Source organism: Chenopodium album, chromosome 22, assembly GCF_948465745.1.
Source record: "Chenopodium album chromosome 22, dcCheAlbu1.1, whole genome shotgun sequence".
NCBI lineage: Eukaryota > Viridiplantae > Streptophyta > Magnoliopsida > Caryophyllales > Amaranthaceae > Chenopodium > Chenopodium album.
Window position 1 is genome coordinate 6,916,225 of NC_137855.1, and position 144,179 is coordinate 7,060,403.

Consider the following 144,179-nt stretch of genomic DNA (forward strand, 5'->3'; position numbering starts at 1 on the left):
TACTTCTTAATATTCGTGTAACTATATTATTAGGTAGGAATTTTCCAAAAACTTGTAACTTATATAATCATATAATGGTACTTAACCTCATAGCCCCACAAATTAAGTTCTTTTAAGTTTTAGTCATTCTTCAAGAAAAAAAATGCTATATTATGAAGTGTTTGCTTTAAATGAGCTTTTGTTTTCATTGACATATTTCTAGTATTCTAGATGGAAGGAAATATGGCATTCTTTCCACTCTTTTTCAAGAATTATAGTTCAATTACCCTTTGACATATTTCGAGTGATTGAAATTTACAAAGAGGCCATTAATTCATTTGTTGCAAAGGGTAAAGGTGCTATTTGTTTTTTGGTTGACTTTAATGCTTACGTTAAACCTGTTGAAGTCAATGGATGAGAGGGATTAGATTAGCCGCCCTTTACATGCATGACACGCATAAACTACCAAGTATAAGCTATATAATGCTAAATTTGTCCTTCTAATTAAGAGATGTATTATATAACAAAAACATGAATAAATGAGCAAAAAATTCTTTCGGCATACCTAACTCTTAAGTTAATTGGAACATTGGATGCATCTAATCCATTTGTTGTTTGTTTTTCAGGTTTGTCACCTTTCATTTACAAGCATATTCTCTCATTTTATCTACAACAACTTACTTTATATATGTATCTCACTTACCCTTTACACGGTAACCTTTAATAGAAAAAAAAAAATTTCAAAAAATTAGGACGGTTTCTTATTTCTTAATACATACATCCCCACATTCATTGATTCGATTAAGAAACATCAATGTAAACAAGGAGTATGTTAATTTCAAGTGACCTAACGATATTATTAAGGAAGAGACACAAATTGAGACATATATACGACCTCAACATTTCAACAATTAATGAGTTGACAAAGAGTTGTCAATACTATTTACTTACCAAAGGAAAAACAATTAAGTGAGATGAGAATCTTATAGAGTATTACTTCAAAGTTCAAACCGTACTTTCGCAAGAAATTTCGATTTGTAGCATGGCTCACACGGCTGATAATAAATGATGATGATTGTGAGGCAGAAAAATAACGTGTAAAAGAAAAAGTGAAATGTTGGTATTTGGTAGGTAGTACCGTCTTTTTAAGATTTTTGGGTAAAAGTGGGCCTTTTGGGCTGGCCCACATCACATGACATCCAACTCCCATGGACCCAATTGTCATTCTACTATTGTTCTGTAAAAGCCAATGATGTATTAATGGCTTTAACGCATTTGTGATTTTGACAGTTTTGTGGCCCATTCATTTTCCTCATCAAAGTCCATTGCTAATTTGCTATTGCCATTACCATTCCAATATTTCGTGAGAACAAAAACATGTCATTTTCAACTTTGTTATAGGGAAGGTCCTTTAGATTGCGGTAAAATCTAAGGTCCTTTAAGGTCATTTGTTTTGAATGTACTTGTAATTATGTACGCTTAGCTACTGAAGCTTAGACTTTTGTGTTTAACGCGTCGAGTTGTTAGTAAATATCCTCTTCGTCTCATATTATTTGAATTTTTTTACTCTATTTATTGTTGTCCGAATTCGCCCCAACCTCGAATTCGGATTTTCGAAGGACGCGACCCCCACCCACAGGGGGAGCACAACCGAGTAGCGAAGCTACGACCTTGTGAGAAACTTGTTTCGAACGCCGGGCTGCTATACCCTTAGAGCAGAGCGAAGTGGAGTTTGGCCCTCGCCCCCGGAGGGTCAAGATAAAGAATAGCAAGTTCATACATTCACTGTTTTTGAAGCTATAAATTCAAATTTATAGAAACCTTCCTTAAAAAACAGGAAAAAAGGGACAAATCGGCATCGAAGGAGGCAGGAAAGGAACGTTTCCCCCCAAAACCCCCTCGGGGGGATGCTTATGAGGAATCATTAAGTTGATTTAGAAAATTTAGTAAGATTAGATTTTCTAAATTTACTTGTATGACTAAAAATTATATATCTCTTAAAGTGTAATTGAATATAGGATACAAGTTAATTTTATCAAGTCTAGATGCAAGAACAACAACTCTCGCATCTTTTGATTAAGGGAAAATTATAAATGTATGCATACAATAATTTTAGATTTTTCACCAAAATCATTGAACCTGCGGAAGCTACCATTCCAGTTTCAGTTTCCATTTTGTAAATAATTGCTAATCTCCTACAAGTATAGTCCTATGCATATACAGATATAATGTATTTATAGTATATGGATAAGCCTAGCCAAGTCAAGTGATTTGAAATTTATTATGTACATTATTATTATTGTTGTCAAATTCATTAGACAAAATTCAAAATTTTCTGTACAATATTATTGTCAAGGTAGTAAAACAAAGAATCAATAATCATCTATGTTACATGAGTTTTAAACTAGTATAGAAAAAACGCTTGTACAAGAGGGACCCTAAAAATTGAATCTTCTACGAGTTCTACCCAGCACCCAAAGAATTTCCTACACTACCATAGTATAGTCTATCTGACTATCACACCCATCTTTCAAATTTTTACTCGCAATAAAAAAAATCTCAACAGCTAAATCATATTCACAAGTCACAACTAACCGCTCTTTTATGTATGCTTACCATGAAAATGTAAAGCATGCTAGTGAAATACTTCAGGAGAAGTATAAAACTCTCCTTCGTGGAACATAGGTCTCAAATCTTCATCCTTCATGAATTCCAAGGGAAAGCAAACAATGTTACCCTTGACCGATTTCAACATCTCTAGAGGATCTGATGTCTTAAGCATCCCATCTTCATTAAACTTTACCACTTGAGGCGCTACACCAAAATCTATGGTTGTATAACCAATTTTCTCTGTCAACTGCGACATTTCTTGTCTAAAAGCATTCCTGCACAAGAGGAAAATATAATGTGAACAACACAAAAGCAGCATTATGCTCAGCAAGTACAAGTTCAAGTTGAAGAACAAGCATACTTGGAGTGTATACGATCATTTGGTGTGCATCCAAAGACGACGTCATAAATCAAAGCATTAGCCTGGAAAAAAAAAAAAAAAAAGACAGACAAAAACATATGATTAAAATGTGTATCAACAAGGAAGATATGCATGAGTGAAAATACCAAGGCAACTGCAGTTCAACTATCGGAAAGTAATCTGGTGGCATATAAGTATATAACCTGATTGCACCACTCTTTATTAGAACAGTTTGTGCATATTTACTTCTCAGCTATAGTTCTGTACAATAGAAATATAGAAAAACTGGACTTATATAAATTGTTTCACAAACCTTGGCAGTTTCCAACCATAAATTTTTGTATGTTTTGTCAGCCACAGGATCTTTGATCTGATTCATCTGAATGAGTAAAATCGGAATATTATATAGAATTCCACCACCACTTTATAGTTGAAGACAACACTGGATCGGATCAATGGCTTAGAGTAGCACGGTGAAATAATTCTTACCTCTCCAGCAGAGAGTCCAAGATGCTCAGCCCATAGGGAAAGCCGGAGACTTGAGCTAAATTTCCCAGCCATCCAAGACTGTCCATTCATAGATGACTCTATAAACTCTTTATCTTCGATTACTACTCCAATCTACACACAGTTTATAAAGTTAGGTATTAATGTCTGATACCCATACCAAGCAAATTTGAACAGGACTAACAGCTGTTACACCTTGCCCTAAAATTGGCTAGAAAAGAGGGAAAAGAGCAACAAATTATGAAAACTTAATGAAATGAATGTTGTGTAAGAGACAATATCCCCAATCATCAGTTATCACCTCAGTGAAGGTTCATGTGCAAGTGCTTTTGATCAATAAGTGAATCTCAAAGCACAGTTTCTTCGTCAGAGAACCAGTATTGGAATCCTCAGGCAAACTTCTATACTTCTTTCCTCTTATCATAAATTATAAGAAATTATGACACTTCAGTTATTATAAGTTATTCCTCTCAATTAGCTACTACAAGCATGGAGTAGTTTTCTTTCCCCCCTTTGGAAACAGACAGTGTTAATATTAGACGAGATCATGTCCCATCTTGTGTCCTATCTCCTCTTGATTTTTTGCCGCACCATCTATTTACGAATTTGTTATCGGTGCTTTAACAGATCAAGTGGTGTGGCACAATAAGATGTTGGAGTATTTACAATTCTAGTAATGCAAATCGGAGATTAACCAAGTGAGTGTGCAAGGAGTAATGATGGAGTGGTGTAGCAAGTAAGTTAGTGAGTTGCGCGAGATTGAGCTAGCAATGGAGCTAGAGCTCGGATGCTTGCAATGGCCTTCAGCAGATGCGAGCGAGAGCTCGCCTATGTGCGAGCTATAGCTCGCTGCTGGCAGAGCCTTGCTAGAGCTCCGAGCTATAGCTCTCCTGCGAGTGAGCTATAGCTCGCTGTAGCTCCGAGCGATAGCTCTCCAGCGAGGGAGCTATAGCTCGCAGCTCAAAATGCCCACGGCTAGGCTGAGCGATAGCTCTCTCGGTGGAGAGCGATAGCTCGACGGCCCAGTCGAGTTTTGGGCCTTGCGAGTGGCTTGCGTGAGGTTTGTGATTATTTCCTTTACCTTATTACTCCTATAAATACTACTCGTTGGTCGTTATTCAAGATGACGTTAATTTTATTATTGAAATACCCTAAACACATAAACACAAACCTACCCTTTGAGATCTGAACAGTTCTTGAGTAATTCCACGCTTCGGGTTCGGGTACACGAATTACGAAGGAGAGTCGTGTTAAACTTGGGGGGCGTGCGTCGTCAGAAAACCTGTACCGGTGGTGGCGTATTTCGCTTCTAAGGCAGTGGATTATGTTCCACGGCGCGACTATGAGTTTGAGATCTTCAATCAAGTATTTTTCCCTTTCATCCTCTTTGTTTGTCATTGGAATCGACAGGTATTTTACCAACAATTTAGAAGCGAAATAGTATTAATTATTATACTGTTGATTCCTGAATAATTTGTTTTGGGAAGAGGATTTTTCGAAGGAAGGACTTATATCAAGAAATAGAGAATCAAGTAGCAAGTAGTTTCGATTAAATTGGATACAATGAATCAATAAAAAACTACTGGAAGTATGCGCTAAAACCGCGTATAATTGTTAAAGAACCCTAATTTTTAGGGATTAATATATCATCAGCCAGTTTATGGATTAGTCACTGCATAAATTCGCGTGACCTTAGATATTGTAAAATATTTTAAGTCGTGGGCATAGAAAAATTTCTTGCGGAACTAGTATGGGTTCGCTGATCGAAATTCAGCCAGATTATTTGAAGCAGTAGAATCCGATTATTTGGATTTGGGATTATAGCAAAATTAAATTAACTACTACTTGGATTAAATCCACTATGATGATGTTCTGCCATCAAGTGGTGTTAGGTGAAGGAATCTTTGTCAATTGTCTGTAAAAGCACTCAATTAATAAGGAATGTGTTCCATCTTGCTGGAAAGGTCATCGAAGAGTCACCAATGGCCTATGTGCATTAGTGACGAGATAACGTTGTTCTAGGACTTGAAAGCTGTGTATAATATAATCCAGAAGTCGGATACTCGGAGTTCAGCTAGGAGCTCTACAACAGATGACCAAAGATGGCCAGACGGGCACGAAATCAAGGAAGTTCCTTCTTGTATAATAGTGTTCTACATCTATTGAGAAGACGCATTGCACGGTCAATCGTGCTTGATATCAGATAAGTTCCTTCTCTAATTTATCTAAGTAATGTCTAACGTTACTTAATATTTGTGTCTATTATTATGTGCCCCTGTTATATATGCATAATTTTATTATTATGAGCTATTGCAATGCAATGTGGGGGTAAGGTGAGTTAGATCTTGAGACTAACTAGTAAGTTAGTTGTACTCTTGTTGATGAGTGGTATTGAGGAGGAAGGTCTCCGTAAGATACATTTATCTGTGGCTATCTGCTTGTTGGTTTGCAAGTAACTTATTTTTGCTAATGTATGTCTCGTCCAATGATAATTTATTTATGTTCATGGACTTCAATGTTGTGTTCTAGTAGATTAGGGATGATATATGTTCTATCTTACGATAGTGTGTTGTTGACCTTATTCCTAATCATGGACAATGTTTTGTTGAGCACGGAGTATGTGATAAGCTTGTAAGTGTCTCTTTTTAGATTAAAAAGAGATTTAGAATTGTTGTTTATTTTTAATTCTTGTGATCTTAATTAGCTTTGTTCACGAACTTGAAATGTATTTAATTTGCTAGAGGTGTAGCAATTATTTTTTCTTGTTGATGGTCTAGATGAGACCATGTTGATTTCCGTGCTTATTAGCACAATTAAAAAGGCTTGACATATTAGCGAAGTTAAAGTGGTCATGCAAGTTTGAAGTGTAAGTGCCCCACATGAGGTAAGGATGGGAATTAAAATTCCATATGTCTTTAAATTCTATTAATATTCTGTGAATGTTAGTATTGTGGGGGTTGCAGATATGTTTCAGTTGTGTTTTTGTTTAAGTAAGTAGTTCACCCAAGAATTTGGTTGATACTCCCTTATTTGTTACCCGATGCATGATTATTCTCATGTGGTATCTGTGATGTGGGGGTTTCCAATAATGAAGAATTGATTTCTATGTGTTTCACGTAAAGCATGAACGCTTGTGGGACTGTGGGTGATGTGTTTGTTGAATATCTGCTACGTTTATCATGCATGACCTTGATAGGCTAAATCCTGTGAAGTGTCTCAAGTATATGATTTCCTATGACATGGCATGTTAGTTTTGCACGTTCATAGAATTTGTTCATGTTTCCTAAGCTTTATTCTGAAATTGATGAGTTCATCAGCTAAGGTGTATTTGATTAAAGCTTGAACTAGTTGTGTATCATCTTGTTTTTTACTTTCTTGATCGAAAGTTGTATGTAGATGGTTTGTTGTGTGGTATGTATTCAAGTATTGGTGGATGAAAAATCCTGAAACCATATGAATACGCCTTGATTAACTAGTTGTGGAAAGAAGCATGTTAATGCGAATGTGCGCTCCTTTGAGTTTATATGCTTGAGAAGAGTATATCTTGCCTTGCTATTAGAAATCCATCTGTTGTAAGTATCTTTCAAGGTGAGTTGAAAGGAGGTTGATTGGAAATGAGCTGAAGGTAAGATACTGTGGTGTCAGGATTTATTCTGTAAGTTTGGAGCTGACCCATCTTTGTGATTCACCTGGTTTGTTCTAAGCTTGTCTGTTTTGCAGTAAGGTTGCTTAAGCTTCCTAGCATGATTGATTGTAAATCAAGGGTGTGTATTTAAAACGCATGCACAGGGGACAACTTAGAAGATGAGGTATTTTTTCTCATGATGTTATATCCTTTGTGATATGTATGGTGAGTGGGGGTTAGATTTGAGTACTCTAACTTGTTATGTTAAGTTTTTCTTGGCATGTGGGTTGAATTTCTTGATGCATGTGTGATGTTACTATGGTTCGCATTGATCGAGTTCATATGCTAGAATGATCATAAGTTGTTAACTTCACATGCTTGTTCTTTATTGAGATAAAGATGTATATGTGTCTCAAAGCCAAGAAACAAGTACAAGATAATGAGATAAGCAGAATGGTTCTAGGCAGTGAGCCAATGAACTAATAAAGGTACGCATTAATCTCATTTTTATGATGTAGAGAAAGTGTTTTAGTAAATTATATTTATCATGCTTAAGCCAGAGTTATTTTCATGATTTGGCCTTGATGTTTGATTCAAATGCGCTAATGTTTTTGCAATCTAAATGATGAACAAAATTATTCTTGACGTGAAGTGGTTTTAATTTGTTGTGAACTACATTGTTCATTCTGTTTGTCAAGAGAAAAAATTACTCAATTATTGCTTGAGTTTCAATTAGTACAGGGATGAAGGTTAAAGTGAGAAAGATTCTCAAGTACCTGTCCAGTAAGTTCTAAGAGATGATGATTGAATGAACAACGATGATTAGTTGAACCTCTTCAGTGTATGGTTTTTACATGATGAAAGGTGATGCTATGTTTCTAGTGAGCTGCAAAACAAATTGGTGTACACTATCCATTATGAAGCAAAGGTTCATAAGATTGGATGACGTGTGTCAAGAAAATGATTGTTGCAAAAGTAATCTCTGGAAGTTTGTCCATTGTGGGGGTAAGCTAATCCTCATGTATGTTCTCTACATTATTTTTCACAAGTGTCTATGTATATTGTCAGGAACTACAAATGTAGTGCCAGAGTTAGACAGATCTTGTGGAGGTGATACTCATGCTAGAGTATGTGAAAGCAAAGAAGAATCAAGCAGGTCCTTATACAAGGATGAAGCACAGGTAAGTGCTTGATTGTCTAAGGGAATATAGTAAAGATCCTGTGGGGTATTTTAAATTATTCCAAAGACAAAGATTTAAAAAGATGAGTCTACGTTTGGAAGTGATCTAGCTTGATAACCCTCTAATTTATATGGTTATGAGATGCTTTGGTAGACTTGTTGCTTGATCTTTACAGGTTGAGCTTTAAGTGCTCTTAATATGTCCATAACCCAGGATGGGTGGTCAATTGAGACAGCTTACATGGACACACCGAAGTGTTTTAATTTGTTGAACTTTTGTTCTGAATGGGTCTAGAGCCTTGTTTTAGTTGACTCATTGTTGAATTTACACCATGTATGTTTATTGAATCTATGACTCTTTTTAGTGGTTTGTTGACCAGGTGGGTAGATTCAGTAAGGTTGAGCGTAGCTCTTAATGTCATTTGTCCAGTTATTCTTTGAGCAGGGATTGATGATGGTTCTTAAGTGGATTTAAGACCATTAGCCCAGTGGCTCTTAGAGTAGGATTGATAATGACACCGAAGGTGGAAGGTTGAGCATTGCTTGCTCTTAATACTACTAGCCCAGTTGCTTGAGAGTAGGGAACGATAGTGATCCTTAAATGAATTAGAATCACTAGCCCAGTTATTACTCGAGTAGGGAACGATAGTGGTACCGAATGACTGAGGTTGGGAGTATCCCTTAATGCATCTAGCCTAAGAGCTCGTTGAGCAGTGGATTGATAGATGCACCGACGAGTTGATAGGGTTGAACTTTTCGTTCTTAATGTTCTTATTCCATTGCATAGAAAATCTTGGGTTTGCAAGGTGCTTGAATGTGTTTTAAGCCTGCATGGAAATACCCTAGATGTGCTGGGAATGTGTTTGTACACAGACAGAACACCTACGTGAGTACGAGGGGTGGCCTCCTTCAAGGGAAAATTGTGGTGTTGTTTTCCTGAAGTACTCATGAGAGCCCAAGGTGTTGGCCAAGATTGGCGGAATTACTCAAGTTCAAAAGGTGAAGTATGTGATACATGTTCCTTCCTCGCTCCTGGGAGTTCAAACCTTTGGATACTCACCAGAAGAGTAGTGTTGAATACCTGTGTCACTAAGGCATTAGTTCAAACCTTATGGATACTAGTGCTTAAGTACCTAACCTTTCATTGTACTGTTCAGATTTCATGATCTCATGTCTGTTTTGCATTAGTGGGGGATTGTTGGAGTATTTACAATTCTAGTAATGCAAATCGGAGATTAACCAAGTGAGTGTGCAAGGAGTAATGATGGAGTGGTGTAGCAAGTAAGTTAGTGAGTTGCGCGAGATTGAGCTAGCAATGGAGCTAGAGCTCGGATGCTTGCAATGGCCTTCAGCAGATGCGAGCGAGAGCTCGCCTATGTGCGAGCTATAGCTCGCTGCTGGCAGAGCCTTGCTAGAGCTCCGAGCTATAGCTCTCCTGCGAGTGAGCTATAGCTCGCTGTAGCTCCGAGCGATAGCTCTCCAGCGAGGGAGCTATAGCTCGCAGCTCAAAATGCCCACGGCTAGGCTGAGCGATAGCTCTCTCGGTGGAGAGCGATAGCTCGACGGCCCAGTCGAGTTTTGGGCCTTGCGAGTGGCTTGCGTGAGGTTTGTGATTATTTCCTTTACCTTATTACTCCTATAAATACTACTCGTTGGTCGTTATTCAAGATGACGTTAATTTTATTATTGAAATACCCTAAACACATAAACACAAACCTACCCTTTGAGATCTGAACAGTTCTTGAGTAATTCCACGCTTCGGGTTCGGGTACACGAATTACGAAGGAGAGTCGTGTTAAACTTGGGGGGCGTGCGTCGTCAGAAAACCTGTACCGGTGGTGGCGTATTTCGCTTCTAAGGCAGTGGATTATGTTCCACGGCGCGACTATGAGTTTGAGATCTTCAATCAAGTATTTTTCCCTTTCATCCTCTTTGTTTGTCATTGGAATCGACAGGTATTTTACCAACATAAGAGAATATAATAGGATACAAAATGGAGCAAAGGGTCTTTAGTAGTCACAGCCTCATAGACCAATATTATCTAATACTCATGATTGTGTAGAAAAAACCACCTTGTTGACAGAGTTAGACATCTCCTATTCAAATAAAAAGCAGACAGAGTACCTCAGAATCTCTAGATCCAAGCAAGCTCCTGTCATTGATGTTGGATGACCCAACTAAAGCAATACGGTCATCAATTATCATCAGCTTGCTATGGACATATACCTGAAAAATCACACGATTGTAAGTTAAGAAAAAATAAAACAAAACAGTTCTCTTTGAATTATGCAGTAAATAGCATAAGCTGACAGCATATATTGTTCGTAAATGAAAATTTCCATTTTGAGATAATTAACTTACTTTCTATTGCTCTATTTGGTTTGCTTATCAGAAATTACTCATCTAGTTGATGTAAACAAAAGCTTCCTCTCTAAGCCAAAATGTATCATACATAATGAAAACAATCCAATAAAACTGCTTATTTTCATTGTTGTCAGTGGTTCTTTCCTTCCCAGAATGCACTAAAGCTGATTAAGTGCAGTTTTAAATACAGAATAGGATTCATCATAGGTAGACACACAAATACTCCTAGTAGAATTTGTTGCAAATGGAATTCATCAAAACAAGTAACCACCCAAGGAAATTTTGATTCCTTCAACGCTTTAAGGAGTGCAAATTGTGAGGATAATTGTTCCTAAGTCATAAGTATCACAGGGGATAGTGTAACCTAATACCCAGACAAAGCAGACAAACCCTTCAAAAGCCAGGACATGAATTAATAGAAATATAGAATTACCTGGCTGGTGACCAGAGGTCCACCTTCATAAAGCCTGCCATATGTTCTAAGGCCATAAAATGAAATGTAATCATCTGTCTTCGAACCAAGTTCAGCTTTAAGTTTGTGGAGCATTGAGTGTTCTCCTCTGCAAATGGTTCGATATTGCCAGTGCATTAGGGCTCTCACGGTAGCTGCGCCGGCATCATCCATACCACCCTATTTTTGACAAAAATCAAAGCCAAAGGTAAGAATGAGCTAGCACTTTCTAACAACCCAGGATGAAATTTATAATTAATACCTGAAATCCTGGCAGCAGAGGTATGACTATAATAACTCTGAAGCATTTTTGTTGTTTTTTGGCTAGGAGTATACGCCTATATAAAGCCTCCATGACTCGATTCTGTATTATGTCATCTTCTTCAAGGCCTGATATGAAAAATTGATTCTGGAGCAGCAAAAATGAGGGAAACAAGTAAGAAGGGGAGTCATATCTAGAGAAAATAGAGAGAAGGCATAGCAACGTTAATGTTTCACTACAATAAACCAGTATTATATTTACAAAAAGGTGCATTATAGAGCACAACATGCTAAAACAAATGCTGGAGAAAAGGGTATGGTAGTGCAGTTCATTTCATGAAAATGAGTACATATCAAAATAATTTGTATGAACAGAGCAGCTTGACATTCAAAATGTAATGCACTGTTACACCTAGAATCTGAAAGAACAATCATTAATCTGTAGACCAGATAATAAACGGTGAAGTCTTTGCTATGATATCTCACTTCACTTGCTCAATGAGTTTACCTCAATATAAATAAAGTGTTCTGCTTGCTCAATAAGGGAACAATAAGCTTTGTGAATACTTTCTTCATCTTGGCTTGTTCCAGCAGACCAATGGCTAACACTTCTGATAATCTAGACATATTGAATGCAATGAGAAGAAGATCAGAGTGAAGTCAATTTCGTAAAAGCATTAACTATCAAAAATTTCAACAAAGAATGCGGGAAAAGAGCTCAAAGGTGATTTGAAATCCCCCCCCCCCCCCAAAATGCCTAACAGTGAATATCTTTGATTTTTGAACATCTATGTCATTTTAAATGAATACTGCCGTGTTTTACCTGTGATTATGGTTAACTAAAAGTTACCTTGAGCATGTTTCAAAAAAAAAAAAAAAAAAAAAGTTACCTTGAGCAAACTTCACCATAATGCCTAAATAGATAATTTTCATTCAAAGGTGCTAAACCATACTTACAATGAGCCAAGATACATACAGCAGCGGTAGGGAAATCATGTTAAAATCTATATCTCTTCACCGGTGTTGAACCTTTTAGAAGTATCTAGCATGACTGCCCATGAATACAGAAAGATTTATTTATTTATTTATTTTAAATTTTCCTATTACATGTCAGATTGAGGTGTAGGATATGTATCAGACGTGGGAACACCAAGTAACTAGAGAGCATGAGAGCAAAAGCAAGAGGTTAGAGCCAAATAGGAGGTGGAGAATGGAGGTTAGGCTGAAAAGATAGGAAGCAGCCCCTGATTGTTTTGGATAGAACGATGAGATTGTTTTGCAAGGTCAATTAGTGATATCTCATCAATTCAAGGAACTACGAAAAAATCATATGTGCTAGAATACGAACATGTAGTACTATTCTGATTAAGCAGCTTTTACTATAGTACTATGCTGTAACAGCAACCCCCTGAACATTGCAATATAGGTGGTTAGTAATATTACTAAATGTTATGGCGTATTAGAAACTGCCAAATAGTCATCATTGATCTCACAGATCTCCAGTAAAATCATGCAATTTTTCCTATAAAACAGCACCAGCTGCATCACAATAATTCAATAAGAAGATACCTGACAATGACATGAAGTACGGGGACCAATTTGGGAAGGTTCACTTGTGAAATCAACCTGTTTACCTCGCTCTTGTGCTTCCCACCACTCAACTGAATTCGGAGTAGAAGAGGACATCATTTGATCAGACGTGTTTTCAGGTTGAGCTTGATCGACTAACTCATCGAGTTGTGTATGTTGGGTTACAGATTCAACTTTAGCATCATGGAAAGATGAACTTCCACGTCCATCGTTTTTCCAACCAAAGCTATTTTGGATATTTTGAACGGTATTATTACATCTTGATGCATCTACTGCTTCTGAATCTCGAGGCAGAAGCAGTGGGACATCCAGTTCTGGTGATTCTGGAGAAAAGAGATCCTGTCTATTTGTGTTTTCACTATGTCGCTCCTCATTCTTTGGGATATTAATCTCTGTACTTCTTAAATAATGGGGAAGAACCATGTGATGACGAGGAATAAGTAGAGGTATTGTCCGTTGATATGGAGCTTTACTTTTCTGCCATGATGATGGAAAATCATGTCAGAACTCAGAAGTAAGATTTGGCAAATACATGCCAAACCAAAAACTGAAAGAATTATTAAATCTACCTTAGCATAGTTCCACCGCTGAACAAAGTGCCTCGCAACATCACGACAGGGTGGTCCCCAAAGAGCACAGTGAACATCATGCCATGGCATACGGGGATATTTTTGGCGATCCAATTCGTCTTTCATCATGTCTTCCCAAGAATTTGGTTCTGACTCTCTATAACAATAAATAAATAAATACATTTATACATATATAATACACAAACAAATTAATGAATAGAGCAGACTGAAACTTGGTGTTGAAATAGAAGTAATTGGAAAGATTATAATTGTTAAGATTTTCTAGAATTTCAAAAACAGTATGGAAACCTGGGGTTGTAGTAATCTTTTCCTGGATACATTTGGGAAGGAAGGTCACCCACTCTGTGACTAACTGTGTCATAACGTCCAAAGCACAAATCAAGGCCTCCAATAAAGCATATTTGGTTATCAACAACAACGATCTTTTCATGGTGTGACCTGACAAGAAGCAAGTTTAAGAAAACTGACTTACAGCATGCGCATAAAATTGGAAAGAGTATAATCACAAAAATCTATTCAACAAATTTCTAATAAACTGTCTTACTAACAAGTATTTTTTTGGCTACACACCAGTAATAGATTCCAGTTGCCAAATGGTCAGGATAGCGCAACACTCTCACATTGTCATGAATGTTGAGGAGTCTTCTTTTACTATAAAGACTGTTAATTTTTAAAGCTATAGAAACCTCCTTGTAAAGAAGTACATAAATCTGCACAGCAATGGTAGTAGTCAAATAAACAATACAGAAACCACTGAAACTTTGTTAGTTGTTCATTCTTAAGAATTCAAGAAGCAAAATCAACCCTGCACATCTTAGCACAACGATGTCCTCTCATATTATACAAGTGAACGAACTACATGTGAAGATTTTTTAATTCATGAAAACTGAAAAGTGCAAGACCTGAAGCTTGAAGATGTTGATGATGATAATTGGTCAGAAATAGAAATCAAGCTTAGTTAACACAGCAACAAAAAGCTTGAAAAGTATGGTAAGTCACTAGAAATTAGATTGACCTTACTTAATTGAAAATGTTGATCCCAATACAGTTAAGACAAACAATCTGGCTTTTTGAAATTGCAAAATTAGTCAGCTAAAGTTGCTTTTTTCTACTCAAATAACCCCACTCCCTCCCTTTTAGCTCCCAATCAGAGTTTAATTCATGTGATATGAAGTACAAATTCCTCACTTATCTCATTATATAATTATTTCTGCTCAACTTGGTTCAAAGTTACAAACACAAAAGTTTTACTTCCTTCATCCCAGCCCATGGTCAGTAACAAGTACCAACTTCCCCCTCCCCCCGGCCCCCTCCCATCAATTTCAATAATATTTCAGTGTATGACTCAAAAGGTTAGATGGTGCCTCGCAGAAGTACAAGCCCCTCACTATAGCTGAGCATATCCTTCTAACTTGGTTCAAATACATTGGATTTTAAATGTCATTAAGATTCGTTTCAACGCAAGAATCTAAGAGACAGTCAATCTCTTTACTAGATAATTTATATGACAAAGGGTCAAATTCCACAGAGAAAGAAACCAACTATAATCATATAAGAGGAGGAAAAAAACTATTAAACGAATATGCACCTGAACCCCTTCCTTCGCCTTTGATTCAAGTAAGACATCTAACCGGGATGTCTCATGTTTCCAATAAGGACGCCTCAGATGTAGCTCTGGGCAGAGCCACCAACCAGTAATATATATCTGCAACAAATTTCTGGGCATTGGTTATAATAATTATTTGCTAATGATCTTGCTGTTTTAGGAACCAACCTCTGCCTTAGCATTCTCAATGGCTGTAGCAATAGCATCAAACGCCGATTCCCCATCTATGAACCATTGAGCCTCACTCCCATCCTCACTCTTCCTTTGGGGTGAAAAAGAGCCAAAACGATGAGGATGGCACCAGCCCTCAGGTGGCCTTTGAACAGCATCATTAATTGCAGCTATCCAGTCTTTGACTTTGTTACTGCTGGAAGTTCTCAGCCTTACACTCCAGTTGCCACAAGAAATCTAGCGATATCATATATCAAGGCTTAGAAGCACATCAATGCTATTAGAAAGCATTAAAGGTTATGTCATGTCAGAGCACATATATCCTAGACAACTATTTGCCTGTACTAAAGGGGGGGGGGGGGGGGGGGTAACTTGCATTTGGAGGTTGTGGCTTGCAATTCTCCTGATAGTCCCTGACAGAAATTCTAAAATCACTAGACTAAACCGTCAAAGTTAATAATTAAAATTCAATTTAGAAAAACAAAGCAGACCAAGAGGACTAGAGGAGAACGAAACAGTGAGACACCTAGTCGTCAGTCAGGTTACAGTTTACAAAAGTTTACATCTACTAGCTTAGGTAAACTCGTGAATTTCCCAATATCTTCATGCTGATCAGGCCGGATGGCAAGAACAGCCTTTTAGACCACGAACTTATAGCTGCACAGCTTTTCTCAGCAGGTATTCACATTTTTCTCTCAGACATTCATCTAATTGACACGTTTAATTTTTTACTTGTATCGACTGTAGTGTAATCTTCAACCAAGACCACTCACCAACAAGCAATCACAGTGACAACATTACATCAAGAATTTGTCTGTGGATGAACCAAATACATTTAAACAAGGATACAAGCATAAATCCTTCAGTTACAATAAGGTTTTATGTTTGGAAACACACCTTAAATGAATAATGTAGAGGCTTGCGGCTTTTGATCTCATAAGCTAGATATACTTTTTCATTACATGAGGATGGTAATGAATCAAAAATAATTATGTCCAATAATTTCATATCAAGAGGATCTTCTAGAAAGGCTAAGAAGCCAGGTTTTAGCACAGCCCACACCTGCATAAAGGTATAATAGAGCTCAATTTCGCTGTAAAATAATATATAACATAGAAAATCACAGAAATATTAAACATGAAGCACCTTTTGCCATCGGCAACAACCGAACAGCTGACAAGGAAAACAGTGTCTAGTGACATTTTTCCTTGGCATTCTCACTAGATGATTCACTGACACGTAATCCTCTTTCAACTTTGGGCCATATTCTTGAAGAAATGATAGTTTGGAGACCTCCAAAAACTTACACACCTGTAATTCATGAACTCCAATGATAAGTGGACAGATAGCAACATAAGGAGTACAAATTATGATACCAACTAATAAGATATCCAAAGCATACATAAAGTTGTTACTGGTTTTAAACATTTAATCACATGTAAGGAAAGATTATTGACTCCAACTGTAAGGATATATGCCACAAATAAAATAAAAATGGAAATGCTTAGATTTGAAGGAAGAGAATATTTTCTCATTCTCAGCTGTACAAAGTTGCAGTTAATACTCAACTCACCGGTCGAGAATTTACAATTTCCAAGTTGCCTAAAAAGTGATTCAAATATCCCTGCATTGCGACCTTTGCTTTTTCTGCAACGAACTCCTGCCTCCCAACAGATGGATTGATGATGGAAAAAGCAGCTCTAGAGGGAATGTTGCTGCATGAGAAACATTTTGTAATACAGGTTATAGAGTCCAAGAAATCCTCAAATCTGAAGCTTTATAGAAAAACAAGATAGTAGGAGCCACTCACTGATAACGTGAACTACTATCCTGGTGAGCGCGAACTACATCATCATCAAAATCATCGTCATCATGCATCACTGCTGCATGATCTAATATTCCTAGATTATGAAGCCATTCTTTCACCTTTGCAAATTGCATACATTACAAAGATATCAGAGCTTCATAAAAGCAAAAGGTACATTAATTTATTGGTTCTTAATCCTACAAGACTAATCATAGTAGAGTTCAATGACAACAGGAATGACTAAGTAGGCATAAAATAAAGTTCATAGTTTGATTAGAAGATATTGAAGACATACCTGCTCCTGCTTCTCATGAAATTCCTCAAAGATTGCTCGTTTCTTCAAAGAAATGTGCAAGGAGAGAACTTGCGTAGCTTTCTTTTGTAGCAGCCACCTGAACTGTTCAAACAAAAGTCTGATGAATTCTATGGTAAATTGGAACAAAGAAAGTGAAAATTGCACACTTTACTATAGAAATATGTCTTCCACATAAATCATAAATCAAATATATATCAATCAAAAACTTGCTCAGAATAATGAGCACAATTACAGCTTCAGAAACTGTAATATTGACCAGAACATATCATGGAAAAACACCATTGCACAAGAGAATCAGAATGTGACATGCATGACTTTTTTATCAATGCTTTTAGCAACAGAAGATGGACAAATAAATTTTTCTTGTATGCTTCGTCTTATACGGAGTCAGCTAAGTTTGTCCAATACTGCAAGTGCATTTGGAAGATTGGCCAATTCTAGATTCCTTATTCTCCTTATAACATCTTACTATTCCTGTCCAACACTGGAACTTTCTTCATTTTAACTCAAGTAGACAAGTACATACACGAGATGAGATACTAAACACTTAGCATGCAAAATTATCACAAATAATCCACATTTTACCTCACGTAAAAGTATGCATGTAGGATATTCACACTCTTAAAGAGTACACTTCGCTTTAGACCTAAACATACAAACTTTTCATAACATGGTCAAGTCTTGCACTTGGATACATACTCGCGTGTAACTAAAGCTAACATAGCTTCGAAAAAGTTTATGTAGCATTCAACATTCAAGAATGTAGAGAATCGTATCCTGATAAATATACATGTCACATGCCCACGACAAATTCTTATTTTCACCAAAGACTTTAATTTAAGGACTAATGACTGCACAAAGATAAGGAAATAATTTCAGTCGTGATCACAATAATCTATTTATTACATGCCTCTAATTCTAATTCTTGATTTGCCTGTAATTCAATCAACAGGCGAGTAGAAAACTTCAAACATTCATACTCCGTCGTCCTGTCACTCCTGTGTTACTCATAGCACTTTGACCATTTTTTTTTTTACTACCTATATTATATGAAAACAAAAGTTACTATAGTATGTAAGATATGGTTGGCTTTATCTTAATGTATATATCCAAAATACTATATTAAATTTTTACATAATTTTATATTATATGGAAACAAAAGTTAATATATGTAAGATATCGAATAGACCATTTGCATACATCGTATATAATACGAAGTAGATCAATTGAAAATATTGATAATCAAAATTATGTTTGCAATCGCGTCCACTCAATATTATGAGACATAGGGCCTGTTCTCTTACGTTGAAATTCAATTCAGCTCAGCTCAGCTCCTAATTTCCTTCTCTTATAAAATATTCAGTTCAGTTCAGTTCAGTTCAGTTCAGCTGAGTTCAGTTCAGTTCAGTCAATGAGAACAGGCCCATAATCTACCAACTAAGATTAAGCTTTAAATAATATAATAACCAAGACATCAAAAATCTACCTAATTAATGAGCTTAAACTCACAATCTGGCAATCTGCTACTAATATTATAAGCAAAGCATTAATCTACCTGCTACTAGTACTACACAAGAATATTTATTAGGTAATTATAATTATATAATTATTAGTATATACTTCCAACTGTCCTGTCCAAGCTACTAAATGACATTAAAATTAAACCTAAAAATTAGAGTTTTGCAAAATATATCTAGACAATAAATCAATAATCCACCATTTCACCAAATAAACAAAATGAATTATTACAATCACACAAAATTACAGAACAATAAACAATTATACAACAAAAAAATACAAAAATCAAATTATTCATCATCATCAATTTCGCAATAACAATTTGTTACGCAAAATCTAGAGGAGAGAGAAAGTGAACCTGCTTGTACTGGACTTCAATGGTGTAAGTGTAAGAAAGAAGCAGAGAAGTAATATCACTAACATCAGGCCTTGATACAGACAATATCGTTGCCTTTGGAAGTTCTTCGAAAATCGGCGAATTCATCGCCGCCGTAACATCTGAGCCTTGCCGTAATAAAGTTGTTTTAACCGACGATGACATTGGTGTGTAGTGCACCCGCTCATTGTCGCCGAGCAACTTCTCCGTTGCCGACGACGACATATCTAATCAATGCAAATATGCAACAAACAAACAATTACTGAAATTATGAAGAATTTGTGATTTTGAATAATTTAGTAGTGTCACTTTTGTATAATGAAGAGGAGAAATAAAATGGAGGGGAAGAAGAAGAGAAGGAGGATTTGTTGTGCGCCAATTCGCCAAATTGCGGAGAAATAGACTTGTTTTTGTGAAGGTGGGTGTCATTAGTTGCCACGTGTAATTTCGTGTGATTTTGTTTGGATTTTTGGGGTGGTATTTTGGAATTTAGGAAAGAATTTTGGGATGATTTGTGTGGAATATTCTTTTAAGACAACAACTAGTTGTTAAACTTGTTATTAGTTCGACTTTTTCTCATTCAATTTAACCATTTTCGGTGTTTAGCCAAAGTGTTTTCCGTTGTTTCTTTTTTGGTTTGACACAAATGCAACGTGAAGTTTGTAATTCCCAAAATGAGACAAGTTAAGAGTATTACAATAGAAGTACTTTGTATAAAATTTGATTGCCGATTAGTTTTTGTCATAAACGACATATTATGCAATCCTTTTTAATTTATTAAGATTTGATAGACATTTAAGTTACATACAAGTGTGAGTATGTTGTTTTGTACGGAAGAATGAAATTTTTAAATACTAATTTATGATTTAATTAGGTCACTCCCTTGAGTCCTAGTCAAGTTTACAATGAATAATTAGCCCCTTAGGTCCCATTCTTTTCACCTTTTGTTGAATTGAAATTATTTTTGCTGAACTTAAATTATTTTTACTAATTTAAATTAATTTTACTGAACTGAAATTATTTTTGCTGAACTGAAATTATTTTTTACTGATTTTATGTTATAATTCTTTTTTAAAAAAATTGAATTTTACTGAAATAACTTATTTTTACTGAACTGAACTTATTTTTACTGAACTTAAATTATTAATACCTCCGTTTCTTTTTAGTTGACACGTATTCCTTTTTCGAAAGGTTTTTTTTTTAGTTGACACATTTTCTTTTAGGGTAACTTTTTTACCTTGCATTTACAAGCTACCCACTAGCTTTTTCATTCTCTCTCACTCTCTCTCTCCTCTCCTTAATATATGTGCCTAAATCAAACGCGTCAACTAAATAGAAACAGAGGAAGAATTACTTAATATTATTTTTTAAGGTGAAGAGAACAGGGTCTTACTTTGAGAATTTTTTACTTGCTTATAGTCGCTATACTTCATAACCTAAGTTATTAATTTAAGCAAGTTTATATTTGATTTAATACTCCACTCCATAACGGGAATCATATACCATCATCGCCATGAACAAAATATTTTCCTTACAAAATTACGTTAACTCCTCTACTATCATTTTATTTCAACTTTCAAATATGCCACAACGCCCCACAAGGGATAATGTAAGGATTTAATACATTATAGCAATTAAATAATACGAGTAAAGACTAGTAGTTCAAATTTAAATTAGGAGATACGATGAACTAAATGATAAGGCTTTAGGAATTTTGACAAGTTTGTAACTTGTATATAGGCGTGTAGTAGTGATGTTGCCGCCTTGGCGGGCAGAGCATAAATTATAGGCATATGCCAACGGGGGAACTTTGGGATCGCGTTTAAGAATATCCAAATATGTTATGCTTGATCAACCACGAATATGCTGATATGGCCTATGATTGATGTCCCACAATGTACCTATAATTCATTAATCAATAACAGTATTATTGTGAGTGGCTCATCCTAACCTATTTAAAAATTGTGGTGTAGCTCATGTTATGCTGTAGCTTTCATCTATCATTAGTGAAATAAGTCTACAACCAATTATGTTCCTTGATGACTAGAATCACTAGTTTTGAATGTAAAGATAAATAAAAATATTTTAAAAATTGTTCTCCATCTATTCACCTAGCTCTTACTTTGCACTTCAAATTTTTTACTCTCTTTGTAATTTATTTGTTTTGATTATATTAGATCAGGAAAAAAACAAAAAAAAACCCTCAAAACATATAAAACTAGACATTAGAAAAATTATAACAATTTTTTTGTTTTATTTTATTTTTACGAAGTCCAAAACACCTTTTTTTTTTTTTTTTTTTGACAGCTGGGAAACAAGAATAAAACCAGAATGATACCCCTAACCGAGTATCCTGGCCCGAACTGTCAGGTTGTGGGCTCTAGAGGTGACATTCCTGGAGACATGACAACAACAAAAATAGGAAAGACTAGAACTTAGTTGAAGGATATCTGCCGCCAAATTTTGCAGGTTCTAACCAAAAACACCTTATAGACAACGAGAATAAAGCCTAGATGAAAAGAGGAGGGGAAAAAAATTTAACTTTTGATATACTTTCACTATGTGTAAAGAGAGTTTCAAGTGTGAGTGACGTGAACAGAATTTAGTAACTAGTATTAAAATCACCCTTATAAATCATACGAATGTGAAATAGATGACATCCACAACAAATCAACAATATCTTATTGAAATTCCGCTTATCTCTGTTAAGCGCATTGCATTTGAAACATTGTAGCTGACAATCTAACAAGTAATTAGCAATTTTACCTCAACTTAAAGTTTTAAAAGGTAGCTACAAACTACTTCTACAACGGTGTATATATTATGAACTGAAATTATAGGACTCTCCTTATTATCAATGATACTAAGCTAATTAAGCTTGGTCTAATATCAATGATACTAAGCTAAGCTTGGTCTAATGAGGCTATACCTTCTATGAGGTTAGGGGTTAAATCTTCAATGGATACATTTAAAGGGTGATGATCTCTTACCTTTCCCCCTTACTCTTAAAGTTTTTGACCCGAATATTAGTGGACCATAAAAAAAATCGTGAGAGTTGACATTTACTCAAGATCAATCTCATTACCTTTACAAAAAATCCTTATTAACAAAGATGAGTATGTTTATACTGTATTAATTTGATACACCAACGAATATGTGAATTCTTCAATATAAATTATAAAAGAAACAGTACTCTTAACAACCCACAACAATCGCTTTAATGGGCCGTAAATCGTGAGAAGGGACTCAAGAGAGGATGTTCATTATCGCGCATGATATACAACATAAAGTATCCCACATCGACAGATGAGAATAGACTGCAAGCAAAGGAAGGATATAAAAGCAAACTTTGAATATAGAATAAATTATCTTTGCGCTTGGGGCAATGACGCAGCTAGTGAGGTAATAACCGAGGCGCGTCAATTGCTGGTTGAAAACTATTTCCAAACCCCCTCTTCGGCCTGGGCTTGACCTTGGCCGTCGAGAATTTCTGGAAGGGCTCCCTCTTACGAGGGTAAAGCTCTGCAATTCCTAGTTAAAATTTTAATCGTTATTAGACAATGTCATTTATAACAATAAATCATGAGTTAATGTTATAATTGACGTATCAATCTAAAGTGTTATCTTTGATGAATGTAAATTACTTAAAGTGGGAGAAGATTGTGGTAATCAAGCTACTGTACTTAGTGCTGTCAAATTTCAAACCGAAACTGTTTAACTGCCCGAAATCAACCGACCCAAATGAGAACCGAACCGATTAAAAACCGATTTTTTTGAAACCGAAAACCGAACCGAAAAAGAACCGAACCGTATCTAACCCGAAACCGGTTCCAACCCAAAACCGTTTAAATTGGAAAAAAAAACCGCTTACACCGAACTGTTAGCAAACTGCTACCCGTTTGCACCAAACCATGTAAAAACCGAACTGATCGTAAACCAAATGGTTATAAACTGAACCGTTTATGAACCAAACCGCTTCTAAATCGAACCGTTTACAAACTTTTTTATATAATTAAATGGATTTTTTTTTTTGACGGGAATATAATTAAATCGAACCGTTTACAAACTTTTTTTTTGACGGGAATATAACTAGTAAGATCAGTATGACTAAACTTGAAACAGAACATAATATGTATTTATAAAATCAATGAGAATTTGTTTATAATATGATATGCCTAAATATGAAATGATTCGCGACTTTATATAAAACTTGTGAACGCAAAAGGTTAGCAAGTACTATCAAATTTCAAACCAAAACCATTTAACTGCCCGAATCCAAACAACTCGATAAACAATTTATTTTTTGAAACCGAAAACCGACCCGAACCGTAATTTAGTAAACTTGTAATGGAACCGATATGAATGACGTTAAAGTGGTTAAACCATCGAAGAACCAAACCAGTTATAAACTGAACCGAAAAAGAACCGAACCAGTTTAAAACTGAACCGAAAAAGAACCGAACCATTTATAAACTGAACAAAAAAAGAACCGAACTGTTTCTAACCCGAAACCGTTTACACCGCACCGTTAACAAACCGCAACCCGTGTGCACCGAACCGTTTACTACCCGGACTGTTTACAACTTAAACCGAATTAAAACCGCTTAAGAATAAACCGAAACCGAATCGAACCGATAACTATTTAAACCGAACCAAAACCGACCCGTGAGACAATTAAACCGATTCCAAACCGACCCGATTAAATACCGAACCGATTTCAAACCGAACCGAAACCGAACTGTCAAACCGTTTTGACAGTGCTAACTGTACTCATTTCAATAACAAAGTAGCCATCCACATTAATTATCTGCATAAATTGTGTTGGTTGATTGTAACTATTAAAATGGGAATTGCCAAAATTTTGGTTATTCATGACCAAACTCCTTGTATGTTTAATAATTGCAAGAAAAAAATGTCTCGACTGCTATGCCAAGATCTCTTCATATATAACTCAAGGCGATTACATTGTCTTTCATGTCAAAACACAGATCTAAGATGGATTTGAATACGATGATCAGCTCTAGACCAAAATCCAAATGTTGGTCTCAAGTCGAAGTTGGATTTAAGCTCCAGTTTCTACAGATACAATGGACCTTGGCTAAAGAAGCCATGTAATCGTCAGACCTGCAATGAAGATTTTGGCAAGAAATTTAGATGGTTATAATGAAAGCAGTCTGTAAATTTGTAGGTATGGGGTATGGTGATAGACCTTTGTGCATAAGGGGATTGGCAAGCAGCAACTATATAATTCTTAGCTGGGTTTTCTTCACCCTGCAAAATCAGAAACCAGTTGAGGCTGTCATGGACGGGTACAAGCATCCTAATTAATCACACACTGATTATGCATTAACAGCATTAAATTTTCACATCGTGTTTTTCTGAAGCCGGTAGAGGTTAGTCTGTAATAATTATATAATATAAGGAAATAGTACATGAGAATAAAGGGATTCAATACAGTACCATTGCTTCATGATAGAGGCCAGCATACAAAGATGCATAAAAATATTCTCCATCTCGACTGTTTGAGAATGTATCAACCAGCTACGGAGAAAGAAATCATAGATTAGAGTTATTCAGTAATACATACAAGAGCATGAGCAGATCACATCACCCTCCAAACCCCCACACCACCAAATAATCTGTAAGAGTTGCACCAGAATTATAGCTCTTTGGAAATTAGATTCAGAATTAAGCAGATATGTACTAGATATATTGATAGAATACAGAAGAAACAGATCTCTGATTAATATTCAACTTTAGATAACCATAAAAGCATTTAACAAAAGCGCAACTTTTGAAATGGAAAGAGTAATAGTTTCTTGTTTCATGTAACGCAGAAGGGCATTTTGTCCCACTCCCCACATACTAGAATGCTTAGCAAGCCATACTGCAATTTTTATAAACCAGTTAGCTAGAAGAAACTACAAAAACAGCCACTTTATTTCAGATTTCCAGTTATGAGTCTTGTAACTAGTACCTTCTGAGGATCACCACCATCTTTGAACATGTCGTAGACTTGGCGCATCACCGGTCTTGGATCTCTACCAACCTAAGAAAATGGTTGAAATCAATAATGGTTAATCACACAGAAAACAGAACTGGTGGTAATCAGTAATATCGGTGTTCATAGACATTTGAGCATTCAATTGCAAGCATTCAGTGCTGAAGTTTTAACAAACTAACCTCAAGATAACGTTTCCTAGCTTCATCAACCCCATATAGTCGAGCTTCACAAAGGAAGCACCAAATTGACTCCTCTGTATCATCTGGGTTCTGAGCTACATCCAACCTGAATTGCTCCGCGCCTTCTTCAAACCTATCAAAAATTCAAAAGCAATAATTTCTCTCAAAATTACTCCAAGAAAAAGACAGAAACATGTACTTTTACAGATACCAAATGTTCAAAGTTGCCACATCTTGTCTCCAAAAGTTAAGTGTTTGTTAGAGGATTGCATCAACTATCTGGTGTTACTGATATACTTCATATATATGGCTATATGCTCTACAACTGCAAAGTTTATGGCTAATAGACATTGTTCATCATCATTTAGCTATCATACATTCATTTGGAGTAATTAGTTAATTACATTAGAAGCATATTTCTCCAGGGAAAATAAGGATTCATGTAAGCAGATAGTACCTGTGTAGATAGTAAAGAGACAATCCTCTTTGCCAAAGATCTGAAAAAGACCCACATCGATAAAATAAATAGTGAACAAATTATTTAGTGCAATAACAAATTCAAAATTTTCTTTTTCTAAATTTACAGACATACATGCCTTTTGACGAGGATCAAGCTCAATTGCTTTATCAAACTCCACAACAGACCCCATTACATCACCCTTCATAAATTAAAAATAAATTAAGATGAACAACACTTCGCATTGAAAGGCAATTATAAAACGGAACAAAATTAAATCGAAATCAAAGACCCTAAATCAACAGTGTCAAAAAATTATCTTTCTTCAATGCAGGACAACTTTGCCTTTGACGGAGATTATTCCCTTTTTTTCCAATAAGGGACAACACTTCGTATTAAAAGACAATTATAAAACGGAACAAAATTATATCGAAATCAAAGAACTAAATCAACAATGTCAAAAAAGTATCTTTCATCAATGCGGGACAACTTTGCTTTGACGGAGATTATTCCTTTTTTTTCCAATGTGGGACAAGTTAGTCGTAAAAAAAGAAATCACCTGTCTAAACAGCTGCATACCGCGGCGAATGGCAAGAGCAGCTTCGCGGGGATTATTGTTGGCGCCTCCAGTCAAAGCATTCCAAATGCCTGAAACTGAAGGAAGAAATGTCCTCCTTGTGAGAGAGATTGAGGAGAGAGAAAGTTGATCATAATTAGTGGGTGATTTGGAAGTAAATGTGATTGGAAATGGTAATTGTTGAAGGTTGGATGATGTTTTGAGGGAGAAGATTGAAATTGTTTTGATTGTGGGATTGAGAGTATTATTTAAGCTCATTTTTTTGTTTGAATTTGTGCAATATTTGAAGGTTGTTGTTGTTGTTGTTGTTGTTGTTGTTGAATTCTTTGAAGGCAAAGGTAGAGAGTAAAGAGAAATGGGGTAGGGAAGAAAGATAAGGCGCGTAAGGCTAAGCTGTAACTACAATACCTAACTTTGGGCTGATACTCAATTGCTCATCTTTCAATCCAAGCCCAAATATGGCGAGTTTATTTAAAGAATGAGGTTGTGATTTAATTACTTTGTTGTCTATTATAAGAAAACGGATTAAGTATTATTTTTGAGTTTTAAGATATTGATGATAAAGCTATTTTTAATCCTAACAATAAATGTTGGTCATTTAGTAGATTGAAAATTACGAGTCTGAATGTTGCCTTGTCTTAATAGCCAAGTAGACAACAATTAGGATTATATATTTATATTACTTCCTCTTTTTCACCTTTGCTAATACACATTTTTAAATTAAATTTTTATTTTGTGATCAAATTATTTTGTAATCTAATAAGATTACTCATGACTAAGACTATATATAATTCTAAATGTTGCGATTGAAAATAATAGCCCAGGGTCTATTCAAGGTTATTAGTCAGCTAAAAAAACAGCAATTCAGACATTATGCGGGTTGCAACTTTTAAGTGCCGGGATTTTTGCCACCAATTTACAAAAACATAACTAAACCAAAAGCCACATCCCACTGGGGGTGTTCGGTAAATGGGAATTGGGGGTGGGGGTGGGGAATGGGAATAATAATCCCTAAATCTTTATAAACCCATGTTTGGTTGGTGGGGATTAAAATATACTTCCTCTGTTTTTTTTACTTGACCTGTTTCTTTTATCACGCTTACCAATGCAAAACTTTCACGATTAATAACTTTAATTCTCCATAAGTAAAATTTACAAAAGTTATATATTATGATAGTACTTATTGAGACAAATTCAATAAGATCTCACATGAATATGTTTTTCATTACATACTATTCACAAAAGACGGTCAAAGGAGAGGTGGTGAATAGTGTAAAAGTCAAAGCGGGTCAAGTAAAAAAGAACGGAGGAAGTAACATGAGAATGGGCTTGGGAATATTTAGCTTGTATTCCCTACATTTTATTACTTGAGGGGAGGAGGTAATATTTTAGGGGAAATCACTAAATTGTTAAAAAGACAATACTACCCCTGTTTTGTGGCATATATATACTCTACCTCTGTTGTTCAGTTCATTTTACTTCATTGGGGCGCCATTTTCACTTTCATTTGTCACCATTGTTGATGTGAACAATGTAAGTTGCTTTTTTTTTTTTTTTTTTTTTTTTTTTGTCTTGATGATTGCTAAACATTCAACTCACTTGTCAATTTACTCTTCTACCCGGTTTGTGGGGTGGGAAATTTAGCTTCAATTCAAAAAAATTACAGATCTAGTCATCCATGTATGCATAGTACTTCTTTGTTCTTCAATTGTAAATTTGTAACATACAAAGGAACAAATTAAAAATAAGTGCAGGTGCAAAAAATCACAAGTAGTTGCACTTTTTTAATATACAATATGATAATAAAAGGGCAATCTTGTAAATTTTGCTTTTAATCCCTCTATCATTCCCACATACCAAACATAAGATTTAAAATTTCTCAATCTTATTTCCAAAATATGCCAAACAAGGAATTGGGATTATTTCATTAATTCCCAATCCCACTCCCACCCTATATTCCCCAAATTCCCAATCCCATTTGCCAAATGCCCCGACAATGCAATATTTTTTGGTTAATGAGGAACTAACAGATTCATTGTTCCCTCCACTTGTATAAATTAATTACCTCAATATACAACCAAATGTTTTAATAACCTGAATTCTTTCATCGCTCTTTAATAAGTATGACTTGTAAAAATACTCCGTAATAAACATGCATATCACTCCAATCATTCATAGATGTCCAGGCATTTTAACAATCAATTGAAATGAAAAATGAACTCTTCTGCCACACAAAACAGTATACTATCAGCATGTAAGAACACCATTGACACCACCTCAGAGCTACACATACCAAATGTTATCCAGCCTGACCAGACAACAAAAAGTCAAAAACACAAATCCTTATCGAAGTCAAGCTGGTCAATTAATGATTTCCCAGCACAGCCAGAAAAAGAAACGCCAATAGAATGCATTATGTCACCGACACTCATATAGCTCATAGCACATTACAAAAACTCCAATTGATTATCAAATTTACCAAAACTGTGCAGTAGTTCGTGTCTTTGGCAACCACATCAACCATCGCAAACATAATAGTTTGTCTTGCAATGAATAAAATGAAAAAAACGGAAAAATTTCTTCAGAGGCCAAAATTTGTGATCCAAGTTTAATCAAGTCTTTTCACAATTGCTCCAATGAAAACAGAATTTTAAGACCTACTCGATATAACTGCTTCACTTCTTGGACTTTTTAATTGGCCTGCACAGCGATCATTTGCAAAACTTAATAATTGACATGAATTAAAAAATTCAAAGGCTTATTAATCACAGGTACAAGGGGAAAACGTACTCTGCTGGCTTTGGAGCAGCTGCTGGTGTTGGTGCTGGAGCTTTCTCTACAGGCCCCTGTATAAAACATCAAAATTAAATTTCAGAAGATGAAACAGCAGAGCAAAATATTGCAACGAATGACATAATACAATTCATATCAGACATCAGTGCATTATATAAAGTACAGCAATACTGAGGTGCAAGGTGCATGAGGATGACCACCAGCTAGACAAGGTGACGATACCGTTATAACCCAAGGGAAAAGATTTTGAGATGGGCCATATACACATATAGTAGTATGCACTTTTCCTAATCGCACGTTTAACCTATGTTGATGAACCCCTACTAAATCTGTCTATCTAACACCTCCCATAAGTCCGTACAACTTGTTCAACTACATAGCCCACATAGGCAATTATTTCCCTCCACGTTTTCTGAAATTCAGAAGCTAATCTTAACCTAGATCAACATGCTATATTTGTAAGTTACATGATTTAAAGCATCTTTATTACTACAGTCACCACAAAGTTAAAATCCCAGAATTTTGCCAAATGATAATCACATGGTCATAAGACTCATAAGTCATAACAACCCCCTCAAAAATGATTTCACTAAGCAACCCTATATCATATTAGGGGGCATTTCCATGCTCTCCCCACCTCAGTAAATTATTAAGCCAACAACTTGTATAGACTAAAATAATAGAAAGGGTAATCTCATTAAGTTGGGGGAATCAAGTTAGTTTCATGTCAAAGGACTCACCAATGCAAGACGTTCATCCCTCCTTGCAATCTTTCGTTCCCTGCTAGCCTTGTTCTTCGCACGCCTAGCCTCAAACTGATCAGAGAGATTCTTTTCCCTTGCCTTTTCAGCCTTTGACTTGTGGATGTTCTCCATCAGCACACGTTTGTTTTTAAAAACGTTACCCTTGACCTTCATATACATGTCGTGATACATGTGCTTGTCAATTTTCTTGGACTCCCTGTATTTGCGGAGCAGACGCCTTAGTACACGCATTCTCCTCATCCAAAGGATTTTTGTAGGCAACCTTGCCTCCCTGGTACCCTTACGTTTACCTGGGATCATTTAATAAGTATAGAATAATCATCAAAGAAGAAATAATAACCAAGGCTAGTGCATATTGCATATTTATGGAAAGCATTTTACAGTAATGCTTTGCAGCTGTAGAAAGCCAGAAAACTACTGTGCAAAATATTAATACATGGAGCTGATAAGATGGAACACATATGAGTAAATATGGTAGTCATGTACTGTATCAACACATACCATAGCCAGAGTGACGCCCTTTTCTCTTTGCTACTAGCATTCGGCGAGCACGCGAACGGGAATGGATGTTTGATGGCTTTTTGATGATAAATCCATCTTTGATTAGCTTCCTAATGTTTTGTCCTGAAATGAATCAGCTTTAAGTCAAACACACCTAACATTTATTAAAAAGATGTATATAAGCAATAGCATGTTCACTAGTGAAAATGTCATCCAGTTACATTGGAGCGCATGTCCATTGACCAAAGAGATGGCTCAAGCAGAAAGGATAAATTTATTTACGCACTAAAACATCTCAGAAACCATAATTTCAAAAGAAATCCAAGAATAACTAAGTGCAAGAAAATAATAGATCAATATTTATAAAGATACGCTAATAAGCAATATTTCAAAGAATGACAATTTGATTCATCTGAAGGCATACCCCAAAAAGAACTGAAATAACGTATTAAAAGATAAATACACCCCAATGCTCAAAAGAGTGGAAGGCTCCAGCAGACAGGATACCTCCCAATATCTATTTATTTTCATAATGGCTATAATCACTAGTTCTATAAAGACCCTCCAGTGAATACAAAAGCAGTGACCAATAATAGCAGTGAGGGAAAAAACTGGCAAGCAAAGAAGATATTCCTGATGTTCACTAGCATAAATGTCATCCATTTACATTGGAGCACATGTCCATTGCCCAAAGAGATGGCTCAAGCAGAAAGGATAGATTTTTATACGCACTAAAACATCTCAGAAATCATAATTAGGATTCCAAGAATAACTAAGTGCGGAGAAAATGACAGCATACTTTTGCCAAAACAAAATAACCAATGATACAAGTACAGTACATACAATCAGAAGGCAGACAAGTAATAGCTATTCTCACTAGCACATTATCATCCAATATCATTGGAGAACATCTCCATTGCCAAAATGAGATGGCTCAAGCAGAAAGGATATTTTCTTATACGCACTATTAACACCCCAGAAATCACATTTTTAAACAATTCCAAGTATAGTTAAGTGCGAAGAACATAACAGCATGCATTTTAAAGAGCTAACTAAAGAAAAGTTACAATATATCACATAATGGTGTATAATGTGTAGCTTACAGAACTAAGAACCAGTAAATCATAAAGCAACTCATAAACACAGATATATAATCATTTAATCATAAACAGCTTTGCACTGATGCACATAGTAATAGAGGTGTGAAACTGTAGTTTTTAAAGAATTAGCACTCGCATAGTGCCAGCCAAGATAAAAACTTTTTACATTAATCCCTAGGGTTTCATAACACATCAACCAAAACGCAATTTCTGGTCCTTAATAGCTCTTTAAACTCGAGAACTTCGACTAGTAAATTAAATTTCATATGAAATAACAAACTTGCCTCGCCAAATGCAATGATCAAAGACCTCAACAATCTCAATACGTGTTAGTCCACATTAAATGTCTGATCTCTCGGAAACAAGAGCAAACCTTTATCCCAATAATAAACCGAGAAGGAGAATGCTCATTAAAGTAACGACAGATAAATTTCATATACGCACAGATAAAATCCTCAAAATCATCAACAATGTTTCCAGGAAGAACTAAGTGCGATACCTAAACCCTAATTCTCCTCCAAATGAATAACCTAACCAAACCCTAAAAACTGACATTGCACCCATTAAAAAATAACTCTTTGCTCATCAAATTCAACCTAGTTATTCAAATGTATCCACTCAGAATGCTCAATCAACATCATTCCACCCTAAAACTGAAACTTCTTCGTTTAGAACAGGAAATCCAAACCCAGTAATTACAACTACAAATTAAAGCATATAGAATCTACCCTTAACAAAAATCACTCAAACAAGGTACATTACATTACAACGCAGATTCACAAACAAACCCTTTAACACTAAAACCCCAGAAGAAACAACAAAATACCCAATTAATCATCCATCACCTCGAAACCAACAAATTATCATCACAAATTACAAACAAAAAACACAGAAAATGAAACAAAATAACAACGCTAATCAAAGAGAAGGTTAAGAAATTTACGAGAGTTAGCCATGGAGATCTCATTTGTCTCATTGGGGTCAAGCCAAGTCTTCTTCTTCCCGCATTTAAGTACGCTAGCAGAGAGCCGCTTCTGCAGCTTGAGTACCACCATTTCTGCAACTTCACTCTTTTTTTTGTGAGGAAGATGAAAGCGGCGAAGATTGAAGGAGTTATAGAGTGGTGGTTCACAAGTTTTAACCCAAATTGCAGTGAAACCCTAATTGTGGATACAGATTCAATTAATGGGCCCTTTTGTTGTTGTTGTTGTTGTTGTGTTTTCTAATCTGGGCTTTGGGGTTTTGTGTTTAAAATAAAGGGGATTTAAATTTGTTACTCATAAGCCTGTCAATAAATTTGTTATAACGAAATTTTTATCCTAACATTACTTATTTACATGGGTGATATAAGGGGAAACGGTTGTAGGCAATGGATTTGGATTTGTTATGTACCATTTGGATCTTTGAAAATTGGACCCGAAAGGACCCGTATATTCGGAGTCTTTTTTTATATGGATATGGGTTTTTGAAAATTGGATCCAAAAGGATCTATATTTGAGATATAAATCTGGGTGAGAGTTTGAGACACGACCCGTGGATACTTTTTTAAGCGATCCCTAATAGGAGTATTATGCCATATTTAATTTAAACATTTTGATGAAAAGATGAAATTAATTTAATGGTTTTTAACCACCTACAAATCTACAATAGATGGGTAGAAATTTCTTATGTTGAAAATTGCCCTCAATTATGTTTAACTTTTATGGTTTTTCTTGACCGGTGTTGACATTGACCTAATTTATTCTATTAGGAATTAATATTTTCGAAAACTTTGATGATGCAGGGCCTGTTCACATGTACTTAATTTCATTTCAGTTCAGTTCAGTTCAGTTCCAATCAGTTCAGTTCAGTTCAGTTCAGTTCAGTTCAGTTCAGCTCTTAATTTCCCTCTCACATAAAATATTCATTTCAGCTCAATTCAGTTCAGTTCAGTTCAGTTCCAATCAGTTCAGTTCAGTTCAGTTCAGTTCCAATCAGTTCAGTTCAGTTCAGTTCAGCTCAGTTCAGTAAATATGAACAGGCCCGCAATTGTGTAAGTTGAAATTATGTGAAAAGATCGAGCAACCAAAAAAAAAAAAAAAAAAAAAAAACACTATAGTGTTTTCTCTTTGATTTTGCAACATTTTACTTAACAACTTGTGGATGCAAAAATTCAATAGTTATTCCATAATAGAAATATAAATGCTTTGATATGTTGGAGATTCAATTGAAAAGAGAAAATACATTAAACTTTACTGTCCAAATATAAGTACTTACATATTGACTTTGTATCTCAATGTTCAATTTGTAATCTCAAAAACCTTTTTACATGATATAGAGTATGTTCGGCAAAATTAGTTATTGTTGCAGCTGATACTTAGGGTCTATTCTCTTCAACTTACTTTCAGTTCAGTTCCTAATTTTCTTCTTTCATAAACAGTTCAGTTCAGTTTAGTTCAGCTCGGTTCAGTTCAGTAAATGAGAATAAGCCCTTAACGTTTGTTGCGATCATGTGACTGTGATAGTAGGTGCTTGCTATCGATGAGTAAATGCTATGGAAAACTATTTAAGTAATAGTTTTGTTGAAGTGTTTGGCACAAATTAGTTTTAAATGTTGGGTGTATTTTTAGGCTGTATTTTGCAAAACTAAACTTAAAAGGCTAAAACCCGTAAATGGATATTTTTGACAGTTGTATTTGACAAATTTTCTAGTGTACTTGATACAAAAACAACGGATTGTAATAGCGTCCAAGCAACTCGTGGCAATATATGTAGTCAGTTAGTCACAATTCACAAATAATTATTCTTATTTATTTGCATGACTTGCCCAATTTGCCCAACATCTATCTTAATCATTTGGAAATGGGAAGAGCCAATTTGGCACACAATAAGTGCATAAAACAAGTAATTCCTAATTATGGAGTGGCCTATAAGCTGCCTTAATTAATTAATGGACTTGGGCCTTCTCGTGTATAAACCAAATATTTCGTACTTGATTATGTTTTGTACCAGTAAATAGATAATGAGCATTTTCCAGTGGTTTTAAGCCTTTTAGCAATTATTAATGCGAACAATATTGCTACTTGTCTCTCCCTTCTTCTTGGTTACTCGTACTTCGTATTTACAATTCTTTCGTTTTGTCAAAAAATATTTACAATTCTTTCGCTTTTGATGTTATTAAGAAATAGATGTCTTCAATTCTCCATTCCTTTTTAATTGTATCTCACTTATATCTTAAAATATTATATTTTGTTCGTATACTTCCTCATGGATACAAGAATGTCATAAGAAAAAAAAAATATATATATATATATATATATATATATATATATATATATATATATATATATATATATATATATATATATGTTTACGTGGCAAATCAACCTGAGCTAAGCTCTCTCCCCAGTTTTGAGTTTTCTTTCTTTAAAAAAGAATCTCAATAAATTTAATTGGAAGGTTCTTAAAATCTTTGCATAATATTAATGTAAGTTTAATTTGGCAAATCTATGAGATAGTAACTCTTGTACGAAGAAGATAATTGTAGATTTGTAGTAGTATCTTATACGAAGTATAATTTTTTTCTCTTAAAAAAGTGTTGAATATTTAAATGGGTATGATTGATTGCGTAATAATCATCCATTGTGATGCACGGTAGTAATGGTACCTTAAAACTAATGTCGTCACATGACAACATGATTTCATCAAATGTATACTAAAAGGTGCTCATAAGATCGATGTACCATCTACCCTTATATATAAAAATTAGGCAATCAAATTTAGGTTCCGTTTAACATTCAAACTAATACAACATTATTATCAATTAAGTACAATATGTTGCGTGTTTCAAACATTCAAACACCCCTTATAATTTGTTATATTGTCAACGGCTGCAACTCCTACAATAACTTACAATAATCAAGTCATTCAAATCATGCATAATCTACAAGCAAAAGAGAAGACATAGGATCGGAGCATTTGATAGAAGAATAATAATCATAGGTAAATTGTTTTTTAATTAATTTTATTACTCGTATTTACTTTCCTTGTCTTTTTTCGTATGGAGTAATCTGTAACAACTATATTACGTAAATATATATTTTATACATACTGATGTTTTAAATAATGTTTAAATGTTAGTTGTAACCTATTAGTCGTGAGAAAGGTATATGCAAGATTTGACTATTTAATATTCATACAAATTAATTATTTTGTGGTTTGATTAGTAGCAAATTGCTTCACACTTTCTAGCTATTGGTATGTTTATACTTTATAGACAAATTAGATTATGACTTTAGTTTGCCAATGGGTATAAAAATACTATTGCCGGGTTGCCCGATTCTAATCAAACTCTTAAACGACTCTTCAATTGAATTTTTTTTTTTTTTTCATAAAAACCCATTTTCGCTTATTATTGGAGTTGCTTTTAAGACAAGGTGTTACAAACTAATACTATTTATGTATTTCTAAACAAACAAATTGTACAAATCTTGATATCTAAAGGTAAAGATCGGAAGGAAGTATGTCCAAGATCTAAGCTTGGTAAAAGGTTAACAAGTGAACCAACACCTTATTTACTTATTGATGTGTTTGTATGTACGTATGTGTCATAATCGATTAACAAGGGTCTAAGTCTAGTGGATGGTAAACATCATATTATTTACGTTGTACAGTAGCTATATACTCCATAAGGTCCATATCGACCACATGTATCTTAAAATTTAGCTTCATGTTACAAGTTGTCCACTCAAGTTTCTATCAAACTACCCCACTTAACATTTTATGCACATGGAGATAACTAAAGCCATATGCATAATAGGAAATAGGCAAGCAGATTTATTCTTTTAATCAAATAGGCACACATAAATTGAATAATGCACAAATTAAACTATAGTAGTTACATTATTTTGTATATACATATTATTAATTCATAGTTTTGGATATATAATAGATTGTGTAACATACATATATGAAGATGATGAGCTTAAATGAGCTACCAGAAGATTGTGTCTCTACAATTCTTTCCCTTTCCTCCCCATGGGATGTTTGCCGGTCTGCGGCGGCATGTTCCGAGCTCCGGTCAGTGGCTCAGTTGGATTGTGTATGGGAAAGCTTCCTACCAGTGGATTACCATGAGATAGTTTCAAGGGCTGGTCCAGCTTTGCTTAAGTGGGATTCAAAGAAAGAGTTGTTTTTCTTGCTTTGCAATTCTCTTCTCATAGATGGTGGTAACAAGGTCAGTCAAGGAACTTTACCTTATCCAATATCTTACTTAATAAAACCCTGCCTACCTTTGAGTGTCTAATATATTACACTAAAATGTGCCTTACTTAGGTACATACATCATACATTCATGCATGATAAATTGATAAATGATAAGTACAAGTACATGATTATTCTCGGTTTACTTGTTTTTTACTCCTTATAATATAGGTTGCTCATTTAGAGGTAGATATACCTATATATAAAAGATTTAATATTTCCTCCTTTCTTTATTACTTAATCTGTTTATCACACTTTCTAATATATGTTTTATTAATCATCAATATACGTAGTATTCGATTTTTTTATAAGTAAACATTATAGTAATTGGATAGTGTGATAGGATTTTTGAAATGATTCAAACAAATCCTACATTCCTACATGATGACATGATTTAGGCATGAGGCCAAAAGTCGAATCTCACCAAACTTATTTTAGCAAGGATTTTTCTAAAATTACCCCTCTCTTCTCCTTACTTTAAATAAAAAAAGTTGTATGTACCAAAGAGATATAGTCGGCCTAGCTATTTGTGGACAAGCAAGAGTGGCCAGTGCATATGACCCATATTGTTAAATTAATGTGTTTCATACACGGATTATTTTTGTAACATGATAATTACAGTCTTACAGAGTATGGTAATGTTCTTTTCATTCGTCCAAAATTCATTTACTCCGTATCTTATTACTAGTATTATCGTATTAGCCTTTATTTCAGCCTAATGTAGTAATTTAGTCCTTCTATCTTATTGAGTTATCTTAAAAAATTGAATAATTGAAGGGAGGAGAATAAAGCCTTCATGTTTGGATTTCTTATCTAACTTGTTCCTTTAAATCTATTTTTACATATACCCTTATATGTATGCTTCTGAAAATTTGCCATATTGTCATATACTACGTATAAATAGTTATCAATCATAATCTATGACACTGTCGTGATTATAATATTTTGACAGTTGTAATTTGTGATTTGTCCTAGAGAGATGGTTTGTCAAGCACTAACGTCAATTCATCTTATCAGTTTATAATTTATATAAAAAGATTTGTCAAATCAAATTAATTTTAACCAAAAGTCAATTATTGTTTTTTATAATATGTCTAGCTAACATATGACAAGCTGCCATGCAGATTTTTAATTTAGACAAGATTACTGGACTCAAATCTTACGTATTATCAGCAAGAGATCTGTCAATTGCATGGGCTGATGACCCAATTTATTGGGCCTGGAAACATACTCCTCAATCAAGGTTTATTATCTCTAGCCCATTCTCGTCACAACTCACAAGGGTATATGAAATTATGAATTAGAGTTGTAAACGAGATTTAATCTTATATATCTTGCGTATGTGTTTTCTTAATTTAAGGTTCAAGGAAAGTGCGGAACTAAGAACCACATCATGGTTAGATATACAAGGCTATTTGAAACTTAAAATGCTATCACCAAACACAACTTACGGAGCATATCTAATTTTCAAAGTGTCTAAACGTGCATATGGGTTGGAAATAATGCCTATGGAAGTATCAATTGAAGTGGGTAGTGATGTGGTGAGCCATAATACTGTGTATCTTCGCCAAGATGAAGGAAAGAAGCACCAAATGCAGTGGTTACTATACTATAATCGAACGGAAATTCTTGCATCAAGGGTGAATCATAGGTCGGAGGAAAGTAATTTAAAACTTCTAGGTGCACGCAGTGATGGATGGATGGAAATCGAGTTAGGACACTTCTTTTGCAGCGAGTCTTGTAGAGATGGTAAGGTTGTGAAGATGAGTATGATGGAGATTAAAGGGCATCATTTGATGGGTGGCCTTATTGTTGAAGGGATTGAAATAAGGCCTCTACATTAGATAGGTGTTATTTTTTTTTCTTTTTTTGAAGGTACTGGAATATTTTTGTATGATCTATAAAAAGATGTTAAAGATTTTATGAATTTTTTCCTCACACACTAACATTCTACAAACACGTAAAAATAAAGGTGTTAATACTTTTCATAATTAGAACATCTTCTACATGTTTTAATTTAACGAAGGTTATATACAAAATAAAATAACTAAGCAAGTAAGCATGCTTGGTGGAGGTGGTGGATCACTCACCTTGTGACTTTGAGATCACAATTTCAAACCACACGCACTATCCTAGAATTTGCTTGGGAGAGGTGGATTCCATTACCTTCTTCTCTTGTAATTAGTTCGCTCCATTCTAATCTCGTCTAGCATGCAGGAAATATTCCTTGAATGATTAATTTGCATTAATTAGGCCTTGAAAACCTTGATTCATTTTAGAGAAGTGGAATGTTGGCATGCACCAAATCTTTAGCAAAAGCAAAGCATCTTAACCTACTCTACCATTTGCAAATTCATTATTCTGATACTAATAGCTTGTCTCATCTCAATATTGTGCTTTTTAGAATGTGACAAACAAATACTTCGTATGATGAGTACATAGAATTAGCTCTGTTCACATCATTTTATTTATGATGAATTGAATTTATTTTTACTAAAGTGAAATTAATTTTTTTTGAACTGAAATTATTTTTATTGAAATAAAAATATTTTAGATTTTCTATTTTTTTTTGACTGAAATAAAATTATTTTTATTAAATTGTTTTTATTGAGTATTGTTTTTTTTTTGGGTTTTTTTTTTTTTTTTTTTTTTTTTTTTTTTTTTTTTTTTTGTAAGATGAGGTTAACAGGGCCATAGAGCCATTAAATGTTTGTATTTAATTTTATTTAATTTATTTGTAAATCAATAATCTAGTATTATAAATAATTTGTAGTATTTGTGAGGACATAACAATAATCAACCAAACAACCATATTTCCATGACGTGGCATTATTATAGACAATCCAAGCTTGGTTAAAAAATGAGCTAATCGTTTGTAGACTTATAGTTGATGATTAAGACATTAAATAGTTAATTACTAGGAGAACATATGCTATAACATACGTGTTTATCCAGCCCAAAATCACAAGTCGATGTACAAGAATATATTCTCCAATATATAATGGACTACTAGGTAAAATATAAGGCAAGATATTCTAGATAAAAAGATGCATAATTTCACAATTGGTCCAAAGTAGCAACAAAAGCTTTTGTAGCCCTTCGTGAGTGAATTGGCCATGAAAGGAAGAATAAGGAGCCGTCAAATTCTTTCAATCCGAAATTGGAATTCCCTTTATGGATACTCTCATTGAAAAAACTCTATCTTATTCCAAGATTTTTTTCTTGGACCGTTGCTATATTCAATGGCCGCTTGGGCACGTGTCACACGATGATGCATGACACGTTATATATTTTGTATTAAGATTAACTTGGTGCTACATGAAAGTACCTAAATATAAAATAAAATAAAATAAATGACATGATGCTCTTACGACGCCAACAACATTACGCCAATGGATGATGATCACATGTCGTCTTTCAAACAGTCTGCATGTAAAGAGCAAGAGTATTGATTTGGGTAATCTCAGGAGCATATAACGAATTTGCAAAAAGTAAGGGAGTGAGTAGTTTAAATCAAGATACTTCGCACATATATATTAGGAACTTCATAATAATTATTTCATTTTCTCGAATCTAAAAATATTAGCATATCTTATATATACTTTTGTAAGAACCAAGCAAGTCTAGCCCATGGAATAATCTTCACCTACTATAAAAGGAGTAAAAAGCTATAAACCTTGGTATAGCTAGGCACTTTGTAAAGAAAAAAACACACACACACACAAAAAGACCTAAAGGATTAGCGTTATTCGTTTCATTGGGAATGCCAGCACCGGCGAGCCAAGGAAGAAAGGGGCACGGGTGGTGGAGGCCACGACCTTCACTGCAAGACGGACCTCACGATGGACAAGGCAAGTACATCAACCATGTTAGTAATGTTGCGGTTGCTTGTCTCTACAAGGGTGGTCAGACCATGTGTAGCAAGGTGATCACTATCGATCCTAACCAGCATCAAGTTCTTAAGGTTGCATAGGTGACAGGCTAAAGTCGTATCACCTAATCAAAAGTATTACCTAAATCCTCTAACTAAAGTAGATAGGGAAGTAGGGTCGAATCCACAGGAAAACTGGTCTTTCTACTCCTAATTAATTAATATAGTCTAAATTATCAAGGTAACCAAATTATTGTTATAATATGAAACTATACTACGAAGATTAAGTTTAAGGAGAAAATCAGATATAAGAAGGCCTAGGGTCACAGGTTCACCAATAATTAATATTCCGGGATAAAACATAACAATCAATCAATCAACATTGCACAAATAACATGATTAACAGGCTCTCGCAATTTATTAACCAGCATGGATCTAACAGGCTCTCGCAATTTACTAGATCTAAGTTCCTATTGAAAATAGCCTTTAATATCGAATTAACATCTGCTCGATTCATCAATTCAATATTGCTAAACATTCACAATCAAATTACATCTGCTCGATTCATAATCCAATTGCAAAGAATTAGAACAATTCAATAAGAAATTATCATGCAAAGTCAATAATCAATAATAATAAATTACCCCTTCATATTAATTATGGATCCCCATAAACCCTAGAATTAAACTACTCGGACATAATCAAAACTAAACAAAGCATAATAATTAAGCAAGACATAACAGAAATCGGAAAGAGTAAAATACTGAGATTAATTAAAGGAGAAATCGTACCAAGACGGCGGAATTACAAGAGTGTGAGGAACAAGGAAAGAAAATAAAATCTAGAGAGAGAAAGTTAAGTAGAGAGAAGGGAGAGAAAAAAAACTAAACTAGAGTAATAATCATCATAAGAGATCCTAATCTTGCCTAATAGAATTACATTAATACTAAGCAAGAGTTAACGCTAAAACAAAACAAAACGGAAAGCTAATCGTCTCTGAGGAACGACACGCGCCCGGTCGGGCAAGGGCTCGCCCGACCGGGCCCGCCTTTTTCTCCCCAAAAGCTTTCTCGCGCCCGGCCGGGCGCGTGCACCGGGCGCATGTTGATTTGGCCCGCCCGACCGGGCGCGCCTCCGGGCGGAGAGAGTGGACTTGGGCGATGCTCATGGGCTTCGAAATCTCCAACTCTTGGGCCTCCGAACTTGGCCCAAGTCCTCAAATCTTCATAACCGAGCCCTTAATCACCGATTTGATCCCTCCAATCGGCCTTGGGCTATCGAAAGCGGTCGCGGTCTTCCAATACTTGTAGATGCTCCTCGAAAAACCCGGGAAATTGCTCCAAGTACGCAAATTCCTACAAAACTCAAGCAAAACTACCAAAGCACTGGAAAACACAAATTAGTAATAAAAGTGGCTCGTAGGAGCCAAAAACACTACTAATTACGACCAAGGGACGGGGATAAATATATATATAAAATGAACACATCAAACTCCCCCAAGCCAAACCTTTGCTTGTCCCTAAGCAAAGAGCTCCTCAATGAACAAATAAAACATGCCTCACCCCAATATAAAAATCAAGCACAAACGATTCAAGGTAAATCAAGTGAACATGCTTCAAAATCAACCAATCTTATCCATCTAATCACCCTTCATCCCCAACAATTGTCAAATAGAGCAAACCACAAGAGCATATAAAATTCAAGACTAGTGCTCACACACTCAACTCTCATTTATGTGGCGAGTAAAAGATGTACTCGATCGCTCTCCATCCCAACCCCTTTAATGTGAACAATGCCCTCCCAAACTCACAACACTCGTGTGTTTAAAAAGACATACACTCAACCTAATAGTCGACTCGGAATATGTCAAGTCATAACTTGCATTGATAAACAACACTTTCATATTTACACAACCCTATGCACAAGGTCAAAAGGTCTTTTAAAGCTTGTAATGTAAGGTTAGGGAAAAGGGTAGGATAAATTTGGGAATATGTGAGAGAAAAGCTATGCAAAAAGGGAGCCATATCCTAATAAAACCAATAATCAAAATAAATAATGATCAACATCTCCAACATAACCAACTCCAACATAAATCACCAAACATACTCCAATCATAAAAATCAATCCCAATACTTACAAAAATTCACTCATAAAAATATGATAATATAGAACAAGAGTGAATAACAAACTTTGAACTCAAAACTCAAATATTTACATTGAAACTCAATTTTTTCTTTCTTTTCTTTTGATCAACCTTCACTTAGAACATTTGAACATTAAACGCTTTTTTTTTCTTTTGCTCTTTTTTTTTATATTATTATTAGAAGTTCACTTTTTTTTTTCTTTGAAATTTCTCATTTTTTTTTTTGAACTTATTTTTTTTCTTTTTCATCACACTTTTATTTTTCTCAAATATATACACTTTTAAACTCATCAAAACAAAAATATGATCAAGCACAAAATACTTCTCACCCAAATTGTGCAAATAATGTGCACACTACAAACTCCCTCACCTCACTCACTAATAGCTCCCCCAAGCCAAGCTTGGGACTAGCAACCAATGGGGCAAACATGGCTTGTAATGTGGCTAAAAACAATAAAAAGTCAAGGCAACAACAGGGGTAGCAAGAAGGGAACAAATGTATCTAATAAATCTGAAGGCTACCTAAAAGAACAAATGCCTTCGTCCTCCACATGTGCATAATAGTGAGTTATGAAACACTACTCATCGTTGCAAATCAATACTCAAATTCATTGACATACCAGGAACTAACACACATTCCTAACCAAATCAACTAGTCAAGCACTATATTCACAAGTAGTTAGACAAAATTGACGCATGTTTAGGAATCCAAGCAATTAAACTTCAAATCATGATCAACAAATCCACAATGCTCACAATCAAATACCAAGAATCAAAACAATTTTTCTCAAGTATGGGGCACAGGGAAGCATGATTTACAGTTCATTGGTTCGTATTTTTATTATTTTTTTGATTTTTCAATTTTTTTGTATTTTTCATATAAGGAAAGCAATAAACTAATCTAAAAAGCAATAAATCTAAACTAACAAAACACACCAAAAATAAACAAAAATAAAGAAAAGGAAAGAGAAAAGTATATACCAAATCCAAAAATCCTCCCCCAAGCCAAGATCGGACAATGTCCTCATTGGGATGGGTGCTGATATCAAAGCCTGCTTAATCCTGTCAAAAGCCTCAAGACACTCGTCAGTAAAAACAAAAGGGGCATCCTTAAGCAAAAGCTGAGTTAGTGGTTTAGCAATTTTAGAAAAATCCTTGATAAAACGGCGATAAAACCCCGCATGACCCAAGAAACTCCTAACTCCCTTAACATTAACTGGGGGAGGTAATTGCTCAATCACTGAAATTTTAGCTTTGTCCACCTGTATGCCCTTATCAGATACAATATGACCCAAGACTACTCCCTCTGTCACCATAAAGTGACATTTTTCCCAATTTAGAACCAAATTGCATTCTTCACATCTTTTCAGGATTTTAGCTAGGTTAATTAAACATGCATCAAATGAGGAACCATAAACACTAAAATCATCCATAAAGACTTCCATGATAGACTCTATGAAATCAGAAAAAATGCTCATCATGCAACGTTGAAAAGTAGCAGGCGCATTACACAAACCAAAAGGCATTCTACGATATGCAAAAGTGCCATAAGGGCATGTAAATGTAGTCTTTTCCTGGTCGTCAGGGTGGATCGGGATTTGGAAAAATCCCGAATACCCATCCAAATAGCAAAAGAACTTATGGTTTGCTAACCTCTCAAGCATTTGATCAATAAAGGGGAGAGGGAAGTGGTCCTTTTTAGTGGCGACATTTACTCTACGATAGTCAATGCACATACGCCACCCTGTAACAGTTCTAGTGGGAATTAATTCATTTTTATCATTTTTAACGACAGTCATCCCACCCTTCTTAGGAACCACCTGTACAGGACTTACCCATTTAGAGTCAGAAATAGGATAGATGATACCTGCATCAAGTAACTTCATAACCTCTTTCTTGACTACCTCTTGCATATTAGGATTCAACCTCCTCTGGGGTTGAACGCAGGGCTTGTAATTGTCCTCTAAGTGTATCCTGTGCATACAAAAATCAGGGCTTATACCCTTGAGATCATCAATACTGTACCCTATTGCCCTTTTGTGGGTTCGGAGAACCTCTAAAAGTTGAGAAATTTGTGGGTCATCCAGTGCAGTACTAATGATCACAGGGTACAATTCCTGCTCATCAAGGAAAACATATTTTAAATGGGAAGGGAGAGGTTTTAGTTCAGGTTTCTTCACCTCTGCAGGTTTTGATTCCTGAACCAAATTTACTACCTTCACACAATCATTAAGATCAGATTCCTCGGTGGCAAGAGCTCTTTCTATATCGTCCACCTCCTTGCTCCATACGCTCATGTCACCTGCAGACAAATTTCCACAAAGAATTTCCTCCAAGGGGTCCCTTGCAAGAACCTGTGGTAAGCTTTCCTCACAAATATCATCCATTATATCAAGCACATCAATCAAATAACAATTTTCTTCAAGCATTGGACCTTTTAAAACTTTCCCTAAATTAAACGTGATATTATCGTCGCCTACAGAAAGGGTTAGTTTACCATTTTTGACGTCAATAATGGCTCCTGCAGTATGGAGAAAAGGTCTACCTAGTATAATGGGAATTTGCGTGTCCTCAGCCATGTCTAGAACAACAAAATCAACGGGGATAAAAAATTTACCAACTCTAACAGGTACATCCTCTAAAATACCTAAGGGGTATTTAACAGAACGGTCTGCCATTTGCAATGTTATATTAGTAACTTTTAAATCACCCATATTTAATTTAGCACAAACAGACGATGGCATTACACTAACAGAAGCACCTAGATCACATAATGCTTTATCAATGAAGACATTACCAATATGACAGGGGATAGAAAAACTACCGGGATCCTTTAATTTAGGAGGGGATTTATTCTGTAAAAGTGCACTACATTCCTCAGTGAATGCTACGGTTTCTACCTCATTAAAGGCCCTCTTCCTAGTCAGAATGTCTTTCATAAATTTAGCATATGCAGGAACCTGAGTAATAAGTTCTGTGAAAGGAACTGTTACCTGCAAATTTTTAACAACCTCCAAAAACTTACCAAACTGTTTATCCAACTTAGTCTTCAAGTGACGGTTGGGAAAAGGTAGCTTGATAACTGGTGGTGCTTCCCTACTCTTCTCCTGGGGTGCATCCTTCCCTGGGGTTGTACCCTGCAATGAATCATCAAAAATATTAGCATCAGGAATTTTACCCTGCAGCCCTGCAGGGGAAATTGGTACAAAGGAATCAGGATTAGCAATGTCAGATAATTCAGGTTCATCCTCTTTGGGCATTTGGGGCCCATCATAGTGTGAACCACTCCTTAGGGTGATTGCATTTGCATGATCCGTTGGTTGCATTCCCTGCGCTGGTAAAGCTCCCTGCTGACGAGATTGAAGGGTAGAAGACAATTGGGCAATTTGGGTGTCCATGACTTTATTATGGGCTATAATAGAGTCAATCTGTTGGTCTCTACTCTCCATATGCTTTTGCATATTAGTCAGCATTGCCCTAATTTCTGATAAAGCAGGGTCAGAAGATGTAGTAGGGGGTTGTGATGGGGGTTTCTGATTGGCATGAGGATGGTAATATTTCTGCTGTGGAGGGGGGGCTTGTTGTGGTTGTTGTGGAGGTGGAGGATTTTGAACATTGGTGCTACGGTAAGATAGGTAGGGATGGTTCCGGTAGCCAGGATTGTAGGAATTGGAGTATGGGTTATTTTGCTTGTAAGTTTGAAAAGCATTAACTTGCTCCATTGAACTCCTGCAATCTTGTTCAAAATGACCTACACTTCCACAATTTTCACAGAAAGCATCCTTAGCATTATTAGAAACAGCAGAAACATTAGCAACAGAATTAGGATTGTTAGTAGTAAGATTATCTAGTTTCTGACAAATAGAAGTAAGCTGGGCTTGCAATAAAGTGACTGAATCAACATGATGCTTGCCCTTGTTAGCAAAGCCTCTAGCATTCCCATATTGGGAATTATGGATTGCCATATCTTCGATAACCTGACCTGCATCATCAACATTTAAATTCATAAATCTACCGCTAGCTGCGGAATCTAAAATTGTCCTAGATGCATTTCCTAAACCATTGTAAAAAGCTTGAATCAACTGCCACTTCGCCAAATTGTGGTGGGGACACTCCCTCTGCAGATCCTTGAATCTTTCCCAAGCTTCATATAATGCTTCATCTGCCTCTTGGGCAAAATTCTGGATGGCGCTTCTCAATAAAGCTGTTTTCTCTGCAGGGTAATATTTATTATAAAAATTCAACGCAAGAGTCTCCCAGTTAGTAATACCAAGTGCAGCTCTATTCAAACCATTAAACCATAATTTAGCTTTTCCACATAAAGAAAAGGGAAAAAGAATCTCCCTGATTTGATCCTGCGTTACCCCATTCTGCCTAATAGTATTGCAGTATTGACAGAAATCTGCAATGTGAAGATTAGGATCTTCACCCTTTGCTCCACTGAATTGCTTCCTTTCTATCATCGTAATGAATTGGGGCTTGATCTCGAACTGGACTCCCTCGAGATCGGGCGTAGGAGAAAGATGCGGAAAATCTGTCAGCGATGGTTGCGAATAATCGCTAAGCTTACGAGGTGGTGGAGGTGGTGGTGTACCCATCTCTAGTTCTGAATCAGAAGAATGCTCCGAATCACTAGAGGAAGGTAATGGATTTCCAGGAATATCACTACTCCCGGAATCTGCTAAGATCTGCCTGTAAAGATTCTTTTGTCTATGAAACGAGCGTTCGATCTCAGGATCGAATGGAATGTAACCTGATCTGGAACACCTGGGCATAAACAAAGAACTAAAAAAAAAAAAAAACAGATATTAGTACTACCTCAAAGAACTAATGTCCCTTGAGGCAAAAGAGAAAATAATCTAAACTATAAAAACAATTAGAAATAAAAATAAAACCGTTTCCCCGGCAACGGCGCCAAATTTTGACAGGCTAAAGTCGTATCACCTAATCAAAAGTATTACCTAAATCCTCTAACTAAAGTAGATAGGGAAGTAGGGTCGAATCCACAGGAAAACTGGTCTTTCTACTCCTAATTAATTAATATAGTCTAAATTATCAAGGTAACCAAATTATTGTTATAATATGAAACTATACTACGAAGATTAAGTTTAAGGAGAAAATCAGATATAAGAAGGCCTAGGGTCACAGGTTCACCAATAATTAATATTCCGGGATAAAACATAACAATCAATCAATCAACATTGCACAAATAACATGATTAACAGGCTCTCGCAATTTATTAACCAGCATGGATCTAACAGGCTCTCGCAATTTACTAGATCTAAGTTCCTATTGAAAATAGCCTTTAATATCGAATTAACATCTGCTCGATTCATCAATTCAATATTGCTAAACATTCACAATCAAATTACATCTGCTCGATTCATAATCCAATTGCAAAGAATTAGAACAATTCAATAAGAAATTATCATGCAAAGTCAATAATCAATAATAATAAATTACCCCTTCATATTAATTATGGATCCCCATAAACCCTAGAATTAAACTACTCGGACATAATCAAAACTAAACAAAGCATAATAATTAAGCAAGACATAACAGAAATCGGAAAGAGTAAAATACTGAGATTAATTAAAGGAGAAATCGTACCAAGACGGCGGAATTACAAGAGTGTGAGGAACAAGGAAAGAAAATAAAATCTAGAGAGAGAAAGTTAAGTAGAGAGAAGGGAGAGAAAAAAGACTAAACTAGAGTAATAATCATCATAAGAGATCCTAATCTTGCCTAATAGAATTACATTAATACTAAGCAAGAGTTAACGCTAAAACAAAACAAAACGGAAAGCTAATCGTCTCTGAGGAACGACACGCGCCCGGTCGGGCAAGGGCTCGCCCGACCGGGCCCGCCTTTTTCTCCCCAAAAGCTTTCTCGCGCCCGGCCGGGCGCGTGCACCGGGCGCATGTTGATTTGGCCCGCCCGACCGGGCGCGCCTCCGGGCGGAGAGAGTGGACTTGGGCGATGCTCATGGGCTTCGAAATCTCCAACTCTTGGGCCTCCGAACTTGGCCCAAGTCCTCAAATCTTCATAACCGAGCCCTTAATCACCGATTTGATCCCTCCAATCGGCCTTGGGCTATCGAAAGCGGTCGCGGTCTTCCAATACTTGTAGATGCTCCTCGAAAAACCCGGGAAATTGCTCCAAGTACGCAAATTCCTACAAAACTCAAGCAAAACTACCAAAGCACTGGAAAACACAAATTAGTAATAAAAGTGGCTCGTAGGAGCCAAAAACACTACTAATTACGACCAAGGGACGGGGATAAATATATATATAAAATGAACACATCAAACTCCCCCAAGCCAAACCTTTGCTTGTCCCTAAGCAAAGAGCTCCTCAATGAACAAATAAAACATGCCTCACCCCAATATAAAAATCAAGCACAAACGATTCAAGGTAAATCAAGTGAACATGCTTCAAAATCAACCAATCTTATCCATCTAATCACCCTTCATCCCCAACAATTGTCAAATAGAGCAAACCACAAGAGCATATAAAATTCAAGACTAGTGCTCACACACTCAACTCTCATTTATGTGGCGAGTAAAAGATGTACTCGATCGCTCTCCATCCCAACCCCTTTAATGTGAACAATGCCCTCCCAAACTCACAACACTCATGTGTTTAAAAAGACATACACTCAACCTAATAGTCGACTCGGAATATGTCAAGTCATAACTTGCATTGATAAACAACACTTTCATATTTACACAACCCTATGCACAAGGTCAAAAGGTCTTTTAAAGCTTGTAATGTAAGGTTAGGGAAAAGGGTAGGATAAATTTGGGAATATGTGAGAGAAAAGCTATGCAAAAAGGGAGCCATATCCTAATAAAACCAATAATCAAAATAAATAATGATCAACATCTCCAACATAACCAACTCCAACATAAATCACCAAACATACTCCAATCATAAAAATCAATCCCAATACTTACAAAAATTCACTCATAAAAATATGATAATATAGAACAAGAGTGAATAACAAACTTTGAACTCAAAACTCAAATATTTACATTGAAACTCAATTTTTTCTTTCTTTTCTTTTGATCAACCTTCACTTAGAACATTTGAACATTAAACGCTTTTTTTTTCTTTTGCTCTTTTTTTTTATATTATTATTAGAAGTTCACTTTTTTTTTTCTTTGAAATTTCTCATTTTTTTTTTTGAACTTCTTTTTTTTCTTTTTCATCACACTTTTATTTTTCTCAAATATATACACTTTTAAACTCATCAAAACAAAAATATGATCAAGCACAAAATACTTCTCACCCAAATTGTGCAAATAATGTGCACACTACAAACTCCCTCACCTCACTCACTAATAGCTCCCCCAAGCCAAGCTTGGGACTAGCAACCAATGGGGCAAACATGGCTTGTAATGTGGCTAAAAACAATAAAAAGTCAAGGCAACAACAGGGGTAGCAAGAAGGGAACAAATGTATCTAATAAATCTGAAGGCTACCTAAAAGAACAAATGCCTTCGTCCTCCACATGTGCATAATAGTGAGTTATGAAACACTACTCATCGTTGCAAATCAATACTCAAATTCATTGACATACCAGGAACTAACACACATTCCTAACCAAATCAACTAGTCAAGCACTATATTCACAAGTAGTTAGACAAAATTGACGCATGTTTAGGAATCCAAGCAATTAAACTTCAAATCATGATCAACAAATCCACAATGCTCACAATCAAATACCAAGAATCAAAACAATTTTTCTCAAGTATGGGGCACAGGGAAGCATGATTTACAGTTCATTGGTTCGTATTTTTATTATTTTTTTGATTTTTCAATTTTTTTGTATTTTTCATATAAGGAAAGCAATAAACTAATCTAAAAAGCAATAAATCTAAACTAACAAAACACACCAAAAATAAACAAAAATAAAGAAAAGGAAAGAGAAAAGTATATACCAAATCCAAAAATCCTCCCCCAAGCCAAGATCGGACAATGTCCTCATTGGGATGGGTGCTGATATCAAAGCCTGCTTAATCCTGTCAAAAGCCTCAAGACACTCGTCAGTAAAAACAAAAGGGGCATCCTTAAGCAAAAGCTGAGTTAGTGGTTTAGCAATTTTAGAAAAATCCTTGATAAAACGGCGATAAAACCCCGCATGACCCAAGAAACTCCTAACTCCCTTAACATTAACTGGGGGAGGTAATTGCTCAATCACTGAAATTTTAGCTTTGTCCACCTGTATGCCCTTATCAGATACAATATGACCCAAGACTACTCCCTCTGTCACCATAAAGTGACATTTTTCCCAATTTAGAACCAAATTGCATTCTTCACATCTTTTCAGGATTTTAGCTAGGTTAATTAAACATGCATCAAATGAGGAACCATAAACACTAAAATCATCCATAAAGACTTCCATGATAGACTCTATGAAATCAGAAAAAATGCTCATCATGCAACGTTGAAAAGTAGCAGGCGCATTACACAAACCAAAAGGCATTCTACGATATGCAAAAGTGCCATAAGGGCATGTAAATGTAGTCTTTTCCTGGTCGTCAGGGTGGATCGGGATTTGGAAAAATCCCGAATACCCATCCAAATAGCAAAAGAACTTATGGTTTGCTAACCTCTCAAGCATTTGATCAATAAAGGGGAGAGGGAAGTGGTCCTTTTTAGTGGCGACATTTACTCTACGATAGTCAATGCACATACGCCACCCTGTAACAGTTCTAGTGGGAATTAATTCATTTTTATCATTTTTAACGACAGTCATCCCACCCTTCTTAGGAACCACCTGTACAGGACTTACCCATTTAGAGTCAGAAATAGGATAGATGATACCTGCATCAAGTAACTTCATAACCTCTTTCTTGACTACCTCTTGCATATTAGGATTCAACCTCCTCTGGGGTTGAACGCAGGGCTTGTAATTGTCCTCTAAGTGTATCCTGTGCATACAAAAATCAGGGCTTATACCCTTGAGATCATCAATACTGTACCCTATTGCCCTTTTGTGGGTTCGGAGAACCTCTAAAAGTTGAGAAATTTGTGGGTCATCCAGTGCAGTACTAATGATCACAGGGTACAATTCCTGCTCATCAAGGAAAACATATTTTAAATGGGAAGGGAGAGGTTTTAGTTCAGGTTTCTTCACCTCTGCAGGTTTTGATTCCTGAACCAAATTTACTACCTTCACACAATCATTAAGATCAGATTCCTCGGTGGCAAGAGCTCTTTCTATATCGTCCACCTCCTTGCTCCATACGCTCATGTCACCTGCAGACAAATTTCCACAAAGAATTTCCTCCAAGGGGTCCCTTGCAAGAACCTGTGGTAAGCTTTCCTCACAAATATCATCCATTATATCAAGCACATCAATCAAATAACAATTTTCTTCAAGCATTGGACCTTTTAAAACTTTCCCTAAATTAAACGTGATATTATCGTCGCCTACAGAAAGGGTTAGTTTACCATTTTTGACGTCAATAATGGCTCCTGCAGTATGGAGAAAAGGTCTACCTAGTATAATGGGAATTTGCGTGTCCTCAGCCATGTCTAGAACAACAAAATCAACGGGGATAAAAAATTTACCAACTCTAACAGGTACATCCTCTAAAATACCTAAGGGGTATTTAACAGAACGGTCTGCCATTTGCAATGTTATATTAGTAACTTTTAAATCACCCATATTTAATTTAGCACAAACAGACGATGGCATTACACTAACAGAAGCACCTAGATCACATAATGCTTTATCAATGAAGACATTACCAATATGACAGGGGATAGAAAAACTACCGGGATCCTTTAATTTAGGAGGGGATTTATTCTGTAAAAGTGCACTACATTCCTCAGTGAATGCTACGGTTTCTACCTCATTAAAGGCCCTCTTCCTAGTCAGAATGTCTTTCATAAATTTAGCATATGCAGGAACCTGAGTAATAAGTTCTGTGAAAGGAACTGTTACCTGCAAATTTTTAACAACCTCCAAAAACTTACCAAACTGTTTATCCAACTTAGTCTTCAAGTGACGGTTGGGAAAAGGTAGCTTGATAACTGGTGGTGCTTCCCTACTCTTCTCCTGGGGTGCATCCTTCCCTGGGGTTGTACCCTGCAATGAATCATCAAAAATATTAGCATCAGGAATTTTACCCTGCAGCCCTGCAGGGGAAATTGGTACAAAGGAATCAGGATTAGCAATGTCAGATAATTCAGGTTCATCCTCTTTGGGCATTTGGGGCCCATCATAGTGTGAACCACTCCTTAGGGTGATTGCATTTGCATGATCCGTTGGTTGCATTCCCTGCGCTGGTAAAGCTCCCTGCTGACGAGATTGAAGGGTAGAAGACAATTGGGCAATTTGGGTGTCCATGACTTTATTATGGGCTATAATAGAGTCAATCTGTTGGTCTCTACTCTCCATATGCTTTTGCATATTAGTCAGCATTGCCCTAATTTCTGATAAAGCAGGGTCAGAAGATGTAGTAGGGGGTTGTGATGGGGGTTTCTGATTGGCATGAGGATGGTAATATTTCTGCTGTGGAGGGGGGGCTTGTTGTGGTTGTTGTGGAGGTGGAGGATTTTGAACATTGGTGCTACGGTAAGATAGGTAGGGATGGTTCCGGTAGCCAGGATTGTAGGAATTGGAGTATGGGTTATTTTGCTTGTAAGTTTGAAAAGCATTAACTTGCTCCATTGAACTCCTGCAATCTTGTTCAAAATGACCTACACTTCCACAATTTTCACAGAAAGCATCCTTAGCATTATTAGAAACAGCAGAAACATTAGCAACAGAATTAGGATTGTTAGTAGTAAGATTATCTAGTTTCTGACAAATAGAAGTAAGCTGGGCTTGCAATAAAGTGACTGAATCAACATGATGCTTGCCCTTGTTAGCAAAGCCTCTAGCATTCCCATATTGGGAATTATGGATTGCCATATCTTCGATAACCTGACCTGCATCATCAACATTTAAATTCATAAATCTACCGCTAGCTGCGGAATCTAAAATTGTCCTAGATGCATTTCCTAAACCATTGTAAAAAGCTTGAATCAACTGCCACTTCGCCAAATTGTGGTGGGGACACTCCCTCTGCAGATCCTTGAATCTTTCCCAAGCTTCATATAATGCTTCATCTGCCTCTTGGGCAAAATTCTGGATGGCGCTTCTCAATAAAGCTGTTTTCTCTGCAGGGTAATATTTATTATAAAAATTCAACGCAAGAGTCTCCCAGTTAGTAATACCAAGTGCAGCTCTATTCAAACCATTAAACCATAATTTAGCTTTTCCACATAAAGAAAAGGGAAAAAGAATCTCCCTGATTTGATCCTGCGTTACCCCATTCTGCCTAATAGTATTGCAGTATTGACAGAAATCTGCAATGTGAAGATTAGGATCTTCACCCTTTGCTCCACTGAATTGCTTCCTTTCTATCATCGTAATGAATTGGGGCTTGATCTCGAACTGGACTCCCTCGAGATCGGGCGTAGGAGAAAGATGCGGAAAATCTGTCAGCGATGGTTGCGAATAATCGCTAAGCTTACGAGGTGGTGGAGGTGGTGGTGTACCCATCTCTAGTTCTGAATCAGAAGAATGCTCCGAATCACTAGAGGAAGGTAATGGATTTCCAGGAATATCACTACTCCCGGAATCTGCTAAGATCTGCCTGTAAAGATTCTTTTGTCTATGAAACGAGCGTTCGATCTCAGGATCGAATGGAATGTAACCTGATCTGGAACACCTGGGCATAAACAAAGAACTAAAAAAAAAAAAAAAACAGATATTAGTACTACCTCAAAGAACTAATGTCCCTTGAGGCAAAAGAGAAAATAATCTAAACTATAAAAACAATTAGAAATAAAAATAAAACCGTTTCCCCGGCAACGGCGCCAAATTTTGACAGGCTAAAGTCGTATCACCTAATCAAAAGTATTACCTAAATCCTCTAACTAAAGTAGATAGGGAAGTAGGGTCGAATCCACAGGAAAACTGGTCTTTCTACTCCTAATTAATTAATATAGTCTAAATTATCAAGGTAACCAAATTATTGTTATAATATGAAACTATACTACGAAGATTAAGTTTAAGGAGAAAATCAGATATAAGAAGGCCTAGGGTCACAGGTTCACCAATAATTAATATTCCGGGATAAAACATAACAATCAATCAATCAACATTGCACAAATAACATGATTAACAGGCTCTCGCAATTTATTAACCAGCATGGATCTAACAGGCTCTCGCAATTTACTAGATCTAAGTTCCTATTGAAAATAGCCTTTAATATCGAATTAACATCTGCTCGATTCATCAATTCAATATTGCTAAACATTCACAATCAAATTACATCTGCTCGATTCATAATCCAATTGCAAAGAATTAGAACAATTCAATAAGAAATTATCATGCAAAGTCAATAATCAATAATAATAAATTACCCCTTCATATTAATTATGGATCCCCATAAACCCTAGAATTAAACTACTCGGACATAATCAAAACTAAACAAAGCATAATAATTAAGCAAGACATAACAGAAATCGGAAAGAGTAAAATACTGAGATTAATTAAAGGAGAAATCGTACCAAGACGGCGGAATTACAAGAGTGTGAGGAACAAGGAAAGAAAATAAAATCTAGAGAGAGAAAGTTAAGTAGAGAGAAGGGAGAGAAAAAAGACTAAACTAGAGTAATAATCATCATAAGAGATCCTAATCTTGCCTAATAGAATTACATTAATACTAAGCAAGAGTTAACGCTAAAACAAAACAAAACGGAAAGCTAATCGTCTCTGAGGAACGACACGCGCCCGGTCGGGCAAGGGCTCGCCCGACCGGGCCCGCCTTTTTCTCCCCAAAAGCTTTCTCGCGCCCGGCCGGGCGCGTGCACCGGGCGCATGTTGATTTGGCCCGCCCGACCGGGCGCGCCTCCGGGCGGAGAGAGTGGACTTGGGCGATGCTCATGGGCTTCGAAATCTCCAACTCTTGGGCCTCCGAACTTGGCCCAAGTCCTCAAATCTTCATAACCGAGCCCTTAATCACCGATTTGATCCCTCCAATCGGCCTTGGGCTATCGAAAGCGGTCGCGGTCTTCCAATACTTGTAGATGCTCCTCGAAAAACCCGGGAAATTGCTCCAAGTACGCAAATTCCTACAAAACTCAAGCAAAACTACCAAAGCACTGGAAAACACAAATTAGTAATAAAAGTGGCTCGTAGGAGCCAAAAACACTACTAATTACGACCAAGGGACGGGGATAAATATATATATAAAATGAACACATCAATAGGTACTATGGAGTACATATTACTAGTTCTATAATCTATATATATCATGTATTGTCCCTTTTTTTTTTCCACCTTTGTAAACTATCTTATGGATAAGTCTAGGTTTATGGTACGTACGAAAAATGGTAGCAATCAAAAGTGAAGCATGATGTATATTATTAGGGAGCTTTCAGTTGCTATTTCTGTAAATTTTGTAAAAATGTTACTTGTAGTTATGTACGTTGAAATGAGACTGATAATGATGAGCTGATGAAGAGCTTAGTTTGCTAAGATTCACTAGGGCACATACAATTGTTCCCATTGAGGTACCAACAAGTGCGAGACTATGCAAGCAGGAAGGATAGGAGGAGAAAATTGTGAATTTTTTTTTTTTTTTACCATTTATAATGGTCAATTGGTCATAAGTCAAATTGGATGTTTTATTTGAGAAGATAATCATAACAGTTTTATGTTTAAATAAAAGTTATGATTAAAACGAGAAGGTGATCAACAATTGGGATTATTCTTGTTATTTTTCCACTAAAATATAAGTATGACTTTATCTGTGTGACTAGTGTTGGCAAAATACTTATTGATTCCAATATCAAAAGATGATGAAAAGGAAAACACCGAATTAAAAATATCAACAACACAATCCTATCACGGAACAGATTACAAACTGCCTTAGAAGGCGAAATACGCCACTACTAGTACATGTTTTCTGATGCAAGCCCGATCCCAAGTCTAACGCCACTTCCTTCGTAATTCATGCATTCGAACTCAAAGGATGGAATTGCTACAAGGTTGTGTTTATGTGATTAGGGTTTCAAATATAACAAAAACGTAGATTTCAATTTTGGGAACTAATAAGAAAGGTATATATATATATATATATATATATATATATATATATATATATATATATATATATATATATATATATATATATATATATATATATATGAGTAAACAAGAAAAGAAAATAAAAAGAATATCTTGTCTTACACTCCACATGCACATGAGCAGTCGAAAAGCTGTTACACACAAGCATGCACCCCAGCTACCGCTCACTTACCTGCAAGCTGTAGCAAAGCCTTTTTTTTTGTGTTTCGTTGCCTAGAGAACAATAACTCTCTAAATAGCTCAATAATAACTTCCTCCAATTTGCATTACTATTATCATAACTCCAACAACTAGAAATTCAGAATAGAGAGTAAAGCTCTATGAACAAGTGGGTGTGAGTCATTTTGTTTATTTGGTTTAGGGGCTGTTCTCATCAGATTAATTCAGTTCAGTTCAGTTTATGTCTAATGATATTGCTAATGATATAAAGTCAAATTTCATACTTTTAAGCTTATATTACAACAATGACAATAATAATAATAATAATAATAATAATAATATATTTGATAAAATTCATGGTTCAAATGGTTATATTTTTTGATACACATTTTTACTGTTAATTTTTTTTTTTATTTTGAGAATTTTTTAAAAAGGGTTTTGTGTTCTTTTGTCATTTTAATATATTTTTTTAAAAATTATATAGTATATGTTTTTCAATTGTTTTGGGGTTCCATATTTTTAATATATTTTTTCATAAATATTTTAATTATACAGTATATTTTCTTAAATATTTTAATATGTATATTTGTATATACACAGATATATAATAATAAATAATCAATAAATTAAGTTCAGTTCAACTATAATAAATTCAGTTCAGTTCACTCCAGTCAGAACACGAGCAATTCTAAATTTCTCATCACAAGAAACAAATTGCAAAATCATTAATAAATGCATTTATTTTCAACTATTTATCGGCAAATCCGCCCGAAAACCACTTTTGCCTATAATTTTAAATCTAAGCTTGGTTCAACATAACAACATTTCTCAAATTGAATCAGGCAGTGGTACTCACAACAGAAGATCAGTCTTTTGCATGAATTAGGGTTTAAGGTATGCTTCGAATTAGGGTTCATGTAATTATCCAATTCTTTATTCAATTCAAACCATAATATTCGAATTGAACTTTGTTTTCTGTTACTTGATTAATATCAAATCAAAATGGATGATTAAAATTAGGTTTCCTCGAATTAATCAAAATTAGTAATGTATTGCGTTTGCTTGTTTGTTTGTTCTGAAATCAGGTTTCATGATGTTCGAATTAATTGAGTGGTCATTGTTACATATTTTGACGCATTGTGTTTGTTTGTTCAGAAATTTGCAGTTTTTGGGTTTGACATTTTGTAGAATTGAATGCGCTTGAGCAGTTGTGTTTGTTGGACATGCTTGGTCTTAAGTAGGTATCAGTTGTTGTGCCTAATCTTTCTATCTTATCATTATTCCATGAAGAATAAATTATCCGGCCTAATTCTCAACACTATCGAAAATTTTATATCTTCAAGTGTTGATAACATTGGTGAAATTAGCTTCTCTTTGTGGCTTCGATCTCGATCTGCCTCAATTGAGCAGTTGAACTCGATGTATTAAAACCGATGTTTTGCCAAGTATCCACAAATAAACCCTCAAATTAGCATCTGTTTTGGTTAGAATTGATAGGGAAAAAGTATTCTGTCTTACCTGTTCAAGACTTGGATGTAAAAGCACTATTCGAGTAATCACACTTATTCATTCTACTGAATGTCATGCAAATATGCAATGTTCTAGTATGATGAGGCAAGTCAGTGTTCTAATTAATTTTGTGTCATGCAGTTGTAATAAAATCGAACTGCAGTTTAGCTGAAGCTGTTAGCCTACTTTCTCAGCATAATTTTCTTAGCGCGCCTGTTGTCGATGTTGAAGCATTAGTTTGGATTGTAGAGTTTGCTGGAATTACTGTTTGGATACTGCATCAGGTCAGCTAACTTCTTAGCTCAATCTCTGATACTTAAGCTATTTTTAGAAAAAGGTCTGTGTGTCAATGCTGGATTAGTTATTGTCTTATTGAGCATTTGCAATTTCTCTACATTATAAACCTGATTCTTTAACATTTTCTATTTGAATTTTTTACGCTATGTGATTTTTCGAGCCTAATTTTATAACTGAATCGAATTATGTATTGCATATCTCATTCATGTTGGGATGGAACTAGAAAGTAGGTGCTTTCTCCCTAAAATTATGTGATTTTTTGAGCTTAATTTGATAATTGAATCATATTTGGTTGCTAATGTGTTGCAGAACTCATTAATGTTGTGATGGAACTAGAAATTAGACATTTTCTACTTAAGCCAAGGGCGGTCTCCCCTCCTAGCCTGGCTCAGGGATGGGCTTGTTACAAACCATCTAAAATAAGGTGCAAAGTCACCTCGAAGCTGAGTACTTCATCTGGAATGGCGATAGGTGCGGACTTGCCAGAATATGAGGAGACGGCAAAGTTGAAATTGGGTCCTTATCCAGGAGGAATGGGACCCCACACTGGAAGAGACCCAAATGTATTGAAACCAAATTGGTTGAGGCAGAAAGCTCCTCAGGGGAAGAAATTTGAGGAGGTGAAAGAGTCTCTTTCTCGCTTAAATCTCCACACTGTTTGTGAGGAAGCCCAGTGCCCCAACATTGGAGAGGTAGCTCTTTTGTTCTTTTTCGATGATTATTTGTGACTGTATTGATAATTTTGGTGAAGGAGAGTTTGGCTCAGGTACAAGCGTTTGCTATTTTGTGAAAATTCTTCATTTTGGGCCTTTTGGCTGAAAATAAAGGGTTGAAGTGTCCTGCTCCTGCCCATATCTGAAGGATCCGATATGGGTGCTTAAGTTAAAACAAAGAGTCCAAGTAATGTAGGATATTGTTGCATCATGCCAAATTGTTTGTTGTTGCAATTAATTATTTATATATTCGTGGCATACTGAGAACTAAACTAAAAACTAATCCTACTAAATTTACTTTCTAAAATTGGGAAATAAAGTTGCTTAGGGAAAGATTAGTGTAGGTTAGAAGTATAGTCTTTAAATTTCTTCAAGTGTTTGTCAGCACATGAAGTATTAGGATAATTTACCATCTATCTGAAATTTACATTACAGTGTTGGAATGGAGGTGGGGATGGAATTGCAACTGCCACGATCATGGTTCTTGGTGATACCTGCACTCGTGGTTGCAGATTTTGTGCTGTCAAGACGAGCAGAAACCCTGCGCCACCTGATCCAATGGAACCAGAGAATACTGCTTCCGCTGTTGTAAGTTGGGGGTATGTATAATACACTTTTTTTGTGTGGTAAATTTCTTATTATTTTATTCAATTCCTGGCCCCTTACTTTCTTTTTGCATTACATCATGCCTTTTGGTATATTTAAGTGCTAAATATATTAAAATATTACGATTTGAAGTTTAACATTTCACCAAAAAAAAGTGTTCCTTGGGTGCTTGTCTGAATAGCCCTTAACAATATAGGCTTACAAAAGGTAAAATTTAAAGCCTAGTAATGCATACCTGAAGGAACCCTCACTATCTGTAGAGTTGGTCCATTTTCTAGTTGGAAATCCAAACCTAAGAGTAGAATTACCAATAAAGTTCAAGGAATTCCAGCAAACTTTAATTAGTTATCATTAACAATTATAGCAATGAAAGAATATAAGATTAAGGTTAGATGTCTTAGGATTTGGAAATTTGTTGATATGTTTAAACTCTAAAGTATATTAGGATTTTGAATAACATGTAGAGTATCAAGTTATCAACATCTTATTAAATTAGGGCTTTCTGATTGACATGCACTTGTAGAAGGTCCATCAATGTAGAAAAGTATGTGATTTTTGTATGCTTTTTTATCAAACTTACTCTTTTGCCATCTCTCATTGAAGATCTCTCTAGAAGTGCCTTAACTGCTTTGCTTTGTTTTTTTACTAATTATTATTCATAAACACCACATCTTTAGCTTGGAGCTCTTAGCATATTGGCACTGTAATATCATTCCATGAAAATCTCTCATAAGCAGTGCAGCTTGATGCTTGATTTTTTTAAAACATATGTTTCTCATATCTATCAAATTTGGGTTTATAAATAAAGAGGAAGATGTATGATATGTTGTAGGACAATTGCCCCTCTGTAAATATATATCAGCTGGTTTGGGGTAAGGATGCCAACGGCTGAACCAATTTAGAACCTTTTCAAGCTCATTTTAAGAACATTGGTTTCAGTTTCCTTATTACGGAGTATATTCATATCTGAGCGCTAAATGTCTTGATCTATATACTGATATCATTTGGGCATTTACATTGTAGTGTTGATTACATCGTTCTAACTAGTGTTGATCGGGATGATTTGCTTGATGGTGGAAGCGGCCATTTTGCTCAAACCGTCAAAGCCATGAAGGTAGGTGGAACTTTTAGTAGCTTATTATTGTGGACCTTTCTTCAGTTCTCTTAAATTATAATCTTGTCAAGTACCAAGAGAGATGAGGAAACATTTGATTTTGCAGACACTCAAGCCTGAAATCATGGTTGAATGTTTAACTTCTGATTTTAGGGGAGACTTGAAGGCTGTAGATACTTTGGTGCACTCAGGATTAGATGTTTTTGCTCACAACATTGAAACTGTCAAGCGACTTCAGAGAATAGTTAGAGATCCTCGAGCAGGGTCAGTTTTTAAAAGCTTTGTTAGCAATTTAGTATCAACATACTGGTATTACCTGTCTTTTAAATGCATATCTTGCATAGTATGTATGGGTAGTATTGTGGGCCTTTAAATCATTCCGCCCTAAACTTATTGGATGTGGCTATTGGAAAATGAACCTGACTAGCAACAGACCTGCTCTCCTTTCAGGTTATGTGATAAGACCAAACATGGATTTCTTTTAAGCTTCAAACCAAGAGATTCGGAATCTTGTAGAAATGGCTTAGAAAAACCTAGCTTAAACCAATATGTTTGGACTCTTATGAGCTCCTCATAATTTTACTGTTTCCTAATAGCAGAATTATTTGTGTTGTAAGTAGTATTGTGTGATTCTTCAATTTTTAATGGTCTAACTGATTTTGTAAGAAAACTTTTAGTTATGGTCATACCTTAAACCAACATGTTTGTCCAAGGCACATATATCTGTCATATACCTTGTTATAGTGATTTTAGTTGATGTCATTTAATATACCTTGTTATAGTCATTTTAGTTGATTTGCAGGTATGAACAGAGCATGTCTGTACTCAAACATGCAAAATTTAGCAAAGATGGGATGATCACAAAAACTTCTATCATGCTAGGGCTTGGGGAAACAGATGATGAATTAAAGGAAGCCATGGCTGATCTTCGAGCCATTGATGTTGACATTCTGACACTTGGACAATATTTACAGGTGAGAAAATTATGCCTAATTTAATGGCTTTGTGTTGTGCTTTGATTTTTTGTACTCACCAAGTTCAACTTTAACTTTATATTTATCCCTAATTTACCTTCATGAAATTTTATCTGCTATCCCAGTTCTTTGAGGGCTTAAGCTATTCACCTTTTTTTCCCCTTGCAGCCAACACCATTGCACCTCACAGTTAAAGAGTATGTTACTCCCGAGAAGTTTGCTTTTTGGAAGGAGTATGGAGAAGCTTTAGGTTTTCGCTATGTTGCTAGTGGCCCACTTGTAAGCATATTACCCTGTTTTATTTGAATATTAAGATGAGTACTTTTGAGTTCTATCTCATTTGTTGCTGAAAGTTCAAATTAGGCATAAATTGTGTGGACTGCTAAAATCAGTACTGTCATGTGCCTCCACAACCTCATGGAGTTTCTGAACATCCTTTGAAACTTAAATTAATTATGTTTTCATCATGATATTTATAATAAATAAAATATAAGAGATGTATTAGAGACAACACTTTGATTACTTCCTTGGTCATTCTGTCATTGTAGACTTGTTGAACCATAAACATGCTCCATTCATTTTTCTAATTGTAATTTTATTTATTATCTGACCTAATCTTATTATTATGCTGATAATGAATGTTATGGGGGCAGCACCTGGAGTGTACGAATTTTGATTTTCTTTCATTCCTCCCTTGTAGGTACGCTCATCATATCGAGCAGGAGAGCTCTTTGTGCAGACTATGGTGAAAGAAAGAGCTAAAGACACGTTGAGCAAAAAGTTATAGCTCATAAGTTTAAGTTAGGAATCACACATAAGGCTAAAACATGCTTATAGCAGGTGTGAACCACTATGCAATGAATTTATTGAATTCATTTGATTTATTAATATATCTAGCGAGTCCTAGTTGATCTATTATCGGAAATGTCAATCTAGTGGACTTTTCAAAATTAAAGTGAACAGGTACATTTTGCCGGTTCATCTACTCTGCTCCACAGGTGCTTACTCATTTGAGTCATTCTTACGACTTATTACATCTGTAAGGTAACTAGTTTCAAGCCGTTGATGGTTATGAATTTATGATACATTGAATTGTCCCACGCAGCTCATATTACCCCATCGATGACAATTTCGATCTTGATTTCATGGTAAAGCTCAAACCTTCCATGTAAGACGCCTTTTTCAGCTGTACGGATCTTGACGGATAAAGATTGGTGGTGCTTATCTATGTGTTACTGTATAACTTATAAGTAACATTCCTACCTATAGGCGTTCGTATTTGGTGTGACGATAGTTTCCTAATTTTTTATTTTTTATTTATTTTATTTATTTATTTATTTTTAATTTTTTATGTTTGAGGAAAGATATTAACAGAATAAGGGAAATGCAGTAATGCAAGGGTCTTATGTTTATAGATCTTTTGATAAGGTAGATTAATGCTAACATAGTTAAGATCAGTTTGGCAAGTTAAATGCACATTTAAAGGATAGTTTTTGTTTTTGTTTTTTTTTTTTTTTTAAAAAAAAAGGATAGTTGCACACATTTTGTTCGTCGGATAGTTGCACACATTGAAATATAGGTCAAACAGAAAAAAAGGAATTGAATCTGAATGCTTTAATTGATAACAATTTAGAAAATGGAATTAGTGCACAGATGTAAATATGTAAGTATTGCGCCATGGCATATATCACGACCATATATTTTAGGCTTTAACATTCATGGAATTCAGTTTACAATTGAAAACTGACAATCTAAATTTGTTAATTCAAACATATGTTTGAATTATCGTGTATATAAAGAACAATCCTTATCATGCCAGGAGAGCAAGAAAATGCTTTGCGATAATTCAACGTTGTCACCTACTATAAATCCATATACTACTTATATTTTTGAAAGCTTGCATCAAATCTTGTCTTGTGGTCACTCTCTAAGGCTATCAACTTATCATATTGGTTTAACTAGTAGAAAAAAAAATAGTAGTAATTTTAAAAATCACTATTCTTAGTATGCTATAACGTGGAATTTTCTCACCTCTTTCTCTAATATAGTACAACTCAAATGTGAACAACAAAGAGGTTAAGTTTCAAGCTTTCAACTAATACAGTACAGTTAGTTGTGATTTAAATTATTGACTAATAATAATTCAAAGAGAAGAAGCAATGTCACTATTTTTGGATAAATGGATTATTGACCTCTTTTTTTTTTTTTTTTTTTTTTTTTTTTTTTTTTTTTTCCTGAAAGAAAGATGGATTATTGACTTATTGTTACACTAATACCATTTTTTCAAACTTGTACAACATTTTTTTTGTCTTATACGGATTAATTTTACTACTCTTAGATTATAAATAAACGTGGGATCCTTATACTCATAATATATCTAGGCCATTATCAAACCATTAAATAGTGAATGCGTGAAAATGGCTTATTCAAGAGCTCTCTTATGTTTCTGCCTTCTATTTCTTGTCTTCCATACAATAGTAATTTCCGCTCGAGACTATCCCAAATCTGTTGAACACACTGGTAATACAATCCTCATCTTTATAACTTTCCTTATCTAAAATTCATGCAATTTTGTTAAGCTCACGTACATGTATTAATTGATCATCACTGTGGATCTTAAGGTCGATAGAGTTGATCAAGTGTAGCCCGACTTTATTCGACCCAATTGGTCAAGCCATTATATGGGATAGCCCAGCTCAGTGAGTCATATATTGTCCTAACCTAGCCTGACTTAGGGCCTGTTTTAATACGTTTATTTTCAGTTCAACTCTAATAAGTTAAGTTCAGTTCAGCTCCTAATTTTCTTCTCTTATAAAATATTCATTTCAGTTCAGTTTAGCTCTAATAAGTTAAGTTAAGTTCAGTTCAGCTCAAATAAGTTCATTTCAGTTCAGTTCAGTTCAATCAATGAGAACATGCCCTTAACCCGATGATTAAGGTGAAACAGTTTGAGACTTGGCATGTAATCAACTCTAGGGTCTCTAAATAATAGTCTAATATAGAATTATAGAGTATGTATTACTTTTGGTTATTACAAAATTGTTAGATTAAAGGCCTATTCTCTTCAGCTTATTTTCAGTTTAGTTTAGCTCCGCTCCAATAAGTTCTATTCAGTCAATCAGAATAGGCCTTAAGTACAGTTGACATCCAAAAATTAGCGTATTCAACTTACTTGAATGTTTTATTGGAATTAGATAACAATAAAACTGTACTCATTATTGCACCTGAGACTGCATACTACAATTTTGAGCTGTATTTGTACTACTTTTAGTTTTTTCCATGATTGTACAAAATTGGGTGGTTATCATTCATACTTTGGCCATTTATGATGCATTTGGGCCGTAAAATTAGAGTTCAGTTTTGTCCACTGGTCCATTAATCTCAATGGCATAATTTTTATTTTGGGAAAGCAGTTTTATTAATTACATTTACAAGTATGTCTCAAAAAAATAAAAGAATTAGGAGTATAAATTTATAATTATCCCTAACGATTCGATTGTACTCTGTAGGAGAAAATGATACCACGGTTGTAGAAGTTGGCCCGATATGTCGTCGCTGCCCTCCTCGGAAAACTCCACCACCACTACAGAAAGGTGCTTATGAAGAGAACCTGGGTCGTGGCGGATACAACAAACCTGCTCATTAAGTGATTAATGTATGAACTATGAAGTGTGATTATCTCAAGCTTTGCTTGCTGATTTTCTGTTATTGAACTACTTGCGTATAATTAGCAATATTGCCAATATAGTAATAATTTGTTGTATTATTAAACAATGGCAATATGGCATTAATAATATTTGTATGTATGATTTTCTCAAGCTTTGCTTTCTGATTATTATGAAACTACTTGTGTATCATTAGCAATATAGCATATGTATGATATCCAAAGGTATTGAGGCCCTGTTTTCTTACGTTAAAATTCAGTTCAGTTCACCTTCCAATTTCCTTCCTTCTCTTATAAAAATATTCATTTCAGTTCAGTTAATGAGAACAGACCCTGAGTATTGATAAATGTTTTCTTTTTTCTTATCATTGAATTCGTTCGACTACTTCCGTTCCATATTATTTGCAACAAAGGGTAATATTTATGAGATAGGAGTATAATATATTTCTTTGTTGCAAATAATATGAAATGGAGGTGGTAGTAATTCTTATACATAATACTCCCTCCGTCCCTAAATTACATTCCTCCTTTCTATTTTTGGTATTTCAAAATTACATTTCTCCTTTCTATTTTTGGTAAGTTTTTTTAGTAAATCAACTCTCTTTTTTTTGTTTTATATTTAATGCTTTCTCACTCATTTTTACCTAATCTCACTCATAATCCTTGTGCCAAATTACAAGATTGGTTAAAAATTTTCAATTAGAAGCATGTGATTGGTCCTTTTATTTTTGCAAAGGATTGATGACATGTCATAAGTAATAATTAATCTATCTTTGTACTTCCCATAGCATTATCTAATCATTGTTATTTGTCTTACTCATTATTCCTTAATTCCCGTGTAAATTTCCAAAGAGGAATGTAATTTAGGGATAATGGGAGTACAAAAGTATAAAGAGTACATATATGCTAATTGCTATATCGTGACTCTTGATTATCTTGATTCATAAGTCAAGAATTTTTTGTGTTAAGTATAGGCATTCATTTTAATAATTAGTTTTCAATGAAATATGATTTTCATTAATTAAAAGGTCCACATGAAAGAAATAACTGGATTTATATTTAAAAAGCCCATATTATACTAACTATACATACCCAGAATTGCTTTATTTATCAAATCAATAGCAGTCCAAATTCAAAATTTTAATGTAAACAAAATTAATTATGTAAATGTAAATGCAGTTTTTAAGTTAATTTACCGATTTATATGAGAAATCCAATAAATCAAAATAGAAAATAAGATGATTATAAAATCGATTATTTTCTGGGTTAATAAAAAAATAGAAAGAACCCTCAGCTAATCATAGAGTAAAATATCGATCATGAATTTGATCAGAATTAGCATGGTATAATATTACATCACTGGGATTTATTTATCAAAATTTTCAAAAAAATAATCAAAGTTGTAAATCGATTGAAAACAAAAATAACAAAATTTTAGAAAGGAAGATTGATAAACTCAGATAAATATTGGAAATATTTCAATTCCTTGATCTCCACAAAGGAAATCTCGTAATGAGCTGGGATTATAACCATTTATCGTCATCGCAAAACAATTTCCCCATTTTTATTCAATAATAAAAATCAAGAAAAAAGAAACAGAAGAAAAAGATTTTCCAGAAAATAAAACGAAGAAGAAGAAGGAACTTGTAATTGTTCAGGAGAAATGGTTTGAGTTTTATATGAAGAGGCGATGAGAAGAAGAGAGGTGATAGGATTAGGGTTTTATCTCTCCTCTTATGTGAAATTACATCATTACCCTTTTAAGTATTGGACTTTTGAAATTCTGAATTTCAGCCCAATGTAATGTAGCCCAATTTGAGTATTGGTTGGTTTGATATAAACTATTTTTTCCTAGATGTTTAGTCCATAGATTATATTGGACCAAGTTGTAATTATCCTAATGTTTAGTTTATTCTTAAATGACACTTTATTCCTCTTAAATTTCTTCCCAAACAATTACTAGTTTCTTCTTTCAAAATTCATACGAAAACTTACTTTTATACGATAATTCTTTAATCAACCTACCTTTCACTAAAAACATTTCATCAAAAAGTAAAATCCGTGCATTGCACGGGGTAAATACTAGTATTGTTTATTAACTGATGTGATGTAATATGTTTAAATCAATATCGTTCTTATAATTCACCCCAAAAAATTAAAGTACAATATATATATACTATATTGTCCTATCAATGTAACGGTGGTTCCTCATTGCCCTAACTATGTTTTATGAAATTGTCATTATCCTTTAAACAAGTTCTTAAGACAGAATTAACATCTTTGTTTGTATTCTTATCTATTTATTTGTGTAGTTGGAGTTGTATAGGCAGCGTCATTATTTACAAATAATACTTTTCTTCACTAAGAGCTATTACAAATCATTGATATAGTCTTCTCCAAACCTCCAACGCATTACCAAGTTGTAGGAGAGTAAGAGTAGTAGGATTAAAGTTTCTTGATTAAATCTATCATCCTATTGGACATTTAGTCTTGGATACTTAATCAAGTGCATGACCGAGTTTATGTAAGTTATACGAAGTACTATATGTCTTACTAAATCAATATGAAGTTACGATATACTACGTACAATACTACCGTATGTACATACAATCTACAACGACGTTGTAATTTTGTATTTATTAAGGGAAGGTTAAAATCATGAATGTAACCGTTTAGAAAATGTGAATGAGTGTAAGATTATAGACTTTAATGGATTATTGTATGATGGATGATCAATAACTCCATCAATTCCAATTAGTAGAGACTTTAATTTTAATGTCAAGACTTATTTATAAATTTGTTTGTATATAAGGATGATTTATGTGAGGCCTTGTTAGATTCATTTCAATATATTAGTATATTATTTTTTGAAATATTAATTTTTTAAAATTTTTACAGGTAATAATACTTAAGCGGTTGAGCCCTATGCCTTGAAATAGAGATATATATGTTGAAAGTCATATATTGACAAACATGAATTAAATTAAATGCAAGGAAATTAGCTTAAATAAAAGAGGTAGCTATAATTTAGCTAGTATGACACGATATGTATCTAATGAAGAATGTAAAAGGCAAATGACACGAAGACAACTAGACAAGTTATAAACGTAGAACGGTAGAAGTACACGTAACTTTAATATCCCACAATGTTGCGTTATGATTTTGTGACCAACATCGACAAATCATGATGAGACTTGCATGATATGCTACCACTACAGCCATGAAGCAAATATGGAAAGTTAGTTTAAATTTCAGTTCCAATAATGTAACCCGTTCCTCCAAATTTGTCTTCTTTGGAGTCTTATTCCCCACTTTGATTGGACATCTTTAATACTATCATTAGTAATTAGACACCACTAATTCTATCATTAGTAATGTGTTTAATTGGGATAACAGATAATCTAAAGCATGTCGGCATAATAGGAGTAATTTAAACGAAGTCAATTAAAGAGGACTATGAGTGGGACCTAAGATTTAGTAATCCGACGGTGATGAATGTTTTGACCTATCTGATCCTTTTCATCAGATGGTTGAAACGGACTATCTATCTGTTAGTGAGCGAATGTGACAAAGATAACTTATGGAAAAATCTCGACAGTATAAGTAAATCATAAGTATGGTGGGTAATGGGGCATTAACTTTAATTAGGTTAATGATGGTGATTACATGAATTACTATGATCATGATCAATATAAAGTATATACAAGTAATAGTTTAAGTAGTTTAAGGAGGGAAAATCAACATTATTAATACCCCATTGTAGAAGTAGTTTGGCCTAATTTACAGGCATTTAATACAATTTATTGACATCATTAACACGATTATAGTAATTATAGTCGAAATCAATTGTTTTTTTTTTTTTTTTTTTTTTTTTTTTTTTTTTTTTTTGTGAAACATAAATGATTTTTTTTTCTTTTTTGAAACATAAATGATTTTTTTTCTTTTTTGAAACATAAATGAATTGTTTTTAATAAGGTGTTCAAGAGAGAAAAAAAAGACGGGTGTTAAAGAGAGGAAAAAATAAAAATAATAGATACAACAATATTATATTGTTTATACTGATAATTTACACGGTAACATAGCGATATAATAAAAGGTCAATTACTAATTTAACTTTGACCAAAAATAGAAAAATAATGCAAATTTAACAAAAACTCGCATTATGTCATAATCATGACCAATGAAATCTTAATATAGTGATTAAGTTTTTAAGAATTAACTATGAGTCATATAAATTAAATTTTGTAATCCTTCATTTGTAATTTGCATTTTCTTATAACATCATCACCTTTTTTCCCTAGTCGCCTAGTGCACCTATACTAGTTGGCTTGTTGAATTGGTTTTACGAGTCAAATTAGTCTAAGTTAAGCATCCAATTAAAAGTACAATGATCAAAGTCGTGGAATCATCGTATTATTTCTGGTGATTCAATCTCTCTTATAATAATACTCCATAATACAAATCCACTTTAACACGTGTTATTAAAACACAACTATCCTCATTGATTTATTCATTCCTTCATTTATTCATTCATTCTCCCACATCAACACTCCCCACTCCTCCTTCCAAATCACCCCTTTCTCTCTCCTCCCATAATCTTTCTCTCTCTTCATTAAATTCATAGGTTAAAAATGTCGGATATTAATGGCACAAATTCAGAATACCCTTCTACAAGAAGTATCAGCAGTTTAATTTCTGAAGAAGAAGCTATCCTAGTCAGCTTAGATCTGGTCTCTGCTGCTAGACGCAAACTCAAGTTCCTCCGTTACGTGGCTGATTCTGATTGGCTTCATCACCCCTCTACTCTGGTCGAAGCCATTCGCAGGTTTTATTCTATCCCTGTCTTCTTGTTGTACGTATACATATTGTTGTCACATCGTTTAAGAGTATTTGTGAACGAAGAGTATTTCATTTGATCAATATATACGAAGTACTCGTATATGGTTACAAGTTTACAACAACCATCCCAACTGTGTTAGGATCTCACGATACCTCACTTATGCTGTTAAAAATCTATCCAAAATCTATGGTGAGAATATTCGACTTTATTCTTTATTAGTTAGGTTAATCTGTTGGCCGGAATGAAATTTGAACATTGTAACATTTTAGTAGACTAGTACCCGTAGTATACACGATAATTAATTCCGGGACAAAGTTAGAACTGTACTATATGGGTATAATAATCTATCATAATAATGCCAATGCACTAACACCAAATATAATAAGGCCAAGTCTTTATTTGTAAAGACAGATTGTTTATTGTTAGGCATGTTAGCTAGTACAACATTTGTTACACATATTTTACAGTACGTAGTTAAAAGTTAGCAAAATTATGCAACATTGAAGTTAAAAAAAAAAAAAAAAAAAACCAAGAAATTGAATACCCTTTAATTGGGTTTTTTGTCATGTATTGAGCAAATTGTTATAAAACATTATCAATAATTCGTGGGCCAATGAATAATTATCAATTATAATAATATTTAAGTTACAAAGACATTGAATTGTATTTGTATATACTAAGATGTTCAGCTTTTGGCTGGATATGTTCGGCCATGATAATGTTATTGATGCATTTAGTGCAATTATTGATTATATATATGTTAAAGTCTTGTGGATATTATTTTTGAAAGATTGAAAGCTACTTGGTCCTATATTGATTTGTGACTCCAATCAGTCACTTTGAAAATGATGTATTTTCTTTAATATTGTTTCGTGTGTGAACAAAAATTAGTTGATGTTCCATTCACGTCAAATTCAAGATCGTTATAGCGATAAGTTTTAATCGGTAAAAATTAGTTCTCTTTGGTTGAAGTTTCGGGGTGACATGTAGGATTTTAAGTCTTTTAAGTACTTATGTTGTATATGTACACGTAATATTGTCTTTGGTTAAAGTCTCAGGTTTAGTCTTTGCGACTCTCTCTACACTAGAAAATATATGTAGTGACATTGTAACGGTTTTGGTTAGGTATGAGGAGCTCTGGATGCCATTGATATCTGATCTAATGGTTGGGTCGAACCAAAGACCACCTATGATTCTACCTCCATTTGATATTGAATGGGTTTGGTATTGCCACACTCTTAATCCGGTAACTACATTTCTACATAAACTGGTTTTTAACTGGGAAGATTTTGATTGTACCACCCTGCATACTAAAGTGCAAAACGCTACGTATTGGGACAGGTACATTATAGAGATTACTGCTTAACACGGTTCACAAAGGTGATAGGTAAGGCCACAATTTTCGATGAGGAGAACGAAGAGTATGCTGTTAATATGTGTAGGGAAATATGGACAAAGAGGTACCCTAATGAGGCATTTGAGAATGAAGTAGAATCTGAAGTGTATTTGGAAGAAGAGAAAAGAAGTGGTAATGTGGAAATTTTTATGGGTGAAATGAGGAAGCAAAAAAGTGTATATGACAAGTTTTTTAAGGAGCCTTATATGGGAGAATTAGTGTACTTAGTTGCAGCAATGAGGAGGTACAAGAAATTCTTACAATTGGTGGTAACACAACAAAATGATGGCGGTGGCGATGGCGATGGCGATGGCGATGGATGTTCATGCGTTTTGGTCCCCACTGTTGATATCTTGCTCATGTGGCTAACTCATCAGGTTAGTTTCTATGTTTAGGTCCACCATAAGTTGGCACCTTCCAACATTGTTTTTTTTCTTAAGAATTTTGTTCGAAATTAAATAAAATTGTACTGGGAGTTCTCTAGATTAATTTTGAGTAGTAGCTTGGAGCCTAGGATTAGGATTATCAAATCTTCTAATTGAGGCCCTGTTCTATTGACCTTGTACCTACTTTAAGATAAGTATGTCTAGGAATAATCAAATAAGATAATGAAAAACAGAGGCATACTCAACTTTAATTTATAGCTTTAATGAGTTTATATAAGTTCAGTTCAGTTAAAATACGAGGATAGCATCTCAAATCCCAAGAATCATAAGATCTAACTAGTAGGCAGGTTAATCTGTCCATAGTTATGTTAAGATTCTTTTAAACAAAATGTTGAGCTTCATTATCCAACTGATCGATGAGGCTACATGGAAGTGCATGATCCTACTTTAAACCTTAATAAGTTTAATGGAATGAGCAATCTTACTAAGATATTGAAAAGCAATACAAGGATCATTTTTGGGTCATATATGTGGTCGGATGGTCCTACAAGCTGTGTCACAAAGCCTTACATCAGCTGCACCATCTACTTTATTTACACAAGAAAATTGGGTTTGAAATCTGTTGTCATCCATTGCTTTTTAGATTTTTAGTAAAAAGAAGTCCTATGATATGTAGTTTTTACCTTTCTAAGAACACTGGATCTAGAGGCAACTCTATGAATGAATATGATTACTCGTGCTGTAGAATAGTGCATCTATCCCAAATATATTGTCTTCCATTTATTCCTTTTGTTGCATTTCTTAATATTCCAGCTAAGTAAAATAAAAGTGAACATTATTTCTTTATTGGGACAAATTGAGTAGTTAAATTTCCTTGACTAGTATTGTAAGTATGAGATCAGTATCACAGCCTAGTCAAGAGAGCGCAATAAAAAGATTTGGTAAGTTGGCACGGTATTGTTGTCTATGACTAGGATTTGCCAATATCATGCATACCATTCAGCTGCTTTTCATTTGATGGGAGGTTGTGGGGTGTAATATTGGATATCTGTTTTTTGGATGTTGTTGAAGAACTCTTTCTAAAGAGTCAATTTGATGGATTCTACAGAAATCTTTAATAATTTGTTGACTTAGAGTCCATCTTTTTTGAGCAAAAATTGCCTAAACTTGTAAAAATTACCCTAAAATGACTGTGATTTACTATAGTCAAGCTCTCATTTGTCCCAAATATAAAATTTACATGAACTAGAGCTACCCAACGGTATATGCAGCTGACACGAAGCACATGGAAGATGAGCTGCTGCTGAGGGTGGTGGGCCCATGGGATCATTCAGTGAACGAAGAAGACATAGAGGAAGCAAAGAAGCTTTGGGAGGCTGTTTTTGATCAGCCATATGAGAAAGCTGGGGGAAGACTAGCCGTGGATTTGCAAGGCGGTATTAATGCTGTCAAAACCTCGGTCTTCTGGGCGGTTTCAGACTCAGATGTTAATATTAAATACAAGTCATTGCACCCAAGATTCTTACTAGAGGTTAGTTGTATGTTGAAAACTACTTTACCACTAATATACATGCATTATTTACTACCAAGGTTTATTTATTAGCAACTTGCTCTAATTAATAATGTTTTATTGTACATCATGAGATCATCGAATCTTATTCATTGTGATTCTATGCATGCTTTGTCGTCATTTTCAACTTCCACAATCATGTTAGTTTTTTATATTGTATAGATTGTTGAACAAAAGCTTGATGAAGTGATCTACTATAGATTTTGAAGTGGGAAATAAAGTAAGCCAGTTGGCACATATGGTGGATTGTTGGTCATAGAAGCTCAATTGAGCAGGACAGATTGGAAGTTAGGTTATCTGACTAATTAAACATCCTAGTTGCTGATGTCTTCTTGAGATTGTGACCATATTGCCAAATAATTATTGTCTAGTTATAGTGAGATGCCTTGACTACATAATTTCTTGTTTTATAATCAGTGACGAATCCAAAAGCTTTTAATTAGGATGCCAAATATAGAGGTCTTATTTAGGGAGTTAGTTGGCAAAATCACAAGCAAAAATATAATTTCTACATGCTTAGTAACATTCACACAGTACTTGATCTCTGTCGCGCACTAAGCTAATATTTTCTTCAATAATCCTACATTACTATAAACATGTACTATTTGACAGCCCATACTAGACACCCCTGGTTCCTCCCTTGTATCCTATGCCCATGGTCTTTAAGGCATGTTACTATTGGAAGTAATTAGACGCTTGATTCTCTTACATTCTATGCTGACTTCTGGTTTAAACAAATTAGCCGATGTTGAGACAGATTGACCTCTTTGAGATGACTGACTATATTGTCATAGCTCAACTTTTTCATGAAGATCTGCACAATATGCTTATTATAGAATTTAGAACTGTATCATCAAACTTAAAATAGCTAAAATGAACTCAATCATTTTTACTTCTATTGTGTATATAAAAATTTGGGCAAGTTATTAAAACTAATTAAAACTGAAAGTCTTGTGTACTCAGTTTTAAGCCTTGGTGCTAACTTGGATTCTGATTTTGGAGATCAGGTATGTGTATTTGTTAGACTGAGGTCACATATGGATGCAGCACAAGCAGAAAAGACACGTGAGTTCTTGCGCCTAAGAATGTTTAGATGTCACAAAGAACTCAAGTTTGACAAACCCATTGGGAGTTTTGCTCCAGATTCATGGCAAAAAGCATGGCATTTCTATTCCGAGTTTGGAACCAGGGGCATTAGCCTTGAGCTTCGACATCCAGGGAACCTTTGTTTCACGGGCACTGGTTTGCTGGACAATGTCTCATTTTCGTGGAATGACTTGCTTCGTGCACCTTCTCTTGCATTTGGAAGTGAAGTTGATCAGAAATTAAGGGTTTTCACTTCAATTACTCCTCCTGTTCAAGCACCATACCTGTTGAAATGTGTCCCTGATCGTTCGAGTGATGATTCTGGTGCTATGATCTCTGATGTAATGCTTAAGCTAAATCAGTATCGACCTCAGGAAGGGAGATGGTTGTCTCGGACTGTTTTGGATCATGCAGGAAGAGAATGCTTTGTGGTTCGTATAAGGTGAGCCTTCACTTCTCAACAAAAGTAGCATCTTGTTGTTTTCTTTTCAACCATCGTTTTAGCCAATGAGACCATTTATATTAAACATCTCCTATGTCATTAGTAGTTTAGCAATTATGTTCATGCACTTATAATAGAGACCAGATCTGTAAATGCGAAATAACTAGCTAGTCAGGCTCATAGTATCAACCTCTTCATTCATAGGAGCATAAAAGCTGTATGTTTAACTTAGCCAGGAATTCAACCAGGTCTGAATTAAACCAGTAAATAGGCTTAAACTTTCTGCTCGAGTTATAAATGGCCTGACTGTATAAATGATGGTTTAACACAAAAGAGGTCGGTCAAGCTTATTATTTAAAGCCAGACTAGCCTGTACATATTATAATATGTTCCTGCAAGTATTTGGGCACTCTGAATCTCTGACAAGATTGTGATCTGCTAAATGAAATTGCACCTCTTGTACAGAATTGGTGGAGGATTTTGGAGAAGAGGGGCTGAATCTCCGGAGACAGTGAAATGGGAAGACCGGATAATTGAGATACGCGAAGGTCCTTGGTCTTATGTGGCAGGTTCTGCAATTGGGAAAGCCCCAGGTATGCCCTCTCTGCATCCACTTTCTTTCAAATGAATTGGTTGCTGACTTCCTATGTTTAAGTTAGAAGCAAAATCACTATCCTAAGTTATCTATCATGTCATCTATACTCTTTAACATTTCAGACTTTGCAAATAAGTGCAGATAAAGTGGTAGGAACAGCACAGCCTAAGGAGATATCAGATGGGATAATTTCTTGGTGCTTCTCAACTGGAGACGAACTGACAGTGCAGTGGGAATCGACATCTTCCTTAGAAACGTTAAGCCTTACACTTACCCAAAATTCCGACTCTTATGTAAGGCTTGAGAACAATCATCCTATTCTATCCTTGAGCAATTATTGGTCATGACTTCAGTGGATTATCATTAAGAACTCAACCCATTTACTTGTTTTACAGGTAAAGTTATTAAAGGGCCGGAAAATGCAGTATGAGGTGAGTAAGGAAGAAAGAAAACTACGTAAAACAGAAGGAGATCAAGTAGAAGACGAAGAAGAAGAAGGGTTTGTGACCGTTGTTAGGTTCTCTGATGAGAACCCGAATGGAAAAGCTACTGCTCTTATGAACTGGAAGCTTTTGGCCTTAGAGCTATCACCTGAAGAAGACGCTGTTTTCGTGCTGTTATTGTCCCTTGCTATACTCAGAAGTGTTTCAGAGATGAGGAAGGAAGATGTGGGAGGATTGTTGATACGGAGAAGATTAAAGGAGGTCAAGCTTGGGGAGAAGGATTGGGGTTCTGTCACACTTCATCCTTCGTCGTGCTCTACATCTTCACTTCCATCGCCGCATCTTCAGCCTTGGTATTGGAATGCTAAGGCTGTATTAGGATATGATCCTGGTGCTGAGCACATTTTGAATCAACCAAACTTTTCTGTTGCAGAAGGTGGTGAAAAATTGTACAAGAGAGGTATTATCTCATGAAAATACAATGATTGTTTTAGATTTTCTAACCAATTGATTGAGCTTCTGTGGAAAAAAAGAGGGATTTATCATGAGCGTGGTTGTACATACGGCTTTGGACTTGTGAGTTGTATAATTTGTGAAAAATCAGATAAATTACTAAAATTTGAAAGTCGAATAAGCTAATGAGTTTAATCGTTCCTCAATTGGTAATGTTATTATGTGTTCTTTGTAGAATATATGAATGAAACCTCAAAAAACTGATGCAGAGGAGAATAGTGAATCATGTTGATCCATAGATGTAAATGTAAGGAAGTTTCAATTTCGTTGTAACAGTGATTAATGAGGAAGAAGATAGCTTTGTTGTTCATGTAGCTGTGTAAACATGGAGTAGAGTCGCGAAAAAGCGATTATCTTATCTTCAGGACTGAGGGAGTAGCTAGCTAAGTGTTTTTCTAAGGCTGGCTTAGGATGATTTCACTAGGTGTATTGAATTTATGCATTTAGATTGGATTTGAATCTAAGACCTCTTAGACGCTAATGTAAAGCCCAATGACATTCTATTTCTCAACAATGCCCCTCTAAAATTGGTCATCTAATTGATAATGAATCGATAAGCGATCTATTTTCAACTAATCATTTGCTAATCCTTGGCACGCATCCTTGCATAATGTATCAGTGATCACGTTGAGATATGAGTCCATAAGACAAGCTAGCCTAATAATAATTGAGAGGTGCAATTGAGCATGTGCTTAGTGTGGCTAAAATGTCTCCGCATGTGCCTAATTTGTTTCTCGTTTGTGACTAGGTGTCTAGATTGAGTGGTCCTTGGATTTGCTAATTTTATTAACGGACAATTAGAAAATATTCAAAGTTGATTGGAAAAATGGTTTTTCTTTTTGTAAACAAATTCAAATTTAGATTGTTCATGTTAATTCTTGGAGTTAAGCATTCAATATTTTATATGGAGTATTGTACACAAATGCGCTCAAGATCAAATTAAATTGGACCGTGAGTCTTATAATATGTATGGAATAATAGTCTTGACTCTTGACTAAGCCAGTGATAGTATAATTTGGACTGGCTCAAACTGAACCGTTGGGAGTACTAGATTATCAATTTACATTTTGATGATTAAAATTGCAATTTTTAATTGAATTCTTTAAAACAAAATTAACTAAGATTAGTGGTTGAGAATCTTAAAATGCATGTGACGGAAGAATTACCGTACTAACCGAAAACAATACTGTATGTAGACAATAAATCCGTTTAAATTCGGATTATCAGTTTGATTAATAATTAATTTGATCTAGTCGGTCCACCAACACTATTTTGAGATAATAATTAATAAGCTAAAACAATGATAATATGAAGTACGTAGTAATACTAGTAGGAAATAAAAAAAACAAAATAATAATAATAATAACGGGAAGATTTGTCAGTACACATACAATGATCTCAGCGAGGTGATAAGCAAAGGAGTATCGTGATAGGTGAACATGTGAATATGCTTATATGCGTATGCGATTGCTGGTAAACTGATAATACTCCCCTAATTAAGGTCTTCCTCTAACACTACAATAAATAATACAGAGTGTTCTCTTCCTTCAAACGAAGTATAGAGGTGACCAAAGGGCAAAGGTGATACTATTCAATAACCCGACTCGAACCCAATAGTTCTTCCTTCAAACGAAGTATAGAGGTGACCAAAGGGCAAAGGTGATACTATTCAATAACCCGACTCGAACCCAATAGGAAATTAGTATTTAGGTTAAGGTTTTTCAACTTGTTTGAATAAATACGTTCACCCGATATGACCCATTTATTACATGGGTTGGGTTAGGCCCGATTTTTATTAATTCGAATCTAACATAAAATATACCAAATTATCCAAGTTTCCGAGTTTACATTGGGAAAAAAAAAACTTTATTTAATTTGCTTCAAATGATTTGACAAAACTAACCCTTATATTTTTTAGACTTTATTGACTCGATTCAGGCTTTGTTTTGTACATCCATCACCTTATTTCTACTTATTTCAAGAAAAATATGTTATGATAATTAAAGGTTAATAATTTCAAACAGGTTTAAATAATATGTTTAGAAAAAAATAAGTATATACCAAGTTCAAATAAAGTGTGATATAGGTTGATAAAGGATACCCAAGTTCAAGTTCAATAAAAAAACTAAAATAAGCTCGGAGAAGGTCGAACAATAAGACCAAATGAGTTCAATTGAATAAAGAAGTAAAAATTAGGTGTATACTTGTTCGTTGTCGAAAGTGATCTTGTTTATTATATACTCAACTCAATTATGTTTTAGAGCGAATTATTGTCAATTACCTCAGTTAAATGTTCTAAACATATTTCAATCTTCTTTATTCAAAATAAGCTTGATTCATTAGAAAATCCCAAAAACACACGCTAGAATCACTTACACAAAAGATATTAGAGATCAACAATGCAAGAAACCTAAAGAGTAGAGGTGAAGTTAAAAAGAAGTGAGTTGAGAATAATGTAGAGTAGAGTTGTAAGTAATTGGTTTGTTATCTTCTACGTACCAATTTGATAGTACTAGACGTCATAACATCAACATGGTGGTGTGACATGTAAGACTAGACAAAATTCTTCTTGTTTTTGTTGTTCGATCTTTTGTAGTTTTAGTGCATCAGTATTATGAATATTCAATACATTATATGTTTAATTACTCTCCTTTAAAGCATATTCGTCAAATCTATGTAAAATAAAATCCACAATTAGGGCAAACTAAGACTATAGTTCTGTTTTATTATCTTGTTTGATCATTTTTATAATTCTAGGATGTCAACACTATGTCGATATTATCATTCCAAGCAGAATAAATGCAAAAGAAAGATTGACAATAATTTAATCCATAATTTAAACTACAAATGAATGAATAATTTATGTTAGTCATGTAGTGGTGGTGGTGGAAAAATGGAGTTTATAAACGAAATTTTGGGTGGAAACTGGTGAAGGTTGAATGTGTAGCAAGTAGAAGTAAAGCATAAGAAATTAAGACTTAATACTAATAGTAATATTAATTAAGATATAATTAAAGACAAGTGTATGTATGCGAAGTTGGACCATATGGTAGCATGTGTTAGACTGTTAGCCGGAGTTTTCTAGGGAAGAATGAAGAGCATATGCGCGTATCTAAATACCGAGTACATTGAAAATTAATTTATGTCATTTTCATTCACGCAGATAGGTACGGTTTCGAACACGTTAGTGGGCCCACATGCTAGCTGCTACTTTCTTCGTCCAAATGCCGTACGAAACTTTGCATGAGTTTCGCTTCATACTCCGTTAGTTTCTACCTAAAAACGATTTACTTGGAAATAGAAGCATACAAAACTGTGTTCTCTCATAGGGGTGTGCCAAAATCATTTCTCGGTTTACTTGGCTTCTCAAGTTTCTTTATTTGCTTTTATCCAACGTAGGAAATAGGAAATAGGGTACTCGTACTCGTCCTCATCCTCGTTCTTGTAAGATTGTCCTGGGCTATTGAAGTTCTGTAATTGAGTGGAGTTATTAAGAGAGAAATTATAAGTTTGTTGTATTGAAGTTTTTTAATTGAGTGGAGTTGATGAAAGAAAATAATTAAAAGACTAAATTGATTTATGCGTTACTCCATACAGTATGCACTTATACGTTATACACATTACACATGTTTTGAGGATTCAACACATATGAACATTCCTAAATGTTATTTTTTTTTAAAAAAAAAGAAAAAAAATTTAAAATTTTTTTTATAATTTAAAACACTTAACTAAAGCACTTTTCTATGTAATTATTGTCAACAAATTTATGATTGTTATCTACATTACTTGTATTAAGGAAGTATTGTACTCCGTAATATGTAAACCCTAAGGGCATGCTTGGATTGGGGGTAATACACTAAGGGGGTAATAAAAGTCAAACTAAGCAAAATGAATGTAAAAATAGGGAAGAAGGAGATAGTGATGGTGTGATTGTAAGAAGATTATGTAGTGATGGTATGGTGTGAGGTGAAGAAAGAGGAATCAATATCCTCATTTGAGGGGTAATAGTTACACTAGGGGGAGGGTGGGTAACTATTACCCTCATTATGAGAGTAATAATTCCTCCATCTCTCTCTTTTCCTCATGGCACAAATAGTTTATTTCATTTGTAAGCACCATGTCTCCTACAACAACACCTCTAATTACTTTTGTTTTTTCAAGTTTGACTTTTATTACCCCCTTAATGTTTTACCCCAATCCAAGCATGCCCTAAAAGATAAAAGTAATCATTAATTGAAAGGTTGATTGGTTGATAGTTCCTACATCATATACGAGTACAAGAAACTAAGAAACAGACGAGCTACTATAAATAGTTTTTTAATTGCCAAGTAGACCTATTATTTATGTTGAATAAATGCTATGCTAGTACTACGTACTATTTTTTAGCAATGATAGTACTTCTCCATAAGACCATAAACACTAATTTTATATTCTTCTTTAATAAAGGGATTTATTAATTTGTTATAGTTGTGAAGATGATTTATATGATATATGATTATAGACATTATAGTTGAAGGATTCTTCGTTCTATACCGAGGATAAAAAATTTAAATAACACAAGATAAGTATAAATTAAGTATCACCATAAAGGCATAAAACACTTAAATTAATGTACTTAACTAAAATCTCAATAACAATTCATTCAAAAAAAATCTTAATAGCAAAAACTCAAACCAATTACGAGTAAACAAAAAATTGATATTTCACCTACAAAGAAAAAAAAAAAAAAAAAGGAGAGAAGTAAAGAAAGAGGTGAAGAACCTTTTAGTAGATTATTACTCCATTTGTCTCTAATTATTTTGTCCCATTACAAATATAGGTCAAACTTAGAAAATTAACCATAACTATAAAGCAAAAATTAATTGATATCAATGATATGTATTCATATATACTTTGATAATTCATTATTGAAAACCAAAACCTAGTGCCAACACAACCTATCAATAATCCAATAAACACAAACACATATCACGTCACCATTACCTTCCAACTTCCAAGTAGTCTCTTTTTATATTCAATCACTCCTTTTATCAAGTCTTCCTCATATAAAAACATATGATCTCATCTACTTATTTTCAACTCTTCCCCCCTTTTCAAAATCAAACACCAAATTCTCTCTCTCATCCTTTCCAATTATCACCCTCATTATCAATCTAATTATAATTAGTGTTTGTTAATCAAATCATTTAATCACATGACCACCTCACAACAATGCTCTTCCTCCTTACTCCTCACCCTCCTAACCGATGACCTCCTATCCCACATCCACTCCCTCCTCCTCGACCCCGCCCACCGGAACTCGTTCCGCCTCGTCTGCCGCACCTTCCACCGAATCAACTCACTGAGTCAAACCCACCTCCGCCCTCTCCACCCCTCCATCCTCCCCTCTCTCCTTCCTAAACTTCCCTCCCTACACACCCTCGACCTCTCCTTATGCCCTTGCGTCGACGACTCCCTTGCATTCGCCATCTCCCCGCTTATACGACACCGCCTAACCACCCTCTCCCTTAGCCGAGCATCGGGGCTTACCCCTGTAGGGATCGAGGCTCTCGCACGATCATGCGAGAGGCTCGAGTCCCTCGACTTATCCTACTTGTGCAAGAGGTTCGGAGATAAAGAGGCCCTCGCGGTGTCATGCGCGATGGGGTTAAAGGAGTTAAAGTTGGATAAATGCTTAAGTTTCGGCGATGTGGGATTGGCGCACATTGCGGTTGGATGCGTGAATTTAGAGAAAGTAAGCTTGAAATGGTGTTTAGAGATTACTGATCTTGGGATTGGTCTTCTTGCTAACAAGTGCTCCGGCTTGAAATTCCTTGATTTATCTTCTCTCAAGGTTCGTGCTAATAAAATATTTCATTCATCTTTAAATACAGTAATAGTAATAATAAATCTCAAAAAAAAAAAAAAAAAAAAGGGAATAAAAACCTTAATATGCGTGCTAATTAATCTTATGTTATTTTGTGTACTTTTTACGTCTTATACAACCTCAAGAGGTACCTCGTACTAGAATTGTAAATATGCGTTAAAACAATAAATGGGTTTGTTTGTTGTGATTAATTTGGTGCAGATTACGAGTCAATCGTTGCATTCGATTGCAGCATTGCAAAAGCTGGAGAGTTTGATAATGGTGGGTTGTGGTTTGGTGGATGATTATGGGTTGCATTCGCTTGGTAATGGCTGCCCTTCACTTAAGGTTGGTATATAAAGTTGGTTAATAACTACTCCTATTAGACCCATTTTTTTTTTTTATGAGCAACATAGAGATAGCAATTAGTAGGGTTTGTTTCGAGGGGGAAATGCGTTATTAGTACTCGACCAACCAATTTTGAGACAATTGTGATTGGTATTATACTATTATATATTGTTGAGAGATGATTTGTTACGCACCTACATGTTGAGTAAATTTTTGTATAATAGTATCTATGCTAAATTGAAATGTTTCACATGTATACTCAAAACTGACAAAATTAGTTGCAACGTGTACTTCTTAAGTTGTAATTAAAGTAAGCTCGATTTAAGAATTCTAGTAACGTAGGAAGGAGAGGTAATCTTCAAAACCCCCTAAGGTGTATCACTTGCTTTTTTTCTTTAATTTGTTGGAATTTATAATCCATGCAATACTTATTTTTGGTGTTTATGGAATTGAAAGCTTATTAGCTTCTATGATCATAGTACTACTAAATCTTCAAAGGGACGCTACCTCAGACGTACATTTGACAATGGAGTGTGCAAAATAATGCCACAATTCATGAAAATCACATAAACATATGTTAAGTACAAAGTTTATTTCATTAACTTTGAACTTCATTAGTCCCCTCAGTTTATAGAAGTTTGATATTTTACGTGCCTTTTCTCTTTACTTTAAGTCTTTAAGAATTAGAATCAAACAAAAGAATGTAACGATGACAATGTTTAGTCCAATATAATGAAACATTGCAGACATAATCCATCTCCAAGTGCTTTCTCTAATTCTCTCGAACCAAATACTACCTAAAATTCTGATATAATTCTTGTGTATATAACTAGCATATAGGATTATATCTAACATATATGAATGCTTACCGAGTTTTTCTTTGTGGCGCGGTTATTGTAGGTAGTAGATATGTCAAGGTGTGATGGTATTACTTCAGCTGGATTATGCTCAGTAGCTAAAGGACACCGTCAACTACAACAGCTAAATGCAAGCCATTGTATGGTCGTGAGTACTGTCTAAAACTGTGGGAAATTAAACCTTTCTCTTACATCTATTTTTCCACATTTAACCTTTTCGACATCACTAATGTTTTCTGATCACAAATTCAAGTATAATGTTACATTTTTGCAGGATCTCACCTCTGATCTTCTATGTGCACTGAAGAACTTAAAGTGTCTAACTGTCTTTAAAGCCGATGGAGCTCGTGTTTCTAAAGCTACAATCCTAAGCATTACTAAAAATTGCACGTCTCTTGTCGAAATTGGGCTAAGTAAATGTATTGGTCTTAGAGACATTTACATTAAACAGCTTGTAACAGGATGCTGTAACTTGAGAATCCTTAATCTTTCCTGCTGTGATACTGTTACTGATGACGCGATTGCTGCAATTGCAAACTCGTGCAGAAAACTGCAGTGTCTGAAGTTAGAGTCTTGTAATTCTATAACAGAAAAGAATTTTCAACTACTTGGGTCTTCTTGTGTTCTTCTTGAAGAGCTAGATCTCACTGATTGCTCTGGCATAAATGACTTTGGTATGACTTTAAATGTTCTGTTATGTTATTTTTTCATTATGTATTTGTTATGTGCTTAACTGAAAACAGGAATATTTTTCTTTTGCAGCTCTTAGTTTCTTATCACGGTGTTCGGAACTTAAAATCTTAAGACTAGGGCTTTGTGACAACATATCAGAACAGGGTTTGTTCTACATTGCTTCCAACTGTAAGAAGATCTGTGAACTCGATGTATACCGGTACACACCCTAACTCAATGAGGTTATGTTAGTTGCGGCCGTGCCTTAAAAAGTGTTGCATATGCAGGTGTCCTAATATTGGAGACGGAGGAATGGCAGCATTGTCAATTGGGTGCAAGAAGTTGAAGAAGCTAAATGTGTCATATTGCAGTAGCTTAACTGATAAGGGGATGGAGTACATTGGTAGATTGGAGGAGTTGAGCTCACTTGAGATGCGCAGCCTAATGAATGTTACTGGTGCTGGATTGCAAGCTATTGCGATTGGATGCAAGAAACTGTCAATGTTGGATTTAAAGCACTGTGAGAACATTCAGGATTCGGGTTTTTGGGCTCTTGCCAACTATTCCAACAATATGCGCGAGGTAACCCTTTGATAGCCTATACTATGAAGTAATATTTAAAAACACAAACCCTTATATGTGACAACCATATATAATCCAAGACATTGCACGTGTCAAATAACTAGTTATATGTTTTAAAACTTACTTGTATAAGTTAATAAGTACTGACGTACATACTACATGTCATTTAGTTGTTCATGATGTTAAAATTGTTTTTATGCACCAGTTAAACGTCTGCCATTGTGGCATCTCAGATGCAGCACTATATATGGTGCTGAGTAAACTTACATGCCTTCAAGATGCCAAGCTGGTTCACCTTCCTAACGTGTCGGCCAGAGGATTCGAGCTAGCCCTTAGGGCCTGTTGCATACAACTTAAAAAGGTCAAATTGCTTGGCCATCTCAAATCCTCCCTTTCGCATGAGTTAATTCAGTTTCTTTGGTCTAGAGGATGTAAAATTAGATGGGATTAGAATAACTATTCTTGATTAAACAGAGTTTATTATAATTGCCCTTTACTTTTCCTGAACAACATAACTTATTACTCCATTGAAATTGTAAAGTGTAAATGCTAGAAATGATCTTTAATCTCTTAACAAGCAAAGGGTGCGCTTCTTAGCCACAATTCTAGAGATTCTTGTATAAGGTTTACCAAATTATGTAAACTATGTGACCTGAAATGTAACTGTATGTAAGATATAACACATACTTCCCCCGTTTTTAACTATAGGAATTAAAGTGATTTTTATCCTTGACAATTGTATCGATAGATCATAGATGTATAAGAATGATAAAACAAATACATAGTACATGCGATTACTACGTACTTTAAAGCCTTAATTTCTTATATTGTACTCCTCTTGTTTGACCTTTACCATAAAAAAATTCACAAGTAAATAGAAGCTACCGAAAGTTAATTGAAAGATGAACACGAAGCCAATGATAAGCCACCATTCCTAATTAGGCTATCAAGGCATCAAGTAAAGCACAAAATTGAGATTAGCTTCAAACTTTCACCTAATACGAATAAACTAAACTTTGGTAGGAGTAAAAGGATAACTTTTTACAATTATCATGACCCCACTCTAATAGTACACTTTCCTTAGTAGGCAAACATTCCATTATTTTTGATACGATTATTAATGCATGCATCATTACACAATATTAAGCCTAAAACTCAAATTTAAGACCATTTGCTTTAATTTCCTACACTCAATTGCATGCCCTTAATTTAACAAAAATGCCTAAGATGTTACCATTTCTCATACTACTACTAATTTTGCCTTCCCTTAATGATGCCCTTTACGACGAAAAAACCGTGTACAACCAAATCCCTCCCAAAATCCTACAAAATATGATCTCCCAAGCGTGTGCCAACGTAGAGGACGAAGTCAATTGTCTCTCCAACGTCGAATCTAGGCTTCCAAATGGCCCTAGGAACGCTTCTTCGGTCCTTAGGGCCGCCTTAGAGGCTTCTCTCAACGAAGTCCAACAAGCCATAAGAAAGGTTTCTGATTTTAGTTCCTTTTCGTCCTCCACTGCTCGTGAGCAGATAGCAGTGGAGGACTGTAAGGAGCTCCTTGACTATTCTGTCACGGAGCTTGCTTGGTCTCTCTCTGAGATGAGGGATATACGATTTAGTGGATCTGTCCATGATCCTAGAGGAGACCTCCAGGCATGGCTAAGTGCCGCGGTTAGCAACCAAGATACTTGCCTTGAAGGGTTCGAGGGTACAAACCAACACACTAGGAATTACATTAAGGGTAGTTTGACACAAGTAACACAACTTATTAGCAACGTTTTAACTTTGTACACTCAATTGCACGTGTTACCCTTTAGACCCCCTAGGCATAAATCACATAATGGTTACAACAACAATAATAATAATACTAGGAAAAATATTGATCAAGATAATTTTCCAAAATGGATGACTGAGGGTGATAAGGACCTTATGGTTTCTTCGTCTCCAAGTAAGGGAATGCACGTAGATGCGGTTGTTTCTACGGATGGGAGTGGGAAGTATCGGTCCATTAACGAAGCCATTGATGATGCTCCTAATCATAGTAATAGGAGGTATGTTATATATGTAAAGAAGGGAGTTTATAATGAAAATGTTGATATGAAGAAAAAGAAGGCTAATATTATGATGATTGGTGATGGTATTGGAAATACTGTTATCTCTGGCAATAGAAATTTCATGCAAGGTTGGACCACCTTTCGCAGTGCTACTTTTGGTAAGTTTTATATACAAAGTATATCTACAATTCATTATTATTCTTTTTGCAAAAGTTTGCAAGTCATTGTATGAGAATATAATCTTGCTGTATAGGTCGTCCTTTAAAAAAAAGTCACCCTGATCACACAATGAATTAACGTAAAGCTGTCTAACATTTCAAAAGTTTATTGAAAAATGTTTAACTTGTTATAGCCTAAAATGATGAATAACATGCCAGGCCAAAATATAGAAATTACCTAAAAATACCTATGATAAATTTAAAGGAATTTAATCCGTGAGTATAACATTCCATAGTGCTGTGTATATATACAACTTACAAGCTAAGCATAAACCACTAATTAAGGCTATAAACAAGGCTAAATACTAGGCTAGAATATTTACAGTTGACTAAGATAATTATTTACATAATTATCTTAACACACCCCCTTAGTCAAAGCGGGAGGAGGACGGACGCTTAGACTATCTCTGAAATCTTCAAAAAGTACCCGTGGTAGTCCTTTCGTAAATATGTCCGCAATTTGGTGCCGGGAAGGAACATGTAGGACGCGAACTTCACCCCGAGCTACCTTTTCACGAACAAACAAAATGTCCATCTCAATGTGTTTGGTACGTTGATGTTGTACCGGATTACCCGAAAGGTAAATAGCGCTCACATTATCACAATAAACCAATGTAGCCTTTTTAATAGGACAAAGTAACTCAAGCAATAAATTTCGTAGCCAACAAGACTCCGAAACTACATTTGCAACACCCCTGTACTCTGCCTCTGCACTAGACTTAGAAAGAGTTGCCTGACGTTTCGATGACCAGGAAATCAAATTATCACCCAAATATACACAATACCCAGAAGTAGATCGTCTCGTATCGGGACACCCACCCCAATCAGCATCTGTATAGGATATAAGGGTAGAAACAGAAGAAGGATAAAGATGCAAACCATGGTCAAGAGTGCCTTGGATGTATCGGATTATCCGCTTCAGAGCAGACATGTGAGTTTCCTTTGGATCATGCATGTGTAAGCATACCTGTTGGACCGCATATGAGATATCCGGCCTCGTAAAAGTGAGGTACTGTAGAGCCCCAGCTAGGCTCCGGTACAATGTGGGGTCGGAAAAGGGAGAGCCGGAAGAGCCGTCCTTCGACTTCACCTCAACAGGTGTAGCTGAAGGCTTACATGAAGACATCCCTGCTCGCTCAATAATCTCCTCCGCATACTTGCGTTGTGACAAAAATAAACCACCCTTATGTCTTGTCACTGCTATGCCAAGAAAATAATTAAGTGGACCCAAGTCCTTCATAGCAAATTCCGAGCTAAGAAGGGACATAATAGAACACCGTAGAGTATCAGAAGAAGCAGTAAGAATAATGTCATCAACATATAAAAGCAAATAAGCCACATTTTTCCCTTGACGATAAATAAATAGGGAATTGTCACTCTTACTATTGGTAAAACCAATAGAAGCAACAAAATCTGCAAACCTCTTATACCATGCCCGGGGTGCCTGCTTAAGTCCATATAAAGATCCCCGCAATAAACACACATAATCAGGGTGAGTTTTATCACGGTACCCAAGTGGTTGATGCATATAGACTGTCTCCTGTAGCTCACCATGTAGAAAAGCGTTCTTAACATCAAGTTGATGGATCGACCAAGCTTTAGACAAAGCAAGGCTAAGAACAGTACGGATAGTAGCCGGTTTCACAACCGGACTAAAAGTCTCCCCACAATCAATGCCAACCTGTTGTGTTTTGCCATCACCTACAAGACGGGCTTTATGCCTCTCAAAAGAACCGTCAGATTTCACCTTGTGAGTAAAAATCCACATAGAACGAATAACATTAACACCAGGTGGACGGGGCACCAACTCCCACGTCTTATTTTTAATAAGAGCATTAAATTCATCATCCATGGCCATTTTCCAATTCGGGTCACGAAGAGCAGAAATGGGGTTACGGGGCAAAGGTGATTTTGTAACCATAGTCACTGTAGCACTAAAATTTTTATATTTTGGATTAGGCTTGACTATACCATTTCTACTTCGTGTCATGATAGGAGAAGAAAAGGGAATTGGATGTTGAATTTGTGGGTTAGGAGGAGCAGTGGGCTGATTTGCGTTTGGGCCGTCCACATGGGTAGGACTCACCTGGGCCGTGGCTGATTGAACAGGCCCACGGTCCAAGGAAGTCCTATTATGCCCAGCAGAAGCTTGCACGCAAGGAGGAGGAGAAGGGAAGGGAATTGGGCCGAATTGGTGAGGTGAATTCGGTGGCCCAGTAGAAATAGGGGAGGCCGAATTGGGCTGGTGTGGTTGGTTTGCCGAATTGGGCTGCCCAGAAGAGTGTAAGTGGTGAATGACATATGAACTAAGTCCATCATCCAAGAAGTCATATGCATGGGAAGAGGGGCTATACAACTTAGCAAAAGGAAAAACACTCTCATCAAAAATAACATGCCTACTAATTATAATTTTATTAGAAGACAAGTCATAGCATTTGTAACCCCTATGATTTGGTGGATACCCCAAAAACACGCAAGGTGTAGAACGAGGTTGTAATTTGTGAATGGTAGTAGAGGGAAACAAGGGGTAGCACAAACACCCAAAAACACGCAAATGAGAGTAAGAAGGTTCCTTTTGGTAAAGAACTTGGAGAGGGGACTTATATTCTAGCAATTTACTCGGTAGAATATTATGTAAATATGTCGCCATTTGTAATGCATGATGCCAAAATGACGGAGGTAAAGAAGCATGAGCAAGAAGGGTGCGAATAATATTATTCAAGGATCGTATTTTTCTCTCGGCCTTTCCATTTTGTGAAGACGTATGAGGACATGAAAAACGAAAAGACATGCCATTAGACTCACATAATGCCCAAAAAGGTCCGTTATCATACTCCTTCCCATTATCACATTGAAATGTTTTAATAGGCCGTTCAAATTGGGTGCGGATTAATGCTTGAAAATGTGATATATTACTAAAAACATCCGACTTTTTAGCTAAGGGAAAAGTCCATAAAAATTTAGAATAATCATCTAAAACAAGCATATAATAACGATGACCCGAAGAACTTAAAACGGGAGAAGTCCAAAGATCACTATGAACAATATCAAACGGCATAGAAGTAGTAGATTGAGATGAAATAAAAGGCAATTTGACATGTTTTCCAAGTACACAAGAATGACAAACACGAGAACTAGGAGTTTGATTACATTCAATGTATTTATTACTAGAAAGTGCCTTTAAAATAGAAGAACCCGGATGACCCAAACGATCATGCCATAAGGTAGATGCTAAAGCAGTAAAGGTGGATGGAGTAGAACTTGAAAAAGTGCTAGTGAGTGGATAAAGGTCCCCTTGACTCTCACATCTCATTATTGGCATCCCCGTCCGATAATCCTTCACAGAAAAACCATAAGGGTCAAACTCAACAGACACACAATTATCAGTTGTGAATTTACGAACAGAAATTAAATTTTTAATGAGCTTGGGTGCATGAAGGACATTATTAAGAGATAAAGGAGGGTTCGGGGAAGGCAATGTAGTATGACCACAACCACGAATTGGAATAGTATGACCACTCCCAACAATAATACCACTAGGATGATTGCTCAAATTAAAATAAGACGAGAGATTACCATTGGAGGATGTCATGTGCGAGGTTGCACCGGTGTCCATATACCAAGAAGGATCGGGTTGGTTCAACGTCATGGTATGCATCGCCGCTTCTATATCAGTTGGGACATAGGACTGTTGGGACGCTGCATATGCATGCTGAGGACGAGGACCTAGAATGCTGGACTGCTGCTTCATTGGGCCTTGGGGTCTGGCCCACCCTTGGGTTGGGTATGGACATGGTGGGCTAGACCATTGAGGAACCCACCCCCAAGGTGGGAATTGATTCTGCCAAGGAGATGGAAACGACCCCCACCCCTGCTGCTGTCCGTACTGCTGCTGACCAGGGCCACCGCGACCACCGCCGGTGGTCTGACCGCCACCTGTACCGGCGCCGCGACTGCCACCTGAAGACTGACCACCACCGGACTGCTTCTTGCCACCATTTTTTTTCTGTTTGTTGTTCTTGTTTCGAGAATGACCCGAGTCACTTCCCAAATCAGAATCACGCAAGGAACCAGCCACCAAAACCGTTGCCGTCGCAGCCTTCTTCGCCAACCCAGCTTCTTCCAAAGTGAGCATGGAACGGGCTTGATAAAATTGAGGCAAGGGGTTGCTCTGTCTAATCAACGTAGCCACGCCATTGTATGGTTCGGTAAGACCGGAAACCAATTGAAGAACAAGCCGATTGTTATCCACCGGAGCCCCGACATTCTTCAATTGATCGGATAGGCTTTTAAGCCGTTGACAATACGCCGAAGCGTTAGGAAAATTCTCCATATGAGTATTAGAGAACTCATGTTCAAGAGCCACAGCACGGGAATTCTGATTGTCTTGAAAAATATCACGCAACCGATCCCAAGCCTCCATAGCCGTGGAGTTAGGTTCGATAATGGTGTCCAAAAGGTCCCTCGAAATGGTGGAATAAATCCACCCAAGAACAAGTGCATCCAAAGTCGTCCAGAGTTCTTTTTCTTCAGCAGTGGAAGGGGCAGCAACCTGTTCCTTTGGAGCAATTATATGGTTGAGAACCTTATGAGACCGAGCGTGTACCTTGAAAAGTTCCGCCCAAGTAGAGTATGCATCATTCTCCATTGCAAGGGTTAGGGGAATGTTACTCTTGATGTTTGAGACTGTGAAAGCCGGATGAAAGGAAGGCTTTGAATCCGACATGTTTTGAGAAGAGGAAGAGAAGAAACAGGGGAGAAGAGAGGAGAAGAGAAGGCGGAACAGAGAGTTTAGGGTGCAGCGGAAATAACCCTAAGCAACTGATACCATAAAGGAATTTAATCCGTGAGTATAACATTCCATAGTGCTGTGTATATATACAACTTACAAGCTAAGCATAAACCACTAATTAAGGCTATAAACAAGGCTAAATACTAGGCTAGAATATTTACAGTTGACTAAGATAATTATTTACATAATTATCTTAACAAAATTGTTAATGGATTAAATATGATAGATTGATAATGGATTAAATAGCCTAGGTGCTTGTTTCAATGTTTCTGACCAATTAAACAGAAATACTCAAATAGCCTTGAGTTGGGCCTAATTGAAAGTATTTTTGGTTTTTTAAAAAAGCATGATTTCTTGATACTTTTAAGGTCCAATGAGGAAATCTAATAATTAAATTTAACAGCACAATATTAAGTTGCACTGCCTTAAAATCCCTCTTTTACTAAAAACTTACATTTACATGCAGCTGTCTCAGGCAAAGGCTTCATAGCAAAAGACATCACATTTCGAAACACCGCAGGTCCTAAGAACAACCAAGCGGTGGCCCTTCGTGTAGATTCCGACCAATCAGCATTTTACCGGTGTAGTATGGAAGGATACCAAGACACGCTCTATGCACATTCCTTACGTCAATTCTATAGGGATTGTAACATCTATGGTACAATAGACTTTATATTTGGTAACGGAGCTGCGGTGATCCAAAATTGCAACATATATTCCCGGACCCCACTCCCTCTCCAAAAGGTCACCATCACGGCCCAAGGTCGAAAAAGCCCACATCAAAGTACGGGCTTTTCGATCCAAAGTAGCTTTGTTTACGCGAACCAGCCCGCCTACTTGGGCCGGCCCTGGAAGCCCTTTTCTAGGGTGGTCTATATGAATACTTATTTGAGTGCTATGATTCAACCTAAGGGTTGGTTGGAGTGGTATGGAAACTATGGTTTGAACACCTTGTACTATGGAGAGTATAGGAATTATGGGCCTGGGGCATCGGTAGCGGGCCGGGTCAAATGGCCCGGGTTTCATATTCTTAGAGATGCTTCTGAAGCTATGTTCTTTACTGTTGGACAATTTATTGATGGTATGTCTTGGTTGCCAGAAACTGGAGTCAAATTCTCAGCTGGTTTGACTAATTAAATTAGATCGTAATGTGAATATCTAAGATGTTTATTGTAGTTTGCTAAGATTAATGTAATTATGTAATAGCTTTTTCTAAATTATTACTCCGTAACTTTACTACGGAGTACATATTAGTCCCCATCGCAAAATATGTTTTAAGTATAATACTATAATACTACATTTGATTTTGTATGGAAGAATACAAAAATCATCTTTGATCATTAATATATCTGATTACGTATGATATTTCAAAAAGCTTGTACAACTTGAATGGGATGGAACCTCGTTTTATTTAATTACTGCTATATATGTACGCGGGAATTTTTCACTTTGATTGTCTCCCCTCTATTCCATAGTTCTAGATGGATTCATATCCATGAATATTTCGTGAAAAAACTATGGACTTGATTCAAGATTAAATATAATTAATTTTCTTTCACAATATTTAGTAAATATGCGTAGTTAATGGCATCTGTTTGATATAAACCCCCATTGACATATTTAATTTGTTGGAAACATGCAAATATGATTTAATAGTAATGTACTAGATAATCAAACGTATGCATGATTAGCTTTCTTGAGACCAGACGTAGATGAGCACTTGTTAGTTCTGTGTATCTAGCGTACAAGATTATTTAACCACTTGTTTTCTCTCAAAATTTCATGTCCAAAAGACTAACGTTTTCAATTAGTGCTCTTAATAGTTTAATAGTACAATAGTGCTAGCTTGTCGTTACCACTATCATAGTTTTTGGATGACATATAAGCTGCTCAATCACATAATTTGATTCTACCACGTAAAATCAAACTCAATATATGAAGAACTCCTCATTGATAAAATCGGTTCAAAAGGTATTTTAGTAGTTTTTAATTTGTTTGAAGCCTATATTCCAACTTACTCATAAAAAACCTAAAATGCCCCTACATATTGCTAGAATATATGAAATCTACGGACTAATAAGACTTTTTTTGCTTCACCATTTTTTTTTGAAATTATATTATATAAACTTATCTGAACTGAATTTATTTTTATTATAACAGAATTTTTATATAAGTGTGTTAGAACTTATTTTGTTTAAAATAACAAAGCAATAAGTTAACATACACAAGTATAAAAAAAACTCAAAAATAAGTCTAACAACGTCGCGTTGAGTGATTTATAACTCCTCTATATTATATATGCCCTATTAGTTGTGTTCCTAGGAAGTAGAAAACATGCAACTTAATTCCATCAGCAAACACTAACAAATTAGAAATACACTATGGCATTCACTCTATCCAATTGTTTCCAAGTAATCTTGCACATTTTGCTTTTAGTTTCTTTCTCCTCTTCTCAAACTCCCTCAAATTTAGATACAATATGTAGCAAAACTCTTTATCCAAGCTTTTGCAAATCAACTGTAGCAGAAAATAACTTGCAAAGTAAAACCTTACAAGATTATGGTCGTTTTTGCCTTAGCCAATCCTTGATTATGACCAACAATTTCAAGTTATTAGTAAACCAACATCTCCAATCTTCTAACCAAAATAATGTTTCTCAAGCTACCAAATTCGCCCTCCAAGATTGTCGGTCTCTTACTAGTCTTAACATCGATCTTCTTTCTACCACGGCTAATATGATCAAGCCTACCAACATTCCAAGTAACATAGACAAAGATCATGTCCAAACCATGCTTAGCGCGGCCATGACCAATTTAGACACTTGCTTGGATGGGCTCAAAGAGGCGCGACCACAATTTAGTATGACTCAAGCCCTATTACCTCGAATCTCAAACAACACAAAACTTCTAAGCCTATCCCTTGCCCTTTTTATACAAGGTTGGGTGCCTAAAAATAACCCAAATGATATTTTACCCTTGAAATATGATCAAATTAAAACAAGGGTAGATGATTTTGGTAATAGTGGGAGGAAATTGCAACAAATAGGTGAAATGATGAATATTATTATTGTGAATACTACGGTGGTGGTAAATCCTGATGGAAGTGGAGATTTTACCACTATCAATGATGCAATTACTGCTGCACCAATAAATAGAATGCCAAATACTGGCTATTATGGAATATATGTGGCTTCCGGGGTTTATCAAGAGTACATCAATATTCCTAGTAACAAGAAATATTTGTTGATCGTTGGTGATGGTATTAATCAGACTATCATCACTGGAAATCGGAGTGTTGGTGACAATTCGACTACTTACAACTCCGCTACATTTGGTATATAACTTTATTTTTTTTCATTTTTTTTTATAGTACTGTAATTATTAGGTGCACCTAGGAGTATAATACATGTGTCAGTTAACACGATAATTACTTTAGGCACTTTAGATGTACGTGACAACATCAATTTCGACTTCCAAATATAAATTAATCTAGGCCTAAGACCGAGTAGGACTAATCTCTCTGTTAACCAATTTATACGAAGAGTTAAATAGGAAGATGATACAAAAACACTTGTTTTTGGTGATGGTATTAAATTTTCGTTCTGTTTTCAGCTGTGAATGGCGTAGGATTTGTTGCAACGGACATAACCATCCGCAACACAGCAGGGGCAATCAAGCACCAAGCCGTGGCACTTCGAAACAGCGCTGACCTTTCAGCCTTCTACAGATGCAGCTTTGAAGGGTATCAAGACACATTGTACGCACAATCCATGAGACAATTCTACAAAGAATGTGACATCTATGGAACAGTCGATTTCATATTTGGTAACGCCGCAGCAGTCTTTCAAAATTGCAACTTATATGCTAGACAACCATTACTAAAACAATTTAATCTAATTACTGCTCAAGGCCGAACTGACCCAAACCAAAACACTGGATTCTCAATCCAAAAATCCATGATTAGAGCCGCCGATGACTTAGCATCAAGCAACTTTACCGTCGAGACTTATTTAGGGAGGCCGTGGAAGGAATACTCTAGAACAATTTTTATGCAATCGTTCTTGGATAATTTGATTCAACCTCTTGGTTGGCATGAATGGAATGGAAGTTTTGCACTTGGTACGTTGTATTATGGTGAGTACAACAATACTGGACTAGGGTCTAACACTGTTAACCGTGTCACTTGGCCCGGGTACCACGTGATTAATCAGACCGTGGCATCTTATTTTACCGTGTCTTACCTAATTGTGGGTGACTTTTGGTTGCCCTCTACCGGAGTACCTTATACTTTAGGTTTGTTTTAATTACTCTGTATCTATGTATATTTATATACAAAGTTATGTGTATTACAGTCATTTTAAAAAAATGAAAAAAAAAAAAAAAAATTCAAAATCATTATAACTTAAGTCTTAATCACGAATGAGGTGTGCATGTTTTTGATATAGATATTTACTTTACATTTATAATTGTGATACAAATTGAATGCTTTATTTGTTTAATGATTATGTTTAAACGATGTTAGTATGAATTATATGTGTCAAAAAATAAAATGTTATTATGAATTATTATCGAGTTTTTATTTTAATTTTTTCCGAAGTAATATTTTATTTTACAATAAAGTATTAAAGTTAATAACTTTATACATTTATTTTTTAAGGGTCCATTTGTACTTGTTACATTGCAAGAGTCATAATGAAGTATATTGACCTATATTTTTGCATGTTACTAAAAAAAATTATACTCGTGTAATCGTGTTTTATTTTGCAGCAAAAATAAAGATAGAAAAATCAGCTCAAGCTCTATTTCAAGGTATAGAAAATCTAGCACCTACAATCAAATTTTCTATAGGACAATACTTTCGGACAAAAATTACAAAGAAAAATAGTTACTTGCTCCTAACATTATGCCAAAAATAATGGAACTAGTTGTCTAATAAAAGAGGTTGATCAAAATAGCTGAAAATTTTGAGGAAAACTTTTGAAAAAACTAAGCTGGATTAATCCTAATTTGGAGAGTACAACCATTAATTAACCTGTTAATTAACTCCATTAAGCTCTTAGAGCCTAAAAATATTAATATTAAGTGAAAATTTAGCCAACATTTAATTTCTTTTCATTTACTAATCTCTTTCCCTTTTTTCATGTTAATATTAACCAAATTATTTCTAAAATTTTAGGGCCTCTCATCTTCAATAGAGAGAGCCTTCCTTATTAATTTTTTTCAAATTGCAGCTCTCTTGTTCATGATTAAAAGGTTGTGATTAAGGTAAAATTGTTAATAATTATTAGTACTTGATTAATTAATATCGCGAATTAATGTCGCGAGTTGCAGTAATTACCTTGTCCTCCTTGCTCCTTGTTGGGCTAATTGCGTCCGTGACCTTTAGCTTCGTATCACATAATTGGGGTAAAAGTAACAATCAAAAGTTGGCTGCTTCGTCTAAGGCTGTCCAAGCTATATGTAACCCTACGGACTATAAAGATGCATGTCTCAAAAGTCTAGCCACGGTCAGGACCGATGACCCTAAGGAGCTAATTAAGGCCGCATTTGTATCTGCTAAGGCCGAGTTGATTGATATTTCTAAAAATTCGACGGTCTTAAAAGAGCTCGAAAAGGATCCTAAGACGGCTGAGGCTGTTAGAGATTGTAAAGAGCTACTCCAAGACGCGGTTGATGATTTCCAACGTTCATTCGATGAAATTTCAAAGTCTGATATGACTCAAGCTAATAGGGCACTAGAAAACCTTAAGATATGGCTAAGTGCTACAAGAACGTACCAAGAGACGTGTCTAGATGGTTTCGAAAATACCACCGGGGACGCGAGTGACAAGATGAGAAAGGTGTTGCAAACGGCCATGGAAATGTCTAGCAATGGACTTGCTATCGTTAATGACTTGTCGTCGTTGCTTAGCAGCCTCGACATGTCTTCGTTTAACAAGAGGAGATTATTATCAACTCAGGTGTAGTAACGAAACCATGTTATAATATACGGAGAAAAATTGAAGTCTATCACCTTAATAAACAAATTTTGTTTATCAAATGGTAAAACTGTAAATAAATCAACAACTTTTTAGTAAATTTGAGACTTACAGTTGTTGATATAATTACAAAAATGTCATGTTGACTAGACATTTTTGTTGATTTATTTACGATTTTGATATTTGATAAAGGCGATAAATTGGAACTCCCTTTAAAGTATGACCCTTCTTAAATAATTTTGCATTTTGAGCATTCTTCAAATCATATATTACGCTCAATAATTTTTTTTCTTAAATGTGTCACACTATTTAGGTGAATAGACGTCTCTTAAACGATGATGATGGGGGAGTCCTCCTCCAGGACAGCGAACAAGACCGAAGGAGAAGGCTTCTTACCACGGTTCCAACTGTAGGTCATCACAAGGGTGAAGTCTATCCCGAATGGGTTGATGGGTTTCGACGTAAGCTTTTGGAAGCCACGAACTTGGCCGATGATTTGAAGGCTAGGGCAAATGTGGTGGTGGCTCAAGATGGGAGCGGAAAATATAAGACAATTGAAGAAGCCTTAAAGGAAGTACCAAGGGAGGGAAAGGAGAGTTTCATCATTTATATTAAGGAAGGAGTTTATAATGAATATCTTGTACTTTTCAAATGGATGACTAATGTTGTAATAGTTGGAGATGGCCCAACTAAGACAAGGATTACTAACAACAAGAACTTTGCTGATGGTACTAAAACGTTTAAGACTGCTACTTTGTGTAAGTGTTCTAAACTCATGATTATTTCTTCACCCTTCTCTTAAAAATATTTCTTTGTCATAATTGATTATTTATTAGGCATAAATTGATATAAAAAAAAATGTTTCAACTAATTAAGGTACCCTAATAATTGACCAAGTTAAGGACTTTGTATGTCAAGGTGAAACTAAAGATGATATGGTCAATGGTGATTTCGTTGAATTTCGAACCAATGAATGGATGACGGATATCAAATACTAAAGTACCCGAAAATATTTTTTTCTGTGTGTGTGTGGATATAGAGTTTTAAGTGCAACAATGTAGACAAAATTCGACTTCAAATTTCATGTAAACTATCAATATTACGAAGTATATCATAACTCATGAGTTCATAACTAGCCTACTATTGCAAATGTTATTAAGCACTAAGAGTTAGAATTACAAGAAATTGAAGACAAAAATACATGAAGTATATATACAATAAGAGAAGATTGCTTCTTTAAATTTATTTTGTACATCATGTATATGTATTGATTTATTGACTCTCTAACTAATAATTTGACATGATGCATTATAATGCAGCTGTTCTTGGAGATTTCTTCATGGCTAAGGACATAGGAGTTGAGAATACGGCAGGGGCAATTAAACATCAAGCCGTCGCATTTCGTGCACAAACAGATAAATCCATCTTCTTCAACTGTCACTTTGATGGATACCAAGATACTCTCTACGCCCACACCTACCGCCAATTCTACCGTGATTGTAGAATCACAGGAACAATCGATTTCATCTTTGGTGACGCGGCAGCATTTTTCCAAAATTGTACCTTTGTTGTTCGTAAACCACTCGAAAACCAAAATTGCATTGTAACAGCCCAAGGCCGAATGGAGAGGCATCAACCAACCGGAATAATAATTCATAACAGTAAATTTGAATCCGACCCTGAATACTACCCTGTTCGAAACAAGAACAAGGCTTACCTAGGAAGACCTTGGAAGGAATTTTCCAAGACAATTATTATGGAATCTCAAATTGATGATTTGATACAACCTCAAGGGTGGTTGCCTTGGGAAGGTGATTTCGCGCTTGATACTCTCTACTATGGTGAGTACAATAATGTTGGAGCTGGCTCGGGTTTGTCTGATAGGGTTAAGTGGCGTGGGGTTAAGACTATTGTTTATGATCGCGCTGAGAAGTTCATGCCACCAACACTCTTTGACAATGATGATTGGATTATAGCTTCCGGTATACCTTATCAACCTACCTTGTCTAGTGCAGCTGGACCAACATCAGGTAAATTAACTCTACTAAGGAACTATCACAATGTATACATTATGTAAAAATCACAACTATCGCAAAGTATACATACAAGATTAAACCTAAGGAAATGCATGAACGAAATTAAAATTGTGGAATAAGTAGTAGTGATTGTTTTATTTTTCTTGGGATAACATTAGTATTATTGGTTTAACTTTGTATCATATATCATTGTGTTTGAAAAAACAAAAAAAAATAAAATAAAAATACCCTTAGGTTAACCTAACTCTATGTACACCCGAATGCATGTAAGAATTTTTTTTTTTTTTTTATTTTTTTTTTTTATTTTTTTTACTAAGGCTATTGCAACTTCTATTTGTGAAGGTATAGATGAAGATCCAAATGCACCAGCAAGAGCACCATCCTCCTTCCCCTACGAATATTCGTCAAGTAGCGGCACCACTTCTCATGGTGGATCATCATCTTCAGGTGGCTCTACTCCCTCAAAATCCACCCCGTCAACTTCTAAAGGTTCATCAACGCCAAGTGGCACTTCTTCCCCTGACACATCTACGAAAAAATCTTCCCATGAATCTTCAACAAGCACAAGTAGCACTTCTTCCCCTGGAACCCCTTCCAAAGGATCATCTTCATCTACTGAAGGAGGACGAGGAGGAGGAGGAGGAGGAGGTGGTGGTGCATTATCTTCTCAAGAAAGTGGGACCGATGATTCATACACTACTACTACCGCCACGGACACAACCACCGCCACCGATGCACCTACACAAGCACCACCTCCAGAGGCGGAACTCACGACTCCAACCCCAACACCAGCCACTAGTCCAACTTCCCCTTCATTTGGATTTCAATTTACAACCTTATTTATTCCTCCAATGTTCAGGCAAAAGAAGCCCAGTCCTCCAGCCTCTAGCCCAAGCCCAAGTGAAGTAAAGAAGTTACAAACTGACCCATTAAAAATGGGTGAACTTGAAAGAGTGCTAATGTCAAATGAAGAAGTGGAGCTCGAAGAACTCACAACTCCTAGCCCAACACAAGCCACTAGCCCAACTCCCCCTCCTTTTGAAGCCCAATACACAACCCTTATCATTCCTCCAATGTTTAGGCAAAAGAGGCTTAGAGCTCCAGCCTCAAGCCCAAGCCCAAGCCCAAGTCCAAGCCCGAGCCCAAGACCAAGCCCAAGCTTAAATGATGGAAGGAAGTTGCCGCATGTTGGCCCACTAAAAATGCGTGAACTTGAAAGAGTGCTAATGTCAGATGAAGATATGGAGTTTGAAGATGAAGCTAGTAATGATGACATGTCAGGGAATGTGCCTGATGGTGATGAGCCAAGCCCTGCTAGGGTTGAACCACCAAGCCCATCTACTTCACCAAGCGGCAGTGTCATTGTTAGCCCAAGTGTTAGTCCACCCACATCTACAAATGGGCCTAGCTCAAGCCCAAGTTCAGAGGAGGTGTCTGATTGGCTTCCACCTGCTTTGGCACCCGAACCCGGGCCCGTTGATGAAGCTGATAAAGAGCCTCCTGTAACTAGTCCTAAACCTAAAGCCAACTCTGGATCAAAGTCTAAAATTGAGTTAAGTATGTTATTGAGTGGAGTAATTATGTGGGTTGTTCTACTCATATAAATGGATATTGAATTAGGCCTTTATTTGTAGCTTTTTGTGTTTAACTTTAATCCCTATACCTCTTACTTTCTCTTAAGCTTTTTTATTATTGTTTTTGCGGGTTTCTTTACAAGTTTGCGACTTTTATTTAGCTTACATTGACAATTTTTTAGAAATTATTGTACATATTATGTTACTCCTTTCGTTTTATTATATAAGTCATTTGAATGTGGACTTTTCACTCTTTAATAGATGTTTAATTATATTAATAAAAGGAAAACTAATAACAATTTTGTGAAAATATATCAAGTAATTTACTTGTAAATTTTACAAAGTTTGTAGAAAAAAAGTTAAAGATGGATCAAATTCAGGCTTTTGTTTTTTGAGGTGGGGGTGAGGTAATGGTAATCTAATTTATTAATATAGAGACACTAACTGACACACTACATCTGATATGAACTGTCGGTATTCATGGGTATGGATTTGGAAATAGCAGACTTGCTACATTGACGCACACGAGTGGTAACACAACATCAACATATCGAGATAGACTTATTAATATAACTACAATTTCAAATATTATCCCCTAACTTCTTCCACTGGTCGATTGGGGGATCCGGGATCCGTTATGGGGGAGGGGTTGACGTACTTCCTCTTTATACCAATTTGGGACATGTATGTTACCACAAACATCATTACATGGGAAATTAGGGCTGGGGGTACTGAGAACATCATAACCTAGGGTCATCTTCCTTCTCTTAATTTCCTTTAATTGTCAAATTGATGAACCTCTTCTATTTGCATGGCGACTCTTCCTCCTTATATTGCGTTTGGACTTGAAAGAAAATTGAAAATTGTAGAAAATTATAGTGGTGAAATTAGTAGAGAAATTGTCCTCCATGGAGTAGTGATTAGTGAGTGTCTTCTTTGTGTTAACAACTCTTAAAATTATGGTTGAATTTGCTTCAAAATACTTTCTCAGTCAAACACGCAACTTCTTGCACCCCATTTTTGACAAGTACAGAGAAATAGATAGTCATTTACAATAAGCTTATTCTACCAATTAGTCAAACCAGCTAACATAATCAAGTTGTCAAACCATCAATAAAACACAATAATGATCGATTTTGTGATAAATGCATAGGAAGAAGAGATTCAAACACTTGTACCTTAAATATATTTAAAAATAACCTTAACCCTTACGCTAATGTCTCGTATTAATATACGGAGTAACTTTTATTCATATTAATGTAACTTTTAATCATTTTAAAGCGCAATTAACATACTATAAACAAATATCTATTGTACATCCAATTAATTTAAAATTTTATTACTCCGTACTCCGTAAATCCGAATCCAAATCCGAATCCGAACTTAACTAAAGCAAGAGCTTAACTAATAACAATCCGACACCCAACAAACCCTTAATCGAGCCTAAACTCCAAACCAAGCAAACAAACGTTAGAAAACCCCAATCCCCAGTTCCCCCACCCTTTTTCCCGCATCATCCTCCTTTCCTCTCGCTCAGCTCCTTGACTCATTCAACCATGGCGGCTTCGCCATCGACGGCGACCTCTTCCTCCGATACATCATCGACCTCATCGTCTTCTTCCTCCGACAGAGATAGAAGCCGCCGTCGTCGACGCCGCCGTAGCAGTAGCAGCCACCGCCATCGCGACTCCCTCAAGATCCGTAAACCTAAATCTCATTCCAAGTCTAAACGACGTCGTCGTCGTCACTCTTCCTCCGATTCTCATTCCTCTGATTCCTATTCTTCAGATGATTATAGGTATACTTCTCATTCCTTTTGTTTTCTCAGCTGTATTTGTTAATTAGGTTTTGTTCTGTTTTATAACTATTAGTTTTATCGTATATGAATGAATTAATTGATTGATTTTTTGTTGTTTTTATTATGAAGACTAATTGTTTTGCTATTGATGATATTATTGGGAAATATATTGGGGATTTTGTAATTTGTGATTTTGAATTTTAGGGTTTACATTTATTTTATCAATTACCTGAAATATGAGCTGAAATCACAGTGATTTTGACTAGTATTAGATTCATTTTCTGGTGATGAATTAAGTCACAGCTTAGAAGGACTAATTGCAATAACATCTTTTTTGTTTACCGTGTGGTTGGGGAGGTATTAAAGGTGAAGTAATATCGAGACGAATAGAGATAGTTGCTTGATGCCGGATGATTTATGAACTCACTGAATCGGTGAGATGATGTTGATTTGCAAATCTGTGATCGATACGTTGGTATCTATAGCCATGACCAAAATGAGGTTTCATAATATGATTGTTAGAAGCTCTAAACAATGAAAATTCAACCTTGCCTATAGTGAAACAAGAGGAAAGCATTCTATATTCATTTTTTTCCCCGAATCTACTCTTGCCACAAACTAATCAAGATATGATAATTAACGAATTCCTCATTCCAACTCTTATATCTTTAATTTTTGTAACTCTCAGGAGCTGCTTAAAGTACTTACTTCCCAAAACCAGGATAGATTTGGTAAAAATTGCTCAGGAATTGAGTGACGCAAAAACTAAGTAGTGTCATGTCTTCTAGAAAGTTAGCTCACCATATGTTGTATTCAACCCTAAAGGAGCATTGGTTGAACTTATATTCCTAGAATTTGAATTCGTTACGTGATACTTTGTCCTCTTGCTCTCCTGGTATCACTTACTCCGACTCACCTGATTTTATGAACTCAACAGTTAACACCAATTAGCTAATACGATTAACATATTCGTGTTGGTCTTATATCTTTGATCTTATGAGAAACTGAGAAAGACTTTAAATAGATGCTTACATTCTATGAAGCTTGAGAAGATATGTTCTGTAATGTTTTAACTTGCTTGGGAAGTTGAAAAGCATATACAGCTCAGAAAGTAGTGTTTTCTTTTAAATAGTAGTTTTATTTTTTAAAATACCTCTCCCACTCGTATGCATATCTAACACGTAAGACAAAATGTTGGAAGGTTTGCATTTGATTTTTCTCCTTTACGTGTCAATATCTAGTTTAGAGCCTCCAACTTTCATGTCATAGCCTAGCACCTAAGTGATAACGAGATAAAAATTCTAAAGTGATGTAGTTTGTTTCATATTGGTGTTGCATTCATGGAGTTGGGTATGGGATTCTGAAGCAGGTAATCACCATTTGGTCATGTCCGAGGCTTGTAGGGCAGCTTGTAAAACATTTTGGAATTCATGTTATACAACTAGCTTTTAAATTATTTGAATCGCTAAAGTCTCTCTTAGTATGCAAATAGATGGACAACTGGTATTCTACTATACAAATTGATGGACATAACTTGGGATTTGCTTAGTGGAAGAGTGGGATCATGGAGAGGTTAAATAAGGTAGAGGAAGACCGGAAATGACTTGGTTGGAAGGAGTTAGGAAGGATATGAAGCATATGGATTTGCATGAGAATGACGTATTTGATTGTAAGGGATGGAGGAGGAAGATTTTTGTGGATGACTATACGGAATAATCACTTTTGGTTCATGTAGCCAACCCCACTTATGGGATTAAGGCTTTAATTGATTGATTGATTTAAGAGATTCTTAGTGACTTTGCTTGCATTTTCATACTTGGAATCCTGGATTTGCTTTTTCTTTATTTGATTTTTGTATGTAATGAAGACATGATCATTAGACATTGCTGTTTGCTTCGGTCATGTTTAGATTATATGGTCTTTTGCTAGAAATTTGTAGAGTATATGAGGTTTGCCATCATTTAACTTCAAATATGGGATATTGTTGTCGAGTATCTTAGACAAGTGGCGGGTCTTTATTGCATTTAATTGTATTCATTCTTGAATCTTGTGGGCTGCTCCCTTGTATTTGTTTAGGCGAATTTTGACTTGATTCCCTGTCTTGTGATATGTGAGCATAAAGTATGTCACGTTGTAGTTGTGCCTAGGCTTCATATCTCTTTCTGCAGTATGCAAGTATATTAACGTTTTTTTTTTTTTTTTTGGAACTTGAGTAGCTCTTCTGAGAGTGAGCGTGAAACTTCAAGTCGCTCAAGAAGACGCAAGCGTGATGACAAGCCAAAGAAGGTAATTTTAATACTGGCTTGCGTTGTATTATTTAGGTTACCAAATTTTATTTTTAAGAGATCTATATGGCATTTTTTGACCTGCTGTTTTCTCAGAACAAAGGAAAAGACAAGGATAAGGGTCATCACCGTAAACGACACAAGCACAATAAAGAGGTAGGAATACACTTGTTTCAAAAATGCATTTACTTTTTATCCCTCATTTAAAACCAATCATTGTAGTAAATCTGAAACTAGTGACACCCTAACACAAAATGTTTTTTTGTTGATTAAAAATTCCTTTTACTACTTGTGTTGTAGCATTTTGACATATTCTATTTGTTATCTTTTTTACTCTGACACTCTTATTGTTACTTGCTCTTCAAAATTGGAGCTGGGATCTATGACCTGATGTCTGGACTCTTGATTGGCTTGTCTGGATGGTTTTTTGGTTCGGCTTTCTCCTGCCTTTTGGAGCTATATGCAGAAAGAGCAGGATGAGCGACGGAGTAATGGTCCTGTGCAGCTGTCCAAGGTAAATAATGGATGTAGTGTGTTACTAGATTTCTTGTTGAAGAATTTTGCAGCTGTTTATTTGTAATACCTCCGAGTCTCATCTTATGTGCTTGTCATGCAGTTTTTAGGGCGAGATAAAGATGATGGTGTTCGTCGAAGTGTGGTATCTGGAAAAAAGGTAACATTTCAGCTTGTTTTATGAAGGGTCGAGCTCTCTGGATGATTCTCATATTATGTGTTCTGTTACTGCTGCTACTTCCCACAGATACAAATGAAGCTTGAAAAATCGAAAGAGGACAAGTTTGCAGAGAATAAGCGTAACGAATTGTTGAAGTTCCTGAATGCCAGCTATGATTGATTACCTTGGACCCTTGAGGACTCTTTGAGGTCCAACATACATTCATTATTAAGAGTCAAGGTTGTGTTCAAGCTTTATGGATATTAAGCATTGTGCTTGAAGTTCTCAAGCTTTTATAGGCTTGAATTTTGCAATACTATTTGCTAATTACGCTGTCGAATCGTGGCTTGATTGTGCGCCCTAGTAATGTCTTTGATGTGCTGTGTTTTGCTAGTTAACCTTTTTTCTGAATTACTGGGGATTTCTTCGATGCAATTATGTTAATTTGTAATATTAGTGGAATTATTGTCCGCATTTTTTTTCCTTTTTTTTGTGGCATTTGGATTTACTCATTACCAGGTCAATACAGTCATTTTTTTTTAAAAAAAACTTTCATATCTTTAATGGCAAAGATCAGCAAATTGAAACAAGAAGGGAAAAAAAAAAAACAGAATGTGTTGCTTTTGAAACTACCCAGTTATTTGATAAATAAATCTTTATCCTAGTGTTTTAACTGGGAATTAGCTTCGAAGCCTTGATCGCACATAAGATTAACCTAAAAATTGTCCATTTCGATAGACCTCCTTTCTTGATCGAATGCTACCTCCTCCAGTTATCTGCCTTCTTCGTTTGTTGCACCTTTCTTTCCCTTCCTTTTCTCCTTCGTTGTACTTCGTATGTGGTTCGCCAAAAAGGTCAAATATGACTAGAGCGGTTTGACCCACTACAGGCACTTTGAGAAATTGAATACTCTTATTATACCCCAAAGTGTCTAACTCGTTAGCCCAAATTGGTTTGACCCATGAAGAATATTGGTCCCCTTTTGGCTTACATATTAGAAAAATGGATAACAGTTGGATTCAATAATAACTTCACTTTAGTAAAGTCATGATCATTGCATATTGAACATTTTCTGCCACTAATCAATGGATCATGAATGATCATCAATTGATGCAAGAATTTTATCCATAGGAGAAATATGAAAATCTCAAAATAGTCCAACATATTAAATCGATATTGTACAATTTAATAACATACTCCGTAACACACTAGTCTTGTATACAAAGTAATAATTTTCAGCTGATGATGGTGTACCAGAGCTTTAAATCTCTTTAAAATCATTCTTAATAAGTCAAATTTCACATTTATTTAGTCTTTCTCTTTTTCTTAACTTAAGCCTTTGTTGTCCTCTTTATGTGCCCTACCATGAGGATTATACACCTCAAATTTCATGTCACATACAATATTTTTGGATCAAATTCTACTCATGAATTAATACATTTTATAGAAATTCGTATCCCAATCTTTCGGTCTTTATTTCCCTTTTTATTAGTTCTTAACATGACACATTGACATGCATGATCATAGGCGTTAGCTTCTACATACTTAGTTATATATATATATATATATATATATATATATATATATATATATATATATATATATATATATATATATATATATATATATATATATATATATATATATATATATTGAAACAATATTGTCTACATTTTTACTTGTACAAATCTTGTGCAAAAGGCCATGAGACAAGTATTTTGGGACAATGGAAAGTATATACAATTCTTAAGCCTACATATAAGGAGTCAAAAAGTTAAATATCAATATTCAAGTTAAATTAAAATTAATTATACCAATTTACAAATAATTTTTTTCAACTCGTCTTGTATGTGACCGTGTGATCACTTACAAAAGAATAAAGTAACCTTTATAACACTGACTAAGTAACCCTTATAATACTGCTGAGTAACCCCTTAAACACTAAGTAACCCTATAATACTGACAAAGTAACCCCTTTACCACTGACCAAGTAACCCCTATTCTAATGAAGTAACCCTTGTCACACGGTAGGAATGTGTATATTACGGAGTAATAATCATCAACAAAGTCTTACCCAAGTAGCATTAGACTAATTAAAAGCTTGTTTGTATACGATAGATCACAAGTTCAATTCTTTCCATTATGTTGTATACAGTATACACCTAATAACTTATATTTATAATACCGTTATAAATCATTCGGACAATAATGATAATAATGAAAATAATTAGTTACTCCGATCCGTGTACACTACACCTAATCCTACTGTATAATTTTCTTAGCTTGTTAGCATTGAAAACGCAATTATTTCAACGTCTAATCTTAATGAATGCTGATAGCTGAAGTGTGACTTAGAGTGAAGAAAGGGAGAAAATAGTACTCCATCTACCAAATTGTTAGAAACATTTGCTAGCTAGCTAGCTAAAAGAGTGGCTTTGATGATGATGATGATGATGTAATCTAACCTCTAGAAAAAATGGGAAAGGGATCTTAATTACATTATTTACATACATGCATCTAAATTAATACTCCCTCCGTCCCAAAAAGAACGACCCATTTGGGTTGATTACGTGGGTATTAATTAAGGAAGTTAAGTAAAAAGAAATAAAAGTATATTGGAAAGATAAATTTACATGGGGTTTGTAAAAAAAATAGAGAGAGAAAATATTGCCGGTCTAACGAAATGTTCAGGTCTTTGTGTGCGTGACGCCTAGCTACAAACTCTTAATAAAATAACATGGAAAATCAAATTTTTATATGGGGAAGCTAATTTTGCACAGATATTGTAGCAAATTAGTGGGTGTTTTAATGCAAATGGGTCATTCTTTTTGTGACAAAATTTTGGCCAAATGGATCGTTCTTTTTGGGACGGAGGGAGTATTTATTTTTGGTAATAATGTATGTAGCCCTTAGGTTTATATATAAGCAATAAATATACTTCCTAAAATGGAATTAAGTTGGGAATTCATGACAAAATCACGCGCAAATCAGTGTAATAAATGATAATTTATCCTTATTTATTCCTTTTTTAGCTTTTATCATTTTCCTTATTTTTTGTGTTAGTGTACGTAGAGCCAACCATATTTACTTTTTCATACGAGTAGTCATTATTGTTTGCATAGTTGTTTATATAGGAATAAAAATGAATTTATTTGTAATTTGATAAGAAAAAGTATCATCTGGTATTTATAATGTCCATAATAATGCAATCACTTCTTTGACTTAAAACATTATGAAACAGGAGATAGTAGTATTAACAATTACTTATTATGCATTCACTCCGTCCTATATTACGGTGATACTCTATTGTAGGGAGCGTGCCTTAGTTAGCTTTAGTACATACGAACCAAGGCTCCCTTTTTATAATAGGCTACAAAAAGCATATTTTTAGCCAAGATAACTATGCGTACGATTTTCTTAATCTCCAATCACCCCCAAGGCAAGGGTGGATCTAGCATCGAGTCACTAGGGCGTAGTCCTCCACTCAAAAATTTATTCTTTGTAGTATTTCGTACATATACTAACTTACATACTACTCCCTATTATAAATCACATTGATTACATTTTTGCAAGTGACCTAGTGGTTATGGTATATGTTTTACTATTATTCAGTAAATTTTTGTTTTGGTCCGATTTATATTAAAAGAAAGTAAAATTATTTAAACACACTACACTTTACACAAGTGTCTTCTGTCAAAAAAAAAAAAAAAAAAACACACAAGTGTCTAGATTTGCTCTGCCCCGTGATGTAAGTTGAAAATCAAACCCTAGCCTGATCCCCAAGTTAAAAGACGATAGGAGAGGTATCAGCTAGGCAACTACTTTTTTCTAATTATCTTTCTTCGTTTTGTGAGAGACAGAAAAAAAATAAAATTGAGAGATAATGAAATAGATCGAAGGAAGTAGTACACACATAAACCTAAATTCTAGATTGTTCATTTGTGGCCTTCAAAAGTATAAGATTAGACATTTAGACATTTCAATCGTTATTAAAAATGTCACCATCTTGAAGACAAAGAAACATAGAAGCTAAGCCAACCCCTTAAAGTCAGGTAGGGTTGAAGGAAGGAGAGTCAACTCATCATTTTCTGTGCACAGTAGCAAGTGCACCTAATAACCTCCTCTTCTCATAAATTCCCTCTTATTAACACATGCACAATAACTTGCATAGCATCATACTAATAATTTTGCATGAAGATTCAACAGGTGTCACAGAGAAAAACAATAATATTCTAGTATAACATATTCATATCCGTTTTTTCTTTTACTTACAAGACAGACTCGTATGATAAATTTAAAAAGAAGATTAGATAATGTAAACGAACAATTAATTCATAATAATTTGCATTTCGTGATAATAATAATAATAATAATAATAATAATAATAATTTTGCATGAATTTTCAATAGGTGTCACAAGTCAGAAACTCAGAACTTAATAAATTATACTTTTAATACGATCAGTGGTTGACCAAGTTTGCATGTGTTGTGTGGTTGTAATTTCTTGTGAAAATGAGCTTTCAATTAAATTCTTATCAGTTTTTTTTTTTTTTGTTTTTTTTTTTTGAAGGGCCTCATTTTCACTAAATCCTACCGACCTCATTTAAGGAATTAAGTGCGTGCAGAAAAATTCAGGGGAAAACAATCTTGGTTAGTTTACCCATAATACGTACAGTGGACCGATAGCTAACATTAATATTATTGGATTCTTTTTAACAAAAAGCAGTGTTATTCAGCTAAGCAACTCTAAATATCATCACTAAGCTAGTACATTTTATTGCTTTATTACGTGACTTTATGTGGTTATATGGAGTAGATTACTTAGGGGAGTAGCTATAGCCTATAGAGCTAGGCAAGCACGAGAGTCTCGTATAAGCTCGACTTCAACCTGGCCAAATCTGGCATGAGCCTGTCACAAAATCAATATCTATGGCACAAAAGGTATGTTGCCATGTTGGCGCGGGGATGTGCATGGACATCATTTTGTAAAATTTGACAAGAATCAACTTCTTGACATGTTAACATTTTATCAATTTACCAAAAATGAATATAAAAAATTAAGAAGCTCAATACTTTGGCCGAATTGTATATGGGATTTGTTCATGAAAGATCAACATGAGTTTTGTTAAGGGTAAAAATACCCCAGGTACGTGGCCCAATCTCATAGTGACACGTGGCCCAATAAACAGGCGACACGTGGCCCTATGAGAATGTGACACGTGTCCACTTGTCATGGTGACACCTGTCAGCCATCTCTAAATGCCCCAATGCTGCAATCAGAATGAGAAAAGAGCCCTGATAACCTCAGGCCCAAATCCCGAGAAAACCTTGAAAGCCGTAAAACGGCGCCCCCCACGACACGTGGCGACCTCTGATTGCGCAGCCAATCACGTCACGAAATTCTAGGGCATAAACCCTAGAGGGGTACATGTTCCCACCCCTATAAATACCCCAATCATTTATGATGGGAGGGTGGATTGTGACATAACATAGATATAGAGCATTAAAGAGCTCCAACTTCTCTCTACTTTCTCTCTCTAGCCTTTTCCGTTTCCGTTCACTAACTTGAGCGTCGGAGGCGAATATTCTGTACACCGGAATATTCGTTATTTTGCAGGTGTCCGAGTCTTTGTCAGCAGAGCGTGACCAGTATCCGAGGGAATCACAAAAAACCCCGAAACATTTGGCGCCGTCTGTGGGGATACTCGTCCGTTATGGCAACAGATGGTCAGACACCTAATTCTGGACCTCGTCCAGGCGAAGATGGATATGTAGAGGACATACATACTACCATACACTCAAGCAATCCTTTGACTGCCTTATTTGAAGAGGCCGAACAACTTCCTGTCACCCCAGCTACCCTAATGGCCGAGCTGACTAAGCTCCGCAAGGAGTTGGCGGCTACCCAGCAAAAGGGGAGAGGGGGCACTTCCAAGAAAGCCAACAACAAGACCAATGCAACTGATGCTGGTAACACCCCATTCCGTCGTCCGCATGGAAGGTCTCCCCGAGTCCCACGGACCAACTTCTCTAGCCTGCTGGCGAAAACACAGTCGGCTGGGGGGAGGGGCAGACAGCCAAAAAGAGTTGAGACTGAGCCGTCACAGCGTTTCAAGGACGCAAGGGACTACATTCGGCACAAGCAAAGGGAGAGGGTCGCATACTCTGACACGGCCTCTACCCCAACCATGCCGGAGGAAGTCTCCAACCAATCTTTCTCCCAATACACCAACACGGCTGCTTCCAGCAAGAGTCATAATATTACTCCCCGTCCAATTCAGCCATTGCAATATCAGCCCCCTCAAGTACTCAATGGGTTGATACAACCAACTCCCCAAGTTTTTGGGCAATATGGGCCGTATGGTCAGATGTTCGGCCAGACTCCTTACCTGGCTGGAACGTCCGCTCAGCCTATCGATTGGCAAATGCGTTTGTTGAATTTGGGAGATAATCCGCCTCCGTTTTCGCAAGATATACTAGCATCCCCTCAACCAGCAAAAGTGAAGAGTGTACTAGTGGGTGCCTATGATGGTACGGGCAACCCAGAAGAGCATGTTACCTCGTACAGGAACTTGATGTACTTGCAAAGTGTAGATGATGCTACATGGTGCAGATGCTTCCCGGCCACTCTCAAAGGGGTGGCCCAGGACTGGTTTAACAGCCTCCCAGCCGGATGCATCAATTGCTTTACCACCCTCAGTTTGTTGTTTGTGGGAAACTTCTCATACAACATCCCACCAAGAAAGACAAGTCTCAACTTGGCTACAATTGTCCAAGGAAAGAATGAAGGACTACGTTCGTACGTCCAAAGGTTTAACCAAGAAAAAGCCCAAATTCATAATCTTCCGGACGAAATGGCTTACTCAGAATTTCTCCGGGGATTAAGGCATAATGGTTTTAAGTTTGATTTGGTAAGAAAAAAGATTCGGTCATACGCAGGTGTATTGCGGGAAGCCGAAGCCTATATTGAGGCCGCGGATTTTTGTTCGCTCACCAAATCAGAACAGCCGGCCAAGGGGGCTGAGAAGAAACAATCTTCTCAGCAAAACTCGGCCGGTCGAAAGAAAGAGGGGAACAAAAGAAAAGAAATCTGGGTAGCTGATGACCAGCAACCCAAGTCAAAGAAAAGCAAGACATACGAGCCTCAGTATGAGTTCAACAAGGATGGTTACTCTATTTTGATGGAGATAAAAGACAAGTTTGAGTTTAAGAAGCCTCAGCCTTTGAGAGGCTTGGCCCAGTACAAAAACAAAAACAAGTATTGTCATTACCACAAGGATGTGGGTCATGACACGAACGAGTGTATCAACTTGAAGAGACTGTTGGATAAGTTGGCCGACAAGGGTCTGCTGAAACCCTATGTGACCAAGTCTAAATTCACCTTCAAGCGGACAGACAACACGTCCGAGAAAAAGCAACAAAGTGAAAAGAAGAATGACAAGGAAGATGATGGGAATAGCACTGATTCAGGTTTTGTGGCCGTCATATCAGGAGGCTTTGCTTCAGGCGGCCCTACCATGAAAGGAATCAAGCAGGACGCTCGAAACCTGTCAAATGTGATGCAAACGGACGTTGTTAAAGCCGAGCCATTTCCTGAAGTGATCATAAGTGAGTCTGACCGTGGTGAGGTCAGAGCTTTGCACAATGATCCCATGGTCTTTGTAATGAAAATAGCAAATTTGAAGGTGGGACGGATATTGATTGATACGGGCAGTTCGGCCGATATCATAAGTCTCTCTGCCTTGAGGAATTTAAGCCTCCCAGAAGATGCTCTCCAAGATATAACTCATCCCTTAGTAGGATTTGGGGGGAATATCATTCATCCAGTCGGACGGATTGACCTTCCCATCCGTTTCGGGCAGAAGGGGGAAGGAAGAGACATGGTCGTCCGTTTCCTTGTGGTAAAAGAGTTGACTGGGTACAATGTAATCCTTGGCCGCCCTACTCTCAATGCAGCCAAGGCGGTCATAGTGCCCCATTTGATGTTGTTGAAGTTTGAAAGGTCGGACGGAAAAATTGGAACAATTCAAGGAAGTCAGAAAATGGCCAAGGAATGTAATCAGCTGGCCGTAAAGCCAACAGCACGCGGTCCAAAGTTGTCCGAGATTAAGGAAGAAGGAGCCTCACTCCCAACATACCAGGTCGGCCAGAAGCGTAAGGCGACCAGGGCAGAGGAAGCCTAGCAACTAATGACTGTCGGCCGGCCAGATGAGTTGAGGCCCCAGCCGGCCGGCAGCCACCAGGATATAGTGCTTGACTCCAACCACCCAGAACGGACAGTTAGTGTCGGCACTATAGCCTTGGAATTGCTTGGGGATGAGTTAGTACAGCTGTTAAGAGAATTCAAAGATGTGTTTGCATTTGAAGTCGGTGAAATGCCAGGAATAAGTCCTGACCTGGCCGTGCACAAGTTGGCCGTGAATCCTTTGATAAAACCCGTCCGCCAGAAGAAGAGAAATCACGGAGAAGAGAGTAATCAGGCGGCCGCAGCAGAGGTAAAAAAGCTGCTGGACGCCGGTTTCATTCGGCAATGCTTTTACCCAGATTGGGTGGCCAATGTAGTTCTTGTGAAAAAGCCGAATGGGACTTGGAGGATGTGCGTGGATTACACGGACTTGAACAAGGCGTGTCCAAAGGATAGCTTCCCCTTACCTAAGATCGACCGTTTGGTTGACTCTACGGCCGGACACGCCCTTATGAGCTTCATGGACGCATACTCCGGATTCCATCAAATTCCTTTGTGGGAAGAAGATCAAGAGAAAACAGCGTTTGTGACCGAGCAGGGGTTGTACTGTTACAAGGTTATGCCATTCGGCCTCAAGAATGCTCCTGCTACATTTCAGAGGCTTGTTAATACGGTCTTTAGAGACCAGCTCGGCCGGAACATGGAGGCATATATTGATGACATGATTGTCAAGTCAAAAGAGCCGGCCGACCATCTCAAGGATCTACGAGAAACGTTCGCCGAACTCAGGCGGCATAAGATGATGTTAAATCCAAAGAAGTGTGTATTTGGTGTTGAGTCCGGCAAGTTTCTCGGATTTTTGATTGATCAACGTGGAATCGAGGCCAACCCTGAAAAAATTCAAGCCGTCCTTGACATGAAGTCTCCAAGAACAATCAAGGAAGTACAAAGACTGACCGGCTGTTTAGCAGCCCTTGGAAGATTTTTGTCAAGATCAGGGGATAAGTGCCGTTACTTTTTTCAAACCATTAAGAAGAAAGCCATGTTCGAGTGGACAGAGGAGGCCGAGGAAGCATTCGTACAGTTGAAAAATCACTTGCATACATTGCCTCGCCTCGTCAGTCCGCTCAAGAATGAGAAGCTGTATATCTATCTTGCCATCTCCGAACACTCTCTAAGTGCCGTCCTTCTTGCTGAAAGGGACGGCCATCAGGTCCCGGTGTATTTTATCAGTCATGTACTTCACAATGCTGAGTTGAAGTACCCCCCAATTGAAAAATTTGGCCTGGCCTTGTACATGGCATCAAAGAAGCTGCGGCCATACTTCTTAGCACATTCAATGGTGGTCTATACAGACCAACCCTTGAAGAAGCCGTTCTCAACATTAGAGGCAAGTGGCCGCATGCTCAAGTGGGCCTTAGAGCTCAGAGGTTTTGACCTTGTGTTTGAACCAAGGAAGGCAATCAAGGGCCAAGCCTTTGCGGATTTTTTGGCTGAAATGACACGGCCTGATCTTCAGCCGGCCGGGGACCAAGTCTGGAAAGTGTTTGTGGATGGTAGTGCAACAGCGACCGGGTGTGGCGCTGGTATTATATGTGAATCTCCTGAGGGAGACAAGTATGAGTACGCGTTGAGGTTTCAGTTCCAAGCGTCAAACAATGAAGCTGAGTACGAAGCATTGTTGGCCGGCCTAAGGATGTGTAAAGCAGCCGGGGCAACCAAAATTGAAGTATGCTCGGACTCCCGGCTAATAGTCCATCAGGTCAATGGTGGCTTTGAGGCCAGGGAGCCGGCCATGATGAAGTACATGCAGCTAGTTAAAAATGAGGCCGAAGGCCTAGAGCTTTTCTCTCTCAAGCAAGTTCCCCGTTCAGAGAATCATCAAGCGGACGCCCTCTCCAAATTGGCTTCCTCGGCGTCATGTGATACTCCAAGATCAGTGTTTTGGGAAGTAAAGGAAAAAAGGAGCATTGATGCCGAGCCCGTTCAGATAATAGATAGAAGTTCAACCTGGATGGACGGAATTACTTCCTACTTAAGGGATGGAATACTTCCGGACGATCCGAAAGAGAGTTGGCTAGTGAAGAGGAAGGCGGCCTGGTTTGAGATGAAAGATGGGGAGCTATTCAAAAGAGCCTTTGTGAAGCCTTACCTTAAATGTATAACTCCTGAAAGAGGGCATGATGTGTTGGATGACCTTCATCAGGGGCATTGTGGTTCGCATATTGGAGGTCGAGCCTTAGCTGAAAAGGCGACACAGTTGGGATATTACTGGCCGAGCCTGAAGTCGGACGCCATGAAAATGGTGAAAAAATGTGACAAGTGCCAGAGATTTTCAACCCTTATTCATCGTCCAGCAAATAGTCTATCAGCCATCAGTAGTCCACTTCCCTTTGCCAAATGGGGCATGGACATTTTGGGACCGTATACTCCTGCATCCGGCCAGAGACGGTATGTATTAGTGGCAGTAGACTACTTCACTAAATGGGTTGAAGCTGAGGCCGTCCGGGGCATTAAATGGACGGATGTGTCAGCCTTCATTTGGAAAAGCATAATCACTCGGTATGGGGTGCCTCAGTCAATGGTGTTCGACAATGGACCCTAGTTTGAGACGCGTCAACTCAAAGAATGGTTGGGAGACCAAGGCATTACCCATTGCTTTGCCTCGGTCGGCCGACCACAAGCCAATGGTCAAGTTGAGGCCTATAACAAGTTGATTTCAAATGGGATCAAGCGCAAGCTTGAAAAGGCAGGCGGCCTATGGGTAGACGAGCTGGTTAATGTGCTATGGTCCATACGGACAACAGCAAAGAGTTCTACAGGGGAGACTCCATTCTTTTTGGTCTATGGAGCTGAGGCTGTACTCCCAATTGAAATGTACGAGCCCACTTTGCGGGTAATGCTTTATGATGAATCGGCCAATTGGGAGGCCATGAAGACCGCCCTAGATTTCCTTCCAGAAGCTAGGGGCAATGCGGCGCTTAGGCATGAAATTTATCGCTTAAGGATGACAAGGGCATATAACCGCCGAGTGTCTAAGCGGCCGCTCAAAATGGGGGATCTAGTGTTGAGAAAAATGGAAGCTGTTGGCCGTGCCAATGAGGACGGCAAGTTGACTCCAAACTGGGAGGGACCGTACAGAATCAGGGAAGAAGTCCGAGACGGCACATATCGCCTTGAGGCAATTGATGGCCGTCAGATCCCACGGACATGGAACACTGATAACCTGAAGAAGTATCATGTTTGAGTTTTGTTTCTTTAAGTACTTAGCCAAAAAGCTGTTTATACAGCTAGGTCTATTGACCGAGCCTTGTAATTAAAGCCGTACGGCCACAACAATGTAATTTTGACAAAAATTAATGAAGAGTCAGGCATTGATGAATTATTTGTTGTTTTTATGATTAAAGGCCGAATGAAATGATTTACTGAGTTGCTTCCAATATAGTAACACGGCTTATCATTCTTTTTGAATGGCCGAGTTAAAAAAGGAAGCGAGGTTGCTTCCAATATAGTAACACGGCTTATCATTCTTTTTGAATGGTCGAGTTAAAAAGGAAGCAAGGTTGCTCCCAATATAGCAACTCGGCCACAAAAAAAAAAAAAAAAAAAAAAAAAAAAAAAAAAAAAAAAAAAAAAAAACTGATTTAATTCAGAGATCAATGCGTCCGCCCAATTCTAGGCGGACGATTGAGGCAAGGTATTCCGAACTTGTGTAGAAAACAAGTCTCCTTTACAAATAGGGCAAGGGCATACCTAGGCATTTAGCCCGGCCAATCAAGGAATCTCTGAGTTGAGATAATACTTAGGATTTCTAGGGTACGTCCGAGCGATAGATTCAACGGACTACTCGTACAATGATAGCCGAACGGCCAATTAAATTAATTCGGTGCTTCACCTAGCCCAAGGGCAATCATTACTATGATTTGATTAACTTGCTAGCCGTCATACCCTTTTAAGGCATAAAAACTACCAAGTTAATCAAACCACTTAGAAAATGGACTAGGCGAACACCGAATAAAGGGGCATACCCCTAAGAACGTACGAAAAGGCATAATACCGAGACGTACGGAAAATGTGCAAAAGCAGAAAATTTGCAAAACTGCTAAGTATGAAACAGAAGTAAAAGCCGCCAAAAAGGCGGACAAAATTTTCATTAATAAGACCGCACAAAGGCGGCCAAAATGTTTACATAACCGCTCGAACAGGCGGCCTCAAAAAAAAAAAAAAAAAAAAAAGAGAAGTACAAAATAAGCTAAGTACACAGTAAGCTGAAAAGAAAAGGAAAGCTGAACAGACGGCTGCTGGAGGACCTGAGCTCTACTTAGCCGTATTATCTGTGGCAGGCTCCTCCGCTGTCTTGGCGTCCTTGGCCGGGGCATCCTCTTTGTCCGCCTCCTCCTCCTCCTCATCCCCTTCCCCTCCGGACTCGGGGGAAGTAACTACTAGTTCTGGAGGAGGCATGCCGGCCTTCCTTGCCTCTTCTTTAAGGCAGACGTACTGAAGCCGCTTCTTGAAGCGTTCCTCGTAATAGGCGGCTTCACCTTCGTCCACCATCAAGTTGAAGGCATCAAAGAAGTATGCCTTAAGCCTGTCTTCAGCATTTTGCTCGATGCGGATGACTTCTTCAACGCTGATCGGCCGAGGAGTTTTAAGTTGCTCCTCATAATCCGCAAGGGACTTCTTTAAGGTTTCCACCTCGGCCTTCAGCGCGTCCGCCTCATCTAGCGCAGACTTGAGGTTGGCTTGGGCCAACTTCAGCTCACTCTTCAGTGCCTCGGACGCCTCGAAGCCCAACTTCCATTTTTCCTTTTCCAGGACGGCCTCGTCCCTTTCAACCCTCATGGCCTCCCTGGCCAAGGACTCCTGTTCGAGTGCCTTGCCCAGTTTGACCAGGTCCTCTGTTTGCCGCGCCGCTTTGTCGGACAGCGCGGTTATTTGGGTCTCAAAGTGTACCCTCTGGACGGCGGCCGTCCCAGTTACAGCATCCTTGGCTTTCCTGACTTCAACCCAAGCATTCTTCAACCGTTCGTTCTCCTTGTCCTTCCAATCTAGGAAGGCGTTCAAACGGAGGAAGAGCTGCGGACAGAAGGAAGAAACTTAGTCAAAAATGTGGAAAAATTGGCTAAGTGTTGGAAAGCAAAAACATAAGGAGATAGAAGTATACCTCGGCGCTGCAGTTTAGCATGGGGCCGAGGAAGCCTTCGTTGATCCCCCGCAGCTTATCACGCTGCGCTTGGGGGACCGCGCGAACCATGGCCTCGCGCATGGCCTTCCTGTCCGCGCCAGTCAGTGACTGGCCGGGTACCTTCAACTGCATCTCCTCTGATATATCTGCGGACGACCGTGTAAGAAAAGTTAGCTAAATTTTACAAGTAAACAAAGACTTATAAAAAGTGAGAAAAAAGACGGCTAACCAGTGGAGAAGGTTGGAGGAGAAAGATTGGTGGGAGGAGGCGGTAAAGGAGTTTCCCCCTCCTCCGGACGGCTCCCTTCAGCATCACTGGACGGCGGGTTGACCAGCACCGTCCCGATCCAGCGACCGGTCATTTGTTCTGGGGTTAATCTATCCCCACCGTCCGAAGGGACGGACTCTTCGTGGACCTGATCAGCAACAGGTTCCATGGGCTTGGAGGCCCCGCTTTGTGTCAGCCGGGGTTGTTCTCCTTTAGACTGCGTTGTAGCAGTCTGCGACTTTGCCATTGCCGCCGCTTGAGAAGACGGCTTGGAAGCAACCGTCTTTCTCCTCTTGGATGCGTTCGCATCAGGAGTGGACGTGGCCGGCTGCTTCCGCCTGGCCTTCGGGGTAGAGGAGGAGGTCTGCAAAAATACCAAGTTAGAAAATTTTGATGGCGTCCGTGCGATTTGGGAAAGGAACTCCCTTCCAGCATGCGTGAACGGACATAAAGCGTCCGTGCAAACTCAGGAAGTAGGTTCCTTCCAATATAGCAGAACGGACACATTAAGGAATGAGAAATTCAAAAAATAAACTAAGTGTTTACCTCTTTGAGTTGCTCGTACATCTTGAAACGAGCCTTGTATCTGGCCAAGTCCACCTCGGACATCTCAACCTCTGCTTTTTGGGCCGAGTCAAGCATAGCGTACGCCTCCGCTGCAAAAACAAAAAGCAAAGTGTTAGAAAATTTTTCTAAACAACTCTACATGTGTACAAAAAAGGGTCTATATTTCTAAATGTCCACCTTGGGGCATGTTCTGGTACAGGCCGTACGCAGACATAAAGACAGGGTCCCTAAGCCAATTGGCAAGAGGAACCCAATGGCTAGGGACCCGTTCAGTTTTTTTGCCCTGCTTGACTCGGTTGACCTTGAAGTACTCAAGCTGGTGTTCGTGGTTTGGGTGGATGGGCGGCTTGTCAGGCTTGTGGTCTCCGCGTCCGAGTTGAATAGGCTCTGGACGGCACCTGTTCATGCGAAGGTTGAACTCCGCATCTTGAGTTTTGATGCGGTAAAAACGGTGCTTCCAGTCCCTCCATTTGCTGACACGGTCGACCACGACCATATAATCCCTGGTTGAACTCAAGATGAGCCAACCATCCACGTCTTTCTTCAGTCGAGTCAGTGAGTGCATCTCACAGAAGACCGCAAAGTCTGGCGTGAATTTTTTGGCGATGCACGTCACCAAATACCCAAAAATGTTCAACCAACTGTTTGGCGTCAGTTGGAAGAGGCCGATGTCATACTCGTCCAGGAGAGTCCGGACGAACGGGTGAAGAGGGAAGCGAAGCCCCACGTCCAAGGCTGCCCTATAGACGCAAAACGCTCGTTTGCGCGGCTTCTCCTCATCCCAGGTAGCCACAGCAATGGCCTTCCTGGGGACTTGAATTTCGAATCCCTCCCCCAAATGGAGGGACTCCTTATACTTCTCAAAATCCTTCTTTAAAAACTTCAGGGCTGTCTCCCCAACTGTACAGGCGTACGAGTCCCTGAAGTTATCAATGTTGGCGACAGTTTCTTCGGCCGTCGCCTCGCCTTCAGCCGTCTCACCCACGGCCTCTTTCTCAACTTCTCCCTCTTCCACTTGGTGAGAAGGGGCACTCCCAAACTCCGAAGACAGCACTCTGTCCAAATCTGCTGCCTCGGCCGAGCTTCGGCCCCTTGAGCTTGGAACGCCCATTGAAGAAGGAACGTCCTCCTCGACCATTGGACGCTTGCCTTTATCGCAGCGTCCTCCCCATTTCCCGAAGGAGGGGCGTTGCGAATAGGCAGGGCGGACGGTTCGCGGATTGAGATTCCGGTTAAGGGTCTGTCCGCCCCACCCAGTTGAGGCCGAGGTTGAGAAGAAGAGGGGACGGACGAACCAGAAGCGTCCGCCCTAGGATTGGAAGGGTTGTCTTTGCAGGCTACCAGTTCGGCCCCATCCATGACTGAACTGGCAAATTGAGGGAACCTAAGTTCCGGAGCAGGTGCGGACGAGGCGCCTTCAGCTCGCAGGCGTTCCTCGAAGGAAGAAGTGACCTCCACGGCCAAGTGATGAGAGCCAGTGGAGGCGGTCGTTGTTTGGGTGGTGGAGTCAGTCTCCACCATTGTACTTGGGTCACTAGGGTCATAAGGGACCCTAGGATGAACCAGACTTCCGTCTGGGTTCCTGGCCGCGTGAAGCTCACGCGTACGCATGGTTCTTGCCATTGCCTGTTGGGACAGAGAAGAATAAGTGGGGGTGAGTATGTACGCATCAGACATAGACTCACTCCAAGGAGGAGACAACTCTTCTCCGTCCACTCTAGATTCCTCAGTCCCAGGCGAACGGCCGGCCTCATGAGAAGAGTCGGACGAAGCCGAGTATGGATCCAGAATTGAAGTAAAAGAAAAAGAAAAAGAAAACAAGTAAAAGAGAAAATGTAGACGGCCTACCTCTGTACGTTCTGAAAGTTCTGAAGGTGGTGGTGAAGTTCTTGAAGATTGACCGGAAAACTCAAAAATGCCCGGAAAACTCAAACTCACGGCGGCGCTCTTGAAGATTAAGGGAAAAATAACTTTCTCTCACTAGAACGCTCCGACTTCTCTCTAGAATTCACAATTGGGTAAAGTGTGAAAATGAGAATTCACCTCCCATATTTATAGAGTGAATTCATGAGGGCAAAATGGTAAAACCGTCTTTCCCGCCTAAACATTCAAACGGTAATTTCTTGAGAAATTACTCGAAGAAAGGGCCAGGACGACGTTAGGGTTCTGTTAACTTGTGAAAAAGACCAGACGAACAATTAACGGCACGTTAAAGTGAATTTTACACCTTCAACACTTAGTCTCCAAAAATTGAGAAAATCTACGAGGAAAAGCGTCCGCCCAGTTCTCAGACGTACGAAGCATGATTAGAAAGCCAGGAAGTACGTCTGAAATCATGGAAGCCCAGATTACCCCAAAGAAGATATGTGGCCGTTCTGGGTGGTTAGGAGATAAGCTCCTCCCAGAGTATCAGAACGTCCAGTCTCATTGCTGTGGCCGTTCTGGGTGGTTAGGAGATAAGCTCCTCCCAGAGTACCAGAACGTCCAGTCCCATTGATGTGGCCGTTCTGGGCAGTTAGGAGATCAACTCCTCCCAGAGTATCAGAACGTCCAGTCTCATTGATGTGGCCGTTCTGGGCAGTTAGGAGATAAGCTCCTCCCAGAGTATCAGAACGTCCAGTCTCATTGTTGTGGCCGTTCTGGGTGGTTAGGAGATAAGCTCCTCCCAGAGTACCAGAACGTCCAGTCCCATTGATGTGGCCGTTCTGAGCAGTTAGGAGATCAACTCCTCCCAGAGTATCAGAACGTCCAGTCTCATTGCTGTGGCCGTTTTGGGTGGTTAGGAGATAAGCTCCTCCCAGAGTACCAGAACGTCCAGTCTCATTGATGTGGCCATTCTGGGCAGTTAGGAGATCAACTCCTCCCAGGGTATGAGGTCGTCCAGCTTGAAACAAGTGGACGACCACATGAATTTAGAGGTTAAGCCTCTCAGAGTACGAGAGCGTCCAGTACGAAATTTGGACGTCCAGATAAGCAAAAAGCCAAGCTCATTCCAGACTACGAGAACGTCCAGGGCAAAATATATGGACGTCCACGTAGCAAAAAGAGCCTTGAATCAAAAGTATATGGACGTCCAGGGCAGATGGGAAGCAAACCCAACCCAGAGTACCAGGACGTCCAGAGTGCAAGATCAGAGGAGGCGACCAGTAAGTGTACGAGCCACCCCCTCTGAGGGGCAAATGTTAAGGGTAAAAATACCCCAGGTACGTGGCCCAATCTCATAGTGACACGTGGCCCAATAAACAGGCGACACGTGGCCCTATGAGAATGTGACACGTGTCCACTTGTCATGGTGACACCTGTCAGCCATCTCTAAATGCCCCAATGCTGCAATCAGAATGAGAAAAGAGCTCTGATAACCTCAGGCCCAAATCCCGAGAAAACCTTGAAAGCCGTAAAACGGCGCCCCCCACGACACGTGGCGACCTCTGATTGCGCAGCCAATCACGTCACGAAATTCTAGGGCATAAACCCTAGAGGGGTACATGTTCCCACCCTTATAAATACCCCAATCATTTATGATGGGAGGGTGGATTGTGACATAACATAGATATAGAGCATTAAAGAGCTCCAATTTCTCTCTACTTTCTCTCTCTAGCCTTTTCCGTTTCCGTTCACTAACTTGAGCGTCGGAGGCGAATATTCCGTACACCGGAATATTCGTTATTTTGCAGGTGTCTTTGTCAGCAGAGCGTGACCAGTATCCGAGGGAATCACAAAAAACCCCGAAACAAGTTTGACATGACATGACTTTTTTTGGGTATATTCCACGTATGGCGGCTAACAACTGTAGGTTGTTATAATTCTTCCAAATAGTAATTTGAATCATTGGAACAAAGTAAATCGCCTAATTATTTATGTGTGCCTCGGGTGAATTTGAGTTTAATTTTGGCTCAAGTTTAGATTATTTAGGTTAATTTCAACTTTCGCTTTGATTAACTATCTAGCTATGGGTTATCTTTTTTTTTATTTTGGATCACATCATTTGCGTCTATGCAAGGTCATATTTTTGCCATGTGTATATGCTAAACATAGAGATACACATATGAATTGGAATCGCGAAGAAGTACTTAAATAATAGTTCTACAATAAGGGTTTGTCCAAAGATCTCGAGTTTGGACCACCTTAACCAAAGGCCTTGAGTTCAGATATCTCCACATGCTATAAGAGTATCCTGATACTCAGAATGTGTCCTTACTCGAATTCATATTAGTCAAGATATAATAAGTAGTTCTGGATTACATAATCGAGTTTAGTTACGTACCTTTTAGTAAAAAAAAAAAAAGAAAAAAAAACTATGATTCCATCCCAATGATTTCCCTTGGGATGAAAATGATTTAATTAATACTTCATATAAAGTAAACAAAATTTAAATATGGTTGGACTTTGCCATAATCACAAGAAGAAAATTGCACCATTTATGAAGATATGCCTCCCCATGCTCCCACCGGTCTTTATACTACAATATATATAAGAACAACATACATAGCTTTCAATTCACTACTCACAAGAAATCATACTACTCCCAACTTTTATCATAAATGCTTTTCATACATTATTACTAACCTTTTTTTTTCCACAACTTTCCCAAGTACACTACTTCAATTCTCCCATTTATTTCCACCACCTTTCATCTCACTTATACGATCAAATATATATAACACCAACATTACAACCTTATATCACACAAAAAGTTGTCCCTCGTATCATATTGGCAAACATACACGGTCAAAATGGGAAAAACATTCGAAGAGATAAAACATACAACGGTCCAAGTAAATGGCATAAACATGCATTATGCTGAAAAAGGTGAAGGACCAATAGTTTTACTACTTCATGGTTTTCCAGAGTTATGGTACTCTTGGAGACACCAGATTACTGCCCTAGCATCCAACGGTTACCATGCAATTGCCCCAGATCTAAGGGGTTTTGGTGATTCTGATATTCCACCTTGTAGTTCAAATTACACTTGTTTTCATTTAGTTGGTGATCTTATTGGGCTTCTTGATCTACTTGATGTGGATCAAGTCCTTCTTGTGGCCCATGATATGGGTGCTATGGTGGGCTGGTATCTCTGCATGTTTAGGCCCGATAGGATTAAGGCCTTTGTCTCTCTTTCGGTCCCGTTTCGGCCCAGGAACCCTAAGTTGAAGCCCATTCAAACTCTCAGAGCTTTTTTGGGTGATGATTACTATATGTGCAGATTTCAGGTTAATTCTTCTCTTACTTTTCTATTTTACTTAATTAGCTTCCTTCTAATTTGCTTAATTATTGTTTTTATTATATGGATTGTCATGAAGTTAAAGATAAGTTGTTTACTTTCCAGCTAAGCTCACCATATAGTCACTAATACCTTGTTGTGTTCTCGACTTTACCAGCTAAGTTTGTAACAAGACATAAGCAAAACGACTTTACCAGCTAAGTTAGCAATCGACATACGTTTTCTTTTCTTTTCCGCCTTTTTAAATTAAATATACATTTTTAAATGTCAACTAGTTTGTTCGATTAAGTGGACCCATCCACTTTGTCTTTGTCAATTGATATATTTTTAAAACAAGATTTTGTATGAACTTTCTAAATCGTTTACTTAATTGAATGAACCGCACATTAACTAGCTAGGCATTACTATATTGGTGTATATAGTGGTCACTTATCTCATAATGCCGAACTGTATTATCGAATAATAAAAAGATAAGGAAACCACAATAATGTTGCCAAGTGCCAACCATGAGATGGTGATGCATAAGACTTTTTTAACATCTAAATATCATGGCTGAATTTGTATGCTACCACTTTAACTTCCATCAACTATTGGCTAACAACTTCCTCCCTTTAACATACATCTCTTTCTATCTTAATCATTTACTCTCGAGTCTCCAATCCACATTTCTTAAAGGCTAAATGACTAACATGTTAATTATGATCGTAATTATTTTAACGTGTTAAAGTTCACTGTTTTCCTTTGAAATAAAAGTGGTAGAAACTGTATCCCATGTACTATTTGGATATTCAAACCGCATGTTGAATTTTCATGTACTATTTAGATATTCAAACGGCATGTTGAATTTTGCATTGATTGATGATTCAACTTCTTTATTTGAAAATTCAAGGTCCTCCTTCTATTCTATATTATCTAGAAACCTATTAAATTTTTTACGTAAAAATATCAATACACTATTACTGCGTACGAATTATATGTTTGATTATAAATATTCAAAGAGAGGTGGGGGAGCCAATAGCAGAATCATTTCGGGTGATGTCGCATAAATATGATGCTAGTTCATGAATGTGATATTAATGACATTAGGCAATTTGGTACAATTGGTCTAATCCGTGAAACTTGAACTGCGTTGCATGGGCTCCATTTCTGCTACTACTTCAACCCCATTTAGAGTAAGATTATGTCATGCGTGCTAATGTGCTATCAATGTATGCCAACCAAGGCAGCTCAATAGCAATTGCAATGTCGGTTTTTATGAATTATCCGCTCAGCCCCTTAATGTTTGTCGTATATCATAAGTTTGTGCCTTTTTTAAGAGTTGTATTGAGTTGATAGGTAGTTTTAACTTTTAACATTTTACCTTCATGTGACATAGGAAAACAATATAGAAATCATGCATGCAAATCAAGAAGAAAATTAGGATTTCAAAACAAAAAAAAGACAAACTTAATTTTGAAAGAGACTTTGTTTTCACTACGCATTTTGTAAGAAATTTTACTAATTAAACGTTGTACATTTTGTCTAATTATATACGAAGTACTTATTTATCGAAAAAAAATGTTAATCTCAATTTGAGATGTTAAAGCAATAAAAAAGAAAAAAATGGATAGAATACAAAGTTTGATTTGAATTACTCCTGTTATAATAGCTGTCTTTAAATTGCTATTTTAAACTTGACCAAATAAATAGGTTTGACCACTGGGTCTAGTTCACTTGTTCCTGAAACCTGACTATGTATTTATTCTAGCTGTATAAGTAAATACTGTATCATCTGTAAATAATACAACCAACTTCTTTATTGCATACTCAGACAAAAAAATCCCCTTCTTTAAATAAAGTAAAATATTTTTCCTAAAGCATTTGTACCTTATATGTGGAGTCAATTTTTTTTTGAAAAAAATTTCAACCCACTTGATCTCAACAATTAACTACTTTGAACTACTCCACAGTACTAATTTAATTTCCTAATATTATATACGGAGTAATTTTTAAAATGGTCATAATATATATGCAATTTAATTTAATCATTTAATTTCCTAAAATTATATACTTTTCAAAACAGTCATAACGTATGCAATTGTAAGATCGGGTTTGCAGACATACAAGAATAATCTAAAATGCATGACAAAATCATATTTTGTAATGTTTGATATATGTGTAATAGTTTATCTTTATTTCATTATTAGTGTTGCATGTGTTCTAATTATATTTGCATTGAATACATCTTGGTGAGAGTTTAAGCCTATGCATTTAGCCATTTAGGTCATTAGGTGTGTGTGAACGTCTAATTAGAATTATTATCTTCAGATTGCAAGTTGTATGATGATTGAAATGTACAAGTATGTGTTTTGCATTCATTGCACACAGTATATGACTATTATGAACGTTCATCCATATGTGTTGTCTAAGTCTCAATTCGGCTAACCTATATTAAAACTAATAAATAAATAAGTCTCAATAATTCGGCTTAATTTTAAGCGTATACCTCCTAAAGTTGGGATTATTTAAAAATAATTGATAGTTGACAATTTTTCGTCATAATTTTTTTAGTGGAGAGGATTTTTCGTAGTAATCTAACATTGTTTAATTTTGTAGGAACCTGGAGATATTGAAGCTGAAATAAAAGAATATGGTGTGAAGCATGTCCTGAAGAAAATTCTGACGTCACGTGATCCAGGAGCACCAATGCTGCCCAAAGGAAAAGCTTTTGGTGACTATCCTGATAATTCTATAACCTTGCCTTCTTGGCTGTCTGAGGAAGATATCAACTACTATGCCTCCAAATACGAACGCAATGGCTTCACCGGTCCTTTAAACCACTACCGGAATTTGGACTGGTATGGTGGCCTCAACCTCGATTAATGTTATCTAATTTAACCGCATATTATACTTTACAGTACGAAGTTATTTTAGAACAGAGGGAGTATTATACTTTACAATAGTAAAGTGAGACTTGACTGCTCAAAGCTGATTATTTCCGATTTTTTGTGGATATTTGATGTAGGAACTGGGAGCTGACAGCGCCATGGACAGGCGTGCAGGTGAAGGTACCAGCGAAGCTAGTCGTGGGAGACTTGGACATGGTGTATAATATGATCGGGGTAAAGGAATATGTGCACAAAGGAGGGTTCAAGAAAGACGTGCCTTTGCTCGAGGAAGTAGTGGTTTTGGAAGGAGTTGGTCACTTCATTAACCAAGAGAAAACTAAGGAAGTTAATGAGCATATTATCGAGTTCTTTAGCAAGTTTTAATCCTTAAACTTGTCTTTGTGTTTCTTATGTATGGGTGGTACGAAAATCGTTTGTTTAAATGTAGTATGGTTGATGGTTCTTCTGAACCTTTTATCGATCGTCGTGTGTTTTCTCCTAAACAATAAGAAACTCTAGGTTCAATGTTATGTTCTTGTACACTGGAGTAGAGTACTCTTATTGTAGATTTGCAGTACTAATGTAAAAATGTGTAGTTTTATTTATTCATTCTACTGGTCCAAGTGGTCAATACTATTAGTCTTATATGGTATATTAAGTTTGTGTTTATATATATACAAATGTCTTTGGTTATAACTTATAATAGCATTGCCACTGTCACGATACAAGTCACTGCATGCACAGCTCCAAGAATGAGCTCTCCGCGCCTATGCCAGCTACCATACCAGACATGCAGACAGTCGAACACACAGGATGTCTGTGGCTGGCATATATGCCCTTCACACATGCACATGTTTGGGAGCACCATTTTCTTGTTCTTGATGAGTTAATGCAAGATAGCAAAACTGGATTAGCCTAAGCAGTACTCTATAGTCTATACTTCGTATAAAGTACTAGCACTTCATATTCATTAAGGTTCCAAATTAAGAATTTTAAATCTGGTAAAACAATAGGTAAATACTAAATAGTAAATACTAAACAGCAGGTCCAAAGCCACAAACCTAATTTGTTCTGCACTCGACCTCCAAGTATAGCTTATAAACACAAATTCTGGAAATCCATTGTTCTTAAAATGCAGAAACTGTTCTGAAAGTAATAAAACAGAATGCAGTTCTAGGTGGTTATTCTTCCAACTTTAACCCCTTTCTCATCACATCCCCAATAATCACCTCCCACCGCCCGGCGCCCAGCACAGCCTACTTCACTCTTTTCGCTGCCATCATAATCTATAGTCCAGCACAACACCATCAGTGAAAGAACACTACTGCCAAAAAAACAAGACCACAGACAACCATTGTCGGAAAAGCAACGTCATAGGCGACAGCACAGCTGCAATTATACATTCATCTCTACTTCGTCTCTCATTTCACCCATAATTCCATAAACCATAACATATTAGTAGTATACATGGTGTACTTGACCACATACAGAAGATATGAAATCTACAAGAGCTCACCTAGTCACTATTTAGTGGTAGGATTAATAGGAGGAAATTTATGATGTGTAAGAGAATGGGACAAAGTGGGGAGACACAAGAATTAAAACAAATTCATGATGCTCAGATCATACAATAAAGAACTGTGTGTGGGAGAAGGGAAGCAAGATCTGCAATGGATAGTTGAATTCAGTAACATGAATAGTATTTCGGCTAAAAACTACCAGTGATAATAAATACAAAATATGAGGAAAAAAATTAACCCCAAAATGAAACCTCAAAACCTTTCCTGCTTCAACTCCCTCTTACCCATCTCATCCTGTTCATTATCCCAATGCCATCTGCAACTACAATTCAAAGTTCGAAAAATAGCAGCTCAGGCTAATCAGCTATTAACACCTCATGTTAGCCAATCAAGGCAAAATATAAAGCAGCAAAGTAAACAAAAACAAAAGGGATAAAAGACTATCTCAAAATAAAATGCCTTGCATGATATTTCATAAACAGAACTACAATAACCAAAAAAGAGTAGAATCACAGTAGAGGTAGAATTAAGAGAGTAATAAAAATTAAATCTTGCCAATGATAGCTACTAACTCCAGCAAAACTCGAATAGCTGCAACTGGAAACAAAAGAGCTTTAAGAACAAGGTGAATAACTTAATTCCTGTATCCTCTGCTGTTCCTCCTTCCTCTAGCTTTCTCAAACTTCCTACCCTCTGAACGCACATATGGCTTAGTGTGACTGTGTGGAACACCAGGAGCTTTGCCAAAGTGCTTAACTGCCTCTCTGGAATTCTTTGGCCCTCTGAGAAGAACCTGCAAACAAAACCAGAAATTACAATCTCACTTAAACACATATAAGTGTCAAGTCTCTATATTTAGAACCATTCCAAAAACAAACATAAGCTGAACATAAAAGTTAAGATCTAGCAAGCAACCAGCTTATCCCCGTATCAATTCATCAGAAAATCTGCAGGAATAGCCCAGGAGCCTTCGCATTGCATAAGGCCCTGTCATGCTACATAGACCACCAGAACTACAGTATTTCAAAAGGGCTACTAAAAAATGTATCCTAGGAAAACTAAGTCTCAGAAGTGAGCAGGACATGCAACAATAGTGTGAATTATTATATGACAAGGCCATAAAGAAATACATAGACATCTTTGTATCTTCAATACATCAGATACATTTGCACAAATCGATCCAACAAACTATATCCAACATTAAACTATAGCACACATCAATCCAACAAACTATACCTAGCATCTGGACTTCAGTACAACTAAACTCCTTAGTGTAGTCTGCACTATGCGCACATTTAAATATGGAAATCACAGTATCTACAATAAGCAGTCGCTACGCACTTAATCCATGACTGTTACATGAGAACATAACTTACATTCCGTCACCGCATTGCAACTTCACAGAGGGAACCAGTTCAAAAACATCTTTCATTGGCTACTATTCAAATACTATGTGACAAGAGACATAAGATGATACATATATTTATCAATGATAATAAGTGTGGATTAAATTTGCGTAGGACTCCTTCCATCCATTGTTTTAGCATATTAGGGAAAAGAAAATTTATATTTCAAACAAATCTCCCATAGTTCACTTCTCTTCCACGTTCACTTCATGGCCTACACCAATGGGCAGCTTAGGGCTTGACAACCAAAAGAATTGTTTCTAGAAAAAAGGTAAGGCAGAGGTATCACAAAGAATCTTTAAAAACAAAGAGGCAAGGGAAAGCATGAGGCAGAGGCACACACATGGAAACAACACATAGTTTGCAAGAATTGCATTACTTGGTAATTTTAGGGTTTGTACTAATTCAAAAATTATGTTATTCAATTTTAAATTAAACAAATAGGAGAACATGTTAGTTGGGATTGTTTTGATATAGTGACACACACATCTCAACTCATGAAGCACATAGGTTTCTTGATTGGTTAACAGCTATGAATAAGGGGTGCACATAAGGCATTAAACTTCTATGGAATCACAGCGTTGAATATATCTAACAAATGGCAAGAGAACTACACTCATGTCTACAACGTTTATAGCTTAGGTTGGAAATGGTAGAAATTGAAAGGAATAGATAGTTCAAGCAAAGCTGCACAACTGATTGATATCAACAAGGTGTAAGCAATCCCACATAATCCTGGTAGTCCCAGGAAACAGGAAAACAGTCCTCTCTTTTCCGTCACTAAACCAGCCAGCTCCTTTTCTTAATAGCTTTCTCACTTGCAGTGTGACTTGATGCTAGCCAGGAGAAATCATAGCGTAGAATGTCATTAAGTACAATTGGTTGCCCAAATGCCAAGCTGCCAACTACTGCACCTTATACTACATTGCCTATACAACCTAAGGATGATTGGGTTACAACCCTTAACCAAAATATGCATGCATCTTTCCTTGATACATGCACAGAAATGATAGATATATACAAGTCGCAACATAAAAATAGGAGAATCATTCATGCCTACCTAGCTGAATTCTAATCAGAAGCTATTTTGAAACATACCAAGAAGGCCAAAGACCTAAAGTACATTCTGGAAACAGCAGAATTATGAGCAAAAAGAATGCCCACGAAAGAAAAGCAAGATATCCTGTCACATTTGAGCTCACATACGAAGATGGTCGATATCAAATTCGAGTACACTATACACTAATCCTTCTTACATACTTCCTCCGTTTTCTTTTACTTGCAACACAGCCTTGTGGCACGTGTTTTGAGGTCGAGTTTATGTAATGTAAACGGACAAAATTTTCATTATAATTTTTACAAGTGATACTTAACCATATTCTAATTTTCGTGTAAAAATTATATTGATAAAATCGCTCGTTTACCCTCACTAATCATCTCCTAAAATTGCGTGCTTAAAAGGTGTGTTGCAAGTAAAAGAAAACGGAGGAAGTATAAGAGTAAAGCTGAAACCCAGAAGCAAAATGCATTAACTCATGACAGTAAACAGCTAAATTACACCCCACAAATCAAACCTAATTCTCATGACAAACAATCAATTACACCAAACAAAACAAAACATCAAACAGAAACAATCAACGACATCTAATCAAAACGAAAGATAATTGATAAGGAGTGAGCAACATACAGTGTTCTGTCCAAGAGGAGCCCTAAGAGCAAGCTGATCAAAAGTAAGACATTCACCACCAGCCTTCTCAATCCTTGCTCTAGCAGTCTCAGTAAACCTCAAAGCAGTCACCTTCAATGCCGGAACCTCGTACACTCGAATATCATCAGTCACAGTCCCCACTATCACCGCAACCTTGTCCTCCTAAACCCAATTCAACCCCAATTCAAATTTTCAAAAAAACCAAGAAAACACACAAATTAAGTCAAAACCCAGTCAAAGGAGAGAGAAAATCACCTTCCCATTCATATACTTGATGAGACGAGACAGAGCAAGAGGGGCTTTGTTAGTCTTAGACATGAAAAGCCTCTTCAAAATGACGGCGTTGAAGCTGCTACCAGTCCTACGAACGAGGAATCTGTAGAGCTTAACGAGGAGTTTAAGGTAGACATCGTTGGATTTAGGGGCTGTTCTCTTTGTCTTCTTCGACTTACCTCCTGCCTTCAAATCGATACCCTGTAATTCAACAAAGAAATCTGAGCTAGAGATAAGATGCAACAATGGCGGAAGTTAGAGAGAGGAGAGAGGAGAGAGAAAGAGAGAATCACCATTGTTGATGTTGTTGTCGCCGCTGCTCCGACTTACCTCAAGTTTGTGTTGGGGGCGATGAAATGTCGAAAGAAATTGGGGGATTATTAGGGTTTTTGGTCGACTCTGCTGTGATTGTGTGTTGCTGAGCCTCATCTGTCTTCCTAGGATCTCAATCTCAACCGTCCACGTGTAACTTTTTTTTTTTTTTCAAAACTATTTTTTGTTTAAGTATTACTCCGTATTATTTAGGTTCAAAAAAATATCTCGGGTCATTACATAGAAGTTAAATTGTAATAGACACTTAGGGCCTGTTCTCATACGTTTATTTTCAATTCAGCTTCAAAATTCCTTCTCTTATAAATATTCATTTCAGTTCAGTTTAGTTCAGTTCAGCTTAGTTCAGTTCAGTTCAGTCAATGAGAATAGGCCCCTAATTTATATCCGTGATTAATTTTGTTATATATGAATATTGTCATTCACTACATATTAATTTTTTAGCTTTTTAAAGAAAATAAAAGGTATAAGAGCATCTCCAATGATTGTAACTAGGGACTTGCTTGCAATTTTTAAAATTCTGTAGCTACTAGCTTGACCATTGGAACTAAAAAATGAAATTAGCTTGGTCATGCTAATTTGTTTGAGAAAAAACATGCCAAAAAAAAAAGGTTTGATAGATTATTAAAATTAAATTTTAAAAGCTAAGTAAGGCTCATTTAAATCACAAGCTATTAGGAGATTGTGTGAGAGATAACTCAAGTGGTTAGAGCTTTCCAATTAGCTTACCATTGGAGTTGTTCTAACAGAGCTTGGTGGTAAGACACTATTTAATGTTAAAATTAGAGTTCTTAATTTTTGCGATTAAGGGAATTAGGGTTCTTGATTTAGGTGATTAGGTTTCTAAATCTCTTTAGGGGTTTAGGGGTTCCAATTTAGAGGATAAGGTAATAACAGTTGTTGATTTAGGGAATTAGGGTTTTATAATTTGGGGAATTAGGGATCGAATTATATATATCAATTTGGAGAATCAGGTTTTATGTATTTTAGTAATTTTGATTTATAAATTCAGAAATTATGGTGTCATATAAATTTGAATAAGGATGGTTAATCATTCAAATTAACGTAGTAGGTTTAAAATTTATTTTTCTATCGTATTTAAATAGGATATCTAAAAAGTGGGGACTCAACGGAATCATTTGTTGGAATCCATTAGTGGATTAGTGCGACTCAATTGTTTAAAGGGTATTTTTTTAGGAAATAAAACTTCAAGGCTAGTTGCTTCTAAATTTAAAGGGTTTTTAATAGGTATAAAAACAAATAAAATAAAAATAATAAAACTTTTCATGTATACTTCATGATTGAATTTTTTTTTTAGCACCACTTTAATCATAGAGTGGGAGTAATTGTGATATTCAAATCATAAATTTCCTCATAAATATATCACCGTGATACCAAAGAAGCAAAGATCAATTTCACTTACATTATTTGCCCTTTGTCACTCTCTCTACAGTCTAGCTAGGCGTATACATCTAAAAATACTAAAGCATATCACTATGATAAATTTGGCAACCCTTGTAGACTCGTGATCATACTACCGAGGATGTGGACTCATTGAAGCACTTGAAACCACGGCTGTCATCAACTCTGGAGTAGTCGAGCTCGAACTCTCAGCATCTGCGTTCTCCTTAGCCAAGCACTCCCTTAATTCAATAACAATGTCACTCATGGTTGGTCTATCTGCTGCATCTAATTCAACACATTTCTTGGCTAGCTCTGTTGCTCTCCATATGGTGTTGTAGTTTTCGCCTATCTCTAGCTGCAGTCTCGGGTCCAATATACTACCTATGTCACCTCTTTCAAAGAGTGGTGTTACCCATTGAACTAAATGGGTGTTTGTATTTTTTATGATTGCTGATTTCCCTGTTATGAGCTCTAGCAGAACAACGCCAAAGCTATACACGTCGCTCTTTTCATTCACCTGTCCGGTTAAATGGTACCTGTATTCATTATAATCATAAACATTAAAACCTTCATATTAGCTTAATTAAATAATATATCGAGTATTTCAACACTAGATACACCACGCTTAATATGTGTAGATATGTCCAGAATTTATATTCAAGTTCAACAATGCAGGATTTGTCAAAAAGTGATCAAACTTAAGGTACATCTACTACAAAAGAGTGTGTGAAATTATATCAAAAATCGATTGCAAGGGTGTGAATGATAGAGTATATAATATAATCTTGGGCCTCAACCATTAGCTTAAGCTTTTGGTTGAGATGGTCCACTAACAGTGAAACAAATAGGCAATGACTCACAACGATATAAATATTCTGCTTCTGGAAGAATGGATTGAGACATTGATCAATTAGATTGACTAGAGATGAAGATAATGCACTTACTGAGGATCAAGATAACCTGTAGTTCCAATGACTCGAGTCTTTAATTTTGAGACATATTCAGCTGGAAATATTTTTGAGAAGCCAAAATCAGCTACTTTTGCCTGGTGATAACCTTGATTTAGTAGTATATTAGCCGGCTTCACGTCTCTATGGACTATTGGTGGGCTGCAACCAGTATGCAAATAATCCAGTCCTGAAAATACAGAGGATGAACTTGTTTAATGCTCTAACAACTAATCTTAATTACTGATAAACAATTTATGAATCATAGTGAAATTTAATTGAAACATGTACGAGTATTGTATTTCATTTACACCTTGAGCTGTATCAAAGGCAATCGCAAGTCTCCTTTTCCAGCTTATGAACACACCTGAATGTCCTGGTCAACAAGAGTACAATAAGGTATTAAATACTGTTGGACAAAATTATAATAACAATTAGTATGATGAAATATGTTTATGATACGGCAACACTTAGAACTAAAATAATTATAAAATTAAGAACCTGAAAGAAGAGCTTTCAAGTCTCCTCCAGATAAGTACTCATAAACAAGTGCCAAGTTGCTGGTTCCTTCTTCGCAGAATCCGATCAGAGTAACCAAGTTTTTGTGATATATCCTCCCTAGCACATTAACCTGTGCCGCGAGCATTTAATTTGTAACTTTGCCTTGTAACAATAACACCATATATATATTTATTCAGGAAAGTTATTAATAGTGTTGGTAAAAAATGAATAACCTCATTGCTAAATTGCTTAGGGGCATCATTTTTTGAGAGCACTTTGACAGCAACTTCCCTGTGGTTGTCACTCAAGCGACCATAATAAACGATTCCATAGCCACCTTCACCTAGCATTCTATTGAAATCATTTGTCATATCCTTTATCTGTTTATAGGTAAATCGCGCCAATTGAAGCCTACTAGCATCTTCAATTTCAGTCTCATCTTCAGTAGCTTCTGCTGCATTGTTAGTCCCACCTGTAATTAGTGTCAATATATTCAATATTTTTGAGGAGTGTACTTGTTGCAGCAACTGATTTTAATTTGTTCTGTAACTTTGAAATGACGAATTTAGTAAAAGTGTTGTAGCTCACCTGATGGCCTACACCGCCACCTCCAAAACCAGAAGGCACCTACGATTGAGAAGAATACGACGACAGGTAATAGCACCTGGAGGAGGACCTTATGGTACTCTGGCACAGAAATTCATTTTTAAAAAATTAAGACAATAATTCAGATGATAATAGGTTGCATAGTATGAAATATTAGCCTTTAAATACTACCTCCGTTATTTTTCAGTTGCAACAAAAGAATGTTTTATGTCTCACAAATAATACCCCTTTGTTACAATTAAAAGTTAGGGTAGTAAGTAAATGATCAGCTTGAGTTTATCACCTGATAGGGGATTCTGCTTATGGGATGAAGGTGGTCCGGTGGGAGAAGGGGATCCAATTAAATCGAATCCGAGATTACAACTAGGCTTAAATACTATAGTGAAGGCCCATTGACTCATCTGACTATATGCGTCGCTTAGGCATTTCTCACAAAGGCTACTACTGATATAAGGACTGCATTGTGCAAAGCCGCGAAGCTTCTGAGACACGGATAGACTGGTTTCGTTTGTGGCAAAACCAAGAGGGTTTTTGTTATTAGCAGCTTTGCTAAAGAGACTAGTCATGGTCTTGTTAAAGAGGTCACGGTGTGGTTCAAGAATGGGGTCGCTTACCAAACCGGTATCATTGTAGTATCTTTTGGGTGGAATCTCTTCGTCAAGGGAGAAGACGGTGTGGTTGGCATAGCGCAAGGTGCAAAACTCGTACCAAACAATTGCTTCTTTCTTAAATTTGCACTTCTGTACAATTGCCTGTACTGCAGCGTTGATGCACCTATGGCACGTGTCGATATCAACATCTCCTCTGCAGAAATACAGAGCAGTGACCTGATTAATACCTGTACTACCATTGGTGAATTTAGAATAGGTTCGTAAGGCAGCATCAGCAAGGAGTCTTGTGAAAAGGGTGTGGTTCAGAGACTCTTCAAACGTGCTGCCTGCGCCGTAGGAGAAGCTAGTAGCCGGGCAATGATGGTATTGAGGGCGTTTGTTGTCGTTGTCTGCATCATATGTGGGTAGATACAGCATCAGAGTGATGCTGATGATTAGGCCCTGCATCTGACCGAGGAAACTCATACTCGAGCTGTTGTTTATTAGCAGAGTTTAATTAGAATGTGCAGCTGAGCTTATTCATATTTAAGTCATTCCTTACTCAAAATCGACAATTTAATTAAAGACAGAGTAAAGATATATTTTGATGAAGCTGATCTTTTCATTACACTCCAAAAGTCGAAACCCTTTAAAAGAAATAACCCGTGCATCGTACGAGCTTCATCTAGTATGGTTATATTACTGAATTTTTTTTTTTTTTGAAAATTTTTTTTACTCTATATAATTGACTAACTAAGTGATGAGCTATTCATTCGTAGTGTCAAATGATTTTAAAGTGAAACTTAATTGGGCTGCGTTAGTGGGCTATTTATACACGATTGAGGGTCTATTCTCTTCAGATTATTTTCAGTTCAGTTCAGTTTCTCTCATAAAATATTCAGTTTAGTTCAGCTTCAATGAATTCTATTCAGTTCAGCTCTAATAAGTTAAGTTCAGCTCATTTCAGTCAATCAGAACAGGCCCTGACCTGATGGCTTCCATACACTTATATTTTGTGCATGAGTTGTGACTAGTTTTGGTGACTAAAACTTTGTAATTTTCAAAATGCAGTACTAGCGATTCTATTAGTTCTTATGGTGTTACTACTCACAATAGCTTCATACGCACCCCGCCAAACTTCATCATCATCTCTATCAACACGACGTTCGAATAGCAACTTAAATACCCTCATCGACTTAAAAAGAGAAGGGTTGAAGATAGGCTATCGACAAGGAGCCTTTGTGAAATCAATGTTGGTTAATAAAGGAGGGATTTCGGAAACAAATTTGAAGGAAATAGAATCCGAAGTCGAAATGCTTAACAAGCTACAGAGAGGAGGAGGAGATGATGGTATCGATGCTGTTGTTGCTGGTACACACCATCTCAAACTTTTCCAAAAAAAACATTGCGATGAATTTACCCTTGTCCAAGATTTTCGTCTCAAATCTGCTGGACTTGGCTTTGTATGTCTCTTTCTCCTCATATTATTCTTCTATCTATTGATTTAATTTATTGCTAATTTTATCTACATGATCAATTCATTCTAGTTTGATTTGATCCAAGGTATGCTTCAAAAAAAAAAAAAATAAAATAAAATAAAATAAAAAATTATCCAAGGTTTGTAAATTATTCTAGGTTTCAACATTAATAATTGACTAGACTTGGGACTTTTACTACATATTTTTGTTTCAAATTAAATGATCTTGATGAACAAATAAGCAAGCGTGAATTACTAGCATGTCAATTAATGTGAGAAAGCCCCGATTTATCACCTTGATTAACAACAGTTGTTTAATTAAATCAACAAAAAAAAAATCCCATCAACATGGCATATTTGTGATTATATTTGTAATTATATCAATAACTGTGGGACTCATTTTTTATTAAAAAAAGTTGTTGATTTATTTACATCGGCTACTTAATAAACAATTCTCAATTGTTTATCAAGGTAATTAACTTTCCTCAAAAAAAAATAAAGGTGATTAACTTGTGATGTAACCGAATTTTATTATGTTGCTTTAACTGTCTCATTCATCATATTGTATGTAGAGTAAGGCCGCAAGGAGAATATTATAATTTTTTTAACCAATACTTTACCCAAAAAAAAAAAAAAAAAAAAAAAAAAAAAAACCCCTAGTAATAACAAAAGTGTAAAGAACAAAAAAGAATGAACGAAAGTGAAAAGCTTAGAGAAAAAACTAAAAGCAACCAACGTACGAAGTATTACATTAGATTCAACATTTTTTACTTTATTTCTTAGAAACAAGATCCATTACATTTTTCTTTAGTTTTTACTTCTATTGTTCCATCTAATTATGATACAATCACATTAATATGATAACATTATGTCTGGTTTTTTCATGCAGGCTTTTCGTAGAGATCAATCTCCTTCTTTTGTAAATTCATTCTCAGAGGCCATTGTACAACTGATTGACACTGGAAATATGACAGAAATTCAAGAGGCGACTATTGGTGATTTGGATAAGATATGTCAAGATACCGCCGGAGCCACGGGTGGTTTCCGATCCACAGTTCAAGATCGTATCTCTATTTGGCTCCCAGTTACGAGTGCCATATTTGTTGTCGTGCTGGTGCTTGTCATGCTTTTATCTTATTGCGGAATACATTGCATGAAGAAATAAGTCACTACCTTAGCTTATATACACAACGCACTTGCCTAGCTTGCTATAAACTTCATCATCCTCTCTTTTAAATAGTTGCATCATTTCTCTTTTGAAAGTCAAACTTTTATTAACAATGAAATATTATTAGAAACATTTCAATATGTATATTTGAAATATTTATTTGTATAATTATTAACACACAATTAAATCTTAAATATATTTATGATCAAACTATTATATTGAAAACCGTGGAAAAAAAATGACGGTACAATTATTTAGTGACGAAAAAGGTATTGTGTAGATATCCTTGTTTGTTATTTGTTATAGGTATAGATCATATCACAACTATGGTATAATACATAGTAGAAAGTGTTTTCATTTTTTTTTAAAGTGTGTTTAGAGACTACCAGGGCAAGATAAGAACTGATCCTAAAATCCCTTGAGACTGAGGGAAGCTTTAACCAATTTAGTTACCCCTAAGTCTTTTTTCATTCTTTCAGTCTCATCCATGTAATCTTAAGGTCTGTTCTCTTACGTTGAAATTCAGTTCAGTTCAGTTGAGCTCAGCTCAATTCAGTTCAATTCAGCTCCTAATTTCCTTCTCTTATAAAATATTCATTTCAGCTCAATTCAGTTCAGTTCAACTCAATTCGGTTCAGCTGAGTTCAGTTAATGAGAACAGGCCCTTAATGTACTCTTTTTTTCAATTACAATTAGATAAATTAGACAAATAATCTTCACAACTATAACATATTGATAGGCCCCTCATTGAAAAAACTGTAAAACACATATATGTAAGATGTTATGAAGAAAATCTAATGCGGAACATGCAACATTGTTGCAACTTTGCTATAGAAAATCTAATGCGGAACATGCAACATTGTTGCAACTTTGCTATAGGAAAATGTATACATAGTATTTGATTCAATTGACATGTATCCCTATTCCCTAGTAGCTAGTGATAACTGATAAGTCTTGTTTGTCCGTCCCATCATGCCTACCGCAACATCTACCTCATATATTGACTTATAGAGGTAACAACTTAGAAGAAGGGATGCGATCGTACGGAGATCCTTGCGTTTACTCTATTGAATAGTGAATATGAGCTCGCAACTCCCAATTAAATATAGTGACTTTGGCAATGGAACACTCTTTCTGTGAATGTCATCACATATTCATATTGCTCTCACAAAGAGTGCTAATATCAAATCCGATTATCCGATAGTGTGATACATAGCAACATAGCATTGACTTAATAAAATTCCATAAAAGAAAAAGAGAAATAAATTAATGTGCTTATCATCACTGATTATTTAGTGATAGGATACAAATTTGAGCAACAGATGCTAACTATTTAAATGGACTACACATGACAAAATGGCCGCAACAAGATGATGGAAAATTTTATCCTCTCAAACGTAAAATAACAAGGGAAAAGGGGCCCAAACGAACAGCAAGGCATGGATTTTATAATTGCTGATTGCTCTTCACACACCATCAATCTAAGCGTTCCATCTGCATAAACATGAGCACAGGTAAAATTAAAATCTGATTTCAAATTCAGTTGTTCTTTCTCCTTAAAGACTTTGATGTATGGGCATGGGATTTCATGTGTGCACAGAGAAGCGGGGGAGGGAGGGGGGGGGGGGGGATATGAGCAAAAGGTTGTATGATACATAAGGCATCTCTACTGCAAAATCCCATAATGATAAAACACTTCCAAATGCAGTAAGTTAAACTTTTAAGATTTTACTTGCACAATTTACACTACCTTTTAGCTAAAAACTCTAATGAATGACTTGCCAGAGGCATGACCACATGGTAGGTAAGAGAGAAGGATAGTTATAGTCTTGTGATTCAATTCAGTACTAAAAAAAGACTCCCCAGTCAAATGACGCTCATTAAAAAGGGCAAATAAAGTTCATATGAACCCATGCAACTATGCAAGTTCAGCTCCAAATAACATTACTTAACCAGTGGAGTTCACCATTCTATAGCAACGGTAATTAAAGCTATATACAGTAAATAATTATGGGTTATGATGCAAGTATCAAACGATAGAGCTAATAAAATGAGAAGATATCTGCATTCAGAGAAACCATGCGATGGGAGGGACAGAGGAAGACATAAGTAGAATACCTTCCATAGGCCGTCATTGAGATAATGCAGATTGTCTACACCAATGCCCTTGTTGATAGTTTTTCTGCATCAAGAAGGTGAGCTCTAAGCAATTTGCATATGGGAAAATTATACTGATGACATATGCCATGTACTATCTTTTTCTACATATGCCGTAACTCTCACATGGATACAAAATAGACAGCAGCTGAAGGAGACTATATACACAATAAAAAAAAAGTATGACATTCAGATGAAAAATGAAGCAAAAAATTGAAAATCATCACATGCATAGATAGAAAGCACAAACACTTAACTCTCACAAAAATATTAGACTTTTACTAAGTTGTACCGATACTGGTTTTGATTATGAACATAAAATCTAAGATCACAACATACATATCAATAAAAACATGGAAAACAATGACATTGTCTGATGGTCTTAACTTTGTTTAGCCCCACTTCCAAGATACAATTTCACAAACCAGCAGTACTCTAAGAAATGATCATAGCATGAAACTTACATATCTTTTGCGGACATTTTTGTGAAGCCAATAGCAAGAGCATGCTGCTTTCCTTCAGCCATTATAGCCTGAGATATTAATTACAAGAATTAAAATCACATAAGATGGAGCATATAATATTCAATTATTATCTTTTTTTTTTTTTTTTTTTTGAAACAATATTCAATTATTAATTATCTAATGCATGGACCTTCATGGATAGATCACTGAAATTTGCACTG

General features: G+C 36.4%; 11 protein-coding genes, 1 long non-coding RNA gene, 2 other non-coding genes and 2 pseudogenes across 15 annotated transcripts; 11 read left to right on the forward strand and 5 right to left on the reverse strand.

Moving 5' to 3' along the window:
* Positions 1-2,246: 2,246 nt before the first annotated feature.
* Positions 2,247-19,706, reverse strand: LOC145603578 (phospholipase D zeta 1-like). Of its 2 annotated transcripts, XM_081659503.1 has the most exons (20): positions 19,295-19,705; positions 17,398-17,499; positions 17,106-17,221; positions 16,869-17,010; positions 16,442-16,606; positions 16,193-16,357; positions 15,293-15,532; positions 15,107-15,223; positions 14,089-14,228; positions 13,807-13,956; positions 13,498-13,654; positions 12,908-13,405; positions 11,847-11,957; positions 11,340-11,486; positions 11,060-11,257; positions 10,387-10,488; positions 3,440-3,571; positions 3,264-3,329; positions 2,951-3,012; positions 2,247-2,864 (listed from the first exon to the last, which is right to left on the reverse strand). In XM_081659503.1, the coding sequence occupies exons 1-20, from the start codon at positions 19,535-19,537 to the stop codon at positions 2,615-2,617; spliced, it is 3,303 nt and encodes a 1,100-aa protein (XP_081515629.1). In that variant the 5' UTR covers positions 19,538-19,705; the 3' UTR covers positions 2,247-2,614. The 2 variants fall into 2 exon arrangements, with proteins under 2 accessions (XP_081515629.1, XP_081515630.1); XM_081659504.1 differs by lacking the exons at positions 2,247-2,864; positions 2,951-3,012; positions 3,264-3,329; positions 3,440-3,571 and adding an exon at positions 9,563-10,192 and having other exon boundaries at positions 19,295-19,706.
* A 2,973-nt stretch (positions 19,707-22,679) lies between these two features.
* Positions 22,680-22,834, forward strand: LOC145606374 (U4 spliceosomal RNA). The gene has a single exon (XR_014105268.1). It is a non-coding gene; the product is annotated as a U4 spliceosomal RNA (small nuclear RNA).
* A 1,328-nt stretch (positions 22,835-24,162) lies between these two features.
* On the reverse strand, positions 24,163-26,959 carry LOC145605395 (uncharacterized). The gene is made up of 8 exons (XM_081661435.1): positions 26,512-26,959; positions 26,088-26,154; positions 25,953-25,992; positions 25,496-25,628; positions 25,290-25,361; positions 24,773-24,853; positions 24,522-24,583; positions 24,163-24,436 (listed from the first exon to the last, which is right to left on the reverse strand). Exons 1-8 carry the CDS (start codon positions 26,785-26,787, stop codon positions 24,358-24,360), a joined length of 810 nt encoding a protein of 269 aa, XP_081517561.1. The 5' UTR covers positions 26,788-26,959; the 3' UTR covers positions 24,163-24,357.
* Positions 26,960-28,976: 2,017 nt separating this feature from the next.
* On the reverse strand, positions 28,977-32,859 carry LOC145604486 (large ribosomal subunit protein eL19y-like). Its single transcript, XM_081660369.1, has 5 exons — positions 32,631-32,859; positions 30,588-30,710; positions 30,063-30,376; positions 29,320-29,375; positions 28,977-29,229 (listed from the first exon to the last, which is right to left on the reverse strand). The coding sequence occupies exons 1-5, from the start codon at positions 32,740-32,742 to the stop codon at positions 29,205-29,207; spliced, it is 630 nt and encodes a 209-aa protein (XP_081516495.1). The 5' UTR covers positions 32,743-32,859; the 3' UTR covers positions 28,977-29,204.
* A 3,648-nt stretch (positions 32,860-36,507) lies between these two features.
* LOC145605689 (F-box protein PP2-B15-like) lies at positions 36,508-38,868 on the forward strand. Its single transcript, XM_081661762.1, has 3 exons — positions 36,508-36,902; positions 38,053-38,171; positions 38,289-38,868. Exons 1-3 carry the CDS (start codon positions 36,636-36,638, stop codon positions 38,770-38,772), a joined length of 870 nt encoding a protein of 289 aa, XP_081517888.1. The 5' UTR covers positions 36,508-36,635; the 3' UTR covers positions 38,773-38,868.
* A 19,129-nt stretch (positions 38,869-57,997) lies between these two features.
* LOC145604811 (lipoyl synthase, chloroplastic-like) lies at positions 57,998-63,549 on the forward strand. The gene is made up of 9 exons (XM_081660770.1): positions 57,998-58,150; positions 58,907-59,049; positions 59,372-59,754; positions 60,211-60,374; positions 61,405-61,495; positions 61,602-61,759; positions 62,298-62,469; positions 62,638-62,748; positions 63,170-63,549. The coding sequence occupies exons 3-9, from the start codon at positions 59,389-59,391 to the stop codon at positions 63,254-63,256; spliced, it is 1,149 nt and encodes a 382-aa protein (XP_081516896.1). The 5' UTR covers positions 57,998-58,150; positions 58,907-59,049; positions 59,372-59,388; the 3' UTR covers positions 63,257-63,549.
* A 1,307-nt stretch (positions 63,550-64,856) lies between these two features.
* Positions 64,857-66,287, forward strand: LOC145606307 (uncharacterized). The gene is made up of 2 exons (XR_014105238.1): positions 64,857-64,989; positions 65,979-66,287. It is a non-coding gene; the product is annotated as an uncharacterized LOC145606307 (long non-coding RNA).
* Positions 66,288-67,416: 1,129 nt separating this feature from the next.
* Positions 67,417-67,500, reverse strand: LOC145606484 (small nucleolar RNA snoR53Y). The gene has a single exon (XR_014105349.1). It is a non-coding gene; the product is annotated as a small nucleolar RNA snoR53Y (small nucleolar RNA).
* An 80-nt stretch (positions 67,501-67,580) lies between these two features.
* Positions 67,581-67,686, reverse strand: LOC145606482 (small nucleolar RNA snoR69Y; annotated as a pseudogene).
* Positions 67,687-70,676: 2,990 nt separating this feature from the next.
* Positions 70,677-77,489, forward strand: LOC145605477 (glycine-rich domain-containing protein 2-like). The gene is made up of 8 exons (XM_081661534.1): positions 70,677-70,958; positions 72,099-72,219; positions 72,315-72,746; positions 74,005-74,286; positions 75,333-75,853; positions 76,319-76,446; positions 76,590-76,741; positions 76,844-77,489. Exons 1-8 carry the CDS (start codon positions 70,765-70,767, stop codon positions 77,363-77,365), a joined length of 2,352 nt encoding a protein of 783 aa, XP_081517660.1. The 5' UTR covers positions 70,677-70,764; the 3' UTR covers positions 77,366-77,489.
* Positions 77,490-82,598: 5,109 nt separating this feature from the next.
* LOC145603832 (F-box/LRR-repeat protein 3-like) lies at positions 82,599-86,159 on the forward strand. The gene is made up of 7 exons (XM_081659815.1): positions 82,599-83,237; positions 83,472-83,597; positions 84,498-84,602; positions 84,729-85,128; positions 85,217-85,346; positions 85,414-85,708; positions 85,914-86,159. Exons 1-7 carry the CDS (start codon positions 82,599-82,601, stop codon positions 86,157-86,159), a joined length of 1,941 nt encoding a protein of 646 aa, XP_081515941.1.
* Positions 86,160-86,926: 767 nt separating this feature from the next.
* Positions 86,927-93,909, forward strand: LOC145605352 (putative pectinesterase/pectinesterase inhibitor 22). Its single transcript, XM_081661389.1, has 2 exons — positions 86,927-87,920; positions 93,239-93,909. Exons 1-2 carry the CDS (start codon positions 86,927-86,929, stop codon positions 93,907-93,909), a joined length of 1,665 nt encoding a protein of 554 aa, XP_081517515.1.
* A 1,244-nt stretch (positions 93,910-95,153) lies between these two features.
* LOC145603834 (pectinesterase pseudogene) lies at positions 95,154-97,075 on the forward strand (annotated as a pseudogene).
* Positions 97,076-98,086: 1,011 nt separating this feature from the next.
* LOC145603835 (putative pectinesterase/pectinesterase inhibitor 21) lies at positions 98,087-102,389 on the forward strand. The gene is made up of 4 exons (XM_081659816.1): positions 98,087-98,731; positions 99,063-99,507; positions 100,069-100,779; positions 101,128-102,389. Exons 1-4 carry the CDS (start codon positions 98,087-98,089, stop codon positions 102,387-102,389), a joined length of 3,063 nt encoding a protein of 1,020 aa, XP_081515942.1.
* Positions 102,390-103,808: 1,419 nt separating this feature from the next.
* On the forward strand, positions 103,809-107,598 carry LOC145605404 (uncharacterized). The gene is made up of 6 exons (XM_081661447.1): positions 103,809-104,157; positions 106,374-106,443; positions 106,539-106,598; positions 106,909-106,956; positions 107,059-107,115; positions 107,203-107,598. Exons 1-6 carry the CDS (start codon positions 103,916-103,918, stop codon positions 107,293-107,295), a joined length of 570 nt encoding a protein of 189 aa, XP_081517573.1. The 5' UTR covers positions 103,809-103,915; the 3' UTR covers positions 107,296-107,598.
* Positions 107,599-125,833: 18,235 nt separating this feature from the next.
* Positions 125,834-130,073, forward strand: LOC145604680 (epoxide hydrolase 1-like). The gene is made up of 3 exons (XM_081660593.1): positions 125,834-126,529; positions 129,136-129,377; positions 129,545-130,073. Exons 1-3 carry the CDS (start codon positions 126,053-126,055, stop codon positions 129,789-129,791), a joined length of 966 nt encoding a protein of 321 aa, XP_081516719.1. The 5' UTR covers positions 125,834-126,052; the 3' UTR covers positions 129,792-130,073.
* Positions 130,074-144,179: the final 14,106 nt, after the last annotated feature.

Coding starts and splice junctions, on each gene's coding strand:
- LOC145603578 (XM_081659503.1), bottom strand. CDS start 19,537: ATGTCGTCGTCGGCAACGGAGAAGTTGCTCGGCGACAATGAGCGGGTG. Junction 3,013..3,263: donor TATGGTTGGAAACTGCCAAG/GTTTGTGAAACA, acceptor TTTTTTTTCCAG/GCTAATGCTTTGATTTATGA. Junction 2,865..2,950: donor AATGATCGTATACACTCCAA/GTATGCTTGTTC, acceptor CCTCTTGTGCAG/GAATGCTTTTAGACAAGAAA.
- LOC145605395 (XM_081661435.1), bottom strand. CDS start 26,787: ATGAGCTTAAATAATACTCTCAATCCCACAATCAAAACAATTTCAATC. Junction 25,362..25,495: donor CTAGGAAACGTTATCTTGAG/GTTAGTTTGTTA, acceptor CCATTTTCTTAG/GTTGGTAGAGATCCAAGACC. Junction 24,854..25,289: donor ATGGTGGTGATCCTCAGAAG/GTACTAGTTACA, acceptor CTTTCTCCGTAG/CTGGTTGATACATTCTCAAA.
- LOC145604486 (XM_081660369.1), bottom strand. CDS start 32,742: ATGGTGGTACTCAAGCTGCAGAAGCGGCTCTCTGCTAGCGTACTTAAA. Junction 30,711..32,630: donor GATCTCCATGGCTAACTCTC/GTAAATTTCTTA, acceptor GATTCATTTCAG/GACAAAACATTAGGAAGCTA. Junction 29,376..30,062: donor GGGATGAACGTCTTGCATTG/GTGAGTCCTTTG, acceptor TGTTTTATACAG/GGGCCTGTAGAGAAAGCTCC.
- LOC145605689 (XM_081661762.1), top strand. CDS start 36,636: ATGAAGATGATGAGCTTAAATGAGCTACCAGAAGATTGTGTCTCTACA. Junction 36,903..38,052: donor TCATAGATGGTGGTAACAAG/GTCAGTCAAGGA, acceptor GCTGCCATGCAG/ATTTTTAATTTAGACAAGAT. Junction 38,172..38,288: donor AAACATACTCCTCAATCAAG/GTTTATTATCTC, acceptor TCTTAATTTAAG/GTTCAAGGAAAGTGCGGAAC.
- LOC145604811 (XM_081660770.1), top strand. CDS start 59,389: ATGGAACTAGAAATTAGACATTTTCTACTTAAGCCAAGGGCGGTCTCC. Junction 60,375..61,404: donor TCCGCTGTTGTAAGTTGGGG/GTATGTATAATA, acceptor TTTACATTGTAG/TGTTGATTACATCGTTCTAA. Junction 61,760..62,297: donor GTTAGAGATCCTCGAGCAGG/GTCAGTTTTTAA, acceptor GTTGATTTGCAG/GTATGAACAGAGCATGTCTG.
- LOC145605477 (XM_081661534.1), top strand. CDS start 70,765: ATGTCGGATATTAATGGCACAAATTCAGAATACCCTTCTACAAGAAGT. Junction 70,959..72,098: donor CTGGTCGAAGCCATTCGCAG/GTTTTATTCTAT, acceptor GGTTTTGGTTAG/GTATGAGGAGCTCTGGATGC. Junction 72,747..74,004: donor TCATGTGGCTAACTCATCAG/GTTAGTTTCTAT, acceptor TACATGAACTAG/AGCTACCCAACGGTATATGC.
- LOC145603832 (XM_081659815.1), top strand. CDS start 82,599: ATGACCACCTCACAACAATGCTCTTCCTCCTTACTCCTCACCCTCCTA. Junction 85,347..85,413: donor TGTGAACTCGATGTATACCG/GTACACACCCTA, acceptor TTGCATATGCAG/GTGTCCTAATATTGGAGACG. Junction 85,709..85,913: donor ATTCCAACAATATGCGCGAG/GTAACCCTTTGA, acceptor TTTATGCACCAG/TTAAACGTCTGCCATTGTGG.
- LOC145605352 (XM_081661389.1), top strand. CDS start 86,927: ATGCCTAAGATGTTACCATTTCTCATACTACTACTAATTTTGCCTTCC. Junction 87,921..93,238: donor CTTTCGCAGTGCTACTTTTG/GTAAGTTTTATA, acceptor ATTTACATGCAG/CTGTCTCAGGCAAAGGCTTC.
- LOC145603835 (XM_081659816.1), top strand. CDS start 98,087: ATGTCGCGAGTTGCAGTAATTACCTTGTCCTCCTTGCTCCTTGTTGGG. Junction 98,732..99,062: donor GGAGATTATTATCAACTCAG/GTGTAGTAACGA, acceptor CACACTATTTAG/GTGAATAGACGTCTCTTAAA. Junction 100,780..101,127: donor TGCAGCTGGACCAACATCAG/GTAAATTAACTC, acceptor CTATTTGTGAAG/GTATAGATGAAGATCCAAAT.
- LOC145605404 (XM_081661447.1), top strand. CDS start 103,916: ATGGCGGCTTCGCCATCGACGGCGACCTCTTCCTCCGATACATCATCG. Junction 106,957..107,058: donor GTCCTGTGCAGCTGTCCAAG/GTAAATAATGGA, acceptor CTTGTCATGCAG/TTTTTAGGGCGAGATAAAGA. Junction 107,116..107,202: donor GTGTGGTATCTGGAAAAAAG/GTAACATTTCAG, acceptor TACTTCCCACAG/ATACAAATGAAGCTTGAAAA.
- LOC145604680 (XM_081660593.1), top strand. CDS start 126,053: ATGGGAAAAACATTCGAAGAGATAAAACATACAACGGTCCAAGTAAAT. Junction 126,530..129,135: donor ACTATATGTGCAGATTTCAG/GTTAATTCTTCT, acceptor TTAATTTTGTAG/GAACCTGGAGATATTGAAGC. Junction 129,378..129,544: donor CACTACCGGAATTTGGACTG/GTATGGTGGCCT, acceptor TATTTGATGTAG/GAACTGGGAGCTGACAGCGC.